Raw genomic sequence first — 123,210 nt, forward strand, 5'->3', positions numbered from 1 at the left:
TCCTAAAGAAATAAACGGGGCCTTAATCATCATCGATATTCTCTCTCCTCTATACCAATTTGTTCCGCACCCATATTACTCTATGGGGATGTTTGGATACCTTTGCTAAACTTTATTAGCTAAAAGTTGCTAAACTTTAGTAAAGGCTGTTTGGATACCTTTGCTAAACAACATTTAATGAGGTGGATAAAGACCTGTTTGCCCTTAATGAATGCTAACCAGACAAGTAATAATGAGGGGCAAAGAGTGTCCACCCCACCTTTTAGTAAGGTTTAGCAACCAAAAACTTGCTAAAGGGCTAAAGCTTAGCAACCATAGTTTAGCAAACTTTAGCAAGAGTGTTTGGCAAATTTTTTGCTAAAAGTTTAACAAGGGGTATCCAAACACCCCCTATATCTCATACTCTATATCAACTATCATATATTTTATTCAACTATCTCCAACTACCATCTCATTTTAACAAACACAAATCTTCATAACACAATCATTTAGAATGGTTATTTTAAATCATAGAATGTGAAATAATTAGTAATACAACTTTTTAATTAAGTAATAATTGTTAGTAGTACTATTTAATTAATGAAATGTAATTAAAAAATGCTCACCTGCCTTGCGTAATACCAAGAGCTGTAGTTCACGCATGGACAAAGTAGCATGGCCAACCTGTGCAACTTTGCAAAACTAGTCTGTATGGTCACATGCAAATGTTTCTTGCGATGTGGATTGTAGCACTCGTGAAGCACAGAGCATGTTTGCATGCGATGTGGATTGTTGCACTCGTGAAGCACGGAGCATGATTGCACAGCAGTACCAAGTATTGAACTGGTGCTCTTGGTGGCTACAACGTGCACGCCTCCATCTGGTGACCAAGCACCATGTACAACTTCACTTCCTCGTATTTTACCAACACCATGGATGGCTACCCAGGCTCCTTGCGAAGGTATTGGATGATGGAGGAGGAAGACGACTACACTCATTTCTTGGTTGATGATGATGAAGCGGAGGCCGCGACATACAACCACCTAGTGCAAGCAGAGACCTCTCGCACGCGCCGTCGATTTGATGCACCACGAAAGGTCATTCAGCCGAGGGACCTTCCTTCTGGTCACAAGAGGATCAAAGCCGACTACTTTGCTCCAAACCCTGTTTACAATGATAAGCAGTTCCGTAGAAGGTAAAGTTGATCATATTTCAAATATCGATCACTCCATGTCTCTAGTACCTCATATCAGAAGTGTTCTTGCAGGTTTCGAATGCGTCGGCATTTATTCAAGCACATTAAAGAGGTTGTTAAAAATCAAGATAACTACTTCAAAGAAGTATGATGCCACTGGCAAGGAAGGACTATCAGCTCTTCAGAAGCACCGCTATGCGCATTCTCGCTTACGGTGTTCCGGCGGATGCCGTTGACGAGTATGTGCGTATTGATGAGTCAACTGCTCGAAAAGCTTTGCATTATTTCTATCGGGCTGCCATTGATGTTTTCGGCGAGTATTACCTACGGGCACCCAACACTGCCGAGTATTACCTGCGGGCACCCAACACTGCCGATGTAGCTAGGCTTCTTCAAGAGGGTGAGGATCGTGGGTTCCTAGGGATGCTAGGCAGCATTGACTGCATGCACTGGGATGGAGGAACTGCCCCACATCGTGGAAGGGTCAATTCACGGGCAGAGGGAAGCATCCCTCTATGATCTTAGAGGCAGTTGCATCGCATGATCTATAGATATGGCATGCTTACTTTGGCATGCCTGAAAGTAACAACAACATTAACGTCTTTGATAGATCCTCCATATTCTTGGCTTACCTCAGGGGTCGTTCAACCCTCGTGTCATTTGTTGTCAATGGAAGGACCTATAACATGGGGTACTACCTTGCTGATGGGATTTACCCTGAGTGAGTAGCCTTTGTTAAGACTATTCGTTACCCCATGGAGTAGAAGACCTAGCACTTTGCCACTGAACAGGAAAGTGCACGCAAGGATATAGAGCGTGCATTTGGTGTCCTGCAAACTCGGTTTGCAGTGATCCGAGGGCCCGCGTATGGTTGGGATCGTAGCCAAATTAATGATATAATGGTGACTTGCTTTATTTTGCATAACATGATAGTGGAGCATGGACAAGACAATGCCCGTGATACTAATTTCTTGAACATCGAAGAACTAGCAGTTTGGTACCGTAACAATCCGGACAGGGAGGCATTTGTTGCTGCACACCATGGGCTTCATGACCAAAACACTCACTTTCAGCTACAATATGATCTCATCGAGCACCAATGGATGAGGCTGGAATCTCATCATCAGTAGACGAATCAGTGGTCAAGTAATATTTATTAAGACTTGTGATATTTTGTCATCACGTAATATTTATTAAGACTTGTAATATTCAGTGATCATATAATATTTATTAAGACTTGTAGTATTTAGTGGTCTTGTAATATTTATTAAGACTTGTAATATTTTGTACATCATTCAAAGCTTCTGGCGATCACACACAACACTGACTAGCAGGTAACATCAAGATATGATGATAGAACAAATAACAGTTCCAATTAGTTCCTTGAAATAAATTCAAGAAAGCATAAATAAGGTTGCCTCTCCCATCCATGGTTCAGGGCCTCTATCTCTTCCCGCGCCTAGCTGCAATCTTCTCGAAAATTTCTTCCTGAAGAATTTTGTAATACATTCGATGAGCTAGTGTGCAGGCATTAAGATCAATCTCAAGGATCCTTTCATTCTCTTGCTTCTCCTTCTCTTGCCTGTCCATGTCATGCTTCTCACGTATGATCCGAATCTTCTCTTGCTCAATGTCTAACAGTGATTGATTGTGGCTTCGCATTTCCTCTAGCCGCTTCTCATCTATGCAGGCAAGCTGCTGGAAATGATCAGTTTTATGCACAGATTCTTCTTGTAGGATAGAAATTTTTTGCAATGATAGATCTTGCATCCTCATAGCATACTCCGAAGATGATGTTGAACCCGCAGAGAAATTTGCTTTCTTCTTGGCTATTTTAGCTGAATCCCTGCCCATAGGCCTCCTCCCAATTGATCCAGTAGAGGTAGAATTGTCATCTCTAAGGTCATTAGTGTCAGGCTCATGACTACTTTCCTCTCCAAAACCATCACCTCCAATGGACTTTGCAAATGCTCTGGGCTTTGGATCCTACCATTTGGGCTCATCCTTCATAATCTCCCAACAATGCATGTAAGCAAAGTTGTGTTTGAGGATACCAGCAAAATTAGCTACTGCATCAGTGGTCTGCAACAGTAAATAATTGTTGTTAAATTTACAACAAAATGCATAGAAAATAAAATGGGTCAACAAACCGCAAACCTTATCGGTTTCCGACATCCCACTAGGATTCTCTCGAATGGCATCATCATAGAAGGATGAAAACCTTCCCCACTTTAGTCTTGATTATGTCCCAACGGATCTGTAAAGACCTCAAACTCCTTTCTGGGAAGGATCCCCTCCTCAAATTGTACCGCCGCACAATCCTATCCCACATGCAATCTTTTTTTTCGCAGTACTTGTAATTGGATCACAGCTTATTTCAAGCTATGACTTCACAATGTTTACACCTTCGTCTGGGTTGAAGTTGCCTAAGTTGGTCCTATTGACCACCTTTTTCCTCCTTCCTTTTCCTGTAGGAGCTGGTGCTGGAGGAACGGGCACTTCCTCCACATCTGCCTCATCGTTTTGCACAGATGCATCTGCCATTTCAGCTAGATGAGATACTTGTGGACCATTGGTACTTGGATGCATCATTGGGACATTGGGTGGAAGCTGCTGGAATCCTTGGGAGAACCAGGATTGAGGACCTTGGTAGCAATAGATGTATGGGTTCCAGACAGTCTGGTAGGGAGAACTGTTGCCACCAGGAAAAGTTCCCCGTGATCCATCAGGAACATTGGACTGGTTAGGATCTATCCTGAAATTACAAGAAAAAAAAGTTATCAATAGTAACACATGACATGATTTAAGCATGATATGTGAGTATGCAAAGTTCTCATGAGCCACCAAGTTTAGATTAAATGTAGGGCATAATTTAGTTTTTTCAAGTAACTGGTCAAAACCCACCAAGTTTGTTCATGGAAAACAGAGTCCCAGTATAAAATTATTTAGCATAAGAAATGACCTGATAAGCAGAAAAATTCAGACAAATAGTGTTTAACTTTATTAACTCTATACATATTTTTTTTCATTTCCACTATCTGATATTGCAATTATCTTGTCAGGAACACAAGACAAAAAAAACTCTCAAAGAAGGCACTAGTAATGCCATTATCCATATGCCACTTATGCTGAATAACAAAGCAAAAGAAAAGGCATTTCAGAGAAGGCACTAGTAATAAAGCACAAGGTCCATATTAGAATGGCATGTCTGGTGTTCAGGCTGAACGTCGAGGTTCAGTACCTATTAGATTAAGGCAATCTTTATTTGCAAATACCCATGTGCCTCTGTAAATTGCCTCAGCATGTTCTTTTCTCCGAGATGCAACATGGAAGCAAGCTAATTGTTAATTAGCAGCAAGTGCCAACAAGCAGCAAGTGGGATCGTGCGAGCTGCAATATCCTCAAGCATCAAAACCCAGTCTAGCTAACCCTAAAAGATTTGACACCGAACAACCTTTGGACAACCGTAGGGCGTAGCAAGGGTGGACATACTTGAGTTGGGCAGGACGCCGGCTGGAGCGCGCGGTCGTGCTCTCCTCGGATGTGCCCGCCTGAACCGGTGAACCTTGCCACCACCGCTTGCGCAGACAGCTACCCTCTCGCCGAACCTTTCCGTGTGTGTTTCCACCTGCCACGCTACTCTGGCCACCAGATCGGGCCTCCTCCTTCGCACCCCTACCTCCGAGACCCTTGGATCTAAGGGGAGAACCCGCCTTCTCTAGGATGGCGCCCTTCTCTTGCACCGAACAGATCGGTCGGAGCCGCCGCACTTGGCCTCTTCACTGCGACGCCGGAGGCACACTCTCGTCGGCACCCTCCTTTGGCAAGCGACGTCGCAACCTCTCTTCAGTTTCGAGCACGGGCGCGAGGGCCGGGTGGTTAGGGCTAGCAGTGGCGGGAAGCCAATGGCGTATCCCTGGGAGCCTGCTGGAAATAGAGGGACGGGGCTGATCCGTTTGTTTACCATGACGCTCCCACTACTGGTAAATTTACATTATATCTGTACTACTAGGAACAGGTACTGGTACCAGTACGGACAACCCCATGGCCTCATGTAGGAGTACTACGATTGGCCATTTTCGTACACTCCACGCAATGAATGCGTGCAGTGTACATCATCTACACTGTGCTCTTTTTTACAAACTCCAGCATCAATGAAAGCACAAATTAAAGCTCGTTGATATCGACCTTGCAAACGAAATGAGCAGGGCATGCGGCATGTGCGTGAAAACGTACGTGAAGAGCGTACATGTGGTTGATCCTCATGTTGACTATGTAGGAGCTCAGTGATGGCTGCGGGTGCACCATATCTTGGTGCTTCCTCGTGTGTTGGTCGATCAGCTTTATTACATGCTCTGCGGGCGCTGGGCAGCCAATGCAAGAGCTGAGGAGGCAAAGGTAGCATCTATCAACCACACGGCATGCTTGCACGGTTGCAGTGTGCGTCAGCCTCCAAAGATGATTGCCAGGTGGCAGCCACCTCAATCACACAAGAGAGGTTTCGTCATCTTGTTCCATGACGCCATCCATCATCGTCCGAGTTCATGTCTGGATCCACTGGGCCTCTTATATGGGCTGCTAGAAGAGCCCCTCTTGTGTGTGATGATTGAGAGAGACATCCTGGCGTTTGGGCTAATTGGGCCGTCGGACTGAGTCAAAGTCATCATCCTTAGCAAAAGTGCGGTACTGTACTTTGGGCCTGTTAGCGCAGTTCCATTCCATTTACTCTCTCTCTCTCTCTCTCTCTCTCTGACTGAAGCAAACTTGCCTCACCAGTCCCCTCCGTCGTGCTGACATATCTCATAGCTAAAGAACTGAGAGTACTTCGTTAATGTATCTACGGTCAAGGCAAAGAGTTAATAAAACAATTATTGTGTCCATTTTCAAAGTTGCTAACTAGTCGTATCTCTTTCTGACGCCAACCCCATAGATCAACTGTTACACACATCATCTGAATTTTCGTACTTGAATTCTGTGGTAGATACGCCAGGTGCCAGGTCCCTTTAGTTGGAAAAAGAAAAAACCTAACACCGATAAGAGATCGAGGTATAATGCGTCGAAAGGGATGCAGAGCACCACGCTTTATTTGCACGCCCAATGGCTGGTGTTCCTCGACCGGCAGCCACGACATGGCTTCCGTAAGCACCAAACAGCCAGGCACTCCAATTTTGTGCAACATAAACGGCCCATTGCATTTGGTTAACAACACTCCCATTTTGTACAACGTGACCCACCATGCTCATCTGTTTCTTGTTTTTTTTGGCAAGATATATCTACGGGTAGGGGCGGATTTGGACCCCAGGCTGCAGTCCGGGGCGAAGCCTAAGAAGAGTGGGAACAAGTTTTATAAAAATGGCATAAAAAGGTCAAGCAGCCTATTAGCCCACCCCGACGCGAAGTGAGCCCAGCAAGTCGGAACTCCAGCCCTGGCCGGCTGAGCGCGCCTCCCGACCGCACTCGTGACACGCCGCACGCCTCCCATCCGCACTCGTCACGCGGCACCGCCTCTTGCCCCTCCCCCTTCGTCATCGTCGCCGTTGGTCGCCGGCCCCGCGCCCCCACCGGCCGTGCGCCGCCACCCGCCAAGTCACCGCCTCGCCGGTCGTGCCCTCACCCCCCGCGGCCCCGCCGGCCGCGCGCCCACGCCCCCGCCGGCCGCCGGCTGAGCGGCAGCGCGCCAGCTTGCCAGGCGCCGGCAAGCAGCAGCAAGCAGCAGTAGGCAGGTGAGATACTATGGAGAGATATTCATTACTTTGCAATATTCATTACTTCATTGAGTATTTGAGTCTTACTTTGCAATTGCAACATTTCATACCTTAGAATAGAGAGATACTATGCTAAACAAGATGCGTCAAAAAGTAGTGTCGAAACTATAGAAAGCTAGGTTGAGCAAAAAAGATCACAAATTGAACTTGATATGAGAGATATGGTTGTTGATCCGGGAGATAGGAAGCCAATTGATGATTTTCATCATGCCATTAGGGATGAAGCTAGAAGAGCATATCTACAAATAGGTCCATATAGGCCAACTGGTCATAAGTTTCCAAAAATGAAAAAAGATGGTACAGGCCAATCAAGAGGATTTGTTGGATCATGGTTTGATCAATTTGATTGGTTAGAGTACAGTGTAGCCAAGGATGCATTTTATTGCTTTTATTGCTATCTCTTTAAGCCACAACAAACTGGATTTCATAGTAATGATACATTCACCAAAGTTGGGTTTAGAAATTGGAAGAATGCAAATGATTCTTTCAGGGAGCATGCTCAATCAATTGATGGCTTTCATAGTAATGCAAGAAAGCGTGCACTTGATAAAATCAGAGGCAAAGTGTTCAACATGTGTGAACTGTTACAAGTGTAATAGAAGATCATTTAACTATCATGTTAGGCATTACTAGATTTCTCCATTTGCAATAGCCTTTCGTGGACATGATGAGTCTAAAAGATCAAGAAATAAAGGGAACTTTATGGAGATGCTTTAATGGTACAAAAAGAAGGATCCTAAGGCTATACTTGTGACCGGTGAAAATGCTCCAGGGAATAATCAAATGAGTAGTCCAATGTTTCAGAAAAATTTGGCTAGGGCTTGTGCAGAGGAGACAAGTGAGTTAATTAAAAGTGAAATAGGAGATCATTGGTTTGCGGTGCTTGTTGATGAGGCTCGTGGTGCATCTATTAAGGAACAAATGGCTATGGTTGTGAGGTATATATCCCCTCTCTATCGTTGTTTTTGTTTTGTTGCTTTCAAGTAACACTATTTTCTCTTTTCTCTTGTAGGTTTGTCAATGATAAAGGAAGTGTGATTGAGAGGTTTCTTGGTATTGAACATATTTCTGACACCACATCACATTCACCAAAAGAAGCATTGGATACTATGCTTAGAAGATATGGTCTATCTATTTCCAAGATTAGAGGGCAAGGATATGATGGAGCTTGAAATATGAGAGGACAGTTTCATGGGTTACAAAGACTGGTATTGAATGAAAATCCTATACCTTTTACATCCACTGTGTTGCTCATCAATTGCAGCTTGTGGTAGTTTCTATAGCTAAGTGTTATGGTTCAACTTTTGATTTCTTCAATTATGTCACTTCAATTATCAATGTTTTTATTGATTCTTACAAGAGGAAAGATCAACTCCTTCAAAGTCACCATGATAAGCTTGTCGAGCAGTTAGATAGTGGTGCTATTTTTTCTGGGAGAGGAAAAAACCAAGAAACTAGTCTTGCTAGGCCTGGTGATACACGGTGGTGTACACATCACAAAACATTGACACGTCTTATGATCATGTGGTCCTCTGTACTGGAGGTGTTAGAGAATATTAGTGAAGATGGAACTGATGGGGAAAACAAAACTACAATCTCTGGATTGATTCAAAGAATGGAGTCATTTGAATTTGTGTTTATATTACATCTTATGATCAGAGTATTAGGGATGAATCAAGACCTGTCATAATGTTTGCAAAAAAAAATCAAAATATTGTTCGTGTATTAGGATTAATTGGCTCTGTGATGAGAAATATGAATGAAATGAAGAAAAATAGTTGGGATGCTCTTTTAAAAGAGGTAAAGGACTTTTGCCTCCTCAACAACATAGACATTCCTAATATGGAAGATATGATACCCGTTAAAGGTCGTTTGAGATGTCGTGGTGCTAAATTAGTGAGTTACTACCATCATTTTCATCATGGAATTTTCAATGTTGTGATTGATCAAGTTTATTGTGAGTTAAATAATCGATTTCAAGAAAGTTCAACTCAACTCTTGAGATGTGTTGCTTGTCTTGATCCGAGGGATTCTTTTGGCCAACTTTGAGGTAGAGAAGTTAGTTGAGCTTGCTAAGATTTATAAAGATGACTTCTCTGATTATGACTGCATAAAGCTTGCGGGTGACCTTTCTATATTCATTGATGAAGTCACAAATGATAATAATTTTGGCACTTGTACTTATCTTGGTAACCTTGCTGAGAAGATGGTTCAGACTGATAGACATACAACTTTTCCTTTGGTGTATCATCTCATTGAACTTGCATTGATTTTGCCGGTGGCAATAGCAACAGTTGAAAGAGCCTTCTCTGCCATGAATATTATGAAGACCGAACAAAGAAATAAAATGAATGATGATTGGATGAATAGTAGCATGATATGCTATATTGAGCAGGATTTGTTTGCATCGATTGAAGATGAAACAATTCTAAAGCGCTTTTAAGGTTTAAGAAACCGTAAGATGAATTTGCCAATCGAGAGCTCAAGGTGCGTGTCGTTTACTTATATTAGTCTATTTCAATACATAATGTTATCTTGCTTTATAAAGAGCTGAGATTTTTAAAATTTTTATGTAGAATTGAGGATGTTGGTACAAGTGGTGTTAAATCATGAAGACATGTATATTTTTTTTATCATGGAAGACTCTTAATTTGGTACTTTTCTATCTTCAATGTTCTACGTATTGTTTGAGTATATTGGTTGAACCCTTGAAATCTAGGGAATTATATACTTATTTGTGTTCTTTGAAAAATATGTTATATCTAATATTGTATGGCTAGGGACGGAACCCGTTTCTGAATCCGCCACTATCTATGTGGTAGGTCGTATGTACGTACACATATATCCTCTAACTCTTCTTATCCATGCATACAACCCCTTGAAGATCAAGAATTATATGTGAACTATTACGAAACTCAATATGGAACGAACCATGGGCCACCATCAACAAGAGGGAAGACATGTTAGAATTAGTGCAATGATGATATAGAACAATTAGTACATCCCACCCAATGATTTCACCTTGTAGCGTACATATAAAGGAAATTAGCTATGATGAAGCGTACATCACACATCATATCTCCAAAATTAATTAACTAGTTGCAATAGCAGCCGGCACTAACAAAAGCTGAAAAAGTAGATAGCAGGCGTCCATCGTAAAAAAGTAGCGTCTAGTGATGCATGTTATCAATAGCCTTCAACTCTATAAAATTATAAAAACATACCTATGTTATATTTCAATTGTCAAAAAATAAGTTGTTTTGTATCTAAACCTTTTAACCATGTTTTGGACAAGAAAACAGCTTCAAATTAAAAATCTATAAATTACAGAGCTGTAGATCACATAATGGTACATGTGGATATCAACTTCATCCGACATCATGTAAAGGAGTTATAATTAAAAAAACATCTGAGGATGGACTAAATTCCGTTTTCTCAAAGGACGGAAATTAGATGTTTTTGGACCACCATTTGACTGAAATTGCTATTTTAGTCCCTTCATTGCGCAAAGATAATTTCACACTTTCAAAAGCACCAGAGTGTATAATGTGTCGAAAGGGACGCGGAGCACCATGGCTGGCGTGCCCAATGGCTGGTGTTCCTCGATTGGCAGCCTAGCCACACACGGACGGAAGCTTCCGTAGTTCCATGCTAACAGCAACCGCGAAAAGGAGGTGTAAACGGCCACGCCGTGGCTTCCGTAAGCACCAGGTTGCCATGTACCAGTGCTCATCTAGTCAAACACGAGGACGTCTGATTCCACATCGATTTGTGCTCTACTCCTGTTCTGTTCGCTACATATACACCTCCGACGAAGCTCGACGCTGCAAGGTTCCAACTCCCAGGTAGGAGGAGGAGGTCACCACCCAACCCGACTCCGACACGTCACTCATGGAAGCCTCGACGGCAGAGGCGGCGCCGGCGAAGACCGTGCTGAGGGTGGCGGCGATCTCCGGCTCGCTCCGCAGGGCGTCGGCCAACACCGGCCTCATCCGCGCCGGTAAGTTCCGCTTCATCAATCACTCCTGGCTACTTGTTTTCTTATCTGAATTACTTTTACCCTCCGTGGACTTGCGTGGCTGCTGACTGCTGAGCACCGTGTCCATGTGTGAAGCCGCGGAGATTTGCAAGGAGTCCATCCCGGGGATGCAGGTCGACCACGTCGACATCTCCGAGCTGCCGCTGCTCAACACCGACCTCGAGGTCGACGGCGGCTTCCCGCCGGCCGTCGAGGCGTTCCGCGCCAACATCCGCGCCGCCGACTGCTTCCTCTTCGCCTCGCCCGAGTACAACTACTCCATTTCAGGTACCCGATTCTCCTCCGGTCACTCTACTGTCGGCCTGTCGCGTGCAGCTCTGAACTCTGCATCTCTAACGGCATGTTCCCTTGCAGGCCCTCTGAAGAACGCGCTGGACTGGGGGTCGCGGCCGCCGAACTGCTGGGGAGACCGAGCGGCGGCGATCCTGAGCGCGTCGGGCGGGTCCGGCGGCAGTCGGTCGCAGTACCACATCCGGCAGGTCGGGGTGTTTCTCGACATCCATTTCATCAACAAGCCAGAGATCTTCACCAGAGCACACATGCCCCCGAAGAAGTTCGACGACGACGGCAACCTGATCGATCCGGAGACCAAGGAGCACCTTAGGAAGATGCTCCTGTCGCTGCAAGCTTTAGCGCTGAGGCTCCAGGGGAAGCCTGCAAGCTCTGAACAGGGGAATGGGGAATCGATGCTTCCATTTATGTCTTGAGATGAATAGCACTCAAAATGTCAAAGTGATCTGTGCTAGTGCACGCTCGAATTGATGTCTTGAATAACTTTGTGGCACCGAACATTCCGGTGGCAATAATGCAGAACAACATTTATCATCTTGCCGTTACTAATTCTGTGCTCACTGGAATGCATCAGTAGTTAAATTTCGTAGGGAAAAAAAGGAGCCACCAGTGATTGCAAGTTAGAGCTGCATTTCTTCTTTGTACTGTTCCTTGCCGGCTCTGCACACTGTAGTTCTCGGAAGATACAATATAACCAGTCCGAATTTGCTTGCATTTCCATGCTCAAGCTCAACCCTACAATGCTAATTGCAACGATTCACTCAAGCAAATAATTCCATAGGTCGCAGAATCCATGATGAACCGGAACAGTGAACAGACAACAACCATGCCAACCTGCCCCGCCGACGGTGGAGCGGGGGCGATGAACTCCCACAAACGCGTATCTGATCGCTCCGTCGCCGGCCGTCTTCGCGACGCCGGCGAAGCGAGCAATCCTCCCCTGCTTCTCCTGAGGCGGCGGACCACCACGGCTTGAGGCGAACGAGCTGGAAGAGGAAGACGGACTCCCTTGATCCGATGAATCCGGGTCGCAGGAGTCCGATCGGACGGATGGTGGGTACCCAGGAGGTGGACGGTAATCGCAATACCGTCCACCCGGACGGTAATCGAAATACCGTCCACCGCTTGCGTCGCCAGGAACGCCACCTCCGATTCAGGCCGTGCCTTGCCGGAGCTCCGCCGCACTCAGGCCGTTCCTGCTTCCCCTCTCCTTCTTGCTTGTGGCCTCTCCACCGCCCCAGATTGCATGGACCATGGGTGGCCAGAGCTCCGGGTGGTGGTCGGTATCTGAATTTCTGAAACGACACGACTGGTCGACCACCGCTTGGGCGCACAAGAGAGGACCATCTGCGCGCAGAAGCTCGCCGGAGCGCCGCCGGAGTCGCTTCCCTCTCATTCGTCGTGGTGGCCTCGCCTCCGCTCGTCTTGCATCGACCAAGGTCCACGGCTCCACGCACGCGTTCTCAGCACTCTGGGTTACACAGGTCTTCTGCAACTGCAAGTCTATGTTCACCAATGTGGGAATACATATTCGAACAGCGAGAACATCAGTATCAGATTGTTCTGCAGGTTCTTCCCCCTGGAATGGTGCATCGACTTCACCTCTGACTTGCGCATGATCGAGTCCTCTTCTGGCATAGATCACACCAGAATTTTGGGGTTACGCTAAATCATTGAACTGATGAACGACGGATTTCATCTTGATTTAAGGGAATGATCAGCTCTACTTAACTTAATGTCAGTGCCCACAAGGCACGGAACGCATAGAAAAAAGACGGAAGCCTGAACCTGAAGGCAGAAGGCTCGGTTCGTTTCTGAAATGAATCTGAGCGTTCTGCACGGAGACGAGAAAGACGCTAATCATACGCGCGAACCGGGGAAGGTACAACACGACCAACAATCTCAACATTGCCAAGACCAGCTGGTCCATTGCCGCCGATGCAGTGGTCGGCCGCCGGCGGCCCCTCCGCCGCGTGCTTGCTTCATGGCCTCTCGTGAAGCCGAGCACAACCTGCAGTGGGCCTAAATCTGATCTTTTTTTTTGAAGGGGCCCTTAATCTGATCTCATGGGCCTCCACCTTCAAAGGCCTAGAGCAAAAGGGCCCCATGGCACGAACGGTGAGCAGATCCGGAAGTGAGAGTAGATGGTTGCACGCCCAGTAGCTAGCCAATAATACAAATCTTGGAAGCTTGTATGAAACTTACCAGTAATACATGCAGATCAATGAGCATAAACTACAAGCAGTAGGTACACATAGGAATGGCTCAAATAAAGCATAGAACCGTACGCGCAGAAGGCTGCCGCGCGCGTCGGTCTTGGGCTCTAAGGACCACCGGAAGCATCGTCGCGCGACTTGTTGCCGGCTCCTCCCTCCGCCGAAGACCGGCTGCCAGTGGCCGGCGGCGGCTTGTTACTGTTCCCTTCCTGCCCTTTGCCGGCATCTCGTCGGCCACCCCCACTGCCAGCACCGGGGTTCTGGTTCTGGCTCCCATCGAGCGAGGTGGCGCCCTTGGTTCCTGCCGGCCCGTCGTCGCCGTCGACGTTGAAGTCGAGAGGGAGCGCGCGAGACGGCTGACGCCGATGGCGAGACATGGCCGGCGCCTGACGCACGCGTCGGAAGAAAAACCCTGTACTTGGGAAGAAATAATTTGCCAACGTCGCAAGATGCTAGTATATAGTAATAATGTAGCTGGTACTATTGCAATATGCAACAAGCTAAGTTCGTTTGCTGGACCATGGTGTGGAGTGTTCGCGAGTGAAGAGCTTGGCCTCTTTATAGGCGAGATAAGAAGGCAGCGAGCTGGGAGGCATGAGGACATGAGGTGGCACTTGACCCGGAAACGTACCAGTTTTCACGGATAAAACTTACTCGCCAGATTCTTGCGGCTCCATGCTTACTGTTTACCGTGGGTCCTGTACAGTGCAATGGCACATGTTGTATGCTTTGTGCTGCAGATTGTTTGCGAGTTCTGGATCAGTGTGCGGCATGTGTTGTACCTGAACATCCCGCAGTGTGTATTGCTAGCTCCCAGACGGGTAGGAACCATTGGTCGTACGCTTGATCATGCTGGGACGAACAGGAGAGGTTGAATCATTCAGGCGGCATGCAGATATGCTGAGCAGTGGATCTGAGCGCAAACTGAATTGATGAGCTAAACAGCCATCTCCCTCTCATGGTGCCGTTCCTGTGCTTCCACTGAGAAGTAGCAAGACTACAATAGAGACGACATGCAGGGCCATGAGCAGAAATAATTGGAACAGAATGATTCCGCCCGTGTAAAACGTTCGCCAAACCCTACTCCGATCCGTGGCATAGGTGCAGACAGAAGCAGATATATCCTATTTTGTACACTGAAATTTGAACAGAATATCTGCGAGCAAGAAGGCTCCAAGAGAGGCCATGCCGGCAATGATTATTCCAAGACCGTCGGCAAGGGAGCTACGAGCGCAGCCACGCGTAGATCTCCGCCGGATCCACCCGCATCGATCTGCTCGCGAGACGCCAAGATTTATAGCGGGGAACCAATCGATGGCGTCGCAACGGCGGCATCATCAGCAACAAACAGAGGAAATGGAAACGTTTGGCACGCGAGAGCATGCACGCCTGCCCCTGCCTGCCTGATCGTGACGACTGACGAGCACATGGAGCTAGGAGCTAATAGCGTTCTCCTCTCCGTCTCCATCTCCGTCCATCGCTGCCTGCCGGGGATCAGCATTCGTCCGCCAGTTGGGGATGGGTTGGGCAGCTTGTAGCCTTGGCCCTTGGGGAGTAGCAGCGGCAATGGCATGGATGGGATGATGTATGGGTCGGCATGCAAGGTGCCAAGGTTGATGGATCATGGAAGCATGTGCATGCATAGCGCGATGGATCAATTATTGGGTGTGACATGTCGATCTCGCGCGCGGAGGCAGGCCTGGGGTGCCGGTAAGGGAGGGAAAACGCCAAAAGGCAACCCAGTGCGGTGCTCGTCTTCCTGCGGTCCTCTCCTTCCCTGGACCGAGCTAGCAAGCGTCAGCTGACTAGTCCGCCGAGCACCACCAGTCGAGATGGCCTGTACTTGTGGTTGTGGTCATCGTCCCTCGCCGTTGCTAGCTGCTCAAAGCTTGTGGCTGTGCCTCCTGCGTCTTGTGCTTGGTGTCCACAAGCACAAGCGTGTGACAAGTACTAGCCGAGCTGTCTGTCTGGTTCCTTGATCGGTCGGGGACGGGGAGGTCGCACTCTCATTTTTTGCCGTATGGGCTGAATTTCATGGGCCCGCGTGAGCCCAAAACGAACCGTGCATAAGCTGTCTGCGCTCCGGCCTTTGCGCCCGCTCCTGGTTTCGCGGTATCCGCACGCCGGCCCAGAGCACGACGACTTTGTCAAAGCTTACAAAGTCAACGTTTCACGAACCATCATCTAGCAGACTTGCGAGCCAAGCAGCTTGCGTCGCGCACAGCACGCGCGTGTGTCAGCGTGGGTGCATGTCCAACTCCAGCGCCCGGTCCATCCAGGGCCCCGTTCGCGTGATCACGTCGCGTCGCTTCAACGGGGGAAAAACATTTCCCCCTTCGTCGTCGACGTCAGCGTGTAGATCATCGGCATCACACGGTCCTCCGACCAACAACCCAAAAGCAGGCAAACAAAACCAACACGGAACTCGCGGCAGCCCACCAAAGGAATCCGAGCCGTTGGGCCAGGCCGTCCGTCCGGTCCGTGGGCAGGCGGGATAGGAGGGAGGGCAAACAAGGAAGTTGGGTGGGCGGCACGCGTGGAGCAGCCGAGCCGACGCGACCCAGACCGAGGCTCCCGAGAGGCGGCGAATAAGCGGGCGGCATCTCACGCGAAGATCCGATACGCCCCCCGGCCCCTCTTTTCTCCGAACGCGCTTGTTCGCCCGAGCCCCTCCCCTCCTCACATTCGCTCCGCTCTCGTCCCCTTCTTCCTTCACCGACCCAACCTAACCAGAGGGCCGCGCCCGCACCCCTTTCCCCACCGACATGGCCGCCGCCGCCGCTGCAGCTGCCGCCTTGTCCTCCTCCGAGGGAATCGTCGGCGTGCCAGCAGCCCTCCCCCTCGACAAGGTGGGTCCTCCACCCCTCGGCCCCGGATCTGTCGCGAATCCGCGCCGATCTGTTCGAGCGGTGCACTGATTTGATTTGATTTTTTTTCCCTGTGCTAGGCGGCGGCGGCTTCGGCCTCTGGTAGCGGTGGCGACCGGGTGGTGGATTGCGGGGTGTGCGCGATTTGCCTCGATAAGATCGCGCTCCAGGAGACGGCCCTCGTCAAGGGATGCGACCACGCCTACTGGTCCGTTGCAAAATCCCCCAACCTTCCCCTTTCCCCCAAATTACCCGCACTTCGTTTCACGGTGGAATTGCGATTCCGGTTATTTTTGGTGTTTTCATTGTCTTGGCTGATGATGTCTAGCTCTAGCAATCGAATTGGACTTGGACCCGTCCCTTCTTTACTTCTGTGTGGTGGTTGACCTGTCTATTGGCATGCAATTCACAAGCTGATTCTAATTCAATTATTTGTAAACTTGCACTGATTCTAGCATCTTAGGCCTATAAAATACGCTATTATTGACAATTTGACATAGCAAGTCTTCTGAGTTAAGTGTAATTCTGAATGGATGTTTGGTTCCTTCATGACTATTCTTCCTAGTTGCCATGTGCTTCTGCTTGCTCGTTACCAACTAACCGTATTTTGAATTCAATGGCTGTTTCAACAACCCTTGTGGTTTCTACCACTATATTCGATTATAATGTTGTTACCCACGTACCCTTTATTCTTCTGCTTCCCAGACGATGATTGTTTTGCTAAAGGGTGATTACTAACTATGTTCATAACTCATTTTTTTTTTCTGGCATGCAGCGTAACATGCATTTTGAGGTGGGCATCCTACAAGCAGACCCCTCTATGCCCACAGTGCAAGCACCCATTTGAATTCCTCAGCGTGCACCGTTCTCTTGATGGCTGGTAACCCCTTTGTTCATCTGCAATGTGGGGGCTTAGTTGTTTCAGGTAGACTGTGTTCTTGATGGCTTTCTTCTTTTCTTCAGCCTACATGACTACCTGTTTGAGGAGAGCGTTTGCCTTCTCCTGAGGGCCGCTTGGTTTGAACCTCTGATCGTAGAGCCTCATGAAGAGGCTCTTGAAGAAGACGAGTTTTACCACCAGTACCAATATGATGACGATGAAGATGATCTTGACGAGGAAACTTATTACATGAGCAGGTCCCCAAGCTTTCGTATTGGTAACAGGAGATGGGGTGACAATGGGTACATCCGAGGAGGCAGGAGAGAGGCGAGGCCAGTGAATAATGATGCGGCAGCTGGTCCATCCAGGACCCCAAAGAAGAAGGAAAAGGCAGCATCGACGTCAGGGTCAGGGTCTGGGTCAGTATCCAAGGATGTCGCTGGAAGGCGGGCGAAAAGGGCTCAGAAGCGAGAAGCTGCAGACAAGGCAGCTGCAGAGAAGCACCTGAAGCACCTGCAGAGGTTGGGACTCGCAAAAGCACCTGCACCTGAAGTGCCCGCAGAGGCTGGGCCTCAGGTGAACGAGTGATTCACCAGCAGCCTCTGTACATAATGGTGCTGTTAAAGAAAACTGCAGCCCTTGGGCCACCAAATAATCTTCCTTTGTGAAGAGCTGGAGCGTGGCCTTGAATCATGGCAACCTCGCCTCATTGTACAGTTGTACTAGTTTCTCAACACTCTTTAGATCCAGCACTGAAAATGCACTGCTGTCTGCACCACAGTTGCAGCTATGTGGTTCTATCTCACGCTGTAACTTTTTTACATTCGGTTATATTAGAGGATGCAAATTGCTAGCTGTGCTGATTTTATGAGTGATGTGGGCATTTCGATAGGACGTTGCAAATCTTGTGAAGTGCCTATTCTCCCTGCAACTGTGAACTGTGTATGCGCATGGTAGTGCTTTGTCTGGTGACAGTCAGCGATAAGTGTCTGCTTACCGCAATTACACCACGCTGGTGTTGGTTGCGTATGTTCTGGTGCCGCGTTTAGATACAGAGAACGATCTTTTTTTTTTTTTTTACATTGGCGATGTGTGGTGACTAGTCTTTTTTTTTTAAAAAAAAAGTGGTGACATGAATTAGTCAAACATGAGATAATTTAACTTGGGTCAAAACTAAAAATAGCTATGTTTGGGAAAGGAGACAGCAAGTACTAACCATGAAAATGGGAGAATCCTTTGTTTAGTTATGTATTCCATATGCATTATTATCATATCATACATGAAGAAAAATGTGGTACAAATGTTGAACATCTGGAACAATCCTCGTTATCATACAACATTTATAAGAATTAAGTTCAGGTACAAGAACTCTCATAACTTACCGACAGAACTCAAAATAAAGTAGGATGTTGTATATGGTACAAGTCTACAACATAGTTTATGCGAAGAATAATGTAACTGGTAACGCTGACAATACACACATGCTAGTGAAATCATTCACCTCATCAAGGATTTTTTTTCCATCCGTAATGCTCTTTCCTGTTATTGTTTACTGGCCCATGTATATTGCAGCTAATGCACTGCAGGGTTCTACACGAAAACAGCACTCTTGAAGGACTCCTTTAAGTGTTCAACTTGACGATCACTGAGACCCCTGTGAACTGCTATTGTGAACTGGAATTCCTTAATAGATTGGAGATGATCTATAGTATGGCGAATAAACTTTAAATCTTCTTGGTAAGCACGGAACTGTAACTCAAAATTCTCAAGCTTAGGCATGACACCTTGACTGAAGGACACTGGCATGATCCTACAACTGATAAATAGCTCCTTGAGACAGGGAAGGCTGGATCCCGGAATGATGATACCTTCTGTAGATGGTTCTTTTATGGTGAGTCGAAATCGGACAAGCCTAGGCAGTCCTGCAAATATTTTTAGGTCTTGTGCGCCCACCATTCTGACAGTTAATTCCAGATCAGTGAGATGATTGAGTGATCTAATCCACACTGGCACACTCTGAAAACCATGGTCACCTCTTATTCGCAGACTTTGAAGATGATCAGGTGCTGAAGTTAGCAAGAACTGGATTTGTAGGTATAAACCGATAGAATAACCCAATAAATTTAAATGCAGAAATCGGAGCTTGCACTTGCCGAGTTTGCTGATTATCTTAAGCAAAGTATCCAGACTCCCACCTTTAGATTTTCTTCCTCTCGGGTGTACTCCTACGTAGGACATCTCGAGTTTTCTCAAATTGGTTAACCAAAGTAACTCCTCCACAGCTTCCCTAGACCTCTTACCAGCAACCCTAATGCATAGTAGTTGTAGAGACCTCATGTTTCCAATACCTTTAGGAAGCTCTGCTCCACCAGCAAGCAAATATACCAGCCTCTGCAGCCGAGTAACTTCCACTGGTAGCTCTCGTACGTACGTTTGCGTCAAGTCCAGGGTCTCCAGACATTTTAGTTCACCAATTTGTGCCGGCAGTTCGCTGATCCATGTGCTCTTAAAACTCAAGTATTTCAGCAGGAACAATTGACCAATGTCCTTCAGGTGTCTACTGTTTACGCCGTGACAGCATTCAAAATCCAACATCCTCAGGAATCTGCACAGAGGAACAGAATCAAGGTTGTCAATGTTCCCATTAACTGCCAATGATCGAGCATGAGGCATATTCAAACTTGAACAGTCTAAGCCATCTGTTGCGTTGCCACAGTTCAGAGATAGCCGACGGACATAAGGTCGTTGTGTGGATGTACCACGGCGATTACCTATGAGTGTAACAAAGTTCTCTTCAAATGACTCCATTGAGATTAATTCAAATATCATATCATGAATTCTGCATGCATGAGTTTCACCAAAACAATCAACATCAACTGCCTGGATCATGCTCTGTTCAATTAGTTCACTAAAGTAGTCTTCGGCTACTTCCTGCACGGTCTTACCGGGTTTTTCATCTACAAATCCTTCTGCTATCCATCGACATGTCAACCGATCCCTTTCGATTTTGCAATTCTCAGGAAATGCACTGAGATACAGACGGCAGACCTTGAGATGTTGAGGAAGATCATCATAACCAACCTTTAGAGCTTGCCTCAATCTACGGAGACCATCATTGCTTTCAATCTCAGACCCTAAAGAGTTGTAAGCTTTCTCCCACTTTTTTGCATCTGGCGATGTAGCAGCCAAAAAGCTCGATATGCAGACTATGGCTAGTGGCAAACCAGCACACTTTTTCAGAATTTTCATGGACACTTCTTCCAAAACATGAGGGAGGTTGTCTTCAGAACCGAAAATTCGACCAAAAAACAATGTCCTTGAGTCAAGGTCCTTCAGAGATGCTACTTTATGCACGAAGTGACCAGGATGATACCTTGAGCAGCATGCATTGGCAACAAGCTCATTTCTAGTAGTTGTGATATTGATGCTATCAAAAGTGTTCTCAGGGAGAACACTTGCTAATATTATTCCATGCTGATATTTCCCACAAGTCATCAATGATGATCAGGTACCTAGAATGGCATTCCGACGTAACAGTGATTAGCTAGGCAAGCAAAAGGAAGAAAAATCATACAGATGCATTGCTAGAAGTATAACACATGAAGGATATGATATTGATGTGCAAACAAATCCAACCTATACAAACATGCAAACCCAAAAATCAATTGGAGCATCATAACAGAAATATCAACAAAAAGAATTAGATTATTTTTCCCTAATCCTGCAAATGGGATCTTCAGATCCATGCAATGGCAAGCTTGTAGCAAACTCAGCTCATAGGAACCAACTGGTAGTAGTGAGAAGCTTTTAGTAAAGGACGGGCAGATTTTGCTTCTGACTTTGTCCTATTATTTCACATCCAGTTCTAAGTCACTGTAAGCATACAGGTAAATAATGTGAACTGAACTTTCACTGACAATCAATATTTTAGTAAAGCCAAATAACCGAAGCACATCCCTAGTCAACCCAAGCATAAAAATAACTGAACTACTCATAAATTAACTGAAACTGCATAAAAATGAAAGAATATGCATAGGAAAGAAAAGTCCAGCTAAAATGTTGGCCCGGTGAATCACCTCTTGTCCTTCAGGTTGTCTCGGATCCTGTGGGCAAGCTGGCTGACATCCTTATAATGTCTCTATGACCGGATCTGGCATGGAGGAAGAACTCCCATTACTATTTACACATGCTCAGAAGCGTCTAAATGGATCGGTCATCGGAATCTATACGATCGACACATGCTCTGATGCTCAGAAGCGTCGATGCGAGTTGGCCGCGCATGCATGCTATTTGGGCTGAGTAGCGGGTCTACACCTACTAACGTATACACGCTATGCTATGCGGCGGCAGCGAAGCTTGCCAGGGCAAGTGACATGCGGCACAAAATTCTCACCAACTTGGATAAAAAAAAAAGAATTAGAGATAAGATCGCGTTCTATATATGATAAACCCTACATAATTGTATGATCTTAACCCGTAGCAACGTACATGCATATTTACTAGCAGAATAGTAAAACGAGATAAAAGCTCGGTACTGTTAGGGATAATATAACCATAGATATCCGAGGATCGATTGTTCAACAACTTGTAACGAGTAGCAATGGAGATTGAGGTCGTCCTGGTAGATTAGTTGTACTGTATACAAGATGGTGTCCATGTTCGAATCTTCTCTCTGCCCCCGCGCGCATGATGCTAGTTCTGCGGTGGAAAGGAAGCATTCTGCCCGGAAATGCTGAGATGGAGGAGCGGGAGAGTCGGTGTCCCATCCTCCCCCCGACGGCGACTACGCTATCCCCTTCGTCGCTGCCATCGATCGGGCCTCGGGTGGGCCGGCTTGCAATTTTTGCGGGCTGTTTGTTGTTGAGTAAACCCAGGAGAGGAGGCAAGCGGCCCATTTCATTTGATTGCGGAGTAGGGGGGCACGGTTGGTTAGTGTCCGTACTACAGGTGTACGTTGATCATTTTATTTGATCCCCTTCAAATTACTCTGTGTTCAAAATATTTTCGAAACAGCCTAATAAATTTAAATGCACGTGTCCAGGAGCTGTTATAGGTGAATGAACTCGTCCAGGATAGATTGTAAATTTCACTGCGTTTTGGATCCTACGAATTACATGAATGTGTACTCCGACGATCCTAATTTTGAAGGTACTTGGATGAGAACCATATAGTTATCCTCTTGTAGGAATGTTCATCTATTATGCGGGATCGCAGCGTCCGTCGTAATCGAGCGGACGGGTCATCCCACATGGACGCCCTCGCTTAACTGTGTCTAACATTGTGAAATCAACATCCATACCATCCTTTCGATAAAAAAAATTAGGATGAATCATTTAAAAAAATAACCCTACCTTGTCACCCAACAAACGCACGCTCACACGATGAGGAGCAACCGTGTGCGCTTGCCCGTTGGGTCGCGTCGCGTGCGACGGATGCGAGAGATGCTGGCAACGACAACAGGGACGCACGTCTCTCCGTCCGACCAACAGGGAAGGGGAAGGGGTGGACCAACACATGTCACGTCAACAACACCTTGCCGGCACGCAACAGCGTCTCCACGCCACGGTTCAGTCAACTCCATCCTCGACAACCGCACGGTACGCCACGCCGAGCCGATCTCCGGACCGGACCCCTGGGCCTGTTGAGCACTGGCTCCACCACCATGCACACGTTCGATCGGTTCGGCACTGTTCCCGGCCGAACGGGTGGGTCGGAAGGAAGCCCAGCCGCCGGCCGATCTCGACGGCGACCGCGCGGCGAAACGTGTGGTCGCCCGGCGTGCAATTGTATTCTTCTACTACTACAGCGACGGGCGACGGAGCATCGGGGGAGTGACAGGTTAAAAAGGCGACACTCGTGACGGGACCTGTGCCCTGTACCACAGCCGGCCGAGCACACATCTCCATCTTGCAAAAGCTATGTCCCTACGCCGGCCCTAGGGTTTCCATGACCCCTACCTAGTAGCAGTAGGCCTCCCTACCCAGCAAGGACACTCGAATGGATGGCCATGCCACGGAATGCTACCTTTCGACGCAGCACATTTGCAAGCTGGAGAGAAATATCTCCCTTCACCTTTCAGTAATCACCCTGTAGATTCACGGGTCGAGATGACGAAATAATTCATGGTGGTAAGAACAACACAAGCCAGGCAAGAAACTATAACGCTGCATGCATCGAGCAAGTTTGCATGCTCATGAGCTCATCCAGCATTTGGCGACAAAATTGAGCAGATTGACATATGGACTAGAATAGAACTCGGGTATGTAGGCTTTTCGCCATTACACGCGACCTTGCCCCGGCTGAAGAACATATATGCACGAGAGAAGCTACCTTGGTAGGTGACGCTCTCGAGCAGTTAAAATTCCATCCCCTATATCTTTACCTTTTTCATCATGCCATGATCGTTTGATCATCACCGCTGCTTTTAGTTCTGCACATTGTAGCGTCCTTCACTCGTCAGAGCCGGACAATTTGTGCAGGAGGAACTGCAAAAGCAAGGCAACAACACGAAAAGGGAAAACAAAAGGCCGAAGCATGCTAAAATAAAAGCAGAGACAAATGCCGAATACATATTCACAACAAGATGCAGTAAACTGCAAGCAAAGGTGATACAATGATGACTGAAGGCGGGGAAAAAAACGCACAAACACGTTCCCCACACAGTGCTAGTAACCCAATCTATGCAATTGCCTTCAATGCTTTATAACGCAATATTTCATGAGTATCAGCATTATTATATTCATCTCTTCCAATTCAAGATTAAAGCCTCACCTGCATAATTTAGAACTGATACTAGATAGAACAATTAATACCACAAACACTTGCCAGGTTTTTGTCCTGGCAGATTGAGGTCCCATTTGGATACACAATGCTAAACTTTAGCACTGTGCTAAAGTTTAGCACTTGAGGTTGTTTGAATACAGTGCTAAAGTTTAGCACCTTGGGTGAGAAATAACTACATTGCCCTCATTTAGGACTGGCTTAGGGAAAAGTGGAGAGCAGAGAGAGGGGGGGCAACTAGAAAAAAAGTAAGCTTGAAGATCACTTTTAGCACTATTAGCAAGTTTTAGCACCCTTTAGGTGTGCTAATGAAAAAGAGTGTGCTAAACTTTAGCACAAGTGCTAAAAGTGTTGTGCTAAAGCACCATGTATCCAAACGGGGCCTAAGATTGCAGTAAAAAAAAAAAAGGCAAAACACACATGACACAACCGCATGCAGAGCACATGATAAATTGCGAACAAGCTGTAACACAAAATCACATAATTCCCTGCAGAGCCAGTGCACAGGAATCCATATTTACCCAAACTTTAGCTTCAGAACAAGTAATTTATTTGCCAATAGGCACAGTCAACTGGCTAAAGTCAACAATAGAAACATATAATCATTTCCAAAAAAAATACAAACATATAATTCCCTGTAGAGCCAGTGCAACACTCAACTGGAATCAGTATTTACCCAAACTTTGGTTTCACAAATATGTAATTTCTTCACAAATCAACTGGCTAATAAAGTCAACACTACAAAAAAAAACAGGGTGAGATGCAATTGTCTGTACTCTGTAGGACCGCACAGAAGAAGAAAAAAACACATCATGCTTTTTAAAGATATAGAGATATATGCTGTGCGCAGTAAACTCCCAATGGCAGATAAAAATGCTCTTGACAAGACAAATATGAGGGACTCTGTAGCCTGTACATTCCAAAAGATAAACTGACAGGTGCAAGAGTACTAGAAGCTATTAGAAGCTACCTTTGTGCACCTGGTATATATCATTCATAACAATGGGTAAATTCAAAGCAGCAATATTACCTCCCAATCTCCTGAATGACATGTAATACACCAAACAAGTGAAATAAGAACTATACCCAATAAATCCATAGAGGACAAACAAGGCATAAATGATGGCTAGATGTACAATTGCCTCATGTTCACGAGAAACCCATTCAAGCAACCATTAATAATTCTTTTTATCTCGACAAATAAACCAATCATGCACTATCCATCAAACACAGAATTGATTACAACAGACATCTTTAAATATGCATTTGCATAAAAATTCCTGTTCCCTAAACTCCCCTATTTAGGCTTTATCTATGCATGAAAAGTGTACACAAGGCAATAGCAATTAGATACAAGGTTGCTCTTAATCCAACAAAATTGCAAACAAGCCTTATTTTGTCATCATTGCAAACAAATTGTCGGTTTGAGCTTCAAACAGCTTACGAAAGATGAAGCTATCAGACACTTAATATGAAAGTACTCCTGACGCCCCACAATAACTCAATAATCACGGCAACAAATTGTCTTCCCCACTAAAATGATCAAAATCGCTAGTTGAGGCTTACGGCACATGATGGTAAGTATACCAGAACATTTAAACCAGCCTACCACAATTTTGCAAGAGCCATTATCTCACTTAATGTAGTAAGGAGGATGAGTACTTATCAAGCAGTTGAAGGAAATTATATGAATGGGAACACAGCAAATTTAGTACTCTAAACTACTGTCTTCTATTATTAAGCCTCAAAGTATAAAAATTGGAACTAACATGGTAGAAAGAAGGTTGAATGCTCAAGGAGGAAAAACTTTTGCTGATTTATGGAACTGGAACATTAGATATTTTGAATAAAAGAAACATGGCTTGAATTCTGTCCAAATACACATAAATATATTGAAATATCAATGGCAGGATACAAAAATCAGTCATATGTGTACAACACTTTAACTGCAGGTAAGTAACTAACGTAGCCAACTGAAGGTTGGATAGTCAATTGGATTGGCATGATAACAAAAAGACAGCAAACAGACGTCCACATTTCTAGATGGATCTTATTTATTGTTCAGAAAAGAGACGTATCAGAAATCGCAACTTGCTAACAAGCAAATGTATGCATGTGACAAATGTGCACATTGCAGATACATCCACACTGCATGCAAAACGATCGCACCAATCATGCCATCAGTCTGTCAAGTGGCACACGTTTCTTCATCACCAAACCCAGATAAACTCTCTAGCCTAGTTAACAAACTAAAGGTAGCATGACCTGGAACAGTAAGAACAAACTGAAAACAATACCGATCACAAATTCTAAATACCATATTGTGATGTTACAAGAATACTTCAATTGGTAAAGTCAGAAAAGCCATTCAAGTAAAGAATCTTATGAATAGCAAAAGTAGCCTACCACAAACTAAAGGTAGCATGACCTGGAACAGTAAGAACTAAACAAATATTCAGTTTGGAAGACAGTACCACCACAATTCGCGGTGCCCGAGATGGACGCATTCGCCACGACTATCTACAGCAAAGAATAAAGAAGCAAAGTGAACAGTGGCCGTGCTCCCTGACGGTTGACAACAGTCGACAAGACGATATGGACCAATGCCATCATCACACGTACTACATGAGATAATAGCAGCTTTGATGATGACAAGATTGCACAACAACACCAATCCCAAATTTTTAAAAGTGCTCCAGAGCTCATGACCGCGGATGCCACCCATATGTGCTGTGAACTTGTGTTCTAACAGAGAGTTACTCCAACTTGTTAAAAAGGCTTTAGCTATGCAAAAATGTTCACTGATTGCAAAAATGGAGTACTGCAATCAAATACAACGAACCAAATCAAAACACCCGACCCCAAAAGGCGCAGACAGTGCATGGAATTGCTTTTTCCATCACCACCTTTCTTTCGTTTCACATCTTGTCAACCACGACGGGATCCGGCACAAGGAATAAGGGGGTGTTTGGAAGGAGGGGGCTAAACTTTAGCCCTGTCACATCGAATATTCGGATACTAATTAGGAAGACTAAACATAAGCTAATTACAAAACTAATTGCAGAACCCCTAGGCTAAATCGCGAGACGAATCTATTAAGCCTAATTAGTTTATGATTTGACAATGTGGTGCTAGAGCAGTAGCAATAGTACAACTAAAAACAATTCTTCATCGATGCTATTATACACCAACGAATCACTAATAATTTTCTTCACCAAGATGGGGTGAAGTTGGACAGCCACCATGCATTGGTGCCCTCTCTAATGGCGGCGCGGGCAAGAAGGACAGAAAATTGAACTCCACTAGCAACGAAGAGGAACAAAGAATGGCAATGATCGGTGTAGAACGTACTACTCAGTTCATGGTGTTACCATAGCTTGAACCGCCGAGAATGTGATGCTGTCCTCCTCCGCCGTATAGCTCCGTGGGCCCCATCGAGGCGCCGCCTTCCCTCACGCCGCCGGTGCCACCGGCTCCGGAAGCAGACGCCCCTCCAAGGTGGAGCTCCGAGATGTTGGGCACCCCGGCAGTGGAGTCCTCGTTGCTGGTGGCGGCGTGGCGGCCGTCGTCGGGGCCCTGGTCGTAGAGGAATCCCTTGAAGAGGTGGCCGTTGATGGTGACCATCGCCTGGTACGCGTACTCGTCCTCGCCGTCTTCGATGGACGTCACGCGCACGCACTTGAACACCGCCGGCGCGCGCACCTGCCGCGGGAGGCTGTCCCTGAACGACGCGTCTGCAGCGAGACAAATGCTTGCTTCGGTGAGCATCCATCTATCTGGAGACACATGATGTATACTGGTATAGTGGCGATAGTACCTTGGTGGCTGGAGGTGGTGTCGAAGCTTCGGGGCGTGGTGGCGTTGGAGGTTGATGTGTGGGAGGTGGTCGTCTGCGACGAGAGGAGGCGGGGCTTCTTGGAAGCGGAGGCGGAGGCGACGGCCGCAGCAGAGGCGGTCGCGGGAGAGGAGGAGGCGGAGCCGGAGGCGGCGAGGTGCTGGCGCTCACGTCGTCGGGCGGCGGGGACCCAGGTGCTCTTGACGTGGGTGGAGCAGTCGAAGCCGCGGCTCTTGCAGCAGGTGCGGCACCGGTTGTGGCCGCAGTCCTTCTTCGCTTGGTTGCCGCAGTCCTGGCACGTGGTGGCGCCGGAGCCGGAGGAGCCGGCGCCGGTGTCCAGCATCGGGAGGGGCTTCTTGAGGTAGGCGAAGGGGCTGGCGCTAGGGTTAGGGTTAGCGGCCGCTGCCGAGGACGGCGACTGCGGCTGCGGCTGCCAGAACTGGATGGCGGCGCTGCCGGGCGGGGCCCCCGAGCCCGACTTGGCCGCGTCCGGATCAAGCACGCAGGGCCCCCCGGAGAGCAGCGGGAAGATGGGGTCTCCCGCGGCCGCCGCCGCCGCCGCCGCGGCCTCGTGGTGGTGGTGGTGGTGGTGCGTGTGGTGGAAGGACGCGGCGGGCGCGACGACGACCATCCCCACGTCGGCCATCCCGTAGTTCAGCGCCGCTGCCTGTCGCATGGACGCCGCGGAGGCTGCCGGGCCCCAGAGGCCTGCGCCCAGCGAGGCGCCGGAGGCGGCCGCGGCCGCCGCGGCCGCGCTGGCATTGAAGCCGAGGGAGAGGTCGTCCCCGCGGCCGGCGGCGGCGGAGGAGGCGACCCAGTCCGCGAAGGCGCCGGTGTCGGATGGGAAGCGCCGTCCCGAAGCCACACTTATAGGCCCGGGGATGGATTTCGCAGCGCTGCGACGCGAGAGGAGGAGAGCGGAGATTTAAAATTCTCGCCGCTCCCCGGCCTGTAGATAGAGCCTAGATTTCGTTACAGCCGCAGCAGCAGCAGCAGCAGCAGTCGCCGCCGCCCGCAGCAGCAGCAGATAAAAAGGAAGACGCCGCTGGCCGCGCTCTCTCTCTCTCTCTCTCTGTGCCTGTGGTGGGAACGAATAAAAATCTCCTCTTCCCCACCTCTCGTCTCCTCCGAGCACCGAGCTGAGCTGAGGTCTCAGGCTCGCAGCTGCTGCGGCAGCAGCTGCTGTCTATGCTAGCGGGAGTGCACTAGAGCGCCCTGTCTCTATCCCCCGCCTTAATTACTCGGCTCCTCTGCCCTCCCCTCCTATATACCTGGGCCTATGATAATCTAGTGGGGAGCTCCTCCTTTTTCTCCCCCTCCCTTTCGCCCAGCCCGTCTGTGATTTTTCTATTGCGATTTCTTGAGCCTACTAGGAGAGTGACATGAGAGGGGGGAGAAAGGAAAGGGAAGGGAAGGGAAGAGAAGCAAAACAACAAAGGCAGCAGGGGTCGAGAGAGAGAGAACGAAAGCTGTGATGCACTGCTGCCACTGCAGCAGCGAAGAGAAGGCTGGGAGAGAGAGAGAGAGAGAAAGCGGAGGCGATTTAAGTGGAGGGGCGGTGTGGGGACACTGAAATTCCTCTGTGAGATCTTCTCGATCACTCCCTATCTATCTTTGGGGGGGAGGGGGGCTTTTTATTGGCTTCCTCTTGCCCGCTTGTCCTGTTGCTTGCCCTCTGCCCTTGCTGCCGCTGCCGCTGCCCACTACTGACGAGCTTCTTCTGCTGCGGCCGCTGCTTCTGCGCCTGCCGATCCTGCAGCTGCGTTAAAAGCTAAGCGCTCTGCTTCAACCGAGGGATCTAGCCTGCAGCTGCCTACCACCAGCATTGGTATCCATGTATCCCACACATCCACACACCCAGAGTCAGAAATCCAATGTACCAGCATTTCCGTTGCCACTCCTTTCCATTTGTTGCTGGCTCAATGAAAATATTCTTACCTGAATAAATAGGGTCTAGAAACCTGTTCACGCGAGCTATTTTTTCCCCTCTTCTCCCTCCCTCTCCCAGATCAAGGAGGAGCCCGTGGAGCCAGGGTTTTTTCTCCTCCGGCTTCGACTCCTCTAACACTACAGTAGCGCGTCAGTGGAGAAGCCGGAGCTGGTGGGAGCTCAACCAAATTGACCCAAAATGGTTGACACAACCAGTCTTTTAGGCTTTAAAAACAATATTTGCTGGGACTTAATATTTTAGGCTTTTAATTTTGACTTAATATGATTGCTGGGAGCACCTCCTTTTATTAAAAATGAGATAAAATTAGCTTGTCAACTTACTGCTCCTTTTTGCAGTATCTAAAATTTGAAAGGCACACCTTTTGTAGGTCATCGTGTTTGGACTGATTGATTATTGTTATCAAAGTACGGCTGTAGCCGTATTTTCAGGCCTATAAGCATTAGGCTTGCCCTAAAAATTGCGTGTGCAATGGGACTCGCGAAATTAAAATACACTCCTTATTCCAAGATTGCGCATACCCTACTCCTACTCAAAAGTATATTTCCTTTTTTTGCAAGTGACAACTCAAACGGACTTTATCCATTGAGGAAAAAAGGAGATATCTTGACTTACAAAAATAAAAGGAGATATCTTGTTTGACGTTAAGTGGTCATCTTGAGTTAAGTGGGTGTCTCGTTTGACATAGATGTAACCGTGACGGCATAAATATGTCTGTATGCACACGGCGCTATTTTGAATTGCAAAAATGTCATTTTGGAATTTATGATAAAAACTAGCGGGTTACCCCACAATTGTGCAGTTAGTGTAACGTCAGCTCATGTGTAGCCCTTCACGTGTTTCAATCGTGTCGTCGGCTATCAGACCACCAATAGCTTCGTCAACGTTACTTGCTGTTAGAAGTAGCGGTTCTGCGAGCTATGTCTTGATTTGCAATGTGGCAGACACCACGACCTCGAGCTAAAGATTACAAGAGGTTGCCTGGGTACCAGTACTGAAGCATAGTCATGATAGAAGGGCTGAACGTGGACTACATTGTTGTACTAGTTGCACACATAGTGCCTAATTACTGGTTACATCTTACTCCTGTGTTATTAGTCTATCCAAACAAGCCGTAAGTTTGGTGCTGCAGTAGACAATAATAGCTTGCATCATCAATTAAATAAAATTCACTAATGTGTGGTCTTGTCCAGACTAATGGCTATCTTGATGCGCCGCCGAAGGTTGACGCTCAACGATCACCTCGGAGAGATGCCGTATTTCGTGGTAAGTGGGAGCACTATTGTGCACGTTTCACTCCATAATGAATGTGATGGTTACTCCACTTGATGCATCTGATCAGGGTCCCCTACCCCGGTGGCCCGGCCAAAATTAAAGCCAAAAGAAACGTGGCCGTCTGAACTCTGGCTGGAACAGATATGAAGAAGGCGACCTAACCTAACCGGCCAAACGACAGCCAGACGACTCCACCATCCTCTCCTTTTGGATTCGGAGCAGGCCAGGCGCCGCGCCGGCAAGAATCACAGCAACCTCTCATCACAACAATGCGCATGCATGTGAAAGCAAGCCGCAAAGCGACGGATCACCGCTAAGGTGGAGCATACATGCATGCACGCGGCCACCGCGCGCGCAGCTCCAAGGACCATTGAATCCAACGCGATCCCCGGCGCGTGGTGATCCGCCGATCAACATAACGGCGGCCGGCTTTGCCCACGAAAAGAGCAGCTAGCTTCAGTGCCATCGAAGAGGATCGGCCTTTAAAGGTCGGAGCCAACGCGATGCATTGCAGTAGGTCGATCTGGAACACATGGCATCCGCTGATCCTGATGGAGCTGCATGCACCATGCGAATGTGACAAAATGCGTGGGCGCTGCGCTAGCTGGGGTCGTCGTCGGGGTCGAGAGCTTTTTCCAGCAGTGAACTCGCCGGCCCAGAGAGGCAGACGCAAATCTCGGATGCCTGCGGCTCCGTCAGCTTTTGCTTCCTGCGAGCCAACATGCTAAACGTGCCGCCTCTCTCGCTTGCTCTTTTTCTGTCCACCTGTGACGCATCATGCCCGTGCTCCGGCCGCGTCATCAGCTGCATGCGCATCGATCATGTTTACGAGCGTCGGGCGGATTGTTACCTCGAGAAAATCTAGTAGCTCCAAGGGAATCGGATGATGCACACATAAGGGCAGTCCCAAACGCTTTGATCAGGAGCTTTATCATTGATTCGTCCGTTGCACTCACTTATTTGACGTTTTGGACAGAAGAGGTGGTTGGAGTATTGCAAATAATGCTCTAACGAAGAATGCACACCGTATATCTTCACACCAAACAATGGACAGCGACAGGACTTGGGGCGCTCACGGCTCATGTGGCTGTCTTTGAGCAGTCTTGCTTGTTGGTAGCCAATGACTGGCCATAGGCCGGAGTACAGATATTTGTTATTTGGGTACTGCTTGAAGATTCAGTCGGCAGGGACATTCGAAATATTTAGCTCATCCAATCCAAGTTAATCTGTCTTCTGATCATTAGATCTTCTATTGGGTGCCGTACGTACATATATGGCTCGTCACGAGATTTTGAACAGTCTTAGATACAAGACTGGACACCGAGATATTTCAGACATGGAAACTACGGTGCAGGACGGTGTAGTCTACGTGGCAGAACAGGAGCTAGTCTATTTGCAACAATTACAGTAGGACTCGCTTAGTCGAATCCGACTATTATTCTTGTAAACAACCGATATGTAACCCTACCCCCGGTAATATAAGGCGAGGCAGGGATCCCTTCCAAATTCAATCCAACCAACACCCAAGATGTAGGATGTTACGCAATCAAGCGGCCCGAACCTGTCTAAATCGTGTGTCTATGTTCACCTTCGAGTTCCTGATCTCGGCAAGCCCCACGCACTAAACACTACCTCGGGCACCCTCCTCGGTAGGTTGCCGCGTCTAAACACCGACAGTTGGCGCGCCACGTAGGGGGTCTCGCTGAGAATCCACTGGCGAACTCGATGGCCCAAATCATCATCAAGCCAATGGTCGCGTTCGAAACGGGTGCGACCTTCATCTTCGGCTCCTGGGTTTGCGTCGCACATGGCACTGGAAACTTCCATCGTCGTATTGCGCCGGCCCCGAAGAAGAAGCAGCAAGTCATGAAGCGAGACCGAGTACAACTCGACTTCTCCCACTAGACCGAGTCAACTCATGTTCGGACTCCGAGACACGGTTGCTATTTACCAAGCGAACATGTCCACATCACAATTCGACACGGATACAATCAAGGACCTCGACTACTACTCGGACCCGGACGAGGAGACCACTTTATCAGGTCCGTAGCAGGGCCTGTTAATCACATCAACTCCACAAGGCAGATTCGTCTACTGCCCAACATGAAGCCGCCTGCTCTGGCCAAGAACGACGATTCACGCCTTATCGCCTACCTTGACACCCTCCCATACCAGGAGGGAGCTCCTCTGTCACCCATCTACGAGGAAGAGGGCACCACGGAGGTCATCACGTCAAGTTCGGGAAGCTATTCTCTGGAACGAGAACTCTTCGCTCTCATTACTGGACAAGAGGATGAAGACGAAGAGCAACCAGAAAGAAATCCATGACATTAACGTCACCCAGATGATGTCTCACACGGTGAGCTCACCGCCAATGTTGCTGGAGAAGAGACTGAAGCTCAAAGAACTCGACGACGAGCAAGGAACACTGCAAGAGCAGAGCGTCGCCGCCGCCTTGCAGCAGACCTGCCAATCATGAACTTGGATAACGCGTTTGAAGCAATTCAATCGCGTCAACATCGTACTCCTCTTACCACCATTGCGTCCATTTATCTTATTACCCAAGCAATGCCATAGGACAAGTACACTAGACAATGGGCTGAACTGGCAAAGCGCGCATATGAACAACTTGATCAGCAAAACCCGATACATTCAATTCAGCATACCCCATCCCAGAGTAGTCAACATGGCAGCAACCATAGGCGCACTCCATCTAGACCAAGTCAAATTGGAGACGCCAGCCCAAGCCAAGCTAGAGCAGAGGGTAGTCGGGCGAGACCCTCGGGAGGCCGTAGCCACCGTGGAGCTAACCTAGAGCCTAATCGCTCGGTGCAGGATCTCCGTAACAAGATCAACACAGGCTGTGATGCTAGTACCATCATTGACGGATGCCACCGCAAGCGCAAGCAAGAAGTCGAGTACCCAGGAGAAGATTCTGATTGTTTTCCCACCTTCTCAAGACATGTGAGGAGGACAATTCTACCTGAGAAATTTAAACCTCCAGGTATCACCAAGTACGATGGCAGGCAGGACCCAGTCCAATACTGTGATGCTACTCACTGTCAATACAGGCAGCAGGGGGAACGATGACATCAAGGTCATCTACTTCCCCATCTGATTGGAGGCAGTGCCACTCACATGGCTTGAATCACTACATAAGAACTCTATAGACACGTGGAAGGATCTCAAGGTGGTGTTTACCAACAACTACGCAGGGGCAATGCAGCATCCTTGTAACAAGATCGACTTGGCTCAAATTCAAACAGCAAGAAGGTGAGACCCTACGGAGTTACTTATGTTGCTTCTTCAACAAAAAGGCCACAATTGTGGACTTTACAGAGCGCAACATCATAGATTGCTTCCAGAACGGCCTCTACGATCGTCGGATGTTCCACGACTTTGGGAGAAGGCGCCCTAGTGATGTTAAATCCCTTAAGATAATGGTGCAGGCATGGGCAAATAAAGAAGATAGGGAGATCGAGAGGTGCGAGTCCAATCGCAAAAACCAGAACAACAATAATTAGAATAATGGCCAATGCAACGACAAGAACCGCAACGATTGCCCCAACAATGACAACCGAAATAACTAGTCGGGAGGTCAGAACCGCAAGCGAAAGTCAGACAACACTATCACGGTGATGTCACAGTCATCCAAGAAAGGTGGCGGAAGGAATCAAGACAGGACCCCATTCAGCAAGCTCCTGAAGAAGCAGTGCCACAGAATATGTATTCCTGTCAGCATACGGCATGCGGTACTGATTTCAAAATATGGAAGAAGCAGGATGGAACTTACCTCCGCATATATCCCAACATGGCAGTACATCTCCATCATCTTGGCCACCATGTCCATGTCGAGTAGCGGGTCATCGATCAATTGAATATCTTCAAGGTTAAACCCTTCAGCTATCAGGGGCTCCCCGTGCACTTCAACATCTGCTGCATTGAGCGGAACCATGCCACGGCTGGTCGACGGGCCTGGCTCGGAAGGTGGCATGGCCGCCACAACTCATAGGACTTCAACAACTTCGGGTTCTACCTCCAGCTCAGGGTCTACTAGAGTAGCTACAGTGCCAGAGGTGGTCGCCACTACGGCCTCGGGCACCGATTGCTTGGGAGCTGGCACCACAGTATCAGTCAGCGAAGAAATCACGTCCTGCATCAATGCAGCTACAAGTGATATGGCACCTGGTTTACTCACTGGCGCAAGATCTTCTGGTGGCAGACTTGTTGCTGGGGCAACATCCTAGATCGAGTGGCTACTGCCATCGATCACAAGCTTCAGGCTTGGACCTCCAAGTTCCACGCTAGAGTTTTTCTTGCATAAGACAAGTTTTCAGAGATATACAACAAAGTTGATAACAAACTACAATTAGTACTCAAATGGAGTACCAATGCTTACTTTGAGGACCGCCTCAGCTTCAAACATGGTTCCCCTAACAAACGCAGTGGCTTGATGGTTGGAAACAGCTTCTTCGGCACGACTTGTAGGGTCATAGTGTGATCCTCACTAGCCTTCGTTGCCGCCTCTGTCTCTTGAGTAGTCCTTGCACTGGCAGGGTCCACCCTAGCAACGAGGGGTTCCAGATCATCTTAAATCTCTATGACCTCCTCGACTGCTGGCAGCTACTGTTGGACGACTTCGGTAGTCGTCCTCTCCACCTCGGTAACCTCCCTGACTACCTGCAAACCACCAATGCTATATTGAGTAGACATGGTGGTATTGGATTCACTTACCAGTACTCAATCCTCAGGATCTTGCCCTTCCTCAATGGTTATTACCGCTGGAGGTGCGTCTTCGCTAGTGAGAGGCTTCTTCACGGCACGCTTCCTAGCGACGGTTCACTTCTTTCTTGGCGGCGGAGCTAGCGTAGCCTCCAAATCATCTTTAGCTACACGCTTCGATGATCCGGAGGATGACCCACCCGTGTCAGATGGTCGGGCCTTGAGCACGAAGTCCTCCGCAGCTTCAGAATCAGAGTTGCTGAAGGACTCGATCTCTTCTTCTTCCTCCTCCTTGGCTTCACTTTCCACGCTCGCCACCATATAAACGCAAGGAGCAGCTTCAGTGTCTTCTGATTCGGGAGGAGGAGGACCAGAGCAGTACAAGTGTAGGTCTTCATGCACAAGCAGACAAGTCAGTACATCAAAAATTACTCGGGGGTTGCGGTCACGGGTACTTACAGTTCTTGGCAGGTTAACGGTGGAGAACTCCCGCACAATCATTGGGATTTCACTCGCATTTTTGAATAGGCACCTCAACCGCACCATGACCTCGTCCACTCTGAGTTCTTCAGGAGACATCTTGGACAGGTCGTTGACACCTGAGTAGTCATAGCTCCAGGTGCACCGTAGTTACAAAGGGTTGAACTTGCCGCTTCATGAAGCTGAAGGCTACCCCGACTCTTGTTAAACCCTCCTGCTTGAGCTTGGCTATCCTATCCAGGTAGCTGTGAAAGGACCGAGATGTCGACTAGAGGGGGGTGAATAAGCGAGTTGACCAATTTATAAAATGTCAACTGACTCAGCAGCACTGCCTAGGCTAGACCGGTTCACCAGACTGGTCAGGTCTAGGCAGGGTGGCACACCAAGTGCTGCTCGAGTCCCTCCTCGACTTCTAGCACCAACCAAGCTTAGAGAGTGGCTTATGTAGATGATTTTCAACAGGGCAAAGAAGTCGCTGCACACAAGACAAGCACACCCAAGTAGATCGAAGCGGAAGCAAAAGTAATTTTCTAGAAACCAACAAGTGAAGTAAACCAAATGAAGAATTGAGGATTTATTTATCCGAAGTTCAGATTCACTGCAATGAATTCTACGTCTCTGCTGGGGAGCCTATTGGAATACGAGTCTTAACTCCACTCCAACAAGCCGGGTCTCTTTCAACCATTTTCCTCATCTCCATTAGATGATCTTTTTCCTTGCGGAGGCAAGATCACAGCCCTCACAAACTTGCCGCTGCTCACCACACCTTGGGAGCTCGCCGACGACACCTAACCGTCTAGCAGACACACCTCCAACAGTAACAAATGCCTCAAAGGTTTTCTCGACACGAACTTCAAGTGTTCAAGTATGGATTGCTCTTTTCAGCTCATTAATGCTTGTACAACATCACTCTCTCAACCCAACTCAAAGATTTCTGAAGAATCACTTAAGTCTCACAAAGAAAGGTTGGGGAGAGCTTTTCTGGTCACTAGATGATGTAGAATGCGTGTGTAACCAGCAACACAGTAAGGACGATGCCAAGGGGTATAAATACCCCCATAAACCAGAAACTAGCCGTTACAACTCCTCAAACTAGTTAGACCGATCAGACCGGTCTGGTTTGAAAAACTAGCCATTACCCTTAGACCGGTAAGACCCCTCCCTGAACCCCTAGACCGGTCAGACCGGTTTGGCTGAGTTAGGCCAAAACTCTCAAACACTCACTCTCGGTCCACCCACTGGTTGAACCAACCATTGTTAGCTGAGCTAGGCAGTTAGCATACGAGAGGGTTTTCTTAAGGCTATCTCACATTGGTCAACTAAGAGCACTTTTGGTGTTGTCAATTATCTAATGTTGCATCCCTCTTGATAGTACGACATACATATACTCAAGAATACATATAAATACTATATCATCCACTTGAGCTTGTAAGTCTTCATCTATGCCATACTTTGATCCATAGTCACTTAAGGGCTCTCAACATAGCTATCACCTTGAGCACATCCATCTTGAGCTAGTGACTTAAGATTTTCCCTCGTTCATGATAAGATATACTTAAATCCTTAAGTCACTCCATTTTTTCAATCACAATGGGCTAGATGCACTGCATTGCTTCCCTCGGTATGGCTTAGATATGATACTTCGAAACCTCCCGAATACTATCCACTTTACCTTAGCAAAACGCACATAGTCGAAGTTGTCGCTTGACCAAAGCTTGCTTAGTCCCTCGCTCCAGTACCTCGCTTGATTTCTTCACCTATTCTTACCACTTTGAGTTTAGATTTACTTTTGACACCAACAATGAAATCCCATTGAAATCCTCTTCAAATGCTTATTGTTGATTGATAAAGAATATCTAATGAACTGCAAACTTCCAATAACAAGACCAATACGTAACACATAAACACACGTCTTTTTATCATATGCACATGAAGTCTTGCAGCATCCATTTGTGAATATCACTATTCTTTTCTCAATGATCCCTTTACTTGTCAATCAAGCTATCACTTGATTTGGAGACTAATTAATCAACAATAAAATATATCCCCAAGTTTTACTTCACCTCTTACCTGTCATTGATCATATAATTACATCACGGGATCACATACTCACTTGCTTTTCTTTATCGTGAGCCATATAATACATATTCAACTTATGAGAGAATATCACGTCATAAATATGAGAATAAAACCCTACTCACAATCTTAAGCAAACAAGTTAGTCATTTAATCGTTTTGTCATTCAATTCACCAAACCCATTTAGAGGTCTAGATGCACTTTCAAGCTGCAAGCAGTCTTCATGGCTTTACTCGTCCAGCCACCTGTTGTTCCAAGTCGGGCAATGGCCTGTCAACTGTGAGAGCTTGGGATCGTGGTTGCCGATGTAGCACCACCTCTTGTTCCATCCAGAGTGCAAGTCAGTCAACTCGTAATCCAAGTAGAGGCCTTTGACCTTCTCCCTCATTTGAATTCCAGCCCCGCCGGCTACTTTGGTGTGCTCCCTCTTGGGCTGTGGCTTGACACGGAAGAATTTGCGGAAGAGCTGAAAGTGGGGCTGGATCCCCAAGAAGACTTCGCATAAATGCACAAAGATTGCGACGTGCAAAATATTGTTGGGGTTCAAATGTACAAGCTCTAGCTTGTAATAATTCAGGAGACCACAGAAGAAATTGGAGGTGGGTAAGGCAAGGCCACGCTCAATAAAATGTGCAAATATTACTGCCTCCTCCGGGTACCTCCAGTGGTCACGGGTTGCTGAATGCAGGCCTCCAGTGGATAACATATTTCTCCTGGAGGAGGTTGGCCGCTACTAGTGCCTTGATGTCTTCTTCCTTTAGCGATGATCAGTTCCAGGCACAAGCAGGGAATGACGGCACAGTTTGGTCCATCTTTCCATACTTGGCGGCTGGCAGTTGCAGCTCCTTCTTCTTGTCCGCTTTCTTCTTCCCGCCCTCCACTGCCTTGGCTGCAGCTGCTTTTTTCCCATTCTTGATGTCATGGGTGTCTTCTTTCGCACGTGCCCGAGGGCTAAGTGGTGGGGGATGGCGGCACTCGCACTCGAGGATCGGGCAGCGGCGGCGCTAGAGCTATAGTGCGGAAGTTGAAAGAGCATATGGCAAAGGGAAGCCTTCCATTATTTACAGTAACAGCAGCAGGATTACAGGAATATTCCAGTTTAATGGATCCGAAGATTTCGTACCTGATTGGTAGTTTAATGGACCCGAAGATTTCGTACCTGATTGGCGGATACCAGTATTTTCGGAAGAGATAAGGTTACTGTTGATGGATGGTCATGTTAAACAAAGGTTGATCCTTATATCCACCAAACTAATCGTGTAACGGCTCAGGGTTGTGTGCCACGTGCCCATCGGCTGAAAAGTTTTTTCTTTGGATTTTTAGGGAAAAGAGATGCAAATTACAGATTAACTCTTAGCCTGATTCTTCGATTCAACCTAAGGCTCGGGGGCTACTCCATATGGAGTGCGACTTTCGTCGCACTTCTATATAATAATTCAGAGATGAAGATTCAAGACCAAATTAAATGAGGCTTGAGCACGTTCTAGCCGCATGACAGTGCTCGTGTACGTTTGAAGACTCAACCCGATGGAGTATTCAAAGAGCACCAAAACTAGTTGGTGAGGTCTATAAAAGTACTCGAAACTGCTGCATTTGACTAAAAAGTAGTCGTACATACATCTATGGACCCACCAGAAGGTTTGGACAATTCTAGATATAGGGCTAGACACTGAGACGTGTCAGACATGGAGACTACGGTGCAGAACGACGTAGTCTACGTGGCAGGACAGGAACTAGTCGAGGATTAGAAAACTACTCGTAGCAATTAGAGTAGGACTCGCCTAGTTGAATCCAACTAGTATTCTTGTACCGACCTGTAGCCCTGCCCCGGCAATATAAAGCGAGGCAGGGACCCCTTTCAAAGCAATTCAATCCAACCAACCCACAGGGCGTAGGGTGTTACGCAATCAAACGGTCCGAACCTATCTAAATCATGTGTCTGTGTTCACCTTCAAATTCCTAATCTTGGTAAGCACCACACACTAAACGCTGCCTTGGTGGGATTTGGATGCATGTGCATAGAAGCCGGCGAATTATTGGTGCTGGTGCACTACTCCAAGGAGCAAATTAAAGGCAGCCTTCCAGGAAGCCGAAGCCGAAGGCGAGGCTTCAGAGCTGGCCGGGGGACCGTAGGTTCTTTGGACGCTAGTGGCGTGAGCATAATAACTGCGACCGCTGCTGCGCGCCAAACGGCCGGAGAAGAAAGAAAAGTGCAGAGACTGACCGGATCCATCCGAGTCACTGACCTGGTAGGGACGGGCACGAACGACGTGGCCTTCTCTTCCTGGCGCCTCCCACCGGAATGGTCGCAAAGTCACATAAGTACGCCGGAGGAAGAAGGAACAAGGTCGAATCTTTGTAGTGGCATGAATGCATGATGCCATGATGGTGGCGTACCGTGCCGGCGAGGACAGCCGGTGGCGCCGCCCTTGCGATGGTACCGGCATGTACAGCAGCAACGACGACAACGCTCGCGCGGCGGCACAAAACGGCAAAATACAGCAAGCCGACGAAGCCGCTACTCGCGTACGTACGTGTACGCGCGCGGCTGGAACGTCCCGATCGGCCAAGTATTGTGTATTGTATCGATGGGGAGCGCGTAGTACGTCAAAGCTGACAAGGACACCGTAGTCCGTAGGGGTATATATTCTGGGCCCAGCCTGGCAGCCGTACGCGTACAGCGCGTACTGGAGGTAGCGATTTGACGGCGGGGCGGGCTCGTGATAGATTTTAGATTCAACGCGTACGTGCCCAACACTGATCTCTGGTTTGAACGGCGCGCCGCTGGCTCGTACGGTGCATGGCGCGGCGCGCGCGGTTGCTTTCGGCGGCGATTCCGGCCGCGTTCCCGCACACCATCTCCGCTCGCGATGCTGCACGAGGGAGGAAAATAAGCGGTGGCTCGGCCCCGTGTCATCCGCGCGCCTCCTTTCCGCTTGCGTAACCCACGAGATGACGAGATTGAGAGAGCGACGCGCTTGGAGAACGGAGAGGTCGTCTGATTATTGGTGGTGGGGCCCCGTCGTCCGTACGCCGATGCAGCCGGGTCGCCTCACCAACCTCCGTGAATTTTGCCCGCCTTGTCGCCGGCCCTGCAAGGCTGCTTGCCTCTGCTCCACGCAGCTCCCCCCTGCCGGCCGTTGCGCCGGCTCTCTGGGCTCTGGCTATATCCGTCTCGTGAGTCCGACCGATCCTTTCCTTCACATGTGTGTTCGATTCGCTACCCATCTTGTTCGATGCTTCGCCTGACGACGGTACGAGAGCACCGTGCCGCCGGAGCCGCGTCCGCGTCCGTGGTCCTTGGCTCCTTGCCAGAAGGCACCAGTGGAGGGTGGACTTTGTTTCCTCTCGTGAGTGACGGCATGCCGCCTCCGCGTTCGCATATGTCTCATCCGGGCCTCTCCTTTCTCATCTTCTTCCTACAACTCCCACTAATCTCCAGCCACCAGCCATAATTGCATGGAACGCGGCTAGGGCCGATGCTTAGCTTTCCTATATTAGAACGACTTACAAGATCTCATTCCCTCCGCCATGTCAGGAGGTCACCAGTACAAAGAGGCGGCATCTGGTGCAAAGAGGGAATACGATCCTGAAAAGATCGACTGAAAATTCAGCATACACCATTATATTGGACGTACTAACGGTCAAGTACACGTACTAATATAAGAACCTACACTTCAGAATTTCGTATCGCAACCACGATTTTTTTCTTTTTTGCTACGACTCGAACTATATTCGAATATGCTTGCACCAATGCAATCGTATGGTCATGTCAACGATAAAATGTCTCAGTGCTATAAAAAAACATTCTCCCTTCAGAATTTCCTATCGCGGCCACGAAAAGAAATATTTGGCTATGACTCGAACTATATTTGGATACGCTTGCACCAATGCAATCGCATAGTGATGTCATCATCGATTAAATGTCACAATGCCATAAAAAATATTCTCCCACAGTTCTAAACTACAGGTGACTTTAGCTTTGTTTTAATTCTTAAAATTTTCTAGTTTATACCAAGTTTTATAGCAAAATATATTGGCATTTATAATGCCAAATAGTGTATTGTTAAGACATATTTCAATGTGGATTCAATGATACTAATTTGTTGTGGTAAACGTTGACGCCTTTTATTATAAAGTTTGAACTTTGAAACAGATAGAGTATACTATACTATAAAGTGGAAAGCGAATGATTTACGTATGGCCATACGCTAAATTGTACGAGAAATGGTATAGTTCAGTATCAAGTTTACCAACTATAAAACGGTCGAGCTGAAGCTATTAAGCCAACTAGGCCCATGACCCTAGTTAGGTTTAATTCGTAAAAAATATTTTTTAAAAATTCTGTCGTATACTGAAATGGTACTTTTAGATTCTAGACTGGGACGCATTGATCCTACTTTAGGTGCTGTAGAATCCTAGCGGTGTACCTTTCGTCTGGTCATGTCCGTCCTCTTCGTGGAGGAAAAAGAAAATCGCAAATCACTCTTTTGAGAAAGCAGGTCCACATCTCTGGTGTGACTACCATTCCCTTTTACGAAAGAAGAGGCTGGAACTCTAAATTATACTAGTATTATGCAAATAAACACACCATCCCATTTTTGCATAAATGTACCAAAATAAATGGAGAACACATTGGGACTTTTACAACCTTCTTCTTCAGTTCCTTTGCTCGCTCGATTCATGCCGTTCGAGCTGCTAGGTCGATGACAAAAGTAACCGTAGCTTTGGTTTGTGGCAACACAGGTGAGCAAATGAACTCTGCCACCAATCCGTCGGTAAAAGACACAGGTGCTACCGCTGGGAACACCCAAACAAAGCCGCGGGTAGAGACTAGAGACTACGCGGCTGGTGAAACCTCCAATAGCCCACATTAACGTAAGTACGTAACCCTTGATTCTACTGGAACTAAAACAACTTCATCGTTGGATCATCGACAGGCCCAATGCAATAACCATAAAATTGAAATGCCGATTGAGAAGCAAACTGATGTCCGCAGGACAATCATTCCATCCGCGTCCAGCGTCAGGGCCAGAAGACTGGGTTCTCGCCGGGTCCTCTTCCGGCGGCAGGAAAAGGCCAACTGGCCATGACAAGGCCGGAGCCGGGCTAGGACGACAGAACCCGCGGCGGTGCATGCGTCGGCGTGACGGCATGGGATCAGAAAAGGCGATGCCGCCGCGCGCACTTCCTTTGCGGCTGCTGCGTCTGGGATTTGCCTGGGACGGGAGAGTTGCTTTCCGGAGAAGGCGGCGGCGGCGGCAGCGGCAGGGGCAGCAGCCTCGCGCGCGCCTTTCCGGATTCGTTGTGTGATTTGGGCATCATGTCGCTGCTGTTCGGCCAGCAGGATGGGTGGTGATGCCCCGGCGGCACCCACGGCCTTGGTTGCGGTTCATCCTTTGCATGGAATGGATGGATGCTACGGTGCAAAGCTGCAGCCTGCAGGCAGAGCCCACAATCCTTTTTACTCTAAACACTGGATTACTTATATCATGAGTACTTGGTAGGTTTGACCTATCACTTTTTGGTGAGTTTTATTATACCCAGGGTCATGTTCAACTTGTCAGCTTGTGTTGGGAGTGCAGAGAATACTTGTGATGGTAGCGCAGCAGACTGCAGCACAGATCACGAGCCTTTCTGCCCGGTTAATCCCATCATTCCACTGCGCAATTGGCGATCAGTGTCGGACTCAGAACCTGGCCCATTTATTAGAATTAACTTGTCATCACGTTCCGAGGCCGCGTGAAGCTACCGCGGTAAAAAAAGAAATTGGATGGTCCAGAGGTGCCGGCGGTTAATTAATCACCCACTATAGCTAGTTGGGCCCGCGTCGCGTCCAAGCCCATTGTCAATTCTCCTGATCTCCACCCATGGGTCCGCCGCGTCTACGGAGCGTGGTGCCCGTTCTTTCTTCCCTGCCGGCGTGCAGCCGCCGCCCCTCAGCAGTCAGCGTCGCGAGCCCCGGCCTCTCTCTCGCGGTCGCGGGCGTCCATGTGTCGGCGATCGGAGTAGCGGCTGGGGAAAGTTCTTTGAGATGGGGGCAAGCTTTGTCGTCCTGGAAGGCGTCGTGCTCGAGGTCATCGCTTTCATGCATGTGACGAACCCGTTTCGACAACCGAGGCGCATTGATCTTCATCTTCTTTCTTCTCCGCCGCTGCCATGGCATCGTTGACGATGGGAGCGGACGCGTACCTCCAGCTGTCCAGGATGAGGATCGCCTGCAAAATCTGCGACAATGACATGCATTGCTGGTTTGCTGCATCATTCACAAAGGCAAAACTAGAATAATGCATGCGCTTGAAACAGTACGGCCACCTTCATCAATCAGCATAGTGGAGTACTAGCAGATTGCATAGATTGCGTAGGTGAATGCCATGATTGCAGGGAACGAGCAAGCACCTGTAGGTGCCGTAAAGTGTTTAGCCAAGTGGAGTGGTGACAAGACAAAAGGGAGGGAACACGCTCTGAGCCTGAGAGGGAGAAGAGCCGGGAAAGGGTAAACGGAGCCCCCTTTTTTTCCATATCTGCTCTAGTGGTTCGCCACCAAACCACGACGCATCCAGAGGTCGCTCACTGTTAACCCAAGCAGTAGCGTAGGACACTGCATACGCGAAGAGGGTTAAGGTGGTGAGAGCAGCAATTATTGGGTGCATCATGGTGAAGCTTCTGCGGCCGACGGCATCGGATCCTTTGCTTCGAGTGCACTGTAAGCAGTACAACTTCTTGCTTGCTGTAGTACATGCGGATGAGAATTATGAGGCTGAGACCGGCTTTTGCTGTATAACGTGCGCATTCCTGGGACAGGATCAGTGCAGAGGGAAAGTAGCAACTTGTTCCTTTTCATACTGCTCCCTCCGTTTTAAATTATATATTATTTTACTTTTTTAAATACAAATATTTTACTATATATTTAGACATACCATATATCTAAGTGTATAACAAAAATCACGTATTTAAATAAGTCAAAACGATCTAAAATTGAAACGGAGGGAGTAGTATTTCTTCTCGCCTGAATGGTACCCATGGTTGATGCCGATACTTCTATTTGTGATTGCATGGTAAAAATACAATGTAGGCTGAACATCTCGTGCTTATGTTGATCCCATATAGAGAGGTGTATCGTTATCCCATATTTTTTTAATAGGCTCTTTATGTTTAAGGTTTCGTGTAACATCGTCCGTCGATTTCGCTCCATCTTCCACAACCCTTGCACACCATGCTCTCAAACCATCTCTTACCGTCTCCTTCCAAACTGCTGCCCAGTTACTGAAGAAGAAGATCCAAAAACTAATATTTTTGAAATATTTATCTTTATTTTGAAAAAATATCGAATGCATTTTGTGAAGGTGTTGAAGTAGGTGAAAAATGTTGAATGTAGCACTTTATATAAAATGTTGATATATATTTTAGAAAATCTAAATATCATATTTTTCGATGCTGGACTAACCTCCATAAAATGTTGAATTTAGTCTACGAAATATTACTTAGACTTTTAATTTAGGTTAATGGGTTTAAAAATTATGAAATTTAAGTACCTTTCATAAGTAAGATAAGAGACCCCGTACCATTACTCCCATGTTACGAAGCTGACACCTGGTATGACAGTCGAAGTTTTGTACTACTATTTAATGTCCCCTAAATTCTTTTCTTTTTTAAAAGAAGTGCAACATTAGTACATCTGTACATGTAAAAGCTTTTTCTCGTGGCGCGTCAAGTTAAACACAACTTGACAAGTGAAGTGAAAAACGGGCGCATTTCTTGGCCCGGGGCCGTGGCCGTGGCTCCCGCGAGAGGAAGGAAGGGAGCGGGCGGCAGATGTGCCGAACGGGAAGGGAAACACAGGACGCATGGACCCCCACGCATGGGGAAGGAAACTTTCGGCGCAGCCCACAGCTCCGTCGAGCCAGAGAGATGCCACGCCACCAGTGCTGGACGGACAGGAGAGGAGGAGAGACGTGCTGCCGTGCAGGCAGGTGCGGCGGGCGCGGCACGATGGTGTGCCTGCGCGTTGGCAGAGGACAGACGCGTCTCGCCTTTGGCGCCGCGGTTTCCGAGGAGCAGCGGCAGCGGCAGCGGCCAGCGCCGGATGCCCGCCTCGAGCCCCCCGCGCGGGCAGGCGAAAGCGGGGACCGGCCAGCCAGCCGCATCCATCCACACACCTGCCTTCTGCCATGCCCTTGCTTTTCTTTTCTTTTCTTTTGTTTTATCGGCGGGGCGGGGCGCCGGGCAGCGACCACAATAACTAAACCTGGCACGCGGCCAGTGCCCACCGCCGCAGGCCAGGGCAGGCCCAGACGCCCGCCGATTATTTAATGAAAGGCTGCGCCGCGCTGCCCTGGCCACCGGCCTCAGGCCGCAGCCCGTCTCGTCGCCTCCCCGAACGCCGACACGTCCGCGGCGTCCTCCACCCGCGGCATCTTGCTCACGTGATCACCCCGCGTCTCCCGCTCGCTAAACAAAACAAGGCGCAAAGCGGCCGCGTTTCCCTCCCCGCTTTTGGTTGTGTATCCTCGGAGGTCACCGCTCAATGGACGAGCGCTCACGGGGCGCCGCCGCCGACGCCCATTTCAAAGCTCCGCTGGGCCGTCGCTAGCGGCAGGACAGGGAAGAGCAAGGGGCCTGGCTTGCTCGCACCCGATCCGACGCCACCGGTTCCTGCTGCAGCAATGGCATTGGCACTGGCATTGCCTTGGCTGCTGGCACGCGGCTCGCTGCTGGGTGGGTGCGAGGCCCGACGACGCCGCGGCCGGTGGGTTTAAAGCAGGTGTGTGCACGGAAAGCCGGATCGGCTCAGCAGGGTGTCGTCAGTGGGCCAGCAGGCCTCCTGCGCGATCCAGCAACGGCCTGCTTGCTTGATGCCCCCTGGTCCCTCCCCTCCCTGCGTGGGAATGGGCCTCTGGCTAATGCACGCGAAGCGCAGAGGCTAAGCGCTGGGCCGCCTGTGTCTCTTTACTGCTGCTTTCCCGGCCTTTTTCCCGCTGCGTAATTATTGCCAGTATTTCTGTTTCGCTCGCTTGCTGCGGCTTCCCCAGCGGCCAGCGCGTACGGATGCCATCTCTCTCTGCGCCACGATAACCTGCCTCAGTGCCTGTCCCCTCTCACGTGACGAGGACAATGCCATGCCTTCGCGCACCAGCCGGAGCTGGGGGACCTTGCTGCTACTCACTGACCCTGACCACGCCTGGTACCACGCTACGTGCTTCGACATGTAAAGAGGCCTTTGATGCCACCTACGCGCCGGTACTGGTTTATTTATGTGGTTGGGCTTCTACTTCACACAGGAGAGGCAGGCAACCGAGAGAACAAAGCCCGTAGATAACTACTTCTCGCAGGGCCGGCCCGTAGAACATTGCAGGCTGAGACAGAGATTTAGCCCATGCACGGGCCGGCCTGGTGAATAAATAGTACTCCCTTCGTCCCAAATTATAGATTGTTTTGACTTTATTAGATTCATAAACTTTGTTATGCACTTAGATATACCTATATCTAGATGCATAATAATATCTATGTATCTAAAAAGTCAAAACAACCTATAATTTGGAACGGAGGGAGTACGTTGGTACCGAGAGAGGAGATCCGCTAAGCTGATAAACTTCCTCGACAGCAAAAACAATTTGATACACTTAAAACTTCACGGTGTGTATGATCTTCTTGATCAATCTGTCACTGTTAGCTTTGTCATTTGCTATAGTTTTGTTCACGGTTCTTTTAATTTCTAATTTTAGCTGGGAGCTGGACAGCTACGGTTGTATTCATCTATACTATAAAGATCAAAAACAATTCAAAAACTTTCTCACCCAGATCAAAGTTACCGTATCCTTCACGTCGGATTCACATGTCATGCATTTGAGGAATAAAAACCACGAGTTAGAAAATGTTCTGCCAAAAAGCTAATGTTTTTTTTTCACGGCACCTTTTCATACCCGCCGATGTACCCATCCGCCGCGCCCAATTTCTTTTTCTCCCCTCGACCGGCGACCGCCGACCCCAACTGCCGACCGCATCGCCCTGGCTCCAGTGCGGGGCCTGGCGCCGGCGCCGGCGATGCGAATCCTGCTTATTAGGCGTAGGGAGAAGGGGGCGAGCTGGGCGGCGGCCGGTGGGTGGTGGCCGTGGCGTTGTCTTCCTCTGGGATGACGTGTTGGTGCGGCAAGTCAGTGCGCAGGAGGTACCCGCGTCCCTCCCCGCCCGCGAATCACGCGCGTGAGACGGTGAGAGGGACGAGCAGGGGCGAACGGAGCGAGGCGTCAATCTTGTCGCCCCTGAAACCATCCTCCCTTTGCCTGAATAATAACTTCTCCACATAGTATGTGCTCACCACTAGCTCCAGCACTGACATACTTCCTTCAGATCTTTACATTTGGTTACGTTGTCTTGATTGTTTAGAGCTAGGCTCAACAGAAACTGAATCGGAGCCACTTGTAGTTCAGCAGTGGATGAAATTGATTTAACTGCCGCTGTCAAAAATCCTACAGTACCTTCATCTCTTAAAAATATATTTTCCATGTCAATCAGCTGTAGTTGTTATTAGCATCTAGCCACAGCAAGACCTTAAGGTCTGAAGTAGGTGAAGCGACATAAAAGCTTTTTTTGAGTTATTGATCCTATTTATGGTATGAAAAAGGTTAATAAATATGTGTGGTCTTGTAAATATATGTGCTCTTGCTTGAACATGGTAGCAACATCTGTTAAAACAAATTAGTCAGCTACAGGTTCTAGGTTCTGCTTTTCACCATTAGTTCGTTAATGGTATGATTCTAAAAGGATTTTAAGTTGGTGAAGAAAATCTATGAAGAAAAGTAAATAATTTGTTTTACATTGTAAGTTATGCCGTAACATCTGTTGCACGCTTTGAAAGAAGCAATCATCCAGGAGTATCAGGAGGATGTTGAAAAAGGGTTTATTAAGTCATACTCTAAATTCACAAGATGGGGAAGGATGTGTCAGTTGACATATTCAACCTGCTTGAAATTGCAAGGCAAGAGGGTTATTGAAGACGGAACGCTTTCAGTGAATCACAAGTTGCCGCACGTGCGTTGTTACTAGTCTTACGAAAAAATAACATACGAAAGTAGTCAGTTCAAAACGAGCCCAAAAAAGATCGCCCACCGTGGGGCTCGAACCCACGACCACAAGGTTAAGAGCCTTGCGCTCTACCGACTGAGCTAGACGGGCAACTTGCTGCTAATTTTCCGAATCCGTTTGATATCTGAGTCACTCTCACAAATGGATAACAAGCTCAAACTTCATTCTCAGTTTTTCCGATGCATAAATTCAAGCGACCAGGACGGACACGGTGCTTTTTCTCGGCAAACCATCACTTCAAGCACGCAGCATAGTACATTCAGATAAGTTCCCGTCGATTCAAACCGTGCATCGCTCGCGGGCGAAGCCGACGCGGCCGTTGGCGACGTCGAAGAGCACGCGGTGGTTCTGCTGCTGCATGCTGGCCAGCACGTTGAGCGCCGCGTTCACGCCGTCCGCCGGCCCCGCCGCCATCGCCAAGCACGCGATGCCGCCCGACGAGCTGCGGATCATCACGTTCTCCTCGGGCAGTGTCACCGTCACCGGCCCGGTGAACGTGAAGCTGACGGTCGGCACCCTGACCGTCACGTTGTAGCACGTGTCGAACCCGCCGAGCGACCCCGCCACCGGCGCCCGCACCCTGCGGCGGAACGCATCGCGCACCGCGGCGTACACCGGCGCCGACAGCCGCGTGAACATCGTCCCGGCGTCGACGATGGTACCGCTGCCGCTGGCTGGGTCGAACGTGAGCGCGGACGCCGGGACTGGCACGGGCTTGCCGCCGACGCGGATCCCGATCATGTTCACGTAGTAGAGGGAAGGGCGGTGGGGGTTGGACAGCAATGGCGTCGTCTTGATCCTCTTCGGTTGCCCGATGGGGCCGAGCCTGAGCGTGCCAGAGAAGTTGGAGGACTTGTAGCTCGGGAGGCAGTACGAGAAGACGGCGCCGTACACGTCCTTTGTCTGCGACAGGAACGACAGCGGCCCACGACCGAAGCCGATGAGCCCCTGCGGCGGCACGGAGCTCCCCGTGACGACGTGGAGGCACCCGAATGTGTACGACGCGACGGCGTCATTCTCGAGCGCGAGCGAGTCCTGCCCGAGCAGCGCCTGGAACGTGGACGCCGCGTACGTGAGGTTGAACGCGCACGACGAGCCTGCACCTCCGGGGCACGACGGGCTCGGCACCTGCGCGCACTCCGGGGAGCCGCAGCGCACCGGGCGGTACGTGGACGATTGCGTCGGGTCGAACGGCGGAGCCGAGGCGGCGGCGGCTGCGCAGCCCGTGCAGCCGCTGCACGGCACCCACGCGGCGTCGTTGCTGGGGTCGATGGCCACGAGGAGCGTCTGCGCCGGCGTGCCGAGGCGCGCGCGGGCGACGTAGTTGGGGATGCTCAGGATCTGCCGCCCCGGCGCGATCGGCACGAACGAGCGTCGGCCTTTGTTCTTGGTGTTGGTGTTGCCTGAGCCCGCCGCGAGCATGGCCACGCGTGCTGCGTCCGCCGCCGACTGGGCGGCGAGGGAGGCCGCCCATGCGGTGAGCGGTGCCCCGGCGTCGGGCGAGACGGAGTGGGAGCGTGCCAGGTGCAGCGTCGAGCTGCGCACGGCGGTGGAAGGGCCCCAAAAGGTGGACAAGACTACGAGGACGACGGATAATCTCTGCGGCGACATTGTTGAGTGCTCTTAAGAAGGGATCGGAGAGATTAGGTGGAAGGGTTGGATGTTACATGCTTAGAAGGTGTTGTATTTATAGGAGCTGTCAACAACATGGACATGGAGTGTGCAGTTGTGCCTGCCGCTTGGTAGTGAAGTTGCCTGTGCGTCACAACTAAGGAGATGCAACGCAACCTAAGTGGCGGGTGTATTGCATGGAATTGGCAGAGCTGAATGGCTCAGATGATGCGTTTCTGACAGAGGAAATGTTTCAGCGGGAAATCATTACATTGCCGCGTGAGACCTGCTTTTGTGCACAACAACCTACATGTGTGCTGCGGCTCTGTCGAATGGCATTGCGAGATGGATCAGGTTGGGCATCTCCGATCTTGACGCAGATCACAGTGATGTGGTTTCTGTGTTGTTCTGCACCCTTTTTATGATCACTATTCACTAGCCGCGTTGGTGGCTGACGAGGGGTCGAGGGCGCACCACCCAAACTGTGTACTCCATGGATGGTCCATGGTGTCGGTGGTTGGGAAGGAAGGCTATGGTGATTCTCGAGCTGCTGGCGTGGTGCGTCCGCGGCAAGTCTGTGGGTTTGCGGGAGGCAGGAGGTAGTGCTGCGACGAGATGGGCAGTTGAAAGGTAGACGAGCTACACCGCTCCACAGGTTTGTGCTTGCTAGCTATGGCTGCCGAGTTGGGCTCCGGCAGGACACGAGAGCCGCACTTGCATATGTAACCGCATCTCCTTTACGCGTCCAAACGTCAACCCTCGGTCTTTACGCTCACCATGCAAGCCTGAATTTTGCACCGTCCGATCTGACGATCCGTGGTGCTCCCTGGCTTTTCCGTCAGATACTGCTGCTGCGCGCTACCTCCTGCCGAGCATCTGTGCTGCTGCAGCGCTCCGACTAGGCCAAAGCAGCTGCGTGCGCTTCCATATACATTAGGATTCTTTTACAGTAAGTAACTTCCAGTGACATTGTTACTGTAATTTCAATTTGTATATTGTGTAATTTTAAATCTGTGTAAATTTGCATGCTGTTTACTTTAAAATCCGATTGGTATTTTTGCATTTGAGGGGTTTCTCATAGTTAGAAATAATTTGTTATTTGACTAACTATAGAAAAAATTTATTTTAGTTCTTAATTTTGCCTTATGCATTTTATTTTTCCTTCTATTTTCTGCATTAGTTTGTTTCTATGGGCTCAGTTTGGTTATTTTTTTCCTGCATCGTCTCGTCAGGATCCTAGGGTCATAATTTTTAGGCGACAGATCTGTTTCCATCACTTGATTTTTTTTCTCTTCAGATCAGGGTGTTATCCAACTTCAAATCACCCGAGTGATTGTGGCACAATAACACCTGGGTTGAGTGATGTGGCCACAATAACACCCGGGTTAGCAATAGACACTCCCTTACCAAAACTGCATTTGCTTGGTTAACCTTTTCTCTAAGTGCGCAACGTACATTTACCTGAAGGGTACTATCTCCTTCGTCCATATTACCAAGCACAACACAAATCTTTATAGCAAGCTAACATTTGTTTGTACAGCCCATGAATAATTTGACCTAGCACGAGCACATCCTAACCGATTGTGCTGGCTCTTTGACCTGTATGTAATGCGACCCTTGACATCATCAATTTAATTTCTACTGTATATGATTTCATTTTGATTTTTCTCACTGTCTCTATGGACGTTCAATCCTGGTGGTGAGGGAGGGCCTCATCTTGACGATCTGCTCGTCGTCGACGCCCATCCGCTTGGCCGACATGCCGGCCTCGAAATAGCGCTTCACAGCGCCCCTCATGTAGGCGATGCCTTCCCTGACATTCATCTTGTCCCGGATCCTGTCCTGCAGGCTGGTGAGCTCATGGTCCCCGTTGAGGACCGAGGCGAGCTGGATGATCTCCTGCTGGAACTCGCTCAGCTTCGCCTCCTCGTTCGCCTCGGTTTGCCTGATCCTCGTCGGCATCGGGAGTTGCTCTGCGTGTATCGTACAGTACATGGAGGAATACAACCAGGAACTGAGACTGAATACAGTGAAGCAAGCAGCAGAGCAGGAATATTGTGTATTGGTACGATTGCCGACAAGATGGAATCCTACCTGGGCAGTCCGTCCTGGGCTCGGTTCTTGTCTGCACGACGCTCTCGAAGGTCCCAGCCCAGGCGTCTCTTTTCGTCAGGAAATCTTGCGGCAGGTCGAAGAGCTTCTTCACCGTGGCAGGGATCGATGAGTGCTCGTATTGCGATGTTTGCGTCGGTCCATTTGGCCCATGGACAACTGAAAGAACACAAAAACTAGTTATTAAATAGGTTGTCAATCAAGTAGCTCGATTGGGCTAATGAATCAACAGACAAATTAAAGTTACCTACCTGTTCCCTTTTCGATCCATGGGGAGATGAGGATGGCCGGAACACGCACTCCGAGCCGGTCGAAGGTGAAGTTGTACGGCGGCGGACCGACGATGCCGTCGGGGCTCGGGACGCCATTGACGGGGGTGGGGACGTGGTCGAAGAACCCTCCGTGCTCGTCGTAGGTGAGGACCATGAGCGTCTGGTTCCACTGCGGGCTGGCGCGGAGCGTCTCGTAGATCTCCTTGACGAACATCTGGCCCTGGTAGACGTCGTGGGAGGGGTGGTCGTCGTTGGCGGGGTCGAGCTTGGAGTCGAGGTAGTGCTGCTCGATGACGGCGTAGTTGGGGAGGGAGCCCCGGCGGGCGTGGTCGCGGAAGGTCGGGTGGAACGGGTGGAAGTCGAGCAGGTACTTGAGCTTGCGCAGGTTGCGGTAGAAGAGCACCGCCGGCACGTCCTGGAAGTAGACGCCGAACGACAGGCCCGCGTCGTGGATGTTGTCGAAGATGGTCCGCTGCGGGTAGCCCTTCGCCAGTAGCCTGCATTGTTGGTCATCACGCCGCTCATCAGTTATGGTTGCTGTTACGAGCTTGAATCGTTTTTCTTCAGCGTCACCAGATGGCGGCAAACAGTTCAGGTGTTCAACTGGCAAGAAAACAGTTCATCGTAGTAGAAGAAGAGCCAGCCCATCCGTGAGTAATTGGGCCGAATATGCGGGCCTATGGGCCGCTGGTAGAGAGTCCAATAGTTGGCATAACTGAGCCCAACTAGTAATAGTCAGGGAGGCATGCAGGCGCCACGCGCCAAAAGCTTTCTTAGCTGTTAAGCTTAGCTTCAGTGTTTCACACACCCGTCTGCTTTTTTGTCGAATGGAACCCCCTAAAAAGCAGCAGCCTTAATTTCTCTCTTGCGACCCGGAGAAGCAGCCTATATAGTTGATAGTACATCTTCCTTTTTTTAAAAAAAAAATGATATAGACCCTAATCTGATGAGCAGCAGTATCTCGCGCTTGGCAGGTAAAGCCAACAGAGGTACGGCCATCACGACATTCTAAACCAGCATAGACGACTATGCCGGGTATCAGTACAGTGTGACAGCATCAGTATTTTTTTAGGTCATGTTTAGTTCACCCCCAACTCCCAACTTTGGCACTATGCAAAAAGAAGATTCCGCATCACATGAAACTTGCGGTACATGCATGGAGTACTAAATTTAGATGAAATTAAAAACTAATTGCACAATTTTGTTGTACTTTGCGAGACGAATCTTTTGAGCCTAATTAGTCAACGTTTGGACAATAATTCACAAATACAAACGAAATGCTACAGTGTGCTACAGTGCCATCACAGTAATTTGGCACCTCCCAATTTGGTCAACTAAACGAGGCCTTAGCATTCCTCTCAGCTGCGGAACAGCGGACACGCACCACAGGTGCACTGACATGCACAACGTATAGTGCAGTGCCGACAAGGGAGCATAGCATGTTGTCCCCGCACGCACTGGAATTTAAGAATCTTCTCGCGTCAAATTCTCACTCGGCCCCAAGCACCGACCGACGCAGGTCATGGGCCCATGGCGCTGGCCGCCTGACATGCCATAGCCGAGAGGTCGAGTGAGATCACAGTGCTCTCCGTGCCCTCATCTCTCCGTTGAGGTCCAAAGGGCAGGAGAGGGTTTTTTTTTTTTTTTGATAAAGGGCCCTCTCGAGGTTGCGTGCGTGCCACCACCACCACCTTTGGAGCCTTGCTTTCACATGGACGGACGGTGGATCGGGACAGCCTTAATCACCGGTGAATAAACCGTATTCATTCGCAGGGCACCAGCTAATCTCACCTAGGGGTGTGGATGGAGCGGGGGCAGGAAAGCAGCTCCCTGGTGGCCCCGCAGGTTAATCCACCAGCGAAAGTAAAGTTGATTGGCCGGCGACGCGCCTGCCGGCCGGAACACTCGCCATAAACAAAAGGCACGCCGCACCTTTGATATCCACTGGGCCGGTCAATCACAGCCGGACACTTGTACTTAGCTGCAAACTAGGGTCATCATGCCGATTGCGAGAGGTGATGATGTATAGTTCACCATAATTTTTCCTTCCCAGTGTAGGCTCACCATCCTTGCAAGAGAAGAGATGGCGAGTTCCTGCCTAGTTGTGCAGGCCGGTACGACAAGCCGGTGATCGATGAGGTCATCGCTCGATCAGGCAGGAGGGAAATGCATGCAGACAAAGCAACCGTGACTTGGCGATGTTGGATTGCGGGAGGATAGAGCATCCATAGCGGCAGTAGCGTTGCTGGCCAAATTTTTGAACGTACTCTCTATGCTCCATGTAGAGTTCAACTGATTAAAGATTCTAACGTCTTCTGGCCTTCTAAGAGTTTGGGCAGGCTCCATGTTGAGGGAAATCTCAGATCGAATGGGGTGTTTGGGAACACCGTGCTAAACTTTAGCACCTGTCACATCGGATGTTTGGATACTAATTAGGAGTATTAAATATAGTCTAATTACAAAACTAATGGCACAAATGGAGTCTAATTCCCGAGACGAATCTATTAAGCCTAATTAGTCCATGATTTGACAATGCGGTGCTACAGTAACCATTTGCTAATGATGGATTAATTAGTCTTAATAGATTCATCTCGCGAATTAGACTCCATCTGTGCAATTAGTTTTATAATTAGCTCATGTTTAATCCTTCTAATTAGCATCCGAATATCCGATGTGATCCTGCTAAAGTTTAGCACCTCGTATCCAAACAACCCATTAATGTTGCCTTGTGTGTATGACTTCTTTGAGAGAAAATGCTGCTACATACGTACATATGCATGCTGGCGCCAACTATTTCTGAACTAATTTGTGACGTACTCCCTGTTTCGTTAAGAGAAGCCTGCTTCGTTACAGAGGCTCCCTGTTTTTCTTTTTGGCGTGTGAAATTCCATTGTATTCCATTTAATACAAGGATTGTTTTTATTATGCTTTAATAAAAATTTGTGCCCCTCCCTACTACTCGGAGATCTTGCATGCTTACAACTTACATGCATGTATGGAGATAGCAAATGAGGCGTAGTGTAACTATTTTTTTGTAAGTTTAAACAGAGTGAGTAACTAGCTAGGACGCCATTAAAATGTGACTGTCTAAGTGTGCAACAGCTTTGACACTCCCCACCAAGCCACCACTAGCATAACCCAAGGTTGGCAACCAACCCCTGTGGCTGCACTGGATGTCTCTAGTCGTACGAAGGAACGAACGGATCGTTCGCGTTCACACGCAACGAATAACCAGAAATCCAGAATGCAGCCAGCTCAAAAATTAAATATCGACAGACGGGCTGCAGATATTATCAAGAATGAAAGGCGCGGCGGAATTGAAGAGATAATGCAGGAGCAGGACGTACTGCGGGTTGTTGCTGGTGGCGCCGCCGGATGTGCCGGAGTGGACGAACAGGCGGTTGGGCTGCGTGGACGACGGCACCGACGCGAACCACCTGTCGCAGACGGCGAACTGGGCGACGAGCTCCCGGTAGACGGCGACGCTGTCTGGCGCGAAGCCGTGCATGACGGCGTCGGTCATGTTCCCGCCCAGCGACCGCGCCTGCTGCACGAAGCCGTCCATCCTCGCCGGGCCCGACGCGTCGTCGGAGCCGAAGATCTGCTGCCGGATCTCCTGGAACGAGTGGCCCGGGTCAGGGTCCACGTACTGCGCCCCCTCCCCGAAGTAGACGCGCCCCGCGCCAGGGTCCGTCGTGTTCGCCGGGTTCCACTCCGCGCCCGTCACGCCGTCGATCTCCGGGTTCAGACGCTTCATCCAACCCAGCATGTGGTCGAAGGAACGGTTCTCCATCACCACCACCACCACCGTCTTGATGGGCCCCGCCGCATGCAGGCGCGGCGGCCAGGCGGCGAGAAGGAGGAGGAGGAGGAGCACGGCGGCGGTGCCGAGGCTCGGTGAGCGGCGGCGGGCGCTGCACGTGCGGCCCGCCATTGCTTGTTCGGTTGTTCCTGTGTCTGCTGCGACACGACAGTGCGCAGTGGGGAGGAGGAGGATTGGGGAGGGAGTGTGGGTGTGGACGGGTAGAGCTCGCTTCGCTCGTGACGGGAATAGACAATGGGGACGGTGGTGATGGACCCAGGCGGTGGTGGTGGTGGTGGTGGTGGTGGCGTGGCGTTTTATTGGGTGCGAAGTGGGGTGGTGACGGTTGTCTTGTTGCGGACGGGCATGCCTGCATGGACAGAGTCTACAGGACTACAGCTATGCATTGTGGCCTGCGATGCTGAGGCTGAGCGACAGAGCGAGCATGACGCGGAATCGTGGCTAGCCTGCGCACAATTCCTTTCCTACTACGAGTCAAACTATTTTAATCATAGTATTAATCGGTAAACTAATTTTAAGCCAAATATACAAATATGAATCCTATGTTTCCAAACTGAACAACTACTAGTAAATATTGTGTGTGCTAGTAATGGTCAGAGTTTAAAAATCTGACTGGATTTCAGTCAATTAATTATTTGTGACTGGGCATAAAAAACTGAAAATAGTATGTTACTCATAATAACTAATAGAGTAGCTTACCCTGGCAGAATCAAGATCGTCTACTCTGTCTCGGGCTGTTTTATTTTTATTTTTGAAAGAAACAGGCTGTTTTATAAATAAAATCCTCTAGGTGCAGCGGTGTATGAACCACGTTCATATCATTCATGTTTGTAGGTGGTCTGTTCCGTGGGACTAGACGACTAGTGGTGGGAACATGAACAAGTGTGCGCCGCGCTCTCGTCATGCGTGTAGCCAAAAGGAGCCATGCAGCCGTGCATGCGTGTGGCCGGCCGTGTGCCGCACCTGGCTCGTCATGTTCGTAGACGGTGTGTTTAGGGGGGTTTGGTTTTTTAAGTTCGGACTAACGTCAAATATTCGGAGTGGGAGGACTAAACATGAGCTAATTATAAAATTAATTATACAGATGGAGGCTAATTCACGACACGAATCTATTAAGCCTAATTAATCCATCATTAGCACATATTTACTGTAACACCATATTGTCAAATCATGGACTAGTTAGACTTAATAGATTCATCTTGTAAATTAGCCTCCAACTATAAAATTGGTTCTGTAATTAATCTACGTTTAATACTACTGATTAGTATCTAAATATTTGAGACAGAAATTTTAGGAGTTCCCGTAACCAAACGGGGCCTACAGTTGATTCTCGTGATGATTGCTTGTGAAAGGAGATGCCCCAGTACAGGTTTCACATAATTGCAGAGGTCAAGATCAGGTCTGCATACAGAGTGAGCTAGCATATATCAGTAATTAATAATATAGTAGATGCCTCCCGTGCGCGTCGATCAGCCGCTGACAGTTTCTTTTTCATGTGTAATCATGAACGCGGGTGCGCCCGTTGCTATCAGCAGAAATGGCACGTCCAGGCGCTCATCATGTCATGTCATGCCGCACCCGTCCCGCGGTCTACGGCGCAATGCAGAAAAGAAATCCCTCCGAGTCTGAGGCCGCGGGAGCAGTACTGCTCCGTAACCTTTTCCTTGTTTTGGGCACTGTATGTAGTGCGACGATCGCTATTTGGGGATCTTTGCATAAATAAAGGTGATATTCGGTCATCGTGTGGGGTTCAGGGGCAGGGGCACTGCAAGACGATATGAGCATCACGTTGGTGGCACGTCAGCCTCATCCCCGGTGGAAGACAGCAATCCTGGATTGCCAATCCACGCTTGCGTGTTGCGTCCTTCGCAGCATCGAATCTACAAGCCGGCGCCCAGGCTGCCATGCAGTGGGAGGCGTTTTGCTTGTGTGCTTCCGAATCCGGTGTACGGCTGAACCACATCTCCTGGGAAATTTTACGGCATTGCACTTGGGCACTCCAGTATGGGATACACAGGTGTTTTGCAAGTTTCAGTTATAACGACGCCCCATCTGACTTGTAATACGACAATCACAATGTGAATTGGGAGCAAAATTGGTAGCCCGACTGCAGACGCTAGGAGTGACTCACCTGCAACAAGAAAGACGACGACGATGGTGGTTGTTTACTTGTTTCGGGGGAGGGCACGCTGACAGCGAGGTCTTCACCATCGGTGTCGCCGTCACCTGCAGTGCCCGGCGGCGCGAGGCCCAGCAAAGAGCCCGGGTCCAGGACTCGAGGAACGTCAGTGTCGCATGAACACGGAGCACTCTTGCGTGTTTGATAACCCGCTAAACTTTAGCACCTGTCACATCGGATGTCTGGATACTAACTAGGTGTATTAAACATAGGTTAATTATAAAACTAATTGCACAGATGGAGTCTAATTCGCGAGACGGATCTATTAAATCTTATTAGTCCATGATTTGACAATGTGATGCTACAGTAACCATTTGCTAATGATAGATTAATTAGCTTTAATAGATTCGTCTCGCGAATTAAACTTCATCTGTGCAATTAATTTTGTAATTGGTATCCGAACATTTGACGTGACCCTTCTAAAATTTAGCATTTCGTATCAACCACCCTTTGGCAAACGGGTGGCCGCACCCTCTCCGACGAGAGGAGACACTGACGCGGCGCTGTCACCAGGGAAGCCCTGACCATCTGACGCGCCGCCGTCTGCGCGCGGCGCGGCGTTGTGGATAGTCGCCGGTTCCCGCGCATCGAACGCACTTGCTCACTCAGAGCACTCGCTCCACAACAGACCAGCCGGCCTCCCACGGGTTGCGCAACTCTCAGCACGCTCTGGCGCCATCACTGCCGCCGGCGGGCGCCGACGGCGGAGGAAGCGCGGCGACCGTGGCGAGCGGCACCTCGCTGGGTGGACGGTATTTCATTTACCGTCCGGGTTCACGTCATTGGCCGTTGAATACTTGAATCCAAAATAAGCGGTAGAGACTCGATCTGACGAGGGTGGCTGGGAGTGTTATATGGGCCGATACTAATAGGCGGCCCAATTATCTCAGCCAGTCGTCGTTGTACGGCCCCGTTTGTATCCGCTTATAAGCGGCTTATGGGCGAAAATAAGCGAAAATCCCACCCAAACGCCTCGCTTATTTTTCGCTTAGCACACAAGCGGCTTAGCCCAGAATCCACAAAACAACTGGATCTCCGATTTTCTGGTAAGCAGCTCGGGAGACGCTTATCTCGTAAGCGAACTCCCTTTCCCCCGATACCCTCTGCCGGCCGCTGGCTCCCGCGCTCCGCCGGCACCTCCCTCCACGGCCGCCGCCTCCCGCGCTCCGCCGGCACCTCCCTCCACGGCCGCCGCCTCCCGCGCTCCGCCGGCGCCTTCCACCTCCCGCCACGGCCGCCGCCTCCTGCCCTCCGCCGGCGCCGGCGCCGCTTCCTTCCCCCCTACCCTCGGGCAAGCACGCCTCCAGGCGACCGCCGCCGCTCCTCCCGCAGCCGCCGCCACTCCAGATCCCGCCGCCGCCACTCGCCCAGATCCCGGAGCCGCCCCCCTGCAGATCCCGGCGCCGCCCCTGCCAGGCCCCCGCCGCGGGCCGCCCCGCCACCGGACGCCCCTGCCGCAGGAAGCCCCCGCCACCTGTAACACCCGCCATGTTAGTCATCAAAGTGACTTGGAGGAGTTGGAAGCAATTCGAGAAGAAAGGAAAAAGAATTTGACCGAAAATCAAATTCGGATCAAATTTGGCCGAAATTTGAATTTCAAATTTGAAATTCAGAAAAATTCGGCAAAAATATAGAATAGAAGTGTAAAAATGATTAGAACTTAAGGGTCAAAAATTTGGAGTAATATTTGATCCTAAACACTCAGAAGAAATCAGAGAAGGAAATGAAAAGCTATGTTTACTATTCACCGTACGAAAACCGGAAATCAGAAAAACAGCTTCAGAGTACATTTTGGAAATTGAATTCTGATGAATTTCTCAAATAAGTAAATCTAGACAACTATACCATGTTGAAGTATGAACCTTGGACTCCTAAATCTGGGTGTTGTTGATCAAGAATAGCAGAGAGAACTATTTCAAATAGAAGCCTAAAGTTGGCACTTTGGCACAATCGGCAGCTTTGCTGAAATTTGGTTAAGTCTGGAAATGGTGTTGAGTACATGACTTTAGAACCAATTTCTGGAGAAATTTCCTTAAAAGTGAGCAGATGTTTTTGGACATTAGTGTAATATGGATTATGGAGAAGGTAAATGAATAGTTGTTGTCCAGAGAGAGTGGAAGGTTTGAATTCAAATTGGAACCAAAAGTCAGCAATTGAGCAGATTTCGAGCTCCTTGCCGAATTAAGTCTAAGCCTGGAAAACATGACGAGTATCTATGTTTGAAACCGAATTCCGCCCAATTTTTCAAGTAAGTGAGCAAAAGCAACTAGACAGCGGTGAAGTATGATCCTTGGACATGTTTAATAAGGTGTTGTTGCTCAGAGATAGCGAAAGAATCAAATTTAAATCAAAGCTCAAAGTCAGCACTCTAGCTATTTCGGCCAACTCTCGAGCTGCGTAAATTCTAAGTCTGAAACAGTGTTAACTAGCAATGTTTGGAACAATTTTCAGGAAAATCCAGTGCAAAGGTTCTATGGTTTCTGGTGCAAAATGGAATCCTTATTAGTTGTAGAACACAAATAGGGAATGATTGGCCTATATGGAATACAATTGGGCTACTGAAATTGGTGCCAAATAAGGGTAAATGACCACATTTTGTGAACTGTCGAACTGAATCGCTGAAGTTCAGTACAAGTTGACAGAAACATTGGAGCTCAAAAATCTCGACCTTAGGGTGCTCGTCTCGGATAGAGGCCCATCTATCAAGTGAAGTGCTCGGATTAATCTACAAGATTGCTTAAGGAATGTTCGAGAGATTGGATTCGGATCTGCCGATTTTTGAGGCTTGAACCTGTAAATTGGGAGGGGATAAAGAGGAGAAGGCAGCAGAAACAGAGCAGCGCGGCAGTGCCGTGCCGCCGCCGGCTCTCGCGCATGTCGGCCAGCGCGACGGCCACCGCTGCGCCACGTCGCCACCATGAGCCAAGCTGAACGTGGCACGGGGAAAGACCACGACATCGTTTTCCCGCGCTTATCCTTTTCACCGGCCGTGTTATATCGACAGAAGCAAAGCTCGGTCATGCAGTACCGCCGGCGGCCAAATTCACCCACGTCGCCGCCCCTCGTTGCAATTCCATCCACCCAAAGTTCCGCAAGCTCCTCCTCAACGCCCCACGCCGCTCCGTTGCTCAGTTTCCCGTCGTCGAGCTCAAGCTTCGGCTGCATCTCCTGGTTACCGCCGCTGCTACGGTCCACCGGTGAGCCCTCCGCGCCGCCCCTTCTTTCACTCGTTTGGTCGATATTAGAGAGTTCTTGGGTCATGTGGATGCCGTAGAGTGCGCCGCCGGTCGTCCTCGTGCCGCCTCCGTGCGCCGCCATGGCCGGCGGTTGGCCAAGCCGCAGCCGCCCGTGGAGGGGCCAGCTCGGGCCACCTCCCGGCGAGCTGGCAGTGGGCGCAGGTGCGCCTGGTCTGGGGCGCCGCCTCCCCGTCCCTCTCGGCCGCCGGCGAGCCGCCGTTGGCCGGGGCTGCCCCGTCTTCCTCACGCCAGCGCGCCCCCTGTTCTTGCGCCGGGAGGAAGAAGCAGTGCGTCAGGGGGTTGTGAGGAGAAGAAAGAGAAGAAGAAAGGCCAGCCGCCGTTTTGGGCCGAGAGAGAGACGCCGGCCCAGCTAAAGCCCGCACGGCATAGAAGAAAAGGGAGAAAGAAAAGAGGGGCCGCCGTCCGTCGTGGGCCAAGGAGAGGAGGAGGCAGGCCGGTTGGCGAACTTGGGCCAGGAGTCTAAGCCCCGGTGGGGGAAGGCCCAAGTGGGAGTAGAGAGAAGGCGAAGGAGGCCAGCCACCCCGTCTTGGGCCAAAGAAGGGTAACGGCCCAGCTGGCCCGCGCGGCATAAAAGAAAAAGGAGGGGATTAGCAGGCCAGTAGAGTGTTGCTTGGGCCGTGTTGCCCAGTTGCGGTGGAGGAAGCCCATTAGTGCGTCGACGTTCGTTGGGCCGATGACCTTTTGAGGAAGAAAGGGAGGACCGGTGGGCTGACGATCGGGTTGAAAAGAAAATAGGCCGTGCGGCCCAGATAGAAGTAAAGGAGAAAGAAGGTGGGCCGGCCGGGATTGAGAAAGAGGAGAGAAGGGGGAACCGGCCCAAGAGAAGGTTTCGGCCGTGGGCCCCACGTGCTAGTGAAGAAAAGAATAAGAAGAATAGGAGACCGGATGGGCCCTAGGTGGAAGTGATAGTGGGTAGAAGCAAGTTGGGTGAGAAAAGTTTGGGCCAGGGGTTTTAATTAAACTTTAGGTTTTCTTTATTAGATAAATAGATTAAATACAGTTTTCACCATTTAATTCACCGGAAATTCTAGAAGTGTCCAAAATTAGTGAAACCAATTTTATTAGGATTGTTTTATTTTCCTTTATGCATTAAAATTCTTAAACCCTAGGAAAAATAATAAAAATTTAGGTATTTATTTAATGCCTTTTTATCTAAGGTATTTAAATAAATACTTAAACTTTATTAAATGTATAAAAATTTGAAAAATGCTTTATTATCCACAAATCATTATTAATTCATAGGAATTAGGTTTGAGATTAGAAAATTATTATAATGCTTTTAAAAATAAATAAAAAGGTCTAAGGTAGGTTTAGTAAAGGAAATAAAAATGGTGGGATAATCTTTTCGAGTTTTTGTGTGTTGGCTTGCAACTTTATCATGATAAATTGTCTAGTCCTTGTTGGCTTGCAACTTTATCATGAGGGAAAGTTGTATAGTCTTGTATTCAAAAGTTTGCATCTCTAACTCTTGCATATACTGAATCGTAGACGGCACAACTCCTGAAGTGAGAATTCATGGAATTCAGCTGGAGATGGACAGCGTTCGCGAAGTGTGGAGTACCTCTTTTAATAAAGAAGTTTTCCGAAGAACTAACCTTGTTGATCCCAGGCAAGCCCCGGTGCATTTATACCTATCTATTTTAGAGTCGTTATTTCATGTGACTAGTTATAGGTTATTTGTTTATTACATGCACTAAGTCTAGGAGTTGGATGAAACCTATTCTTGTGTATGATCATGCCTTGATTTAAGGACATCTTTGCCACTTGTTCAAATCCTAGAAACTACCCAAGTCTAGAATTGCTTACTTGCTTACATGATTGGTTTACCAACCTTAAGGAAAACTCTTAAGTCATACATGTTGCTTATGAAGGATAGTTTGGAATATAGAACCAGACAGAAGCTAGAGATGTAGTTCTGTCTGCTAATTAATCTGATTGAGGACCGATCCGTGTCTTAACTGCTGATCAAGTGATAACATCTGATCACTTACTGGGTATGGGACCAGTAAAGCCCAGTAGATTAGTAAATTCTATGATCAGGAATGCTTCGTACCCGCATTTGACGTGCTGGAGATTGGCAGGGGTGTAGCCTGAAACTCACATGGAGATCAGGCCAGACGTGGGGTCCCATGTGGGGGTGCATCCCTGGGTCCGGGTAGTTGTATTCCTAATCATTGACTTTGCTAATCGAGAGGTTGTGAGATACGACCGGAACAGTCGTATAATGCTGGTGATCGGGGTACTCTCCTGCAGGATGTAATTTGATCCGGATCGCCGCAATTCTCGGTTATGAATGCACTTGATCACTGTTGAGCATCGTAGTATCAACTCATGCGATATAAAATCTCCTGTTGTCAAGTAATGTATGACTTAACAGCTGTGGTTGCTTTTACTTCTGTTATCATCTAGAATGGTTAGGTAATGACTTAACTAAAATAAAAGATAAAACTAAGGCCTCACTCGTAGTAAGCTTTTCGGCAAAAATTGTGTCAACCAAGCACACCCAAAGGCTGACATGCATTCCAAAGAAAGCTATTATATTGGTTAGTCGGGTAAGACTTGCTGAGTACTTCGTACTCAGGGGATCCCTTGTTGTTGTTTTCAGAAAGCCAGCAGGGACCCACCGAAGAGGAAGCCCCGAAGACCTAGGGTATCTTATGAGTCTCATGATACTCTAGAATAAAACTTAAATATTTATTCTTAAATTCTTAAGAACCACGCTAACCTGCATGATTAAGTTGTTTCAAACTATGGTTGTAATATATCGTACCTTTGTTATGTCTCTAAAAATGTAATATTTATTGATATTATCCCATCGCGGATATTATCCTGATGTATGGCTATGAGACACGTCGTGGATCCTTCGAGGAGTCCTAGGGACACTCGACGGACTACCGGACTTATGCTGTTTTAGGTGCGTTTCGGATAATTGCTGTTCCGACAGCAATTAGGCGCACTTAAACCAGCTTAAGTTGGGCGGTTCCGCCACACCACCCCCGTCGCAGGAAGCCCCCGCCGCCCCCGCCTAGGCGCCGCCTCCGCCGCTCGACGCCCCTGCCCCCTGGATCCGGGCCCGCCGGCGCCGCCCCTGGGGTGGCCGGCCTACCTCCCTACCTCCGCCCCTGCCAGGCCCCCGCCGCGGGCCGCCCCCGCCGCGGGACGCCTGGGCGCCGCCCCCGCCGCAGGACGCCCCCACCGCCCCCGCCTGGGCGCCGCCTCCGCCGCTCCCGCCTGGACGCCGACCCGCCGCCGGAGGCCCCTGCTGGAGCTACACCTGCCTTTTTCTTTTGGAGACGTAAATAAATTCCATAAGATATTAGATAAATAAACAGTATGCTTTTCAGTTTACATTCTTTTTTATAAAGGAAAGAAGTCAGAAGTAGTACTAGCTCATAACTCTACCCAGATATTATGAACCAGATTACTATTCGGTTCAAACAACCACGTCAGTTTTTTCCCAATCTATAATGATACTGATCAATGCATATAGATACTCATAGGTTGTATAAGAGAAATGATACTGATCAATCCATACTAGACCGATCTATCGTATGAATTTCATATTATTGTAATGTAATTTCTATTTAACAAACTCCAAAGGTATTAGAATATTGTCTTCTCCTCAGATTCACAATAAAAATGAGCTATTATCAGCCTTAGGGGCATTCAGGTCAATTTACCAACCAGGACAGACAATCGACACAAAATAATCAAGATTGCCAAACACCCTGCTTATTCAGACAGCAGATTCTCCAGGCAGCAGGCTTATCAGATAAGCTTGCTTGCCAGATAAGCGAGTTCCAGAAAAGCGACTCCAAACAGGGCCTACGGCGCCGCCATGCCCGCCATCTCCGTTCCTCTCTCCCAAGTCCCGACGCAGCAGCACAGCACATCGCCGGTCGCTGGCCGCCCTCGCTGCTGTGCTCCTCAGCCCAGTAGCCCTCTAAAGCTCCTCCTACCACATCATCGGCGCCCGCTCACATGCTCTCTCGTGCCCTGCAGCTTGTCCTTCCAGCCGTACTCTTGGCGCCTGTCTTATTGCCGCGGTGCCGCGTCGGTCGAGGAGGAGGACACTGGGAATGGAATTCGGATCGGATTCGCATGGAATCGAATCCGGATAGCACTTTCTCCACAATTTAAGTCGAATACAAATTCAGATCTTCTCGACTACGAATACAAAACGAATGTCTCGAATTCGAATATCCATCGAATATTTACTCAATTTGAAGATAACTAGTGCAAACAAAAATCGCTCATGAAAATGTTACATTAATTAATAACTGTTTGACATAGTGCATTTTATGAAAAAAATTAATATATGGATAAATATATATTTCAATAAATATAAAAATTTATTAATGAATAATAAAAATGTATAAAAATCTTTTTATTAAAAAATAAAAAATAAACTATAGTATTTAAAATTAAATTTAATATTCACATATATTTATTATTAAATTTTATGACAAATAAATTTTAAATATTTTTATGGGTACAACATTAGTAATAATAAATTTAATATCATTAATTATTAGTTATAAAGATAAAGTTTGAATAGTTTCAATGATATACTGTCATCATTATTATTCAAAGTAACTTCATTTATCATTAGTTATAAAGATAACTAATAGTTTCATACGGTCAGATACGGATAGTGCCAGATATTGTCGAATACAAATGTGGAATTGGATAGAGAAAATCAAGAAAAATGAATTTGGATGTATCCATTTTGGTACTACATTAAATTCGAATATGAATACACATATCCATATTTGTCGTTTTAGCGGATACGAATTTGGATAATTCGGATATTCATTTCCATCCTTAGGGAACACCCGCTTGCACTATTTTTTTCCTTTTTCAGATTGTTGACGACGAGGATGAGAAACAGATTATAAAATGGACAAGAGGAGGTCAAATGCATGATGAAGTAAGGAACAATTCAAGTTTGACCTGATGATCCTTCCTACATGTAATTCGAAGTTTGACCTTTGAAGGGGGCAAATAATGGGCATGTTTCCTTTTGCGAATGAAATAATGGACAAATCAAGTTCACAAGGGAGCTGATACTGCTGAATAATCGAAGCCATAATCGAATATGCACATAGCTGCCAACTTAATAATCACAACAAACGAACGAACGAATGAATGGACTATGTATATGAACAACCTACACCGATCAACTATCAGGCATGCATGTTCCTTCAGGCGCTCATCATGATCTTGAACTCGTCGAAGCTGAGCACGCCGTCGCCGTCGAGGTCGAACCTGCAGATCATGGCGCGGCAGTCGTCGATCTCCTGGTGGGCGCCGAGCCTGCTGAGCATGCGCTTGAGGCTGGTGGGGGTGATGCACCCCTCGCCCTCCATCTCGTACATGCCGAAGGCCAGGCGGAGCCCCCGGTGGCGCTCCTCCTCCTCCACCTCGGCGTGCACGAGGCGCGCGAACTCGTCGCCGTCCAGCAGCCCGTCGCCGTCCGCGTCCACCGACGCAACCAGCGCCTCGGCGTCCTCCGCTGACACGTCCTCCCCCAGCGTCGCCCGCATGCAGAGCCGCAGCTCGGCGGCGGAGATCCTGCCGTCGGCGTCCTTGTCGAACGCCGCGAACAGGGACCCCAGCTCGCTGGACGACGACGACTTGGACTTGGACGCGACAACCATCCTCGATCGATCGGTCTGCAGGGATGTCTGATCGGAGAGCAGTAGGACGGAAGGAGCTTCTGCTCTCAGATGAGTAGATGAGTCCTGTGCTCTTCTTGGATTGGATGTCTGGCAAACATGGCGGCCGTGTCCGTGTGGTTTATATACGGGACGTCCATGGGAGCAGTCATGGAGGAGACCCGCGTTTTGGAAGCTTCACGGCGTGGCGCGCGGGAGGACGTGTGGTGTGGCAGCTTTGACCAGCCGCCTTTAATACGCGCGCAGTGGTATGGTACGTACGAGAAGCTGGAATGGGAATCCCGTGGCGTACGAGACGGTGTTTCAGCGTGGCGGGCGGGTGAGAATAAGATTCCGTGGGGGAAAAACAGCGGAAGCCGCCGAGGATCTTCCGAGTCGGACCGGACGGTGCTGCCGTGTTCTCCGATCCGACTTGGTTTCGTCGACTCCACGCAGGCGGCGGGCGGTGGCTTTTACTTATCCCGTTGGCACCTACGCCTCTTCTCGTGTCGCCGTCGTACGTCCTACTACCTGTCCCGTCCACTTCAATTTTTTTTTCTTTTCTGATCTCCATGAACATCTTTTAATTGTACGAGACTTTGATTGGAAATGGCAAACGTGTCGGAAGTCGTACACGCGCGAGGTTTTGAAAATTTGAGCATTTGTAATTTACATTCGACCTTTCGTCATTGATTGGCATTTCACTTGCAAGCACACGGCAATCTGGATTACCAGCTACAGTTTAGTGCCTGTAGCCTGCATATTTCAAAAGTCGTCGGCAGGTGAAGTCCCGTAGAATTAATTCTAGATGCGTTACGCAGCTCTCATGCCTACGTAAATGATGACGTCACCTACCGAGTTCACAGGTCTCATGTCATGTCATGCCAGCCCAACTGGTTGCCTTTGCATTGCCCCAGCCTAATTCAGACTTGCGCAAGTTGTTTTTTCTCCCCCAGCATACGTAGCACGGAGTAGTAGTTGCTAACGACGTGAAGATGCTGAGCATGCTACTGCAACTTCATAAGCGACACCACATGACGATCTTAGCCGTACATCTCTCGGAATCTGTTGGCCGCCCGGATTCAGCTCTGCACCTGCTGCACGCATGATCGCCACACTGGAACGTTGCTGCTGACTACGACGTTCGCATTGACAAACAGACAAGAAGAAGTGCACAGATCCGTTTGATCATTCTGAGGATGAATTTACAATGACCAGGCACAGTGAACGCAGGAATTACAGCTTATACGGCCGAGTACTCTCCACCAACCAGGATTATAAGTAACAAACCAACAGCTGCTAAGCCATCAGCCTCAGCCCATCATCATAGTCCTGAACTCTTCGAAGCTAAGCACGCCGTCGCCATCGAGGTCGAACCTGCAGATCATGGCCTGGCAGTCGGCGATGTCGCGGTGCGCGCCCAGCTTGCCCAGCATCAGCTTCAGGCTCAGCGCCGTGATGCACCCTCTCCCCTCCATCTCGTACATCCCGAACGCCTCCCTCAGCCACCGTCGCCTCTCCTCCTCCTCCTCGTCGTCGTCGGCGTCGGCCTCCACCACCTCTCCCGCCAGCCTCACGAACTCCTCCTCGTCCAGCAGCCCGTCGCCGTCCGCGTCCGCCGACGCCATCAGCGCCCGCACGTCCTCGGCCGACATGTCCTCGCCGGTCGCCGCCTTCATGCAGAGCCGCAGCTCCGCGGCGGAGATCTTGCCGTCGCCGTCCTGGTCGAACGAGGCGAACACGCGCCTCAACTCACCTGAGGCCGCGACCATGCTGGCGTTCGTCCTTGGTTTGAAGCGGGTGGACGGTTTGACTTGTCCTTGGTTTTTTTGGTTGGCTCTTTGACCTGAATACCTGTAGCTGGTGCTGTGACTGAGAGATCATTCGCGTCAGTATTTATAGTGGAGGTAATCAGCTAACTGGGGCTGATTAGATTATGTTCAGCAATCAGCATCACGTACCTTTCTAGGGGAATAACATAAGGTAGTGAAAAATTTTGACTGGAAAAGTGAGTGGCGTTTTTCAATTGCACGGGTGTGTTGAACAGATTGGAGTCCTTGGTCTTTGGTTCAACAACAAACCGACTGAAGTTCCTGCATGCCGTTTGTGACTGGCGTCCCAATTTTATTGGGGGCATTGGGCTGTGGCGTCGTTCGATCTCCTCTTCTTTTCCCTGCCGTACAGTAATCGGAGTGCAGAAGCACGATACCGACTAGAGAGATATCCTGCTAACCTGCTGCTTCTCTAGTTTTATGCAAGATTGCAGCCATCCTGTTTCAGGGAAAAAAAAAGAGAGAGGGATTCTGATTGAATGTCTACTGTAAGTCTGTAACAGCACAAACTTCTGAGGAACTGGGCATTCCACCTACTTGCATTGTTTCATGAAGTTGGTCAGTTGGATCATGGAACATTCCGTTTCAAAAGGAAGATAAGACCAAACAGAATGAACGAAACAGCCGAAACAAGGACTTTGTCGTCGCCGGCGGCGCATTGAGTTATTATATGCGCCATTCCAGAGATGTCGGACTCTTTCTATACTCTGCTAATAATTGAATCATCGGGAGCAGCTGACGAGGTCCCTTTCTCTTGGAACCGGCTGCACCTCAGCACCTGGTCTTCTAATCTTAGCGAATAGTTATTGCAAATCGAATGATAGTGCTGGAGCTAAGAATTCGTCGCGACACTACCAAGCTGATACTGACTCATTCCTCAGGCATGTGGTTGTGCCTTGAACTTGTCAACACACAGACTTACCATATGCTCGCACACATGCATGGTTGCTGTATATAAAGCCACAGAATTGAGCACCTGAACCTGCCATTGCAGTTGCAGACAGATCACCAAAGGCAAAGCGCTCTAGGCACTCACCATTAGCTTATTAATTAGCTGCCTGCAAAACAACTAATCTCTGAACCTGGTGCGAGATTGCTGGAGATCATGGCGTCCGAGTTCAGCCGCGTGTTCTCAGCGTTCGACCGCGACGACGACGGCAAGATCTCGGCAGCCGAGCTGCGGCTCTGCATGAAGGCCGCGCTCGGCGAGGACGTGTCCGCCGAGGACGCCGACGAACTCGTGGCGTCCGCGGACACCGACGGCGACGGGCTGCTGAGCCAGGAGGAGTTCCTGAAGCTGGTGCAGCTGGAAGCGGCGGCGGAGGAGGAGCGGTGCCGGGGACTGAAGGAGGCGTTCGGGATGTACGAGATGAAGGGCGAGGGGTGCATCACGCCGCTGAGCTTGAAGCGGATGCTGAGCAAGCTCGGCTCGCACCAGGAGATCGACGAGTGCAAGGCCATGATCTGCAGGTTCGATCTCGACGGAGACGGAGTGCTCAGCTTCGAGGAATTCAAGGTCATGATGGATGCATAGCATTACAACGATGGAGCGGTAGCGTGTTTGGTCAGTCAGTGTGCTGGTTAAAATGTACCCCCTCTGTCCCAAATTATTATTCGTTTTGATTTTTTTTAGATACATAGCTTTTGCTACGTATCTAGATATAATATATATCTAGTCCGTTCCAAATTGTAGGTCGTTTTAACTTTTATAGATTCATAGATATTATTATACACCTAGAAATACACTATATCTAGATGCATAATAATATCTATAAACTTAAAAAACTAAAACGACCCACAATTTGGAACGGAGGGAGTATATATGTATATAAAAGGCAAAACGAATAGTAATTTGGGATGGAGGGAGTAGTAATTACTTATTGTACATTACAAAATGTTAATTAGTTCATGTAAATTATGTGTGCCAGGGAATATATTTTGCGTTTATGCGCATGGGCATTGCTAATTTAGTGTTTTTTCCCTTTTGAAATGGTAGTAGAAACCACGCATCCAGCTTGATGCAATCCATCACTGACAACTTTGCGTTCGACGCTGAAACTGCAGTTGGCAGTTGTCCTCAAAAAAGAAAAAACAAGAACTGAAGAACTGAGGTACAAACGGATAGGGCGCGGCGCGGCGGCGGAGTAGCGCGCACGGATTGGGATTAAGAAAGAGGGGATCTCGATCAAGATCGCAGTGTATCGCAATGGTAAATCTGGAAGATTATACGGGAAGCTTTTGATATCTGGCCTGCATTCTCCCATGCAAGACGGGAAGACGGTGGATTTGCATGGAAGGAGATTTGCGAAGGATGTTGCCAACCCTAACCGGCCGACACTGACGACAGGATCGAATCGGCGCGAGTAATTCACGATTTCGAGTCTGCGCATAATCCCCATTATTCCTCTCCTCCCCTGCATCAACTCGATCTGCTCCTTGGTCCTCTATATAAACCATTCCCTGCATACGCCAACCATCGTCGGCACACGTGAAGCTAGCCAGGCAACAGACTTGAGCGCCCGCGGCGGCGAGCAATGGCGACCGCCGTCGTCCTCAAGATGGAGTTGCACTGCCGTCGTTGCGTGGGCAGGATCCGCAAGCTTATCAGGAGCCTGCACGGTACGTGCCCGACCGAGCCGCGCCGGCGTGCAGTGTCTCGGCCGGTGTGTGCGGCGAGTTCACGTGTCTGATGTGCGTGCGTGATGATGCAGGGGTGCAGGACGTGTGGGTGTCGCTGGAGACGGGGCTCGTGGTGGTCGCCGGGCCGTTCCTCGACGCGTCGCTGCTCAGGTGGCGGATCCAGTACATGACGGGGAAGCCCGTCGAAGTCGTGAGCGACGGCGCGCCGGAGGAGCCGTCGCCGGACAACGGGCAGATGGTGCACCTGGGGCCGCCGCAGACGGGGTACGGCGGGTACCCGTACGGCGGCTACTACTACGGCGGCGGCGGCTGGGTGCCCGAGTACCACGCGCGCCGCCAGTACGTGCCTAACGAGGCGCCGGTGTGCTTCAACGACGACAACCCCAACGGCTGCTGCGTCATGCAGTGACGACGACGAAGGCGACGTCATCAGCGGCCTATGTTTTGGGCGACTTTTTGTTACGCTCACATACTGTGACCTGCTGTTTTTAGTTCAATTCCCACGTGGACTTTCGTCTTTAGGACTCATCGCGTATACGATGATGAGTAGCTGAACTGGTAGGTTGCTAGAGTAGTACGTGACCGTGTACTGCTCGTCGTTCAGTTCCCAGTATGAATAAGCATTTCCGTATGAATTGATATTATAAACTTAAGTTCGTTTAAGATTCATGCAAAGTTTTCAGGGAGTATGGAGTTATTCTATGATGTAAACTCTAGCAGATTGGATGGTGACTGGATAGTGACCGAGCAGGAGCAATGGACGCCGCCCCCTGTAATTCTCACTGCTGACCTTGCCTTTGCAGCTGTGCTGCGTGGGTGGTATACTGGTATCAACGGGGCCATTATCTCTTCTGAATGGCATGGAACATGGCGATGATGGCGACAGTTGATATCTCATAAGCCAAGCTGCAGCACGGAATGGAAAATGCGATTTGGCAAGGATACAGAGGACCTTGCACTAGGATTTTGATTATTGATGAGGTATAATCTACAGGTAATTGTAATTGCTAAGTTGTGTGATCAAGGCTCTAAGCATTAATACTATCATAAAGTACATGAACATTTACTTTACTTCTTTTGTTAAGGTAACATTTACTTTTCTCTGAAGCGACCAAAGAATTTTCAAAGCCTTATTGGGGACCTTGCGTGCATTTTCTGCCTAAATTCTTGCAGTGGAGTTATCAGGTGGGTTCTAACAAAGGTTACCTGATTCCTGTTCTGGTATACCTTTTTGCTGCCTTCTGGTCTTCAGTCCTTGCTTACTGTTGAGGCAATGCCATTGTCAATGTCCTACTCAAGGAACAAGGCTGCCAGCCTGACGTATATATGTAACCTAAGTCCTACGATCGAAGGAGACCAGGCAGCTTCCTGCATTTCAATTTTCAGGGATGGAACAAGATAATGCAGAGGCGAAGCAAGGTATGCTGAACCATGCATTCTGATCATTTTCATTCATGATTACATTGGAACAATCTGTGTGCAAATGCTGCTAATGTTTTGTATCGGAAATTTGCTGGCATGGTCGATCGTTTTTCAATCTGTTTATACTCTCTTGAACCACAAGATAAAATAGGCTGATGTGGAAAAGATAATTTCTGCTTCATGTGGCCTTTGTGTGATGTTCTGTTTTGATTTGATAGTTGGAGATCAGAGCCAGAGCTCCCAAAAGGGTAAAAACGCTGAACCAGAAAGCCCAAAGCTTAGTGACACAAAAAAGCTTATCGAGTTCATGGAAAGTCACTATGATGAATTCGTCGCCCGTGTACAAACCTTTGATGAATTCTACCACGCCATTTTTGAACTCATCGAGTAAGTTTTATACTAACCTACACCTCCGGTTTCTAGATGCAGAAGTGAACTTTTTTGTTCCGATCACAAGAAATCTCGCTTGCTTGCCCTCTAAGCAGCTTCGTTTTCAATCTGTTAAAGATGCCACCACTTTTATTGCTGATGTCTTACGTAGAAGAGGTTGTTCCTCTTCAGAATGTTTTGCGAGGAACGCGGGCAGCTGCAGTACAGGATACCGGAGAAAAGGATCCTTGAGGATGCATATAAAGTGAGTAGACACCATGTGTACCCCCCTTGACATTTTTGTTTGATTGTGTCCTCTGGAAAGCAAGCTGCAGATGATGAAGAAGAATAAATAAGATGGAGGCTGGTGTTCTTAGCAGAATGTGATACTAACTCTAACTCCACCTGGCTGTTTTTCCCCCTCAAAAAAAAAAAATGACGCAGAAGCATCACAGGTCGGAGGGCGAGCTGAAGAAGGATGAGTTCGTGGAGATCAGCAAGGAGGTGCTCAAGATGGAGAGCTTCACCTTTGGGAAGGCGACGATGGAATTCGCCATGTTCCTGTTCGGCGCCCCGGCGTGCGCGTTCCTGGCGAAGCGGATCCTGCCTGGGCTGGGGTGGCTGTCGGACGACATCGTCATCCCTCTGGCCACCTCCGGTTCCGTCGCCTACCTCATCAAGTCCAAGAGGCTCTGATTTCTGCTGCCTGCATGCCCCAGTTGGTTGGTGACACAAGTGTACAGTAGATGAAATGAGGAGCGTGGTTACATCAACCAATAATCGGAAAAAGATACTCCATCAAATATGCAAATGCTTCATGATGAAAGGACTCGGAGTGACGGAGTCTCTGGTTTTAGTGACGTTTTGTCGCCATCGAGCGATGCACGCTATCTTTGTTCTCCCTCTCTCTCTTTTTTCTTGATAGTATTAGGAGAAGAAAGAATGAGGAGGAATCGGAGGAGGAAACAAAAGCTGGCTGTAGCAGGAAGGACAACCGGACAATACGCAGGGTGCGTGATCGAGCAGGGGACCAGCGGCGAGAGAAATAATAGAGAGGAGAGCCGTGTCGACGCGTGCCTCCGGAAACGGGCACGTCGCGGCGGCAGGATAGCGAGAGGGGATCCGGTTCCGATCAGGGGAGGGTTGGCGGCCTGCCCCGTCCTCTCACTCACCAGGTCAACCCACACCCGCCGCCGGCTGAACATCGGGCCCGGCCGGCCTTGGTGCGTCATCTTTTCGCGTATGGTATTCTGCTGGCGCTGTCGCGGGGCCCCGGAGCGGCGGACACCGGCGGTGGTGGCCGCGGAATAGCGTGTGCCACTCACTGTCGACCAAAAAGTTGTGCGCGGTCCAGGTGCTTGGCCGTTGTCTCCAACAGATCAATAGTGTGCATCCTCGCTGGAGACCTGACTCAATTCATCCCTGATTTCTTCAGAGACCTTGGCTCGATACATTCTGGTAACCGCCAAGTTTCTGATTTTTGTGGGACGCGAGACGGCGAGAGATTCGTTTGTGGAGTACAGTTGCGGCCACCAAGGCACGCAATGATGAGCTAGCCCACGCACCGGGTCTACAGAGTGTAGAAAGCCTCGCATCAAAAAGCTTTTCTACCTACCATACTACTAGGGATAATAGATTGAAATGGGAACGGGTACTTGCATGCAGGCCCATCTCATTGCTCGGAAATTGCTATTGCGTTGCTACCAAGCGCAAATAGGTAATGGTTTCACAAGGTATGGTTGGTTTCACGCGTGGTTTGTCTGTGATGTTAGGGGTTTTTTTTCTCTTATTTTTGAACCCGTGTCCAAGTCTAACCTCTCATTTAGATTGCGTCCTCCTTTATACTTATACTGGCTCCTCTACTTAGCTCGTTAGATAAAAAAAGAGGCACCTTGTATGTTTACCTAGTCTTGGTTTGAGTTCACTACGATTCGGCGCTTCGAGTCGACGGTTTCACAAAAGCCAAAACTTATGGAACTAACAAGTGTGAGTAGAGCCACTCGATGCTTAGAAGAAACAAAGAAATAGAGTTGGAAATGTATTAAACAATGGAGTATATGCACATTAGGTAACCTATCGAACCACTACTTTATTCTTTGGTGGTGAATCTTGTTATGTCAATGTTTTATGGCACATGGCAATAGCACCACGACGCGATGATATAAACCGCAATGAGAATATAGCTAGTCATACACGATAAAACATATAATACGCTGGTAAAATTATGACTCAAATTATTATTATTAATTGAATCATGATTTGACATCAGGCATAGTACCTGTAGACACAAATATAAGCACGTGTGTAAGTGTGATGCGCTAAGCACTGTATTTTTTGTCCGAGTCATCACCTTCGCTGTCTCACGTGGCCACGTGGGAAATAAAAAAAAGGCCAAGGACCTGTGCGCAAATACCCAGAACTGCCAAAATTGAAACGCTACAAACTTTCCCCTCCAATAAGCTCGCGTGTCCCCGCCGCCCCGGTCCCTCGAGGCTCGAGCCACCGAAAACCAAAAAGTAAACGAGCACCATCCCAACGGAAACGCAAGCAGAGGCGAAGCAGAACAGCGCAGAACAGCGCGACCGCGAATCTTCCTCTCCTCCCTCCCTCCGCCGAGCAAGCAGCAATCTAAGAAACCAGCAGCAATCGGGCCACTCCGCCGAGCAAGCAGGCGGCCGCCCCCAAATCTCGGTCGTCGATGGCGCCGCCGTCCCCTATCACGTGCCGCCCCTCCGCGGCGCGGCACCCACTGCTGCTCCGCGCCCCCGCGCCGCGCGTCGATGGAGCGGCGGCGCTCGGGCTGGGGCGGGGGCTGCCGAGGAGGGAGCCTCTGGTCGCGGCGCGGGCGCACGTGCGGGGGATCGAGGCGGCGGAGCCGTGGTGGTGGTCGTCGTCGTCGGCGCGGGTATGGATGAACTCACGGAGCTGCAGGAGAGAGGAGGCGGCGAGGTGCGCGGCGGCGGGGCAGGTCGCGGGGAGTACTGGCGTGGGGAGGGGTGCCGGGATGGAGGTGATCCTCGCCGCCGCCGCGGTCGTCGCCATGGGCACGGGGAACCGCGTCCTCTACAAGCTCGCGCTCGTGCCGCTCCGGGAGTACCCCTTCTTCCTGGCGCAGTTCGCCACGTTCGGGTGCGTGCGTTACTCTTCTCTTCTCGCTCGATTTGCTCCCGCATTGATCGATCGTAGATAGATGATCCGTGTTGCTGCTGCTTGCTGCTGTGCCCGATCGGGATCATCGGATCGAGCAGAGTTGCCTGGACTCTGAAGTTTGAATAGTAGAGATTCCTCTCCATCAAGCCGTGCTCTGTCGTCATTCGTGAGTCATTTCTGGTTGGGACTTGGGGTCCCACGTGCCTGGTGGAAATGGAATAAGTAACTGGGCGAGATTTTTTGGTTGTTGCTATATCTGGATGCCATGCAAATTGCCGTGTTTTGTTTTTTTCCTGGTGCCTGACTAAGCTCATGAGCTGGCCTCCTGTGCTGTTTTTAGCATGTCAGTAGTGGCAAGCAACGAATTAAAAAATGGTCTAGGTAAATAGCAACATTGCCAACTAACCATGCAAGTGTTTGTTATACTCTGGGAAAAAATGTGATACAGCAGTGAGTAGTATTACATGCATCATTGGACAGCGTCATGCTTGCAGAGAGCACGACACATATATAAATATAAAATGGATAATGGCTTTATTAATTTATGACATGCGGAAATTTTGGTTTATGCCTTTATTTATTAAGTTTTAGCACACTTGACCGCATGAGTGAACTTCTGTAATGCCGTTTGACATTTCTCACGTTTTGTAGTCTGCATCTACATAATATTGTTTTTATTAGTCATGAGATACTATATACAATCATGCAACAATAATCCTATTTCAAGTATAATCCCTTACCATATTTAATATGTTTAACCTTGTCAACCATAGTGCATGCCAGTACTTGATGGTTTTGAGGTTGCTCCTCAGCAATTAGATTCTATTGGAACAAAGGCACTATGGTATCAAAGAAAAGAACATCAGATCAATTATTGTCTTGCTTTACTGTATAGTTCACCATCATACATTTTACTTGTACCTTTTTTAGCAAGACTATACACTGCAGAAATTAATTTGAAATTATCCTTTCCGTGAAACTATGTTTCAACTATTTCTTGGTCTCTGATAACATGCTTTGAATCTTCTAATTTTGACAGATATGTAGTTATCTATTTCTCGATCCTGTATCTTCGGTATCAAGCGGGCATTGTCAACGATGAGATGCTGTCTCTACCGCAAAAACCTTTTCTAGCTGTAGGGCTCTTAGAGGCTTTTGGAGCAGCAGCAGGGATGGCGGCTGGAGGTAAATTTCTCAAGCTGGATTCAGCTTCCTTTTGTGGTCAAATAATGACTAAATCACTGAAGTAACACCCATCTACCAGTTAGTTACAATGAACTTGATGCTGCTATAGATTTTCTAATAACATATGGTTCTCATGAGCATAAATGGCTAGGAAAATTGTTGTAGTCACTTATAGGTTCACAGTTTCACACATTCGGGTGTACTTCTATACTGATGCTTATGAGTTTGGTTTTCTAGTTCATTCATAAAGTTAAGTGTACTTGCCATGTACTATATAAATCTTGTCCTCACAGTTATATTTGTCTTTTTTTTGTTGTTGGAGTAGCTGTTCTTTCTGGGGCTTCAATACCAATACTGTCACAGGTTATGAGCACTATCAGTATTATATTGCTATCTTGGTTTAATCAAATCTAAGCACATGTCTATAATTTCTTTATTACTTTCTGCAGAGCTATCTTGTCTGGCAGCTTCTTCTATCTGCTATTTTCTTGAAGAGGCGCTATAGAATCAACGAGATAACTGGATGCTTTCTAGTGGCTGTTGGTGTCATAATAACTGTAGCAAGGTAAGTAATCTCATGATGAGCTCATATAGGTCTTTAAGCATCCAGTGAAGCTGCTGAGTATATTTTCACGGTTATATTCCATGAAGTTAAATCCAGAAGATAAGAAACTTGAGTAAATGATTTTTTCATTACTCTGGAATGTTTGCGATATTGTTTTTATGTTCCAGAAATCCGCAATGTGTCACAAATAATGCAGCGGGTATTCATGTACAGCAGTCTTGGGGCTGGGGCATGTGTGTTACAGTACAAAATATTTCATTAATTGCTAGTTTTCTATGTTAGAAAAAAATGCTCGAGATGCAATTGAGAAAATTGCACATGGTATTAAGAAAAATTTTCACCCAAATTTCCTGAGCATGGAGGATCTGATACTATGTTTCAGCACAGGGTCATCTTTGGGATATATTAACACTTCTTTGCTGTTCATTGTAATAGGGTTATAGACGATATCATTGGGGGCTAAGGAATTGTCGTATGGCTTACATTGTTTAAGCATATGATCATTTTGGAATATTCAACCTTAATTTGTTTGTCACTGCAATAATGCGAGAGAATAGCATTTCGAATCAACGAACTGTTTAGCAGCTGTATGACCAAACTGTGTCAAGTTATAATGTCAAACTGGAAGTCTTGCTTTTATTCAGATATCTGTTGCCTTCACGTGAATAAGATTTAACATGAATCTTACTTTGGTATGTGCAGTGGATCTGTTACTGGTGCTTCACTTAAAAGTACTGGAATTGTATGGCCACTGCTAATGATAATATCGTTCTTTCTCCAAGCTGCTGATACAGTATTGAAGGTAGCAAGTCTATTTTAATCAATCAGTTACCTAACTACTGCGCTCTAACTACCAATTTCATCTGATACAACTAAATTCTATTGTTGCAGGAAATAATATTTATAGATGCTTCTAAGAAATTGAAGGTAATGATTTCCTCCCATTAATTACCATGATATGTAGAGCTTTCATAAGTCATTCATGATATGATTCTTCTGTTTTGGACCCTTTTCTTATTCCAATACTCTTCTTCTGTTTCTAGTGTGGCTCAGTTGATCTTTTTGTTGTGAATTCATATGGCTCTGCTTATCAAGTAAGAACACGATCCTATTGAGTAATACTTTGGATGCCATATATAGCAGCTATCCATAATATTTAGTATAAAATTACCATTTCAGGCTCTTTTTATGTGTCTCCTGCTGCCTTTCCTGTCAAAGTTATGGGGAGTTCCATTCCATCTGCTACCAGCATACATTAAAGATGGTGCAGCCTGTTTCTTAAATACGGGATCAATATCTGGTATTGCTAATTTTCCTAGTTCCTTTTGTTTCTTAATATTTTTGTTAGTAAGCTAAATCAGATCATCATCTCTCTTAAAATTGAACTAACCACTGATGATTGTTACCACTTACCATTCACATTCAGTTTCTCAATTTTCCACCCATTCTATCAGTGCTAAACTAGTCTCACCTGTTTTTTTGAATTGAACTTTTTAAGCATGGTTTGAATTCATAGTTTTTGTTACAATGGCTTAAAGAATGTATTCACAGTAGCAATGTTCAGTAAGATAATTCTTCACTAGCATGCTGTGCTTAGCAATTATGACACGTTTTGAATTTCCACATTAGCATGGAATTGTTTTTTTAATAAGAGGAGCATGCTGAGCAAGCATCTTACTTCTTGTTAAACCTCTGTACTGTGCAGGTTGTGAGGGGGCGCCGCTACTACCACTACTATTTGTGTTGGTTAACATGGGATACAATATATCATTACTACACCTAATAAAGATCTCCTCAGCAGTTGTATCTTCCTTGGCTTCTACATTCTCAGGTTTTTATTCTTTCTTGTGCGCAGCATCTCATTTACTTGCACCAGTGAATAGCACATCAAAGTTTTGAAGTTTCGGTTTCATTTTCACTTCGCCATGTCTCAATTTTATGGTAAAGTGCAGCTCTGAACATTTTGAAGAAGGGGCACTGCTGTCATACCACTGGCTAAAACACTTAACTAAAATACCACCGAGCTTGTCATTGACACCGATCACACAGGACAGCATTAGTATATCCACCATAGTTGGAGTGTTGGACTGATTTAAAACTGTTCTCAACAGTTTATCAAATATTGTCAAACCTTTATGTTGTGAAACCTTTTGTTTCAACTTTCAACCATACACAAGCTGATACTTGCCAAGTCCCAACTCAATTGACAAATCATTGGTTTCGTGAGATTAGACAATAAGGTACTTGCCTTTCTTTTGTGGGAAAAGAAAAACTAGGTGCAGTGCTTATGTGCTTTTGCAAGAAATGGTGTGTAATTGCTATGCGGAATCTTCTAAGATAGCAAGATGGGTCATAATCACTATCTTAATGCAACACCTCTCAGGGTACGATCGAAGAATCAGAATTTTAAATAAAATAACTAAGCAACTTAGCTGCAATTTCATAAATTATACCGGTTGTTATAAGGCACAGTCGTGCTGACATATTTCCCCCTGCTATTCTGGTCCACTTTATCAATTATAAGTTTATAACTAGAAGGACAACGATATGGATGTTAGGATTTCATATTTCAGTTTTTCCTGCACCACTGTTTTGCATCTTTCTAGCTTTTGCAAATATAGAGAGGTTGGTTGGAGGAGCCCCACCATGAGGATGGTGCAAACCGCATCATCACATACCCTTTGCCAAAATTATGAGTTAATGAGAACATAGTAGCATATATAGGAGGCTCACAAGCATACATGGTGCATGTGTCAGCCTTTTTTTAATTCTTTGTGCTCGTTTAGCAGATGACTACCATACAGACTAACCTTGCCAACAAATTTCAGGCCTGCTTTCTATTCCTATCAAATAGTTTGAGTCTCTATCATTGCTGGGTGTTTCCTGTCCATGCTGGCAGCAGCCCAGCAGTCGTGGTTGAGTTATATCATCTAGGAACAAAGTGAAAAGTTTTTGAGCCTTTGAAAACTCATAAGCTGACCTTGAGCAGAACCAACATTGCTTTTATAATTGCGCTTGCTGCTATCATGTAGACATGTACAAAGAAGACGCTCAGTAAGTTATAGCATGCCATATGAACTGATCAGGAATGATGGTTTTCTCGTGCAGTTCCGCTGTCCATCTATGCATTTACCCTACCACTGCCGTATATCGGTGTGGCATCAACTCTGCCACCCGGCTTTGTTGCGGGTGCAGCAGTACTCACCGCTGGCTTACTACTGTACAGCCTCCCACAGGCACAACATTCCGGAAATTCTTTCCACAACAAGAATGACTAGTTGGCATTCTTTTCTTCATTAGTTCACCACCCTTTACTCGAAGATGGTGCATCACCTGGGCTTGAAAGGTAGAACAGAAGTTCTCCTGAGGGCCTCCTGGGTGTCGTATGTTGTATGATACATATCATATATATACCCACCAATAAATGCAAGGAAATGGCATACGGATATACAGGGAATAATGAATAGAGTCTGAGAGGAGTAAGTACCTGGCCGTCGGACATTGTTATTACTGAGTGAAGGTTGGAGATGGGTAAGCACAGTGGTGAGACGGGAAGAGAACCAGGGAGAAGAGCAAGAGCATCATCACCACAGGGACGAAGAGAAGGAACAGCGGCGGTGGCGAAAGCGATGGCAGAACCAATGGCAGCCACAAAAGGATCACTGTCGCCGCAAGCAACACCATCAGTGCTCTCTTGTTCATCGTCGTCACCGCCCTGTGTTGTGATGAAACTAAACTTCTGCCTCCTCCAATGGCCAGCCGGCTCCGGTCTTTCTTTAGGCTTTCATGTTTTGTTGTGAGGAAGCTGTTGTATGTGTTGGAAAATGTTGTACTAATCCAATGGATCTGGGGAGTTGGCAAGTTATATATATGGCCAGCTTGAAGCAGCAGGTCAGATGGGGTGTTTTGGTATGTGTGTTTGTGTGACTCGGCATATTTGATTGTTTTCTGCTTCTAGTTCCAGTAGAGAGACTGCACTCACTGGTTGGGGGACCCTTTCTGGGAGGTCGAGGAATGGCTTGGTCCCCCAGGGCTTCCATGCCCATGCGGGATCAGGGGAGGGCCCTCGGAGGGCTACCTGCTGCCGGCGGATTTGCAAAACCGGCGGTAGTCTGGTTCCAAATTAGTGTTTTCTGTATGATGTGTTAGTACTACCACAGTGTTGAAATAAGCGGCTTGATATTTCTTTTTATAGCAACTGGTAAGAGTTTTGCCGGGCATGTATTGATAGAGAAGAAGGCTTAGATATCTTGTCCATGCAACCCATTTCTGGCTTAACATCTTGGCTGAGGTGCATTAGTATTGTTTACTTGTTTAGTGCTAGTGTGGAGCAGTAATTACTGGGAGCTGTGTTTAATCCTTCCATTTGAGGAGCCAAGAGGAGGCTCATCTCCCCATCCAGCCCTGCGCGAGACCGCAAGCAAAAAAGGGACAGAGAGAGTGGGGCGTTTCAGAGCGTGCAACCCAATTTTGCGGCACCACACATGGGCTGCGCCCGCGCGGCACCAATGGCGCCGCACCGTCCAGTACCAGGCCCCTCCTGTCACTGTCAGTCAACCGGAGATGAGTTCATGATCACCCATCGAATGGTATGCTGGTACCATGGCCCCGGATCAAACTCCAGCCATAACATCTGTGATTAATTATCCCGGCACGCTTTGTTGATGGGAATGTTTCAGGTAGGGGCACGACTGCTAATCCAGCTGACTGTACTCCTAAGTATCACAGCAACAGCACAGGTGACTGTACTTTGGCTAGCTGCTCTCTCCAAGTGCAGCGCACCAAGACTGTGTGACAGCCAAGCCAACTTATTAGCCAACCACATCCACTTCACCTCGTACAAGGTTACCTAACAAAGCATGTACTTGCATGGTAGGTGTACTCCGCGCGACCAAATACAAATCCTCAGATCCAGGCGGATATTAGGAACGGAGCTCATGTTTCATGACGAGGTTTGCGTTTGCCCCTCATTCGTCATGGATCAGCGGACCAGCCTGTTGCTCATGCTAGCCGCCGGTACAGCGTACGAGGTAGAGGACGCCGGCGCAGGCAAGTTGGGCGACCCGGGCGAGAGAAAGAAAAGCCCCGCGACACGTCCCACAAAGACAAAGCAGCGGTAATTTGGCAACAGATCCGTGTCGGTACCGTGGCTTTGGCGACGCGCGCGGCAGGGGCCCGGCCGGCCACCCACCCGGCCCCGGGCCATCAGCCATCCCCTCCGCCGCGCTCGGGGTGACGAGGCAGTGTGCTCGCGATTAAGCCGACCAGTGCGCTTTGCCGACATGCGCGCGCATGGGAATGGGATTGCCTCAGCCTCAGGCCGCAAGATGATCGAGTTTGGATATCCAAAAGTGAATTATTACATGCTATATCTTTTTAATGACATGGTGGGTAAATATTTGCCTCATAATTTTAGAAAAGCTGGTGGGGGTGTAGATTGCTGGATCATGACAATGTGAGAGGTTAGATTGTAGAGTATAGAGGGAAAAAAAATGCTTCACCTTTGGATTCTAAATGCCACAATCCATAATCCAAAGCTGAAACAAAAGGCCCATTGCTCAACACAAGGACGTGAAGAGGGATTTCGTGGCAGGAGATCTCGATCGATCGCATTATGCACAATTTCCACCAAGCCCAATATTTTTTTTTTGGCGAGCACCGAAAATGCTGATCCTGATCTAAAGTACTCTTAGCTTTATTCTGCGTTAGCTCTAGCTGCTATACGTCGCAAATCAGGCTTGATTTCGATGTCGCAACCTACGGCAGATCTATACGGATATATGCATGCGCTCATGCATCTTGTATGCCTCCAAGGCTCATCATATCGACGATCCCTGTGATCAACCACTCCAAGATACGATTGTGCACGAGTGGGTGAAGCGCAAGATTTGCACTAGAGCTGGTCTCCTCTTGTTAATTTGTTGCTGCAAAAGAAAGGATCTCCGCTCCTATATTCTTTGCCTTACAAAAGATACGGAAATCTCCAAGTCGCTTACTACTTTCTTTAACCTACACCCTAACCATGTCTCTGAACCTGCAAATTTCAGTGACGCGAGAAATTTTCAGTGATGCGCGCGATAATGGTAGTTAGTGGCAGTGCGTGCGTGCCCGTTATTTTGATATGAGCATTACTAATTTTCAATCGCCTAGAAAACTCTTTTATGAGCATTGCTAAATTTCAATATAATCGCCTTTTCTTTCAACCACCTAAACTAGAATCATTATGCACCTTATATCCAGGGGAGAAAAAGGATCGACGACTGAAAAGTAATAAATTTTCAGCCACTTGAAATCGATCAGACATCACCTTTTATATGCGTGTCCCAATATTCATAAATAAGGACGAGGGTCTGTTCTTTCTTTTATTTGAATAGTAGAGTCTTCTTATTCAGAAATGTTTATTGGCATATAAAAAATACTACCTCCATCCTTAAATATATGATGTTTTGTCCTAAAATGAACTAACTTGTCCTAAACGTCATATATATTTAAGGACGGAGGGAGTATTTTCTTCTTCGCGTTATCTCCAATACAAAATGGGATATATCGGCAGATACGATCTGTAATAATATATGTACCCCTCATTATGTGCATATAATACATGGGCGTTTTCTTATACCTCTTTAAAAAAGGGTTACAGATGCTGTGTTCTGTATGTGAAAAATCTTTATTCAAGACAGGAGTCGGTAAGAAGCACATTATGTAAAGGTAGCTGACATGCTCTAGATCCACATCACACATTATTTCCCCCTGAATCTGAATTCTTCACCGCACGCTCCCTCCACGCCACATGGTCACTTTAGGATCAATGCAAAGACCTACAGAGGAATGAAGGAGAACACATGAGCTGCATATAGATCCACAGACACCACTCCATGACTCAATGCATGAATATGTGATTTTAGAGGTTTTACAAGCATATGTGATGGTGGAGAAGACAAAAGAGAATGCCTAGCCAGGTACTTAGCTAGGATCGGTAGGATCGGTCGATCGGACTCTAGAAATTAACCTTTAAATTACTTGAGCTTTACCTAGTTGGGTTACCGGCGACGAGCAGCTGGGGAGAAAGCAAGGGCGAAGAGGAGAAGCAGCATGAGCACCGGGATCCAGATGAAGAGTGCCGGCGGAGAAGGCGGCAGCGCCGGCAGAAGAAGAGGGTACCAAAGAAGGACGGTGACTAGCGCAAGCAGCAGCAGCACCGCCGCCGTGTCCATCATCTCCGGCTGAATTGAATGGCTAGCTGTGTGGCCGGCGTCCGGCCACTCTCGGCGAGCTAGCTATAAATATACACAAGTCCACTGAAGAGCTAGCGAGCATACCTGGCTAGCAGGATACTTATATCATGTGGAAAAGGCCAAGATTTTTTGCTAATAAGATCATGGTACATGCAACTAGGCCACCCACGCACCATGTCATATTTGGGATGACATTAGTTAATGACGAGTTGATTGGATAGGATTTAACGGAATCAGCCGTACTGATGTAGTAGCGTATGAAAATCATTTGACATCTGATTCATGGACTATTATCTTAAGTGTAGAATGTTGGATTTAGACCCATGTGTGGTCCAATCTGAAAAATTCCAAAGCGTGCACAACCTTTAGTCCTATATTGCTAATTCAAGGAGAGGCTGCCTTGCTTAAATATGGGGGTCTCTTCTCTATGCAAAATAGGTGTGTATGAGAGAGAAGAAGACCGTTGCTACACGCTCGCGTGTATTTTCGCATGAAAAATCGCGTGACTAGTGACTGTCATTCGAATGGGCAGTTTGTACTGCTTGATGAGGGGAATTGATGCGCTATAAGGCATGTAACACCAGGAGACGTCCTGGTTGACGCTATCACACGCTCTCCTCCCCATTCGCGCACTCCATTTTTGCTGTGCTGAACTTCTTGCTGCTGCGCCTCATCGACCTTTGAGTTCGGCGTGCACCAGACCTGAAGGAAAGCGGGATCTCCGAAACCACTGCCGCGAGACTCCTGCACGGGGCGGCAATCAGGTTTTTGGGCAGCGACTACTCGCGACCACTTGGTGATTCTGCAACATCTACTTCAACACGTTCGACTACGTTCTGCCCGGAATCATTGAGTAATTTCCATGCGCAATCCTGTTCTAGCCAGTATATTGCCTGTTTACATGTGTTATATGCTTACATCATTTTTTATCTATGTGTTTTTCCTCCAAATAAAATCTGGATGTATTTTAGACACATATTTACAACATACAATACCGACGATCAGATGGGGCAATCAAACAGAGGTCTGCTTGTTCAAAATTTAAAGTGCAGGCAAAAAAATATTGTGAGCACAGGTTTACGCAGTGGTTGATGATAAACTGGCCCTCTGGATTTGTCACGCAGCTAGCATGGCATCTACGTACTACATCGGTATATGCCAGCGTCTCAGAAGTTGTCTTATGCATGATTTTTTATGATAAGGAGAGCGAGAGGTGGAAGAAAGAAATGCGTTGCTTTTATAAGCTCAAATTTAGTATTATGAAACTACTTCCGCACCTTGTATGAGTTGTTACTATTCATTTGCTTGGTCCACAAATTAGGCCGCTATCACATCCTCAAATAGAGCCTATTGTAGGGTTATCTCTTAAAGCCATGCATTTCAAGATTAAGTGTCACTTTACGAGCACTATGTATTCATCCTAAATTTCAAGTAATCTTGCCTCTCCGCTCTCTTATATACTTTCAAAATTTCCATACCTGCCAAGGGCGCCCTTGTACTTGGTGTCATGCACCCTCCATTGCCAGCTCGCTGGAAACATTCGTTACCCCTGGTGAATTCCTCAAGAAAAAAAAGAGAGAGTGAGTTCCAAGCAGCAAATAATGTACCCGGTTCATCGAGGGGCATGGATTGAGAGACCTAGTAAAATTTGTAATCCGAATCTAGCACCGGAGTTCATCACCATCGTGTTTGCTATTTAATTGGTCACTTGGCTATAAATCCATGTCTATCATCTACTCCCTCCATTCCAAATTACTATTTATTTTGATTTTTCTAGAAACATAGAACCTATATATATCTAGATACGTAGCAAAAACTATATACTAAAAAAATCAAAACAAATAGTAATTTGGGCCATACTCCACATTATGCCTGTATACATGTAACTACTTGGGCCAAAAGTAGCAAGTAGTGGCTGCATCATGCATGCGTGGAGCTTAATTTAGTTTGGATTTGCATCCAGATTCATGTCACCTGGTGTGTGTTAGTCTCCAGTGCCAGCTGATTACACTCGGGATGGATCGGGAGGTGCAAGTTGGTGTGGTTAAAGTAGGCAGGCATCGATCCATGCGGCGCATAAAGCAACAGAGAAATGCTGGGAAATCTGTGGCATGCAAGGCATGTAGCAGTGTACTTTAGTTTAACCCCTGGCCGGCCGGGTGCAATGTACCTAACTAGCCTTCTGGGTTTAAGCTAAGGCGCCACTAAACCGTCTGATCTGGTACATCTTTTATCTGGCTAGGGTTAGGGTTAGCCTCCCCATGTGTCCCTTTGCGACGGTACGGCCTTATTCCCTCTGTGGCTTGTTTGCGCAATTTCTAGTGTGTGTCCCTGATTGGAGCTAGCTGGTTCCACATGGAGGAGATCTAAGCAAAATCTAGGGCCAAATGATGCTTTCAGAGGAAGGGTCTGATCTGATCAATCAAACAACAAAATGGGCCGTGGAGGAGTGCCGCCGGGCGCCCATATGATGCATCGCCTAGCCCAACTTGGTTGGACCTAGGCCGCGCAAGCAGGCCCAAAGATCATCACCGCCTGCCCATCTTCAACCCTCGTCTACCAAATGAGAGATGGCATAGATGAGAAAGGAAAGGAGAAAATCAACTCTCTCTCTCCAAAAAAAAAACAAAGACAAACAACATCAATAGAGAAGAAAAAGATCCATGCAAAGTCGTCGTGGCAGTATCATTCAAGAGAAGAGAGGTTCACTGCACCAAAGCTGCGATTCCGTCTATACATCTCCATTTGGCAAGTTGCATCGGTTTGCTGGACTTGACTCCCCAATCCGGACCGCTGAATCAAATAATTCAACAACTCAATGATTATTTTGCAGAATCATCTAGAACAAAGACTGGCAGATTCTGCATCTACCATATTTTATCATGGCAAGATCGATCTTTCTTTTTTCGTACAAGGGGGAGAGGAGTAAATGCATGCATGCTTGAAATAAATCGACAGCAAGTTGGAGTAAGAGATTTCAAGATAAATCGATCGCAACGCAAGTTGCAGTTGCAAGACATCGAGTGGGCCGGCCGTCGCCCATTCAAGGACCAATGGGCAGAAAAAGCGGTCATGTCTGTGCAATTGTGCATGGCTTTGCATTTGCTACCCCTTGGTTCTGTAGGACTGCTTCCATCGTCTAGCCAGGTTCGTTGCACTTGCACCCTCTAAACGGCTAATATATAAAGCAATGCAAGCAAGTGGCGCCCGGCCTTGGTGTCTCGTCGTCGGCAGTACTCACTGGTCTAGGTCAGGGGTGGTGCAACCAATGCAAGAAACAACAACAAGAGCACGACTGTCTGCACCTTGCTTACTCTGAGCACTCAGCAACTTGGCATCCCCCTTTATTTCTAGCTCGGTCCTTTGCTTATCTTCTCTTTAATTAGTTTTGGTGAATGGGAACTGTGCATTGAACCATCGATTTATTTGGTGTACACGTAATGATTTGGTATTTGAGAAAAAACGTTTCAATTCGTTTATGCAGGTCATTTTCAGGGGAGCATATTGGCTGCGATTTTAGTCCATGTTGCTGCATGAGGACACAAGAGAGACCATTTATTCGGCGAGCAAAGCACTAGAGATCGTCGCTTTTGATATATTCATCAAGAATGAGCAGAGAAACAATAATAGACTATACTTTTGAATTATCCATGCTCTATATATACTCGTTTCCCTATTTTTTGTGTTCAGCTTTTAAGCTGAGGATGATGTAAGAACTTGGCTGTGTGCAGTCGCAAAGGCCGGAACTATTTCCTTTATCTAAAAACCATCGGCTGATCGATCAGACTGTGGCTAGCTACTCTTTCTGTCCCAACATAATAAGCATTGAACCAATGGTTGATCGGAAACACTGGTAGCCACTTGCAACAGTGAAAATTTAAGTTTTCTAGTGTTAATGCAATGTCAAGTTTATTTTTATTATATCATCAGAGATTGTTAGGTATGATATACTGCATATGCAGTCTTTTAGAGCGAATGACTATATATAACAATTTCTCCCATCAGTTTTTATTTGTGGGTGGCCAATGGTTTGTAGTAGTTTCGTCTATAAACTACTAGCTAAATATTACACGAAGTGGGTTAATTTGTGGGCAATGGTATTTTTAATTGGTGTTTTATTAGTACTATTGGGAAATGTACAAGTTATGCACTAGAAAAAACTATTGGATACTCGAGATAAACATGAAGAGTATAGTACTCTAGTTAGTATTAAATTTGACTTTCACCTGTAAATAATTGTAGATAAAAAGAATAAAACTCTTATAGTGATGAGTAAAAGAAATACATAAGCTACTTCCGCAAAAATGCATGAAACATCCGAGACATGCAAACTTATCCCAATCGAGGAGGTGCGAGGCTTATCTGTAAACGAGAACTTGGATTATTCTAGTACTGTGTCCCAATCAAATGTATCTGCTTGCACATCGATATACAGGTCAGAGACACGTATACTACCTTAATTAGATCGGTAGGCAACAAGGCTACTGGTGGTTAAAAAAGTAGTTATCGAAAAAATCACACACATACCATAATGACATTATTACATTGGTCTAGTATTACTCACTGATGGGCAGTCGGCCTTTAATTTTCCATCTCTTTGAACTCATCCTCAGATGGTTAGCCTGATCGATATCTATCCAAGCTTCAGTAGCAACTAGTAAGAGTGAAGAAGAGGAATGCTGTTCATGCATAGTGCTAGCTAGCTACTTCAAAATCACCTAATTCCTGCTGATTTGATCCATATTCACATTATGTTTTCTTCTACAATCTCTAGCTGAACACATGGAAGAGAAACCAACATATCATACAGAAAGTCCAGGCAGGATGCTGCATCAATCTCTTCTGCCATTGTAGCACACTAGCACTGCAAGTCGTTGCTGGCCGGCGCCGCCGCCTACTCTGCCGAGTTGATTGTATTGACCATTGATGAGCCGATCCATCACTGCATGAAATGGTCAGACGACGATCCATAAGCGTCGTGGCTGGGGAAGAAAGCAAGGGAGAGCAGCGAGAGCAGCAGGACGACGGGGACGATCAGCAGCAGCGACGGCGGCGGCGGCAGGGGAGGAAGCATCAGCGGAAGCAGCAGAAGCACCACGGCCGCTGTCGCGACGAGCAGCACCACCATGCTTCCTTCCATGGCTGGCTGGTTATTAGAAGAGTAAAAACCTAGCTAACTGACCTGCATACACAAGATACAACTACAAGCGTGATGTACTGATCGATGTGTGTGCATGTGTCATGAGGCTGAGAGAGAGAGAGGTGACCACACTGACCAAGAGGGAGAGGAAGGATCCTATATATGTGTCCATGGCGACATGGCGTCAATTGATGGCTGAAGGGCATGGCATGGCATCCCTCTTGTCCGGACAGTGAAATCGGGTACAGATCGAGATTGGCATACAACGCAAGTAGGGAGAAAGAGAATGGATCAACTGGGAATGAAAATAAGTGGGTTAAGGTTATTAGCAGGTCTTACTTGGTCGTGGTAAGTCTACACGTATTAACTGTTACGCTCATTAGCAGAACATCTTTTTAATTAGTACAGTGCTGATTCATTTGCTAATGACGGTCGACCTGGCCGTTGCTCTTGCTAACTAGCTATAGGTACTCAAGATTAGTTTAATCTTCTGCTTATGCTCCTAATGATTTCTCCTTTAATTTCCCCCCCAAAAAGAGCTCCTACTGATCGATTTCCATGGTGACGTGCAAGCTACATGTACTAGCAGTAAAATCCAATATAAAAATGTGGATGCCTGAGGCTGAGCCAGATTCACTTCATCACCTGCCTCTTGAGTGAAACGAAAACCTGATCTCAGGTGTTCACCAGCCCCTGGATTGGCAGCTAAACAAGCTGCAAGCCTGCAAATTGTAGCTAGTGCTGGCATTGCTTTTGAAAGGACAATCCAGGGCAACTTACGAAGCTGCGGATACATGTGTGTCGTATAAGCTCTGAGAATTATGTGCTCTCGATCTTTGGCTAATGCGAGCATCCATGCATGTGTCATGGACGTACTCATGGCGCCTGTCGTCTTTGATGCTCTCTCGGCACATTCACCGAAAAAGGTGTTGTACATCGTTCTGGATCTGCTTGTCATTCCAGCAGCAGCCGATGCAATGAACCATCGTTAGATACAGCTAGCTGCTATCGCAAGTAGTCTTAAGTTAATCCGCACGCGAGTATATAATAATCAATGGTTGCAGAAAAATTGTACTTGAAGCAATGCAAGGTGCAGGTAGTAAAATGCACGATCAGGTTTCCTTCATTTTGGCAGGAAAATTGTTGGGTAATCGTGCGTATGATGGATCTTCAGGTGCAGGTAGGAGGGTTGATCGATATAATAGTGACAAGACAGTAGGGTTGAAATCCTTGCACTGTCTGCCTATCTTTTAAATCTTTACCGTCGTGATGCATGGTCTGTGTCAGTGCACACGTCCATCAGTCCATGCATGTTCCGAGACGGATTAGTCGTACGGTCTTTATGTCAAGTAGTAGGAGCGTTCGCCAAAGCTGTTTTGGCATTTGGATCTCGTCCTTTTTAACATCAGCCCGGATGCGATGAACCATCGACAAGTGGGAGTCTTAAATTAGTACAAGTATGGGTGATCATATCGTTAGATATCTTCAGGTTCAGGTACGGCGCAAGTAGCCTAGTAGGTGCAGTGATCTACCTCTGCATTTGTCCCAGCAAGGGTACTCAAATAATACCTTTCTTTTTTTACAGCACGTACAAGGATTTGAAAGAGTCTGAATTGTGCTTTGGCTATCAGTTTCTCTCACAACGTACTATTTTATGTTACTGCAAAGAAATTAATATCACATAAAAATATGTGAAATGTTTCCTAAAAAATGTAACATGCAGATATGTTGGTACAACCTTTTTTTTTATATGGAACAAAGGGCGAAGTAAATGTAGACTAGTTGGTTACGTTCGTCCTTGCGGTAAATGGTAAATGTTGGATACGTCCATCTTGATTCGAGTGGTGATATGCAAAAATGCAAGCATAGTATTCTCAGAGGTGTTTGCATAGTATTTCAAAGGTATTTATACGGATAGGATGTATGTGTAATTGTTTTTTTTCGAATCACACGGTACAGACACAGACGCTCACATACACGCACACATACTCGTCCCTACGAATACACGCACGCAACTCTACCCTTATGAGCATCTTCAAAAGACTAAGCTGGCAAATCTTTAAGATTGACGAAGTCACCACTGTCGTCTCGCTATCGATGAGCATGTCGCCTACCACTAAAAGAATAATTGTGCATGTGTTCACAAGGGAAATTTGTTTATATTGTGCTTGGAAAAGTAAACAACGGGAACAAGAATCGTGAACAAGCACATGCAAAATTGCAAAAGCGAAGAGCAAGCATCGAAGTCAGCTGCGCTGGTCCAGCCCACTTGAACACTTCCTTCGAAGTCAGCTGCGCTGGTCCAGCCCACTTGAACACTTCCTTTCTTCTACCACCCCGCGGCCCAACATGGATTCGCAATATATAGAGAGTACTCGGGCCATGATATATAGAGAGGCACAAACTGGGACCGTCCCCGGCCCAGCAGCATAGCATCATAGCAGACGAACGGCTGACGGCAATGCCACCGCGGGATGACGGCATAGCACGCCATTGGCAGCTTCTGTTGAAAGTTGAATCCAATCCCTTCGGTGGACGACTACGGGCGCGTTTAGCAGGCGGCTCGAGGTAGACCACGGGGTGCAGAGATATTAATTGGTAAATTTGCATCTACAGTGCTGGTTGGGTTAGGATTATGTTTGTTATGGTAGGCCAGCTGTGGACCTTCCATAACTACCCTAAATTGCCATCTAGAGATAGCATTTGGGACAGGTGCCCTCACCATGCGCAGGCTATGGTGAAGGTTATCACCTAGCCAAGCGCTTAGAAATGCTTAGAACAAAGGATGAATAAAAAACACTTGGACATAATTAGGAAGGTTATCACTTCAAATATAACACAAATTTACATAGAAAGCTAATTACATCAGTTTGAAAAACTAACTAACAAGTATAGTAACATTATTAAGAGGTATGTTGCATGACAGTTGCATGTGAACCAACAAGGAACAACGTACACTTGCACAAATGATTTGAAATAACAAAATTAGAACCACAAAACTAGAATTTTGACCCAAAATTAGGTCAACCGAGATTATTAAGGCCTCCCACCCATAACTCCAACAGGAACATCAGATGAAGAAGAAATTGTGCATGAAGTATGACTGGAACCAATCTTCTGGAAACAAACACCATCGATTGTTGTGCCTTTCTTTTATTAGGATGCACCATTACTTGCTTAGCTTGGAAGCAAACTTTTTCGGACAGTTCCCCGGGAAGCCTCCTCGGCTGCGTCCCGCTCCCTTTTGCGTGGGCCTTCAGCGGGTCCCATAATGTGGAGGTGGTATTTCTTAGGCCCTTCCTCAACTTCGGATTCGCAGGGCCATCTCCTTAATTGGGTTTTGCACGGTGGAAACATCTTTTCTGTAGGTGGGTACAAGTGCCTTCTCGGAGGATCCCATTCCCTTGGCGCTAACTGGAGACTACCGCTATATACCGGCGGTGGTAACCCTAACCGATCCAAATAATGGCGCCGGCCGCGTCCGTCTCCCGCGCATCCCTCCGCATGCGTGAAAACGCACTCACGCGGGCCTGCACCGCGTGAAACGGCCGATTTTTACGTTCCACGTGGTGCAGGCTGGCAGGCCGTTTTTGCACCGCACGGACCTAACCCGTGAGATCGACGAGGCTAGCAAACACACCTGATTGCAGCAGCTGATCCTAGCCCAACCTACGTGCGGGGTGCCAAACGCGCCTTACGAGTCTTCGTGGCTTGACACGATCTATCCTTCAATCCTAGATTCCCCATCGAAATAAGAAATATAGAAATGATCCTAGCTTGCTCAATTAAATGTTCCTGGTTAATGCATCATATAGGCCTGGTCTCTGGTCAGCGCGTAGTAATCCAAATGAGTGAAAAGCAGCAGTAGTCACGCCGAGACCCGAATGTACATTCAGTCATTAGAAAAAGAAGTGCCGTATTGCTTTAATGCGGCCATATAATCTGTTTTCACTATTATGCACAAAAAAGATCACGTTTGCGATAACTTAATGTGTTGTTATCTGCACGTATACACAGCAAAATCCAATCACAACACGAGGTGTTTGTTGATTCATTCGAAATTTTTAGTTGGGGTCAAAAATCAAGTCATCACTCATACAGGTTGCAAGCAAAAGCTGCATGCAGAAAATCCTCAAGTCTATATTTGTGCTACAATATTCACATGAATCAACAAATATATGCAATTTTTTAGCCACAGCTAGTAATCTAACATACGACGGAGTAGTGGTTTTTTTTTTTTTGTACAAGAGGTGTGGACGGTCAACCGCGACGCGTGAGGCTTTGTTGGACTAGCCGTGCGTCGACGCCGACGCCGGCGACGAGATGTACGGGTCCGACTGCACCAGCCCGTTGAGGAAATCGGCGAGCCGGTGCTCGCGCCTCCTCGCGGCGGCGCCGGCGCCCTCCAGCGCCCGTAGCAGCGCCTCCGCCTTCGCCTTCCCTCTCGGGCTGGCCGTGGTGTCCTCGGCCAGCTCCCGCACGGTCTCCTCGGCGCCACCGACAGCGACCACCTCTTCTACCGCCGGATCGCCGCCGGCCACGACGAGGTTGAGCAGCGCGGCTGCCGCGTTCTCCCTGGCCCTCGCCGTGGCGGCGCCCCCCTGCTCGACGAGGTCGAGGAGGATCCGCACCCCGGACACCCACCTGAAGGCCTCGAGGCTCTCGGCGCAGCCGGCCACCTGCGCGACGACGGCGGTGGCGTCCTCGACGATCCCGTTGCGTCCGTCCGTCATGACGAGCGCGAAGAGCGCCTGCACGACGCCGAGCGAGACGAGCGTGGCGCGGTTGGGCGGGTAGAGCGCGACGCCGAAGAGCGCCTTGAGCGCGTCCTTGGTGGCGCGGGTGCTGGGCGACGCGCGGAGGAGCGCGACGAGCGCGGCGAGGAGCGGCCGCCGGGCCCCGACGGTGGCGCGGTGGGCCTCGGCGCAGAGGAGGCTGTGGACGGTGGCGGCGGCGTGGTGCGCGGCGTCGGTGCGGAGCGCGGCGGTGAGCGCGTCGAGGAGGCCCGGCGCGGACACCAGCTGCTCCCGCGCGGAGATGGAGATGTTGAGGAGCGCGGCGGCGGCGTCCACGCCCGCGCCCGCGCCGGAGGGGGCGGCGAGCTGCGCGGCGAGGAGGGGCACGGCGCCGGCGTCCGCCAGCGGCGCGCGGATGTCCGGGTCGTCCTTGGAGGCGAGGCGGATGTCGGCGACGGCCGCGGCGGTGGCGGCCCCGTCGCAGGCGGCGGCGGCGCCGCGCAGGCGGCCGACGAGGACCCGTGCCGTGTGCGGCTTCACTTCCATCGCTGTCGGCGTCGCTCGGGGGGATCGGAGGTCTGCGAGAGGCGGCTCAGGAGGATGCGGTTTTGGAGTCGTCTGCTGCGAAACCTGGTGGCTTCGCTTTGGCGGTTGCTTGGTTGGTCGATCCGATCGTGGGCGTGGCAGGTAGGAATTCATTGGCCGGAAAGCGGCAGCTCAGGTCAGGGGGGGAGGCACGCGGGAGGGAGGAAGCCGGCGATCGCCTCGGATGGGGTTCCACACGCAATCTCTGCGCGCGGCCGCGTGTTTTTGAAGGTTCTTGCTTCCTTTCCTAGGTGTAGTAGTGGCATAAGGTGTTGAACGTTTCCACCGCCCTCTACCTCGTTCCAAGCGCACCTTCTTCTCTTCTTCTACCGATTCTTTTTTGCAAAGCATTGGGCGTTTGATTTTCGCAAGGAATATGGGAATTTGCTCACGTGATTGGCTTTATAAAGAAGAGGTGTTTGGATATTTTGGGACTTCGGTGATTTTGATTGCGGGTGGTTGGGGAAACGAAGAACAGGGCATCCAAGTGTCACCTCGCACGGTTGCTATCCAAATCGAACAAGGAAGCTGGTAGCGCAAACAGCTGAGGTTTCCCATCTCAGTAGTTGGGCCGCATAATCGTGCCAAGGAAGCTGTTGTCACTTGTCGTTGCACTCCTCTGTCCTTACCGCACTCTGCTGATTGCTGAAAGAGATACACTGCCGAGGTCAGCGTTGACACTCTACGGGTTTGCGCTTCGATTTCTCTGCCTGTACGTCCCACTTTGGTTGGGACGGTGGGGCCTACACTGACCTTTGCGGCTGACCACATGAATTCTGAATGGAACTAACCTGGCCGTATAGTAGGATCCATGATACGCTGGAGTATGATGTGGTGTATACGTGTACTACTCTCTCCATCCCAAATTACAGGTTGTTTTGACTTTATTAGATATATTTTATATCTAGATATGCATCTAGAAAAGCTAAAAATACATGTAATTTGTAATTTGGAACGGAGAGAGTAAACGTTATTTAACTGACTGAGTCGGACGTGTAATGGGAAGATTTGGTGCGTAAGCGTAATGATGATAACCAAGATGGACGGGCGAGTCTTCACTGGTGAGTGGTGACAGGTTCCTTCTACGGATTTGATTCGCAAATTGTGCTTGCGGACGTCGGCAGCCACTAGCTGCTTTGACCACGGTAACAAAAAAGCTCTTGATTCCATCCGATGTTCGTTCACAAAGCCTTTAATTTGCTGATGCTTCTGGGAACCTTGGATTAATTTTTCCTTGTTAGAGCTAGTTAGTCCGGGACAGCTCCCTCTATTCGATCCTTTTATTTCCTCTTCCTCTTTTTGGTGACCGAATGACTCTGCAATCTTTGAGGCTGCTCTCTCAATTTTTCGCTCCAAGAAGCCTTCACGATTGTGATATCGTTCTTGCGTTGCGGCTGCTCCTTCTTCCCTTTTCATTGAGAGACAGAGAAAAAAAAAAGGCGTCTTTGCGCAGCGGAGCTTGCTGGATCGAGTGGGCCTTGATAGCGTATTCTACTATTTGGGCCATAAAACCGGGGCGAGTTTCGTGGGCCTATCGGGTTAGCCCAGGTGAAGCCTTTTAATCTTTTGCCCCACGCGAGCCGCCACAGCCCGTAACAAGCAATCAAAACAGAGAGTCTGCTGGGCCCGTGCCGTGTCGGGCCCTGCCGCCCGTTATCTCCACAGCATCCTCAGCCATCACGACGAAACACGTCATGCCGGTGGAAACGAACTTCTCACTGAATCCGAGGGAAGAAAAGTCTCGCCATGCATACTACTAGTTCTACGGAGAAGAAAGGTCAACAATTCAAGGCGGCCGGGGCAGTCTTGTTGCACTGTTCCCTTCCATGTCCTCGTCCAGGTGCCGCGCCCGCGCGAAGCTGGAGTCGGCATCCAGCCGATTACCAAAACACATCCCTTATACACATTCTCTCTCCCTCACCAATATCACATTTTTAGTTTTTGAGGTCATCCCTGCAGCAGACTAAAAAACACAATCACCAATACCTCCCATGACGTGTGGAGCCCAAGTGTCAGTGAGCAACTTATTTATTTTTTCTTTTTCGTATTTCTTTTACCCTCCCCTGCTGCGGCCATTGTGCCCAAGCACAGCCGAACTAGCACCCAGACCATCCCATCTACTGCTATCTCCACTAGCAGTAGCTCAATCTCTCGAATCTTTCTTGAATGGATCCAAGCAGAGGCGGTTGCAGCTCAGTCGCTGCCCTCCATGCCATGTCTGATGTCTCTTTCTCTACTTGTTCTCCACCACGAGCTGGGCAGCCGCAGACCAGCAGCAGCAACAAGAAATCGAGCTCCTCCCGCACGGATTGAGCTCATCCACGCAACATTCTCGATCTCCCCACATTGAATTGAGCTGACTCTACCTGAATCGACCACCATGCTCTCCGACTCCCGATGCCTTGAGGAACCCCGCGCAGAAGGCCAAGAGCGGCGGACGGCGACGAAGGGGCTCGATTCGACGCCTTCTCCGATTCGCCGGCGAGCGCATGTGCTGTCCACAGGTTGCTGCTGTCTTGCGCGGCCGACTTGCACGAGGAGGATGAGAGCGGCGGCGAGGAGCAGGCGGCGGAAACGTCAGCCCACCAGAATTAACTGTCGATTAGGGGAGAGAGATGGATCCCCTTCATTTGAGCAAGAGGAAGGTGAGTTTTGGTAGTTACCATAAATTTTTTGGTACTGGTGATGGAATCGGTAATCCGCTGGAGTGCGTAATCTACTGGAGATGCTCTCGGAGACCGACGACGGCCCATGCTTGGTTCCACATCTTCCTTAGTCTCACACGCCATATGCCCTGGTCCCAGCTATTTATGGTGTATTTGGTCTGAAGACTCACCTCATTCTATAAGAGATTATCGTGAGTTAATCCTATAAAATATAGTGGAATAAAATATAGTGGAATGATCCCATTCTTCATGGTTATAGTATTTATTAGTTGTGATAGATTAACTCATTCCATTCCACGAATAAGACAGAAAAAAAAGTGAGAAGTGAGGAGATGAGGCATGACTCCGTTCCTCGAACCCAACACCTCATTACTTCATTAATTCCTTGAGCCGTCGTGGCGCCGTCTACCATCAGAGCCTCCTCTGCAGACGTTACTGTTCATCTCACGGTTGAAAGGATCGAGCGGCATGAACTCAAGTCCCGGGAACATTCCCCTGCGATCTACTGCCAGTGCGGGTGAAATCCAGTGAAGATGGATGATGTTGCCAGCTTTCACCAGTGTTGCATGCATGCATAGCCATTAGCCAGCATGGTACCGTAGATATAGTTCAATCTGTACTCTTACTGTCATTATGTCTGCTACAACCAATTAAAATAATATCTGCAAGAGCATGTTTTACTAGGAATCACTAACGTGCTGCAGAAAATCTCCCAAGAAAATCAAAGATTGCTCAGATACTCCCAAGAAATCTTATAGTAGTATAGTATCTTGTGATATAAATGCTCTGGAACTTGCAAACTCTCTAGTATACATGCTGCCGTCACGTACGTTAGTTGGCATATTTCCCGTCACGTACAGCAGCACTCGGGACAAGGATACTATTCTTCTGATGACGAGCAATGCAAGAAGAAATCGTCCAAAATGCACGGTGGTCAGCATATCCCAGCACTTGTCACGCACGTCACGTCGTTCCAAGCCGCTGCTGATGGCTGCTGATCCCCAACCGCCGGAACAGTATCCTCGGCCGCAACACGCCAAGCCGCCGTCTCTCTCGATCGCCATCACCGCTTCTTCGGCCTGGTCTCCTCTGCTAGCTGTCCCCGCCGCCGCCGCTGCAGCAGGGCGTGCGCGTGCAACCTGGCCAGCGTCTCGCGGAACCTGCCCAGGTCCAGGGTCACGTTCTGCCCTCCCAGGTACACGCGCGCCACGAAGCCCCACCCCTTGCTTCGCTTCGCCTTCTCCGGGTCCGCCACCACCTCGTCCTCCGGCGCGTACCTCCGGGCCAGCGAGCTCTCCCTCCCGGTCACCTCGTACTGCTCGTAGCGCAGCCCCATCCTCGCCGCCGGCCCGCCGAAGCACTCCCGCGCGATCGGGGACACGCCGAGCGGCGCGATCTGGGTCAGCGACGCGCGCCCCGGGCGGAGGAACAGGAACTTGGTCAGGTCCGCGCCGTGCACCCCCACCAGCGCGTCGCAGCCGCTCAACGACGCGTACCACGCCGACAGCGGCAGCCCGTTCGCCGTCTCCAGGACCTCTACGTCGAACCCCACCGACGACGCCAGCGCCGCCACGGCCGCCTGGTTCTCGATCACGCGCGTCCCCTTGCGCGACACGATCCCGAGCCTTGGCCGCCGTGTCTCCGCCGGTGCGGCCTGCGTCTTCTCCGGCGTCATCTTGGGCTTCTCGTACGCGTCGGCCAGGAGGTCGTGGAAGTCGGCGATGGTCTTGTTGTCCCGGAGCCTGCCGGGGTCGACGACGAGGATGCCGTGGAAGCGGGTCCCCACGATGGCGCCGGGGAAGCAATGCGTCCGCTTGTCGTGGAGCAGGTCCACCACGTGGTGGTCCGAGAGCCCGGAGATGATCTCGCCGAACGTGCCCGCCCACCACGGGTTGTACGAGAGGACCCCCAGCACGACGCGGCGGCGGAGGTGCTGCACCGTCAGCCACGACGGAAGGATCCCGTCGTTGAACGCGTGGAACAGGTTCCCCGTGTATCCCCCCGCCGACATGACCAGGAGAGGCGCGTCGTGACGGACGTCGCACCTGCGCTCATCCGGCGGCCGCGCCACCCGGAGACGCACCTCCGGGATCTTCTCCATGATGAAGCGCTCCCACTTGCGCGGGTAGGGCCGCACCCTCTCCTCCTCCGTCGCCGTCGACGACGAGCCGTTCGGCGCTTGCTTCTGCTGGTCGTGCGGCGGGAAGAGCAGGAGCGACAGGGACGCGGCGTCTGTGCGCACGTCTCCGGCCATGAAGCACACGTCGGTGTGGACGCTCGAGCGGTCGCAGCAGATGGTGTGGTCGCGCATGGACGCGCACGGGGAGTGCACCTGGTTGTCAAGGACCAGACGGCCGCCATCCTCCTCCGACGACGTCCCCTCGGAAGAATTCGCCGCCGTGAAGAAGCCGACGACGTCGACGCCGTGCGCGGGGCCGAGCACGAAGACGCGCGGCGCGTAGAGGAGCGCGCAGAGGACGACGGAGAGCACGAAGAAGAACTGGACGAAACCCCACCTTCCCTTCTTGGCAGCCACCGCGACGTCTTCCATGGCGCCGAGGCCCTTCGGCACGGCGGACACTTTCGAGGCCGCCATGCCCGCTCTCGATCAGTGCGGAACGGCCGGGATCGCGATCGAACGAGCCTTGTACGTGGCCGGCGTCGTCGTCTCGCTCTCGCGTCTCGGGGTTTTATGGACACCCGAACGAGTCTGGCCGGGCGGCGCGGTCAGTCGACGCGAGCGTGGCGCCGTGACACGTACGCCTTGACACGCTAGTCAGGTTCAGGCGAACGACGATTTCCTGCACCGCTAGCGTTAGTTTCTTCTTGTGCTGGCAGACGTGTGCCATTTTGGCACCTGCAGCCATCTTCCGAGAAGATTTGACACGTCGAGATGGACCATAGACTAGTTGGCGTCTACCAAGTTCAGAATAAAATATGCTCCTAGCTAGCATATGCATGTAGAAAATACTAACACTAGTAGTATTAATTGTTACGGAGGATGGCCAATTAATTAATTTTTTTTGAAAGTATATATAATTTTTTTTTGAAACGAATCAGTCGGGAGAGGGAGAGGTACCGATTAAAGTATATACAAAATTCATTGTTCCTAATATTATGCACATGTGGAAGATAGAATCTTGTACTAATTATTGTTACGAATGGATAGATATGCGTCATTGTCTTCCACCGGCGTACGCCAATTAATTGTGCGAACTTGGTCAATACTTGATTTTTGTCCAAAAGTCACTGATTTAGTACTACTTGCAATGATTTTTAAGCAGTAATATGCAGTATAACCCTTATCTATCTTTTATAGGGATATATTTTTTTTTGCTAGATTCATCAATATTTATTACCTCATGAAGGTAATTTTCAAAGCGAAAAGTACGCAAAATTCTCATGTTCTCATACTACTTGTAAGCAGTATTTAAAAAAGTTATCGATGTTAGTTTTCAAAAGTTAGATGGAAACCTTCTCTAAACCAACAAGCATTGACGACGACCGAAGGAAGTATATATGTATATCTAGCAAGCAGCTATAAGTGTTTGCTAAACTAGGTGTGGTGACAAACAAGAAAAAGTGGTAGCGTTTCGTGGCCTTTTCTCAAACGACATGCAAGAAACGAGAGCGAATGCATGCTGCACCTGAGAGTGCCAAAGAAGACAATAATAGTACGATGTAGAGCTACAGGTGCCGCGGTTGGTGCTTGGTCCCTCTCCGTGGAGCTCATCCTCTCCTTGTTACCGGCTCCTTTCATCCCTTCTTTCCTCTTCAATGGCGTTTGTCTCCACTGACAACTGCAAAATGCCCTCCTGGACGGTCAGGATTTTGTATGTAGGACACACAATGAAAGCTTGCATGCTTGTACATTTATTATGCAAAATACTCCACGTTGGATTCGCCGAATCAACCTCTTGGATATCGGAGTGATCAACCTCTTGCATATCTCGGAGTGAGCCAAACCGCCCAATGCGGCCGAAAGTGCTCAATAAATTGGTTTGCATCAGTAAGTAGTTCCAAGTTGGAATCTGGGTTGTACTAGACCATCGATATGATGTTCCCAACTTTGGCAAGAAGTGTACTGGAGGGAAAGGACTAAATTACTCCCTCTATTTATCTTTATAAGGCGAACACGTATATCAAGGTTCAAACTTTATTATATTTAACCAATAATTTTTTATTTTTATGATGTAAACTTGAATTGCTTGGATTTGTAATCAAATGTACTCTCCAATGATTATAAATTTATAATCATAAATAATATAATATAAGATAAATGAATGGTCAAAGTCTAATTTGGGAGACCGTACCGTATCATATCATGCCTTATAAAAATAAACGGAGGGAGTATATCAAGAACTGAACCGGTAGACAGTTTGGCAGTATTTTGGTAGATAGTTTGGCAGTATTTTGGCAGAGCATGATGTCTTTCAATCAATGGTACAAAACTGTTGTTCGTCCTTGAGGGTTTCCATCCAATTATTCCAACTATCAGCACAACATTATTCTTTCTGCCCCGTCCGACGCATGAATGCGGAATGCCTACTGAAATACTGTAGTAGGTCTGAGATGGTGGCGTCGATTGAATGCATCGAGGGCGATGGATCGACGATGAGGTTGCCGCCGAACGCAGCTGCCTCGATCGGTCGAAGGGTTGACCTGCAGGTGGCCGGCCGGTCACGCACGTCATGGCTCTGAAAACCGGCCGTTCCAGGCAAACTCCATTCCTCGGTTGGGCGGATCATCGGATAGCCGGCGAGGCGAGGCGAGACGCGCAGCTTACGGCTGCAATCAGCATTTGTCCCGAGACTCAGTACCGGTTGCATTTTGATCCGGTACTAATGTGAGCATTAGTACCGGATCTAACGAGTAGTTCCCGAGGAGTCCCCGAGACCCCCTTTAGTGCCGGTCGGAGGCTTCAACGGTACTAAAGGTCAATTAGTACCGAGTGAAGCCTCCACCCGGTACTAATGTGCCTAAGATCCTTTCGTACCGGGTGAAACCTCCACCCGATACTAAAGGGGTACCCCCTCACGCGTTAGCCCCCTTCTCTCTCTCACCCCACGCTCACCCCCTCCCCACACGTACTTATCCGCTCGTCCCCCTCATCCAGCCTCTCACCCGCGGCTTTCGCCCCTACACAGATCGATCCCCTCGCCGCCCCTGCCGTCGCCACCCCTCTCCTCCCCCTTCCGCTCGCCCCTCACCTCTTACATGTGGCGAGGAGTGGCGGGGCACCGGTGGGAGGGCGCAGCGGCGGAGAAAGGAGCGGCGACGAGGCAAGGAGCGGCAGAGCTCCGGTGGAAGGGCGTGGCGGCGGAGCGTCGGCAGGCATGGTGGAGCAAGGAGTGCGTGGATCTTGGAGTAGCGGCCACCTCTCCCTCAGATCCGGTGGCGGTGGCTGAGCAGCGTAAGTACGCCACCTCCCTCCCTCCCTCCCTCTGGTGCAGGGCTCAGGTGCTGTACGGTCGGGGCTCCGGCGCTCGAGCGGACAGCGGCGGGATGCGGCCGAGGCTCCGGCGCTCTAGCGGACGGTGGCGGGGTGCGGTCGAGGCTCGGCACTCGGGCGGACGGCGGCGGGGTGCGGCCGAGGCTCCGATCGGCGGATTTTTTTAATTATTTTTAATACCCCTTTAGTACCGGTTATTTGACCCGGTACTAAAGGCCCCCCCTTTAGTATCGAAGTAGCAATACCAGTTGCACAACCGGTACTAAAGTGGGTTAGGAACCGGTACTGAAGACGCTTTACTTAGTAGTACTGCCTCGCTTTACTTAGTAGTACTGCCTAGGCTCTCTCGGGAACACGTTGCCTCGGTGTCTAGGTTCTCCCGAGAACGCTGTTTATCCATCACTTACCCTATGTACTTCTCACCCACTCATGATGCATGCATGTCACCATTAATTTAAAAACGAATGGCTTGAATAGTTCATGTGATCACGTGTACAAGTAAAAAGTCCATATCCGTGCATGGTCCGTGCGTGCATGAATGAGGTCTCCGATCCTGGCCAACTGTGTATGCTCAGATCACGACGACTGCACACACTTAGGGAGCGATCGACATCGACGTCGTTCGTGTATGTGACGAGCTGAGTATAGATAGAGAGAAAGAGACATGGTGTTCCTAGCTACCTGCACATGGCGTTCATCGCCAGAAGACAATCAGGATACAAAAGTTGTTACAAATATAGGCCGTCGACCATAAAGCGCGTCTATGATTTGGGTGCCGTATAAATCCCTGTCAACATAGGACAAAGTCCACACGTACTAAATAGCGTCGTACGCGTGCATTTACTCTGCTGGAGATCGACGTTGCACCACCCACAAATCAAAGGGCCCATGCATATTGCGCTAAACTTTAGTCCGTGTCACATCGGATTCACATCGGATATTCGAATGCTAATTAGAAGGATTAAATATGAGCTAATTACAAAACTAATTGCAGAACCCCTAGGCTAAATCGCGAGACGAATCTATTAAGCCTAATTAATCCATCATTAGCGAATGTTTACTGTAGTACCATATTATCAAATCATGAACTAATTAGGCTTAATAGATTCATCTCGCGATTTAGCCTAGGGATTGTAAAATTGGTTTTGTAATTAGCCTATGTTTAATACTCCTAATTAGTGTCGAAACATTCGATGTGACAGGGGTTAAAATTTAGCCTGGGGATCCAAACACCCCGGGAACTGGCCGTCCTCTACACGATTACGTACTGCAGAAGATAGACTGGTCCATCTAAAATTGAGACGCAAATTTGGCACGGAGATAGACTTGGCCAGCTACTAGCTCGTCTCGTGGAAGATGACAAATTCAGAGACAAGACCAGAGCGACACTGCTGGGAAGGGAAAACGTCTTCTACTTTAGTACTGGTTCTGCAACCGATATTACTACTTCAATAACAAAGAGAGACTTTTAGTACTAGCTCAAATAACTGGTACTAAAGGGAAGTCTGAACCAACTGGTACTAAATTACCTACCACATCACGCGTGGCTGATACTTTTTCCTTCTTTTTTCTCATTTTCTTTTCTGTTCTTTTCTTTCTTTTCTCATTTTCCTTTTCTGCCACGTCACATGCCGTTCCACCGCCGTACCTTCAGGTTGCCGCCTCTCCCAGCCACCGCGTCTCCAGGCCGCCACCACCGGTGGGGGTAGCGGCGGGGGCCCTCACGCGGGCGGCCTGGTGGCGGCGGCGGAGGGGGCGTGTAGGCCTCCAGAGTGGAGGCTGGAGGCGTGCGCCCAGTGGCTCGAAGGTCGGGGGAGCGTAGCCAGGGACATGGAGAGCGACGGCGCACGGCCAACGACAACTCGGAGGCCGGCGGCGCGTGGCCCTCCAGTGCATCCTCGAGAGGCGGAGGCAGTGAGAGGAGAGGGAGGAGAGAGGTAGGAGAGATAGTGCATGGCTGGTGGGGGAGAGATAGTGTATGGCCGGTGGGGAAGAGGAGGGTGGGGAGATAAAGGATAAGGCGTAGGGTGGGAAGATAAGGGAGAGAGATGAGGAGTCGGAGAGAGTCTCAGTAATGCGATGACACTGCAAATTCTGTGTGCATGTCTCAAGTGCAATGTCACGCTCAAAGTGAAAGGGACTACTGTTATATATGCCCCGACAATGGAAAAGTTGCTGTCGTCTCTGCTACTTTGAGGTCGTAGTAGCCAGTTATAGCCACACACGAAAGGATGTTCGCTGCGAGCGAGATGGACAAATTTGTGTTGTGTGCCAAAGAATGAAGGATCGGGAGAAATTAACTACTCTCTCCGTCCTAAATTACTATTTATTTTGGCTTTTTAGATACATAGCTTTTGATATGTACTTAGATGTATACTCATGTCTAGATACATAGCAAAAGTAATATATATATAGAAAAGCCAAAACGAATTATAATTTGGGATGGAGGTGTAATTAATCAAGTAGCGGTGGTTAAGATATGCATGATAGAGGCACGCAACCAGCTGGGACTGACTGATTCGATTCTTGCCAAACTACTGATAGTAAAACAAGCTGTTTTCCAGTGGCTAGCTAGCTCTACACACGCACCATGTTAATTTTGGGTGAAGAAAATGTGTTGTCAAGACTAGCTCAAGACTCTGCATGCAATCGTTCACATCACCACGTATGTACAGCTAGCAGGTACTACAACCAGCGCCCTATCCTCAGCGATCTCAAGTCTTGTTTCCACATCTGCCAAACCTATTTGGCCGCGATTGACCGATCGCATCTGGTCACTGGTGACATTAACAGTAACAATTCTTGGCAGCTTCACCGCGCGCGGCTGTTGGACAGCATGCAGATCGCTCGCTCGAGTCGAGACACATCTGCTTTTGTGATCATCAGGAGTCAGGAGAGGCTGAGACGGGAAATAGCGTGGGCATCAAGAACCTGAGAGGTGACCTCAACCTCCGGTCAGCTTGTATGTGTCGTGCGACTGTCAGGACAAAGCTTCAGCTGTGATAGCGTTTGTTTCGAGTCTGCATATTGTGGCAGATGATTGATGCAAAAATCTTTGCACGTACTGCCGATCTGAACCTTCCGACGAAAAAGCAGGAGCTGGCGTTTTGGATAACACCTACAACTTCTGCATGACGCATGTATTATTGTTAGCTAAACGTAGTTCCGTCTCAGCTGTAGCTTGGCGAACAATTGCTCGAAAGCAATGGTAATTCAGGACAAGTTACACTACTAAGTACTAACCACCCCGAGGAATGGATTTTTAGGAGTGGGTCATGTACTCCTAAAAGCCAATTTATGATCAAGGACAGGCCACAGCATGAGCCCATGGCACACGAGGAGGCGAAGAAGGCTACTTTCCTCCGCGAGCAGAACACGCGCAGGGCGCCTCTGCCTCATCCACTAGAGCCTGAGGTGACCGGCACCGCAGGCTCCGGTGAGGCCGGCGCTGACCCTGAGCTCGCCGCCTTTCATCGATGGCGTGTGGCTCTACACGGAGGAGCCGGAGGGACGAGGAGCTCAGCGCCGTGGAGCCTGAGCTGAGCAAGATCGTTGGGAGTATGACAGTATAATTTTGTGACATGACACAAGAAAACACTAGAAAACTGTGACAGCATAAAGAATCAAAGCATAATATATAATATATATATTATCACAAGAGTAGATATTGGGTCCTTGCGATAACCCAAGAAACAAACAGGTCCCTTCTTGGGTGTTCCTTGCTAAGCAAAGCCAGCTCAAAACAGGTTCGCCAGCTAAGAAACAGCAACAGCGCTCCAACAGAGTAGAGGACAACTGATGGCTTCTACCAGGAACCGGCACTCCATTCCATCGATGATTCTCGCAATGGGGTGTGTGTGTGTGTGGGGGGGGGGGGGGGGGGGGGGATTTGTTGTTTGTTTTTTTTTTTTGTGTTGGTAGGGGGGGGTGTGTTTTTTTTTGTTTTTCTTTTGGGGGGGGGGGGGGGGGGGGGGGGGCGGGTGCGAAGCAGTTTTTTCTCGTTTAGGCCTAGACTCTGGGTCAGCAAATTGACGAGGGTACAATTTGCACACATGTAATGTGATCCAAAGGATTGCGTGGAACATATTGTTACTGATATATCACAAGTTCAGAATACCTGTTTGGACGAACACTGCTATTATCTCCATCGATAGCCCAGTCAAGCACACCAGATGCATAAGCATCAAGGCCAACTTCAGCAACAGTCCTGTCACACGCACCAATAAAACGGAGTCATCTGAAAAATATGCTTGATGGCATGCTCCAACAAGACTCTTCAACCACTCAAAGAAGCCTTACGGCCAAATACACACCCTTGAAACCTGATATGTTAGTATTAGAGATGCCTCGACAGTTAGATGACAAGAACTTAATATACCCAAAAGGAAATCTAGACATACCGTTAATTTTGTCTTAAAATATGCCAAGACATCAAGAATCACATCTGACGGTAGAAATGTAGTCCAATTTTTTTATCACTCCATACAAATCCATGCCATACAAGTCCGGGCCACAGAAGTTCATGCCAATAAACTTCCCGTCAGAATCAACAAGGGGCCCTCCAATCCCAGCCTAATCAGGTGACATGGAGTGCTCATTTGTCAACCAGATGCCCTAGTAAATAAACCATGTAAAGAGGAGGACGAGAGGGGGGGGGGGGCAACAGCTTTACCTTAGTGATTTTACATGTGGAGCATTTAAGTAATTTGCAATCAAAGCTGCCCAACATCTCTGTATGTTGCCCTCTTGCAGCCATTAACATGCCAGATTTAAAGCAACACCCTATGGCTACTAATTCAGAAGAATAATTACTCCTCTGCGGTTGAATATTTACTGGATGAGGAGCACTGAAATCCTTGACATTGACTAGAGCAACATTGTAATGCAAATTATAATGCTGTAATGCCCCTCCTCTGCGCTCTTTATTTGGAAGCAACACTTCGATCTGCAAATGGTATAGTAAGACCGCAGCAGTACCTTAAAAGAACAAGGACCACAAATAGTAGTTAGTACTACCAACTCTCAAGTTTTCAGCAATCTTCTTGTCACCAACGAAATGTGAGACCAAGCTAGCCGAAGTTAGAATAGTCGCACATCCATTCCATTCAATAAAAGAACCTGTGCATGCAGAAATCCTTTTTTCCCCTGCATGTCGTAATTTTGGTCATTAGTTAGGATGAAAAAGCACAAATCTGAAAGAGTAAACAGCACATCAATGTAAAATTACCATAGAATGAAGCAAATGAGACAACATTTTGGTCATTAGGAATAATAACAAAAATAAAAATATGAGAGAGTAAATGGCATGTAAATGTAAAGGTACCATAGAATGAAGCAAAAGCGAGACAACATTTTGAGATATGTTAGAAGAAGCTGTTTCACTGAGTTCACTCCAGACACCACCACCATATATGTCACCAAAAGTATCTTCAAAAGTATTGACCAAAGCCAAGCGGTCTGCTCGAAGATACATGGAAATTAACCATTAGTGGCAAAGCAGAGCTGCAAAAATATGCAACCTATGGAAACCCAGAAAGTTCACAACCACTCAGCATCTGACACATCTTTATATAGCCTTGGGTAACCGATGGAGTCTAGATCGGAAAATGGATCCTCGTTGACAATATCTATATGTAGTAGTGCAACAAAGTAAGTTATTAGCATTGTCACTAATACTAAATACATTAAGTAATGATCACATAAAACTCTGGACATAACTTCAGAAAATAATCTTAGAATATTTTCACAACCAGGGCGACAGATCAGAAATTATTCTGTATTTCTGCATGAACCCACCCACAAACATGGAATAACCATGTCATGTGATTAGCACTAACATGTGAAATCCTAACTGTAAAAAGGCTAAAACAGATTACATTTATTAAAAAAACATTTTTTTTCGAGAATACGCAGGAGAGCTGTGTATCTTTGTATTAAGACGGTAAAGAACAAAAGAACGTTCGGTTACAACGCGGGCCTGCCGGGCGCACGCACACGGATGAATCAGACTAAGAAAATTCTCTCTTAGAACACACTATCACCAACCAGAAACAAGCCTGCAGAAAAAATGGCTAGCTAGATTACAGGCCTGTAGCCGGCCACCCAAGGAGAGCCAAATACTTGGCGCCTGCACTGCACCACAGTTGTGCTTGCTGCTGAATAACCATGGCTATCTGTCAATACTGTCTTGGCTGCTCCCTGCTGAAGACTCTTGAATTGCGCTCCTTCCATACAATCCAGGAGATTAACATAAAGGCCGAGTCTAGTCCTCTCTTCTTCATTGGGTCCATGCCGTCTCTCAGCGGCATCCACCAATCAACAATATCTGAATGCGAAGGTGGGAGCTGTCTCTGAAAATTCAGAGAAGAGGTGACTGCTTGCCAAACTTGCCGGGTGAAGTGGCATTGGGTGAAGATGTGCAGTGATGTTTCTGAATGCAGATGACACAATGCACATGTATCTTGGTCCTGAAGTCCTCGACGGCATCTCCTTTCCGCAGTCCAGAAGCCATCTTTGATGGCCAACCACATGAAGAACTTGATCTTCAGTGGCGCCCATGCTTTCCAAATAAGCTTGTGGGCCGGCTGTGCCACGCCAAGTCTATGGCGACGGTGAACGGGAGCTACCCGGGGCCGACCATCTACGCACGCGAAGGGGACCGCGTCGTCGTGGCCGTCACCAACCGCGTCGCGTACAACGTGACGATCCACTGGCACGGCCTGAAGCAGCGCCGGAACGGGTGGGCGGACGGGCCGGCGTACGTGACGCAGTGCCCCATCCAGCCCGGCGGCACCTACGCCTACGACTTCAACGTCACGGGCCAGCGCGGGACGCTGTGGTGGCACGCGCACATCGCCTGGCTCCGCGCCACCGTCAACGGCGCCATCGTCGTCCTCCCCGCCCGCGGCGTGCCCTACCCGTTCCCAAAGCCCGACGCCGAGGCCGAGATCATCCTGGGTGCGTGATGAGCAGATCGATCGATTCAGATCACCGACTGGTCATTACGTTCTCTAATGCTCGTATGACTGATCGGTATGGCAGGCGAGTGGTGGCACGCCGACGTGGAGGCCGTGGAGAAGCAGGGGCGCGCGCTGGGCATGGCGCCCAACACCTCCGACGCGCACACCATCAACGGCAAGCCCGGCCCGCTCTTCCCGTGCTCCGAGAAACGTGCGTGCGTGTGATAGTTTATGATGATCTGTCTGGGTTCTTGGTACTTTTGCACTGTTAGTTAATGATTATTCAAGGCAAAGGTATTGGTGTCACTAACCGTGTCCGTACGTACGTACACGTGCTTCAGATACGCACGCGCTGCAGGTGCAGTGGGGGAAGACGTACCTCCTCCGGATCATCAATGCCGCGGTGAACGACGAGCTCTTCTTCTCGATCGCCGGCCACACCATGACTGTGGTGGAGATCGACGCGACCTACACCAAGCCGCTCTCGGCGTCCGCCATCCAGCTCTCCCCGGGGCAGACCACCAACGTGCTCGTCCGGGCGGACCAGAGGCCCGGCCGCTACTTCATGGCCGCCAAGCCATTCAACGACGCGGCCGTCCCCGCGGACAACAAGACGGCCACTGCCATCCTCCAGTACGCCGGCGTCCCCGCCTCCGTGCTCCCGGCGCCGCCGCGGCTGATGCCCGAAACCAACGGCACGGGCTTCGTGGCCGCATTCCACGACAGGCTCCGGAGCCTGAACTCGGCGCGGTACCCCGCCGCCTTGCCGCTTGCCGTGGACCGGCGCCTGTTGTACGCCATCGGGCTGAACATCGACCCGTGCGCGTCGTGCCCGAAGGGTTCCCGCCTCGCGGCGTCGCTGAACAACATCACGTTCGTGATGCCCCGGGTGGCGCTGCTGCAGGCGCACTACGGGGGCCTGAAGGGCGTCTTCACCGCCGACTTCCCCGACCGCCCGCCGGCGCGGTTCAACTACACGGGCGCGCCGCTCACGGCGGGGCTCGGCACGTCGCTGGGCACGAGGCTGAGCAGGGTCGCGTACAATGCCTCCGTCGAGCTGGTGCTGCAGGACACCAACCTGCTGTCCGTGGAGACGCACCCGTTCCACCTCCACGGCTACAACTTCTTCGTCGTCGGCAGGGGCGTCGGCAACTTCGACCCGACCAAGGACCCCTCCAAGTACAACCTCGTCGACCCGCCGGAGAGGAACACCGTCGGCGTGCCCGCCGGTGGGTGGACGGCGATCCGGTTCAGGGCGGACAACCCAGGGGTCTGGTTCTTGCACTGCCATCTGGAGGTGCACACGAGCTGGGGCCTGAGGATGGCCTTCCTGGTGGAGGACGGCGACGGCCCCGATGAGTCGGTTTTGCCGCCACCTAAGGATTTGCCCGAGTGCTGAAGCGGTGACCCGCACAATTCCCTGAAAGTTGCAAGCAAGCGCCTGCAATTTATTTCGTCCCTGCAAGTTGTAACGAACTCCTCTGCAAGAAGTTTGCAGTGGATATGTGTACGTAGTACAGGCGTAAAGCCATACAAATTGAGAGCTCAGCACATTCTCCTCAGCTCTCTCTTGTTCTAGCATTGCCATCTTAAGATGGCTTGATTTCATAGCATTCTGAAAAAAGCAACAGCAAAACTATGTTAGAGCGCATATTTCAAGAAGCACTTGGCCAAACCTTCGGCACTGCGATCCCAAATCAAAGTATGTAAGATGCCATGCCATGAAGATCATAACAGCAGTCTCGTCAAAAAAGGATTGTAACAAAAGCAGCCAACATAATTACACACAATTTATAAAGAAAAAAAGGTGGCTAAATGTTCATTAACAAAAGATGAGAAGAATGCAGGCAAGAAATCACACACCATCTGCTTCTCTTGTTCATTGCTCCTTCTGTCACAATTACTTCTTGCAGCAAGATCATCAGGCTGTTTGGTTCTCACATCAAGTTTTTCAACTTGGAGTCCAGTTCCGAACGCAGCTTTTGGTTCTTATCAATGATAGCCTGTGAACGTCTGCGAGCTTGCTGCTGCTCCTCACTAAAAAGTTGAAAAGTTGGCGTATGTTGAGGACAGCAATGCATGTATCTGATAATTAGACCATAATGTAGATTGAAGCAAAAGACTGGAACATACATTTTTCGTGTGACAGGACAAACTTTTCCTTTTCCTCCACCATCTTGTCAAGTGACGTAATTATTCCATTGTATTCACATTCAAGCTCATTTAAATGCCTATCCTTTACCTCAACTTGGCTAGCTAAATCAGCCACAAGTTTACCTGTTTTCCTTACTCCTTCATTCTCAATATCATTGATGGTTTTCAAGTTACCCTTTTTTCTCAAGTGGCCCCCAGTTGGTCCCTGATAGAAGTAATCTTCATCCATTGCGACCCATCCAAACAGCCCTGAATACCCATTCTCTTTTTTCTTCCAGTCCCTTTTACCATGGCCTTCTGTCATGAAGTAACTTTCAAAGGCACGTGCATTTCCAAATCCACTCCAGTCATTTCCAAATTCAATAATCGCAGTACCTGTATGACCTCTAGAATTCCATAAAGCAGTGACCTTTAGCGGGCAAAAGCGTGATAGTTGCTCCTTCAACTGATTTGCACTTGCTCCAACCTGACGGCCATCTTCCCATTTGGTAGGCACGTTAACTAGAACACCCATCCATGGCCTGACATATTGCTTACCTCTGTTCTCAGCAAGTATTGGCTTCAAGGCTACATGCTAGGACTGCGGCTCAGATGATTTACCAAGGCTACTCTTCAAATGCTCGACAAGGGCACTGTGGGTTGCCTTCTCCTCAAATTTGGTTGAAGCACCTTCTATGATCAAGGCGTGCCGAAGCAAGCCATCTATTTTGCAATAAACCTTTTTCTCAGTGCAACAGAATGGGCACTTGTATCTCTCACCATTCTTAACTTTAATTCTCCTGAGATCAGACCTGCATAAATTTTGGCTTTCCAATCATCAAACTCAGAACCTTCGCCTAAGTTGTGACCCATTCTGACCTACACATGGCAGTAAGGTTAGATAAGAGTAAGGACTTTATGCGCCTATTTGAGTACACTTAAATAAAAGTTCTTGAAAAGACCATAAATGTAGAACACATTCACATTTCCAAAAAACAGCAGAGATACAAGCATATATTCTGTCAGTTGTGATCCAGACATAGCCAAAATTTTGATAAGGTGAATGAACAGGGGTGGAGACAGGATTTCCACCGAGGATCCACCAATGATATAAGGTGACAACTGACAACTATATATATGACATGATACACACACATATACAAACTTGAATAGAGCATAGATAATAAGCAAATCAACACGAGTTGCACCACACAATTGTCTACTAATTAGCTCCAATGCAGAACAAAATAAGGTAGCATATATTATATACATGTGATATGTTTGCAGCACAAGAGAATTGCATCTCTATTAACTTGAATTCACCGATACGAGGACCACCTAGATCATAAGCTTTGATTACGTCAAAAGAACTAATCATTATTGACATAAACAACCTGCTTATACCAACTATCAAGGGTCCTTAACCTTTTCATCTTGGCCAAACAATCAGCTAAAGCACAAAGAGTGAATAAGGCATACTACAATTGTAGAACCAAAAAAAAAGTAAAGGGATCAGCCGATCAAGGGAATGTTGTTCAATCTAATCACAAAATAAAAACAATTATTTAATTTAATTAAGCCCTACTGCCCTAGATCCCCCCATCCGATCAATCTAATCACCAAGTTGCAAGCTTGCCATTGGAGAGGAGTTTACCTGTTGCCTTGGTGCAGGTTGCAGCAGCAGCAGCGGACGGCGCCTGGCTTGGGAGGACGGCGCCGGCGCACCGCGTTTCGGCAAGCGGAGGGCCGGAAGCAGAGACGCCGGGCAGGGCACAGAAGCACGATGGACTCACAGGTCACGGCGTCACGCACGCGGAAGGCGGGACGGCGCCGGCGGGAGTCGAATTGGTGTTCGTACTCATGCGTCTGGAACCGGCGGTACCGCGGGCGAGGAGGAAGGAAGCGGCTGTGATGGGAGGACGAGTGATGCAATTGCTGCGGTTGGGGAGGAACGCGCCGCCCCACTCGCCGGCGTCAAGTCCGTGAACGAGGAGTAAATACAGCCTCGGAAGTTCAACAGTCTCACCCTCGCGGCCGGAGAGACTCTTCTGTCTTCGTGTCAGCTCGGTCGTAACTATCTTCATGTGATTGGCAGCTTGGTTTTCATTGCGAGAGAGTCGTAACTCATGGTATGATGAATGATACACTCGGCATCCACCAGACATAATACCAGAGACAAAAGACTGACTTCTTCGCAATCTTCACAATCACAGGTTTTTGCTGAGAAATGAATTACCATATTTAGAGTTCTATAGAACATAAATCAAACTCAACCTCCCTCCCTGATCTCATTTGCAAGATCCTTCGCTTCCTTGAGCAACAGTACACTATTTCACTGGGGGAATTCAGGTGTATCTTTTTTTTCATTACTTCGTTTTGAATTAGTTACTCACATCGAAATACAACTTCGTCTTCAGGAGTATCTATATTATGTGTACAATCCCCTATGATTTGCGGAGACCAGCGCTGATTTTGCTAAACTGTTTTTTCAGACTATTTGTTCATAAGTGCATGGAGAGTGCGAATAGAGAGCCGAGCACCAACGCCAAAGTTAAATACTACTATATGTTGCTGTTGTATTTGTGGATTTTCATACTTGACTCCTTTTGAAAACCACTTCATCAACCCTTTACATTGATTCAAATGCATCGAAAAATTGAAACTTGCAAAATGTTGTCCTTGAGAAGTTGAGAGCACACCTAGAGCAAAAAATATATAAGATATGTCCGAAAGAACCTGGATCAATCAACTAACAATGCAATGCAGAACGTAGAAAGGCAAAAGGCCAGTAGTCAATACACCACTGCCCAAGCATGCTTTATTACTACATGCCACGGCGTACCGATAAATAATCCCTCTACCTCCAGTACAAAGAGAGCATCCTAGTTATTACTACTCGGACATAGTTCAACAGAATTACTACACAGGCGAAATAAGAGCGTTCAGGTTCACTAACTCTGATGCTGATACTGCAATGAGTATCAACTTATGTTCTACTAGGAATAGGTAAACAGTCGTGGTTCCACACACCTCATCATGCCCTATTGCAGGTATCACATCATGCCCTATTGCAGGCATCAACTGGGATCGCGATGAAGTAGCATGGTGTTCAGATCAGATGGAAGCCAAACAATGCTACATGGCAGCGGAAGATTGACCTCAGCGCTGCTTCCTCCTATTTGTTCGCCACTGTTTCAGGACGAACTGGACAGCTTCCTTCAGGGTCACTTTTCGATCTTCTTTAAAGTTCCACAGTTCCCCCACGGAATAACTACCCTTAGACTTGTACTCATTAATTTCACAGAGTGCCTTTGTCACCAATGTGTAGATTTCTTCCCCATGTTCTTCTCTGAGTCCTCGAAGCTTTGCATCATCCTCAATTATTTCCTACAGCACGGCATGCACCACTTTATGTCAAATAAGGTATACCTTAGGTAAAACTTGCAAAACAAAGTCATCCATAAAATTAAAAAAAAATTGGAAAATGACCAAGGATACATGGTTCACTATATTAAATAGGGAAATGAATGACAGAAACACTATACTCCTAATGAGCTTACAGGACACCATTCATATCATTGCCTGGACATTTCTATAATTAAAAGAGGGTGTAACATAAGGTAGCTTTTTTTGAGTGAGCGAGAGGAGAGAACAGGAGGTAAAAAAACATTCATGCAAGTTACAGGATATAACCATGCAAGAAAGCTTTACTGGACAGGATAGGATTATCAGTAACTAAAAAATTATAGGCTCTAAAGCTAGGAATGTGTATGGAAGTAGCAGCAAATGAATATTCATACCATCTCCTTTCCATCAGCCATGACAATCCTGAAAGGGTGCCAATCAGGGTTTTTAATTTCGGCTTCCCACTTTGAACAAAGGAAGGCAGCAGTAACTTCCGCGTCTTCTTCTGAGCACTTCTTTCTGCATGCCTTTGAAAATGCTTTCAGATCAAGCTCCCCCATTCTCTTGATTCCTATATGTGCCCGCCCACCTGAAATATCAAGCAAGCCCTGCGTAGCATGTCGCAGAACAAAAGATGAATAAAAGGAAATCTCATCACCAACATAAGTCACATAGATCTCATCAGTGAACTGTGAACAAGACCAGTTAATTGATGTAAGGTAACATACATTTTCTAGCTCATTCCGAGCTTCTTGCAGTTCAATATTGCTTTTGCTTTCTTTAATAACCAGAGTTTGGTTAAGTGACTCCATTCCATCTAGCTCATCTATCTTTTCTTGCAATGCCTCGCTTAGCTCATTAATTTTATTCTTTGACGCCGAATCTTCATCACCAGGCATATGCTCCATCACTTTCAGTTTGCCCTTCAGCTGCTGTATTTCTAATTCAAGCTTTTGTTTTGCATCCAATTGCTGCTCTAACAACAGAATCTTCTTTAAAGCAGCATGTTTCTCTCTCTGCAGTTTCCATACAGTAAGACTACCATAGGACACATTCTTAAAAAAATTAAAGCATCATATCACAAAAAGGGGGATCAAGTACATACTTTTTGTTCTTCCACAAGCTTCAGCACATTCTCATCAGCTTTCTGCTGTTCCAATGTTGCCAGTTTAAGATGGCTGGATCTGATGGCATTCTGAGTTCAAGCAACAACAAAGCACATAAGTTGAGTATTTCTAACTCATAGCGCCTAATCATCTGCACTATAGTACCCTAGTGCTGTAGTGCAAACTAATATGAAGATGATTAGTGTTATTTTACTGAAAAAAGAGGACACATGTAGACGACTAATATGGAGTTGCTAGCAGAAAATAAATATTATCTACAAGACACTCAGGAAATCAACTATTTCCATTCTTTTAAAGAGGGGGAAAGAAGAAAAGGTGGACAAATGACACACCTTCTGCTTCTCCTGCTCAAGGTTCCTTCTGTCATAACCACTTTTTGCTGCAAGCTCATCAAGCTGCTTGGATCTCACATCAAGTTCATTCATTTTGGTCTCAAGTTCAGAGCGCAGCTTTTGATTCTCATCAATGATCTTCTGAGAATGCTGACGAGCTAGTTGCTGCATCTTGCGAATTTCTGGTAATGGCTATGCTTATTAAGTGATCATCATGAAGTAAATGAAACTTTGCAGCTACTGAACGTAGAAACTGGATATACAACTAGATATCTATGTGTGTGTGTGTGTGTGTGGGGGGGGGGGGGGGGGGTTACCTCCTTATTACACTCCTCCCCTTATCCCCTTTCTCTTTTATTCTACTCATTTTCTTTTTCCTCATAATTTTTTCCCTTTTCCCCCTTTCCACTCAAGCTCCTGTAAGTACCTATTCTTTACCTCAATTTGGTTAGCTAATTAGCCACAAGTTTGTCAGTTTTACGTGCTCCCTCCTTTGCAAGATCATTGACAGATTTTAAGTCACCATTTTTTCTCAAGTGGTCCCCTATCAGCCCTGGAGAATTGTAATCTTCAGCCCGGGCAAACCATCCATAAAGCTCTGATCCTTGATTCTTTTTTCCTATCCAGTCCTTTTTACCATATCCTCCTGCTGCGAAGTGACTTTCAAATGTCCGTGCATTTCTGAAACCATTCCAGTCCTTTCCAAACTCAACAATAGCATTTCCTGAATGACCTCTAAAGGTCCATAAAGGGATGACCTTCAGTGGGCAAAAGTGTGATAGTTGCCCCTTCAAACGATTTCCACTTTCTCCAACTTGGCGCCCATCCTTCCATTCAGTAGGCACATTAACTAGGATGCCCATCCAGGGCCACACAAACTTCTCATCTCTGTTCTGAAGAGGTTCTGGCTCCACAGGAATCACCTTTGGTCGTGGCTCAGATGATTTAGCAAGGTCATTCTTCAAATGTTTGACAAGGGCACGGTGGGTTGCCTTTTCTTTTGCCTGCCGATTAGGTGCTGCACTTACTCCTGAAGCATGCTGAACCAGACTACTTATACTGTAATTATTCTTCTTCTTGCTGCTACAGAAGGGACAGCTGTAACTCTCTCCATTCTTCTTAACCTTTAAATCTCCGGACATCAGTCTTGCATATATTTTGCCTTCATAATCATCAATCTCAGTATCACTGATTTCTGTATCTTCATCAGAACTATGATCCATTTTCAAAGGGAAAAGGAAATATTGATAGCCTAACCAGGAAAAAGAAAGAAGATTAAGAAAATAATATCCAGTCTATTTTTTTAACTCAGTTTACATTTTGAAATACCAATAAGCAGAACTCGTAATACTAGAAAATATATTAAAAAACACAGTAAGCATGGAATACGGACATATACCACCCTAGCATATGGGTGACACCAACTATGACCCTACACATGCCATAGGAATTCACTTGGGCTTTCATCCTCATTTTAACCAAAAGGGTTAACCCAGCAGCCAGTGCTGCACTGCTACTACATTTGGAACCAAAGCATTACATGCCATTCGTAAGCCACAATGCCAGATAGTATGTTGATTTGGTTCTAGATGCCATACACTAGATTTGAGTAATTGTACAATTTTGGTAGTACACACTAGGCTGGGTGTGCTTAGTGCATCTGCGTTCTTCATATTGTATTGTATCAGGTGCATTGTAAAATCAGCACAGTTTAACAGAGATAAGTAGGCACATTGCAATTTCTCATGTTAAAAATTTCAAACCATTTGTCCTTAATTGTACAAAGAGTAGAAGTAGAATGCTATATCATTTAACCTTTTCCACCTTGCAAAACCATATAGGTGACATAAATTATTCAGAAAGTTCAGTTAGATTAATCCATAAAGGAGAGAAACATGCCAAAATCATCACCTCCAATGCAAAGCAATAAAGTAGGAAAATAAAAGGTCAAGAACAAGCAATTCTATTTTGAAAAGGAGAAAGTATAGGATGTGAAACATGTTGGCATAGAGCTACAAACAACATAGAGCATATAGGCAGGCCATAGAAATAGCATCCTAATCGCTGAAGGGTTATGGCGACCAGACTCCCCACCTATGCAGCACGGATACGGATACGCGTATCGGTATCGGAAGGATACAGATACGCGGATACGGCAATTTCTTAAACAACCCGATACACAGATACGTTTTAACTATTTTTTTAATAAATAAATAACAATGCATATTAAATTGCAAAATAGATGTTCAAAGTCAACATAGAGACATTTAAGGTCTATTACACTGAGAATAACATGATGGCAGGTTCTAATTTAGGAGAGGATGGGAGCCTGGGACTGCAATCAATCAATATAAACTCATATCCAGATTCTGGAGATTGGCCAATTATCATCACGTTACCTCCTACTTGCAATCTATATGGTACTATTCTCCAAGCAATTGTATTTGAACCAATTAAGTATTGAAAAGAAAGGATAATCAACAACTGTGCAATAGCCAACATTATAAAGATCACACTGCCCCTGAACTTAATCCACCATCCATGCTTGCATGGGCCCTTATTCTGTAGACTATGGATTATACTTCCAAATTGCCTGGATACACTACACAGAAAATGTAAATCTCTATGCACTTTACGGATGCTATGCTACCATTACTGGGAGGAACTCACGGTTCACGGGAGGCCTGCACTACCACTATCAGAGGAAGTCACGCACCTGAACAGGGGCTGGGGCTCCTTACGCCGGAGGCCGACGGGAGTAATCACGGGCGAACGGAGGCCGACGGGAGGCAGCCTGCGGCCGGCGGGAGGCGGCCTCGCGGCCCGTGGCCGCGGGAGGCGGACGGCGGCTGGCAGGAGGCGGCCTCACGGACGGCGGCCGACGAGAGGCGGAGGCGCTGCGTCAGCCGTCAGGTCGACGGGAGAATGCGGCGATGCGCTGCGTGAGGCGGCTGCGCGTGGGAGAGCCGACGCCCGACGGGTCACGGGAGTAGGGCAGGAGGTGGGATGTGCTGTGATGTTGGGCCGGCTGGGCCGAATCCAGGCGCGGAAACGTTTCCGATCCGAAGTTTTCGGCCCATTTAATCGGGGATACGTGGATACGCCACGGATATGTATCCGGGGCGTATCCGTATCGGATACGGATACGGTCCCAGGTGGAGTATCCGTGTTTCATAGCTCCCCACCCCACCCCAAGACACAAAAAAAACACTCCCTTGTCATTGTCTACTCGATCACTGGACAGATAGGAGAAAACGGATGTAATTGTTCAGTGCAAAGAAAGGAAGGATAACCAATAATTAAGGAGAAGGAATGGAAAGATCATAAAAGGCTAAAATTTAGTCCTGAACTAAATTTTAGCCCTCTTAAAAAGAGTGCTAAACTTTAATCTTTGGGGGTGTTTGGGAGGGGTGCTAAAGTTTAGCACCTGCTATACAAATGATCCTTTTACCCCTGCATAGCGTGCACTGTTACAAGCGTACCTCCCAAAGGCCAAAACACAAGTTACACGAGCACTTGAGCAGTACTGCCACACAATGGGCTATGTATTAATGCCGGAGCTGATTAGCCTGATTCACGAGATGAGACTGAAATAATATGATAACATCAGATTCCCTTGTTTCACTGAAATTTTCTATGATGCTTCCAGAGAGTGCATCTGCATACGATGTGCACAACCGGGCGAAAACAATTACTGTAGATGATAGCATCCGATCCGCTTGTACACGGAAATTCTAAAGATCAATCAGCGCAGCCACTGGGTTTAAGTACATGATAATAATAGTTACACCGCACTGTGCTCACAGCCTCACACCAACGGCGCTTCTACCACCGGTGTTTAGCCTTCATCAACTTGCCACCAGGCACCGGTCGTCCTCCAACGTCATCTCCGCCGCGCCGCCGCCGCCCCTGGGCCCCGGAGCCTCCACCGC

At 48.2% G+C, this 123,210-nt stretch overlaps 14 protein-coding genes, 1 long non-coding RNA gene, 1 other non-coding gene and 2 pseudogenes across 16 annotated transcripts; 7 read left to right on the plus strand and 11 right to left on the minus strand.

Annotated features, from left to right (window-relative positions):
* Nucleotides 1-10,578: 10,578 nt before the first annotated feature.
* LOC101753288 (probable NADPH:quinone oxidoreductase 2) lies at nt 10,579-11,814 on the plus strand. Its single transcript, XM_004971243.3, has 3 exons — nt 10,579-10,939; nt 11,054-11,245; nt 11,333-11,814. The coding sequence occupies exons 1-3, from the start codon at nt 10,831-10,833 to the stop codon at nt 11,683-11,685; spliced, it is 654 nt and encodes a 217-aa protein (XP_004971300.1). The 5' UTR covers nt 10,579-10,830; the 3' UTR covers nt 11,686-11,814.
* A 4,315-nt stretch (nt 11,815-16,129) lies between these two features.
* LOC101754108 lies at nt 16,130-18,100 on the plus strand. Its single transcript, XM_004971245.4, has 4 exons — nt 16,130-16,334; nt 16,433-16,560; nt 17,128-17,232; nt 17,316-18,100. The coding sequence occupies exons 1-4, from the start codon at nt 16,251-16,253 to the stop codon at nt 17,818-17,820; spliced, it is 822 nt and encodes a 273-aa protein (XP_004971302.1). The 5' UTR covers nt 16,130-16,250; the 3' UTR covers nt 17,821-18,100.
* A 6,526-nt stretch (nt 18,101-24,626) lies between these two features.
* LOC101754503 (protein LATERAL ROOT PRIMORDIUM 1) lies at nt 24,627-29,440 on the minus strand. Its single transcript, XM_004971246.2, has 2 exons — nt 27,830-29,440; nt 24,627-27,746 (listed from the first exon to the last, which is right to left on the minus strand). The coding sequence occupies exons 1-2, from the start codon at nt 28,521-28,523 to the stop codon at nt 27,367-27,369; spliced, it is 1,074 nt and encodes a 357-aa protein (XP_004971303.1). The 5' UTR covers nt 28,524-29,440; the 3' UTR covers nt 24,627-27,366.
* A 20,011-nt stretch (nt 29,441-49,451) lies between these two features.
* Nucleotides 49,452-49,524, minus strand: TRNAK-CUU. The gene has a single exon. It is a non-coding gene; the product is annotated as a tRNA-Lys (tRNA).
* Nucleotides 49,525-49,544: 20 nt separating this feature from the next.
* LOC101754902 (aspartyl protease AED3) lies at nt 49,545-51,111 on the minus strand. The gene has a single exon (XM_004971247.4). The coding sequence runs from the start codon at nt 51,043-51,045 to the stop codon at nt 49,714-49,716; it is 1,332 nt and encodes a 443-aa protein (XP_004971304.1). The 5' UTR covers nt 51,046-51,111; the 3' UTR covers nt 49,545-49,713.
* A 1,421-nt stretch (nt 51,112-52,532) lies between these two features.
* On the minus strand, nt 52,533-57,508 carry LOC101755304 (non-specific phospholipase C2). Its single transcript, XM_004971248.2, has 4 exons — nt 56,777-57,508; nt 53,409-53,926; nt 53,140-53,316; nt 52,533-53,018 (listed from the first exon to the last, which is right to left on the minus strand). The coding sequence occupies exons 1-4, from the start codon at nt 57,361-57,363 to the stop codon at nt 52,723-52,725; spliced, it is 1,578 nt and encodes a 525-aa protein (XP_004971305.1). The 5' UTR covers nt 57,364-57,508; the 3' UTR covers nt 52,533-52,722.
* Nucleotides 57,509-67,678: 10,170 nt separating this feature from the next.
* On the minus strand, nt 67,679-68,571 carry LOC101755982 (probable calcium-binding protein CML31). Its single transcript, XM_004971249.2, has one exon. The coding sequence runs from the start codon at nt 68,346-68,348 to the stop codon at nt 67,893-67,895; it is 456 nt and encodes a 151-aa protein (XP_004971306.1). The 5' UTR covers nt 68,349-68,571; the 3' UTR covers nt 67,679-67,892.
* Nucleotides 68,572-69,435: 864 nt separating this feature from the next.
* Nucleotides 69,436-70,387, minus strand: LOC101756379 (putative calcium-binding protein CML23). Its single transcript, XM_004971250.3, has one exon. The coding sequence runs from the start codon at nt 70,115-70,117 to the stop codon at nt 69,659-69,661; it is 459 nt and encodes a 152-aa protein (XP_004971307.1). The 5' UTR covers nt 70,118-70,387; the 3' UTR covers nt 69,436-69,658.
* Nucleotides 70,388-70,957: 570 nt separating this feature from the next.
* Nucleotides 70,958-71,816, plus strand: LOC101756789 (putative calcium-binding protein CML19). Its single transcript, XM_004971251.3, has one exon. It carries the CDS (start codon nt 71,283-71,285, stop codon nt 71,709-71,711), a length of 429 nt encoding a protein of 142 aa, XP_004971308.1. The 5' UTR covers nt 70,958-71,282; the 3' UTR covers nt 71,712-71,816.
* Nucleotides 71,817-72,711: 895 nt separating this feature from the next.
* LOC101773409 (heavy metal-associated isoprenylated plant protein 3) lies at nt 72,712-73,226 on the plus strand. Its single transcript, XM_004972298.1, has 2 exons — nt 72,712-72,796; nt 72,889-73,226. Exons 1-2 carry the CDS (start codon nt 72,712-72,714, stop codon nt 73,224-73,226), a joined length of 423 nt encoding a protein of 140 aa, XP_004972355.1.
* A 900-nt stretch (nt 73,227-74,126) lies between these two features.
* On the plus strand, nt 74,127-75,434 carry LOC101757594. Its single transcript, XM_004971253.4, has 4 exons — nt 74,127-74,236; nt 74,458-74,626; nt 74,801-74,873; nt 75,053-75,434. The coding sequence occupies exons 1-4, from the start codon at nt 74,206-74,208 to the stop codon at nt 75,302-75,304; spliced, it is 525 nt and encodes a 174-aa protein (XP_004971310.1). The 5' UTR covers nt 74,127-74,205; the 3' UTR covers nt 75,305-75,434.
* Nucleotides 75,435-77,306: 1,872 nt separating this feature from the next.
* LOC101757204 (protein CLT1, chloroplastic) lies at nt 77,307-83,420 on the plus strand. The gene is made up of 10 exons (XM_004971252.2): nt 77,307-77,737; nt 78,798-78,943; nt 79,269-79,306; nt 79,393-79,508; nt 80,211-80,310; nt 80,400-80,435; nt 80,552-80,602; nt 80,688-80,808; nt 81,214-81,339; nt 82,617-83,420. Exons 1-10 carry the CDS (start codon nt 77,307-77,309, stop codon nt 82,784-82,786), a joined length of 1,335 nt encoding a protein of 444 aa, XP_004971309.1. The 3' UTR covers nt 82,787-83,420.
* Nucleotides 83,421-96,172: 12,752 nt separating this feature from the next.
* On the minus strand, nt 96,173-97,165 carry LOC101757992 (U-box domain-containing protein 4). The gene is made up of 2 exons (XM_022826756.1): nt 97,145-97,165; nt 96,173-96,904 (listed from the first exon to the last, which is right to left on the minus strand). The coding sequence occupies exons 1-2, from the start codon at nt 97,163-97,165 to the stop codon at nt 96,173-96,175; spliced, it is 753 nt and encodes a 250-aa protein (XP_022682491.1).
* A 3,442-nt stretch (nt 97,166-100,607) lies between these two features.
* Nucleotides 100,608-102,687, minus strand: LOC101758405 (protein O-linked-mannose beta-1,4-N-acetylglucosaminyltransferase 2). Its single transcript, XM_004971255.2, has one exon. The coding sequence runs from the start codon at nt 102,464-102,466 to the stop codon at nt 100,934-100,936; it is 1,533 nt and encodes a 510-aa protein (XP_004971312.1). The 5' UTR covers nt 102,467-102,687; the 3' UTR covers nt 100,608-100,933.
* Nucleotides 102,688-110,007: 7,320 nt separating this feature from the next.
* Nucleotides 110,008-110,829, minus strand: LOC111257200. Its single transcript, XR_002677584.1, has 3 exons — nt 110,646-110,829; nt 110,339-110,467; nt 110,008-110,267 (listed from the first exon to the last, which is right to left on the minus strand). It is a non-coding gene; the product is annotated as an uncharacterized LOC111257200 (long non-coding RNA).
* Nucleotides 110,830-111,762: 933 nt separating this feature from the next.
* On the plus strand, nt 111,763-113,896 carry LOC101774230 (laccase-2). Its single transcript, XM_004972300.3, has 3 exons — nt 111,763-112,279; nt 112,364-112,492; nt 112,623-113,896. Exons 1-3 carry the CDS (start codon nt 111,763-111,765, stop codon nt 113,678-113,680), a joined length of 1,704 nt encoding a protein of 567 aa, XP_004972357.1. The 3' UTR covers nt 113,681-113,896.
* Nucleotides 113,897-114,023: 127 nt separating this feature from the next.
* Nucleotides 114,024-115,289, minus strand: LOC101774640 (annotated as a pseudogene).
* A 1,848-nt stretch (nt 115,290-117,137) lies between these two features.
* LOC101758817 lies at nt 117,138-122,436 on the minus strand (annotated as a pseudogene).
* Nucleotides 122,437-123,210: the final 774 nt, after the last annotated feature.

Source organism: Setaria italica, chromosome V, assembly GCF_000263155.2.
Source record: "Setaria italica strain Yugu1 chromosome V, Setaria_italica_v2.0, whole genome shotgun sequence".
Taxonomy (NCBI): domain Eukaryota; kingdom Viridiplantae; phylum Streptophyta; class Magnoliopsida; order Poales; family Poaceae; genus Setaria; species Setaria italica.

Excerpts from the sequence above, each read along its gene's own strand:
- LOC101755304 (XM_004971248.2), bottom strand. The coding sequence starts at position 57,363 with ATGGCGGGCCGCACGTGCAGCGCCCGCCGCCGCTCACCGAGCCTCGGC. Across the intron at positions 53,927-56,776 it reads GCCACCAGCAACAACCCGCA|GCTACTGGCGAAGGGCTACC; the intron begins GTACGTCCTGCT and ends CCAACAATGCAG. Across the intron at positions 53,317-53,408 it reads ATGGATCGAAAAGGGAACAG|TTGTCCATGGGCCAAATGGA; the intron begins GTAGGTAACTTT and ends GTGTTCTTTCAG.
- LOC101755982 (XM_004971249.2), bottom strand. The coding sequence starts at position 68,348 with ATGGTTGTCGCGTCCAAGTCCAAGTCGTCGTCGTCCAGCGAGCTGGGG.
- LOC101757992 (XM_022826756.1), bottom strand. The coding sequence starts at position 97,165 with ATGGAAGTGAAGCCGCACACG. Across the intron at positions 96,905-97,144 it reads TGGAAGTGAAGCCGCACACG|CTGGTGTCCGCGCCGGGCCT; the intron begins GCACGGGTCCTC and ends GCGCGGGAGCAG.
- LOC101758405 (XM_004971255.2), bottom strand. The coding sequence starts at position 102,466 with ATGGCGGCCTCGAAAGTGTCCGCCGTGCCGAAGGGCCTCGGCGCCATG.
- LOC101757594 (XM_004971253.4), top strand. The coding sequence starts at position 74,206 with ATGGAACAAGATAATGCAGAGGCGAAGCAAG. Across the intron at positions 74,237-74,457 it reads TAATGCAGAGGCGAAGCAAG|TTGGAGATCAGAGCCAGAGC; the intron begins GTATGCTGAACC and ends TTGATTTGATAG. Across the intron at positions 74,874-75,052 it reads TCCTTGAGGATGCATATAAA|AAGCATCACAGGTCGGAGGG; the intron begins GTGAGTAGACAC and ends AAAATGACGCAG.
- LOC101754108 (XM_004971245.4), top strand. The coding sequence starts at position 16,251 with ATGGCCGCCGCCGCCGCTGCAGCTGCCGCCTTGTCCTCCTCCGAGGGA. Across the intron at positions 16,335-16,432 it reads CAGCCCTCCCCCTCGACAAG|GCGGCGGCGGCTTCGGCCTC; the intron begins GTGGGTCCTCCA and ends TCCCTGTGCTAG. Across the intron at positions 16,561-17,127 it reads GGATGCGACCACGCCTACTG|CGTAACATGCATTTTGAGGT; the intron begins GTCCGTTGCAAA and ends TCTGGCATGCAG.
- LOC101754902 (XM_004971247.4), bottom strand. The coding sequence starts at position 51,045 with ATGTCGCCGCAGAGATTATCCGTCGTCCTCGTAGTCTTGTCCACCTTT.
- LOC101756789 (XM_004971251.3), top strand. The coding sequence starts at position 71,283 with ATGGCGTCCGAGTTCAGCCGCGTGTTCTCAGCGTTCGACCGCGACGAC.
- LOC101774230 (XM_004972300.3), top strand. The coding sequence starts at position 111,763 with ATGACACAATGCACATGTATCTTGGTCCTGAAGTCCTCGACGGCATCT. Across the intron at positions 112,280-112,363 it reads CGAGGCCGAGATCATCCTGG|GCGAGTGGTGGCACGCCGAC; the intron begins GTGCGTGATGAG and ends TCGGTATGGCAG. Across the intron at positions 112,493-112,622 it reads CTTCCCGTGCTCCGAGAAAC|ATACGCACGCGCTGCAGGTG; the intron begins GTGCGTGCGTGT and ends CACGTGCTTCAG.
- LOC101757204 (XM_004971252.2), top strand. The coding sequence starts at position 77,307 with ATGGCGCCGCCGTCCCCTATCACGTGCCGCCCCTCCGCGGCGCGGCAC. Across the intron at positions 77,738-78,797 it reads GCGCAGTTCGCCACGTTCGG|ATATGTAGTTATCTATTTCT; the intron begins GTGCGTGCGTTA and ends TAATTTTGACAG. Across the intron at positions 79,307-79,392 it reads CAATACCAATACTGTCACAG|AGCTATCTTGTCTGGCAGCT; the intron begins GTTATGAGCACT and ends TACTTTCTGCAG.
- LOC101773409 (XM_004972298.1), top strand. The coding sequence starts at position 72,712 with ATGGCGACCGCCGTCGTCCTCAAGATGGAGTTGCACTGCCGTCGTTGC. Across the intron at positions 72,797-72,888 it reads GCTTATCAGGAGCCTGCACG|GGGTGCAGGACGTGTGGGTG; the intron begins GTACGTGCCCGA and ends GTGATGATGCAG.
- LOC101756379 (XM_004971250.3), bottom strand. The coding sequence starts at position 70,117 with ATGGTCGCGGCCTCAGGTGAGTTGAGGCGCGTGTTCGCCTCGTTCGAC.
- LOC101754503 (XM_004971246.2), bottom strand. The coding sequence starts at position 28,523 with ATGCGACAGGCAGCGGCGCTGAACTACGGGATGGCCGACGTGGGGATG. Across the intron at positions 27,747-27,829 it reads CACCACCTCCAGCCACCAAG|ACGCGTCGTTCAGGGACAGC; the intron begins GTACTATCGCCA and ends GTCTCGCTGCAG.
- LOC101753288 (XM_004971243.3), top strand. The coding sequence starts at position 10,831 with ATGGAAGCCTCGACGGCAGAGGCGGCGCCGGCGAAGACCGTGCTGAGG. Across the intron at positions 10,940-11,053 it reads CACCGGCCTCATCCGCGCCG|CCGCGGAGATTTGCAAGGAG; the intron begins GTAAGTTCCGCT and ends CCATGTGTGAAG. Across the intron at positions 11,246-11,332 it reads GTACAACTACTCCATTTCAG|GCCCTCTGAAGAACGCGCTG; the intron begins GTACCCGATTCT and ends GTTCCCTTGCAG.